Source organism: Thermobia domestica, chromosome 8, assembly GCF_964235325.1.
Source record: "Thermobia domestica chromosome 8, izTheDome1.hap1.1, whole genome shotgun sequence".
In the NCBI taxonomy this organism is placed as follows: Eukaryota; Metazoa; Arthropoda; class Insecta; order Zygentoma; family Lepismatidae; genus Thermobia; species Thermobia domestica.
In genome coordinates, this window is record NC_137461.1 from 27,685,989 (window position 1) to 27,807,056 (window position 121,068).

Consider the following 121,068-nt stretch of genomic DNA (forward strand, 5'->3'; position numbering starts at 1 on the left):
AGTGCCCAATCAATATGTAATGAGTCATCATCATCATCATCATTATGTTCTGATTGAACATTTTCTCGATTTCCCGTAAATGAAAAGAACGCGGATACACTTTTATCACTCACTCGCTCTAACTGCCCCTTCTCAGAAGCCATATAATTTAAATATGACATAAATGCCGCATCATACAATCGATCTTCACGGAAAAATCCGTGGTCAAAAAGCTCTATAATATCCGCTGCTGAGCGAACATTATTCAGAATGATATATTGATTATTTTTATAATATAGGTACAAAAGCGATAGTAGATCACTTACAATTTCAGACGATCCAACATACCCTGCTGCTTGCAGGTCCACTACTTGTTGCCAAGTCTGTAAAACACGTTCAGCACTATCCAAGCCTCTCAGTCTTCCCTGGAAAATGGTTTCATCAATCACGTTAAATTCCTCAAAGTAAAACTCCATTTTTTTCTGTAAAATACAAGACAAAAAAAGTGCAATCAATATATGTATATAATGACTAAAAAACCTGAAAACAAACAAAATTTTGAAAATAATAATAATAATAATAATAATAATAATAATAATAATAATAATAATAATAATACTTACCGAATAATAGTTTATCTCTGTTTAAGTGATAATCCAATTCAAATCCACGTCTTTCGTGCTCTCTGCTTTTTTCTCGATTCTATCACTTATTTGCTTCAGCACCTAAAACAGAAAAGAAAAAAAAATGCAATTAGTTACCGTATTACGACTTTTCAAATTACAAAAAAATATGATATTCAACGTAGCATTAACCTTCTCAACCATATTGGCTTTGCATGTAAGAGAGCCATTGTTCGATTCCCGGGGCGCATTCTGTTAACTACCTATCCAATATAAGATTGTAAAATATACCATTTATAACTGAAAAAAGTCTACAGTGCAAGCAAGCGTACGGTTCTCCACGTGGGATAGCCCTGGTTCGAGTTCCGGCAGTATCATGGCTCCCTACTCAATAAAACTTCCCATATACTTTCTAAATACCAGTTATATCTTACACAATTCATAGCTACATATAAGTAACAACATCTGCTAAGCATAATGTTTGTCATACGGCTTTTCACGTGAACAAGCCCTGGTTCAATTCCCGGGAGCGCATTCTGTTGACTTCGTGTTATGTCTTACACAATTCATAGCTATGTATAAGTAATAAGTTCACACTGCAAGCATACAATTTAGCGTACGGTTCTCCAAATGGGAGAATACTCATTCGATTCCCGGTGCAATCATTAATGTTGCTTCCCTACATATTACATTATACTATATCTTAGTCAAGTTATAATTCCATAAAAGTACACCGCGTCATATCATTTTTCAATGCCGGAAAATCCGCAATCAATTCCCGATAAAACCAAACAGTTCCGTCCCCTTATACTCCAAACAATTACAATATGTCCCTTTCCCATATAAAAATGAACAAGTATAATACAAGAAAACTACAACGTTATTACTTACCAATCTTCCAATCTCTCCTAGTAGTAAAATATCTTCTTCGCAAAGTTAACACTTGATGTTCTTGGTGCCCTCTTCTTTCTAAATGTACACATCATGCAAATGCATCAGTATTTATATGCCCTTAAATCTTTCCAGAAGGTTCGAGTGTGTTCTTTCCCCTATTCCAACAATAATAAGCTTAGAAAAAAGATCTGGAAGCTTCTAATGCTTTCTTTCACTCATACCAACGATCCAAATTTCTAGAAAATTCTCCAGCAGCAGCTGTCGCGTTACATGTGCTGAATATTAATGAATTACCTTGTTCTACGTGTGTGATCTCCATATTTTATTTCCGAAAAGGTCTTTTCTGTATTCTGCTTGTCCAATTAACATTTCTTTTGACCGGAAACCATTTATTATATGTCATGTTACCTCCGGCCGCACCTGCATACATTATGTGTCATTAGTATGCGGGAAAAAAAGGGTGTATCCATTTTTTAAAACGTGCATTAGGAAGTGCTACCATGTCAAAATTATCGACACTCATGAATATTCATGAATGTCGAAAAGTTGTCCCATATCTACTTACCTACACAGATTATAATTAAACCAGCTCTGAAATACAAAGTAACAAAATAGCGTATAAATTCCGTCTACATACCAATTGTTACTTAAGGAATGGAAGTACACTATTTCGAGAATTGAGCTAAGACGAGAAATGTTTGCCATACTTTTCGTCTCGTCTCGATTCTCATCTCCAAAGCGAGACGATAATTTGAGTTAGCCCGTCCCGTCTCGAATGTAAAATGTTAATTCTCGTCCCGATTTTGTTTGATTTAGAAACGTGATAAGAAATTCCTCTTCTGGTGGGCAACATTAAACAAAACCGAAATATTCTTGTCAAATAGCACGTTTCTGTTTGTAATGGTATGACCTGAGTGATAATAAGCTCCTAAATTTTAATCTTCAATGAGAGAATTATTATTATTATTATTACTATTATTATTAGTGAAGATTTGATAGTTCAAGTATTGAGACATCCGAGTATTTAAAATCTGAAAATAATGAAACGTGTTTCATCGCCGATCAATCACCACCAAAAATCCTAAAGTAAAAAAAATAATAAAAATAATACTTGGCCGTCGTGGATTCCATCCGAGTACCTCAATATTACTGGTCGAGCGCCTTGACCGCTGAACCATAATCACTACACAATAAGCGATTCGTGTTAATGTGTTTATGGTTGGTCTCTTTGCCTCCGCTTACAAAGTTTTACATTATATTTCTTCGTTTCAAAATTTCTTTCGTATTTCTTTGGTCATGATATACTGTACGTCAATGATCTTTGACATAGTTTATATTAATAACTTGAGTTGTTCTTAAACCGTTGGTTCACAAGTTTGTTTCTTCTCCACACCAAACTACAGATATGACAGATTTAATTCTCATACTCTGTATTTCTTTCAAAGCAGTCGCCATTTCCTGATCAAAGACTTCTTATATATATTTTCTCAAAACCTATGAATCGTTTATTACTTCCCAGTCCTTGGGAAAAGAATCATGAGTACGCACCAAACTCAGTTACTCCCGGTAACATTAAAATTGCAATTTGACCTGTAAGAGTAGTAATTATTACATATTTCGGTCAAGGTAATATCTGTTCGGGAATCTAGTATGTTAAAAAGAAAGAAAAAGAAATTCAAAGAATGGGCCCTGAGTGCTCTGAGAATTGGACATTTTTAATACTCGTAATCTTAGGAAACGTTTGTCGATGTGAATCTTAAATATGAAGAGGTTAAGATTCTTTTCTCTTCAAACTGGTAACTGTGGTACGCAACGGTATAGGAGCTGCATGAAATGTCAACAACCATTTAAAAGAAATTCGGACACGTTATCTGGATACTGAATATTTATTCTATATATCCAGAAAACTATATATGAAAATATAACATGAACACTTGGACGCATTAAGTGCGATATTAAGGTTATGATTTAAACATTTAATATTTTATCACTATTATTATGCCCTTTCGCGGCTATTCCCACACATGCAATCACTTAAATACACTCATGTTTACTTCACATGTCGGAGTATAATTCAAGGTGTCAAGGTAATTATCCAAGACTAGGATGAATTCCACTCCTTGCCATGATAATTCTAATTAGTCCTTCAAGCGGCTTGAAGATACGTAGCTGGACAATTTCAATTGTCTTAACAGCTTCGCAACGATCTCACAGACAAAGAACAACTCAGAAAAGGTTCAACTCCTCCGTCAACTGAAAACCATTAACTGCTGGTTTAGCGCTTTTTCATGATACTATTCCTATAAAATATAAACGTCGAACACTACTATGCTATCTTCAATAGACCTACCATACATGAAGACTCACCTAACGAGGTTGCTACATTGACGAAGTACAAAGATTCTCAGCGTTGGATTTAGGCATTATCAGTAAAACTAAAAAATCCTGGTGTTTGTGGTATCATATTTAAGGTGTTACTAGTTGACGTATGAATTATCCATACATGAATAATTATCCTTTGGGCGGGGCCTTTGTGCAGTGGCAAGTAACACTGAAAGCCACTACCCGCTGTTTCCTCCTTGAGTAAAAACCTAACAAAGATTTCTCACGGTTCATAGTCTCCTATAAAATTTAAATGTAAATGTAAATGTCCGATGTAAAACTTGCACCTATTTCCATTTGAAAAACCGAAAGTAAAATCTAATATGGCGGATATAAGATGGCGGCCGGGGTGGGTAACATGTGTCAGAAGCAGTACTTGATCCAATTTGTTTTGCATATGCCCATATTCATGTCCAGTGAGTAACATCTAAAGAAACTAAAAGCAATTTTGTGTCCAAGCGTTATGGTAGTGTATGATAGAGTTCCGGATATATGAAGGCCCATAAATATGCCAATTACCAACATGAGCAGCTAAATTTAGTACAATACAGGGTTGAAAAAAAAACGTTTTTTTTTTTAAAAAAAAGAACGTTTTTTATGTTTAAAACATGTTTTTTGTTTAAAACGTTTTAAACGTTTAAAACAAAGTACTTTGTTTTAAACAAAAAAAACATGTTTAAAATGTTTATTTTGTTTAAAACAATAATCTAAGTAGGCATATATATTACAATTTTACACTCTTAGGTATTGCTTGCCAATTATATACAACCGCTAGATCAAATATCGGGAACTTCCCTAATTTCGATCAGCCCAAATGTTCAATTCCGGAGAAAGAAATCGAGATTTTCCCGATCTCCGTTCACGGAATATGTAGTTTAGTTTCTTTATGTTACGTTCTACTGGTCGTCTGCATTCTTAATCTTTAAACGCCCACTAACGCAACTGTTGTGTCAGGGCTTTAAACCTCAATGGCTCAGTCTTAAACCTCAAATTAAGGCTGGAAGATGGTTTTGATACCAATTTATTCCTGAAAGATGCAGCGTGTATTTGTACTTCTTGGTTATATGGGGTAGCAGGGAGAAGGCAAAGTTAGCAAATTTTTGGAGTTTGTTTTGACGTAAATTACATTTCTTTTTACAACAAACATCAATAGCTAAGCCTCTAATTAAGCTAGAAAGGTGATTTGGTACCAAAGTATTTTTGAGGGATGAAGCTTTCCGTCAGTTGCATTTTATGTATATAGGGGGTACGTATGTACGGCCGAGAAAGGAAGGATGAAGTTCGTTTTTTAATTTTTCATCAGGTTTTGGCGGGTATTCCTCCCCCCTTTGTGGTACATCCATAAAAAATTGGTATGTGAAGCAATGAGGTAGTCCCCTAGATGATAGTAACCTGTATGTGTACTTGTTTATAGAGGAAGAGGGGGTCAAATTTGGTTAATTTACATTTATTTTCGGGACGGTCCCATATAACACAAGATATATTTCACTGAAGTGGTCTAGAAGCATAATTCTTGTTCGTATACATGTGTGCAGCAAAAATGATTTGCATATGGACGTGGCACTATAGTGGGGGATGGGAGAGAATGTCTAATTCAATGAATGTTTTCTGCGCATTTTTTTTTCTTTTTGAAAATATGTCCTACATAAAACGAATTCATTACGCAATGGCAGCAATGGCTACCATATCTTATATTATTGTCACAAGTATGTGGCCTACACATTCATCATTTTGTCAGCGTAGGTGACTGCAAGGGTTGCCAGGGCCCCGCAAAGTCAATATTTTCATATTTTTAATGATTTTTTATCTGTTCTTTTTCTACGAATACGGCAGGAATTTCACAAATGTTACCTCATTGGAATTTACGGTCTATAAGGTTTCCAATAGTGTATAACTCATGACTCTGTGATAATTAGGGGGATCACCAGAGCCCCGAACGTGAGAGTCCACCATTTTGTTAAAATCCCTGGCGGGTGTTTAGAGTTAATTGTGTTGTTATGCCGTAGACATTAATCATTATTAGCTACCCATGTTGCAGATAGAGATGTATCTTGAAAACTGTTTAGTTAAAATATGTAATTTGCTCCTTGTAGGCTAGTCACTGCTCTTTTCTATGAGTTGTATTTGTCAGAGTATTTCTTCTAGCTTATGATGTGAAAACTCTTCATTATTATGGAAATGAAACTGATCAAAAAATACCCAAGTTTTGAATTTGTGAATTTGGATCTTAGAATAGTGTATAGTGTGTTTAACCTCCGTTATTCTTGGAAATTAAGAAATGTTGAAATACTTCATTTGAATTTCTGTTGGTTTGGTTATACGCACATTGATGTGCAGAATTTCGTTCAGTAATTGCTGTTATAATAAGAATATAACTCTGCGTGTAATTTACTCTATGCACAAATCCTGCAGAGGATGGGTTGTTTGTTAGAAAATTAAATTAGCTTCTTCAATCTGATATTTTAGTTGTTTTAAACATGTCCAACCACCATCGAAAAAAAAACACGTTTAAAACAATTTGTTTAAAACGTTTAAAACAAACTGAATAAAACAGCAGCCCTCGTTTTAAACATGTTTTAAACGCTTGTTTTAAGCATTTTGTTTTAAACATATCAACCCTGGTACAATACACATTAGACAGCAGAGAACTTTGTATTTGAATCAATTTTACACGAATCTCGAGGGGACACTTCGCGAATGTACCTGGTAAGTACTAACATGTAGGCTACTATATGAACGGATGCCTGCGATATATTAATTTCAGAACCGCAAGAACCCTTTGTTTGTTTTCTGAATACAACACAAAAATTTGTTTGCATGATAATTCTTTTATTTACCTTTTAATATCAATTCTACAAGTAGAACAACCTTCGACTAAGACACTTTCTCGCAAGTTAACTTATAAGCATTTAAACAATACAATGAACATTAAAAATCAAAGGGAGAAAATGAGTCAAAATAAACTGTAGATTACCACATTGCCACGGGAAGTCAAAACATTCACATGAGAAGAAAATAGTCTTCTGAATGGGTAACACTTTTTGACAGTTTTCTTTCTCTGGCAGATTTTTTTTTTACAAAAATAAGATAAAATAGAAATATGTTTAAAACAAGTCTTAAAAGTGCGTGTTTAAAACAAAATGTTTAAAACGTGTATAAAATTTGATTTAAACAAAACCAATTGTTTAAAACAAGATTTAATCACTTGTTTTAACATTTTGTTCTAAACAAAACAACCTTGCACCAGATTCATACTTGTAGTTGCCATGGTGACCTGGCACTCCGGATTTTTCAACCCATACATACACACACACACACACATATATATATATATATATATATATATATATATATATATATATATATATATATATATATATATATATATATATATATATATGGCCGGATTTTTTAGGGTACAAAGGTGCACGTGCACACCCCTTCGTTGTAAATATACACTACTTAAGGTGAGAAGCTAGGAGTGAAAATAGCAACACTTTCCGAAATTTTCTTCTGTCATGTTTCGATTTGGGCTTAGATCAAAGGGAAGTTTTGCAAAATCGATAGCTTAAGTCAATTTTCTTAAAGTACGAAAAAAGGATTCACCGAGAACAGATACTTAGCATTTCCAGGGCATTTCCTCATTCACACCACAGGTGTCTAAAGTCATTTAAAAAATTCCAATTCAATTCAAATGTACTGGTAGTTATTGGTGCACCCCCTCAGAAAATCCTTTCTCCTACTATATATATAATGCTTGTGTGTTGGCCCCCCTTGATGAGTTTCTCGCTACGCCACTGAGTCTATGTATTTCATTTATAAACTAAATTGCTTGCAAGCAAATGAAATGTCCTTCCTGCTTCCCTGGGGGTCAGTGTATGTGTAACTTTGGTGTATGTAGCTCCGGGTTCGATCCTTGGTGGGAAGTGAGCTCGAGCTTCAACCACATTGGTCAGTGCAAGTCTGTTGTAAAATAAACATATATGGTGACTACTGGCAGTGAGCTCCTTCATATCTAAGCGCTTATCGTAAGTGTCTTTGACCTGGGAGACCCGGGTTCGATTCACGGCGTGAGCTCATGTGGTTCCGATTCCACGTTAATCAGTAGGTCCCGTCTCATAAAGCCTCGCTGCCGAAAAGGACGTTAAACTCCAAATCAACTCAACTATCGGCAGTGTCATCACAAGAAGTAAAAATCTTATCAATAAGCTTATATTAAAAACTTCACTCTTTGATCATTTCTCTTTTTCCTCTTTTTAAATACAGAACAATCAAAGTAATGCTATTCCCAAAGGACATGTGCCTGGGGGCCTAAGGTGTTTACTGAATCTTAAGTATGAGGAAAAAGAAAACAGACTGAAAAACGTGGAATTTATTTACTAGTGTAATGGAGATTCTTTTAAAGCCCACCTTAGACCCCCTGTCGCCAAGGGTGTTTAAACGATATTCAAGCGTACCTCCAAGACCATCAGAATTGAAGAAGATGAATTACAGGTACAAAAGGTAACCGATAAAGAAAAGAGAAACGTAGAAATGGTACTCATCATAACAAAAATATATCTACTTACACAAGAATGTTCTGCAGAATTCAATACGTTTTATATCGCTAAAATCAAGGAACAAAACACTTTGGGTTCGAGAGAGAACTGGTATTCATTGGAACTAGTTTTATCTTAACAATCTCAAGCAGGTACGACATAGGTGGGTATTTCGAGTAACGCTAATCCTTTGGCGACTGTAACTACAGTACCAAAATGTAGGATGTTCCAGTGAGTAACGTTATTCATTGTAACGTAATTCAGAGCGTACCATTTTAAAAGTTACACTGACTAATAACGTTATTAACTAGGTGCAGAAATGGGTTACAAAATAGTAACCGTAACAGATTACGAATTGTAAATATTACACATTTAGTTAAGTTATCCACCCTTGCTATAAATATGGCTAGAATGGAGAATGTAAGGAGTTGATAAATGTTTTAGGTTAACGATACACAGAAAACAATTTGAAAAATAATATAAAATTAGCAATTCTGAATGTGTTATCGTACATTTGGCTTTCTGCTCACTTACACTTTGAAATTTACAAAATGTTCCCATGGACTTTTGTGTATCTTGTGAACAGTTTGATGGTGACAAAATGTCTGAAAAAGCACCTGGCTTGTCTCTGGAATAGAAGGTCCATTGTTTTTTGCGAAAGGGGGAAAAAAGAAATGATGATTTCAAATGATTTCAGAAGGTTTCAGTTTCTGTGTTTCTCCCACAAAATGAGTAAAGTTAGATAGAAATAAATGGTGGTTAACAGTATATTGTACACTCGGGTTAAAAAATATGTAACAATAGATCTGTTACAAGCTTTTATACTGGCGAATATCAATTTGTTCTACTGAGAGAGATTAGTATGTGCCTGACGTTTAGACATTTTGTTTCGTTAATCTCTAATAATATTGTAGAAATTACCATGCAATTAACTTGTGTAAAAATTTACATACCCATAGCCAGGATAAGAATGCCTATAAACAGGTTGATAATGACCTTCATTGTTAAATAAACCTTTACTGTGCCAAGTACAAGATTGCACTGGGATTGAATACCATATATTGATTTCCCTGTGCTTTAATGGTTGAATATTATAATACCAGGAACGGAATTACCCATATAATCTTCTGTATGAAGTTTTTTCTGAAAAAGTTTTTTATGTAGTTTTGCATTCAAAAAATAGAACAGGAAGCTTCTTGCATTTTATTATCGTATTATTATTATAAATTGTTTTAAAAATTAGGTGTACCCTTTACAGCAACAAATCGCAATATTAAGTTATTAATATGAAATACGAGGCGACATATTGCTAAAAGATGATACAATAATGGATCTAAATATAAATTTAATAATTCTTTGATTTAATAAATTTAATAAACTTAATAATTCAAATTGGGCAACGAGACGTGTTCCAGGAACATTTACAAATCGCATTTGGTCATATTTATTGATCGACTTGTATATGGTTTCACACCAAGGAATTCAGAAACCATGCTCATTGATCTCCGAAATAAGAACTACAGGGGAATCATTTCAATCAGTGGCACAATCATGCGGTTGAACCTATGGCACCGAAGATTGTCTTTTTCCCTTAATGTTAAAAGTTCTACCAGAACGTTAATTCTTTATGAAATCTGAACCGCTGTTCATAATTAACCCCGCCATAGCCGGTCCCAAGCTTGTGCAGAGATATGGAAGGATACTACCTTAATGGTCACGAGTTCCATGCATTATGGTGTCTGGAGGGGGAGATTGAAATTCGGGAAGTTTATTGAAACATATTATTCTCGTTATATTCTATACCGATGTCTGGTATCGTTCTGTAGGTGTCAGTGTACTGTCAGAATAAAATAACCTCCCGGAAAAGAAGGCTACGGCCATATCTCCAATAGGCAACTAATCCGAGTCATTGGATCTGCAAGAATATGTGCGACCTCAAGTGGCCTCATCGAAGTAGTGCGACCTCATACGGCCGCATTAATGATCATTTATTGCTTGGTCTTGGGTCCGAAAAAGGATATTCACATCTAACGCACTCTCTTAGCCTCAGGAGTGAGTGAGGAAGTGAAGTAACAGCCACGACGCTATCAGGGGAACCGCCGCTCCTAAATAACCATTGTCTTTCAAGACCATCTGCATCAGCCATTGGGTCTGGTAATGTAAGGTGTAGCTATTTCGTAAATATATGAAGTTTTGTATTGCTTGGATGAACCTACCAAGGAAAAGTGTGGTGATCCCTCCCAAAGGTGGCCTATACGTACCATTGGACTCAGCAGGTAGCATAGTTACAACATGAACGTGATACCTCAGCAAGTAACAGATAGGCAGTCCTGTACTACTTGGACGATAATTCTATCTGGGAAGATGTCAGTCTACTGCTTGGAGAGGGATCGAACGTATAACGAAATACTTTGGATAGTTTAATAATTACCTGCACCTTAGGCAGAAAGTGCTCATACACAAGCACTATACCTAATAGAATGTTAATTTAATAATAACAAAAGAAGAATGTTTTTAATACATGTAAAAAAATGTATTATGGGATAGTGTTATATAGTTAGTTGCTACGTAGTTGTTTATGGATACCTAATCATCATGTCTGTGTGCATGACAGTTTGAATGAAAATACATAAAAGTGTATCAACTAATAAACCATTTGATACCGTTCATCGACTTTATAATTTTGATAGAAAAGGTGAGAATAATAATATATATATAATTATTAAAGATATTTTTACATGCAAACAATTGCTACCACTCGAAATTCATATATCAACGATCGAACCAGGTTGACGACTACCCTTGGTGAGTCGTTATAAAAATTTTGGTGCCTTCACACCGGGATTAGTTAAAAATTTTGGTTTACCTCACCCGGGAATTGCTGTAAATTCATATCCCGAAGCAAAGTAAGGGTGAATTTACTTTTGTAATAAAGTTAATGAATACAAATTTCACAAGATTGAGAAGTGGTAAAATAATTATAAGAAAAATGAACGGTGAGGCAATAGAAAATGAATCCAATGATGGTGATAACGGTGAACATAGTGTAGCACCAGGAATGACATTCGAAGAACGAATCTTGCTAGCCTTACAGCGGCAAGAACAATGTCGAAAGGACGATTTTGAAGCCATGAAACAAAATTTGGTCGAATTAAAGCAGACGATAGAACATAAGTCTGAAGAATCTAACAAGCAATACGAGGAGTTAAGGCAGACGATAGAGCATAAGTCCGAAGAATCTGACAAGCAATATGAGGAATTAAGTAGACGAATGGAACAGAAGTCAGATGAAACGAAACAGTCAATTGTCCAGGCGATGAATGACATCACCTCGCAGTTCGAGGAAAAGTTAAAAAGAATATCCGAGGATTGTCAGGATAAGCACAACCATCAAATCCAAGAAATCAGTGATGTAAAAAAGGATTTAGAAGTAATAGAATCTTCTGTTCAACAGCAAAAGATTCAGGTCATCAATAATTCTAACAACATACGTGCAAATACGCAATTGATAGCTACTCTACAGGAAGAAATTAGAACGCTACAGGTTAAGGATAACACATACCACAATAATATGGGTAGTGATCGCTTGGAGTTTCCCCACTCACCAGAGATGACTTCGCCTTCACCTGTGTCTGATGAGGATATTATTTTGGAAGAAATTCATCCGAAGAGGACAGATGGGCGGAAAAGGGATGGTGCAACGACACATCACGTCATGGATAGGAATTGTCACCCAATAAGTACATGGAATGATAAAAGGAAGGTAAAGTTAAGTGTTAAGATGAGTGAAATACGGGCTATGAGTAAATTCAGTGGTAAATGTAATGAGAACGCTACTTCTTTCCTGGAAAAATTTCAGGACGAATGCAATATAATGTGTATAGATAGATCACAATATATGAAATTAATCCCTCATGTATTACTCCCACCATGTTCTTTATGGTTTAAAGCCGTACGTGATCACATCAATACTTATGAGGAATTCAAAGCAGCGCTGATTGCGAATTATGAAAATGACTTTTTGCTTGCAAATAGAGATGCCACCATTAGAAATCAACATTTCAATCCTCGTTTGCACAAATCTGTTGTTGAATTTGTTGTAAATACATACAACGAATTAAAAGTCGTTAATCCATTGCAATCGGAATCTAGAATAATAGCATCGATTCGAAATTTGCTCCCATTTAAGTTACAACAGATCTTGTTTTCTACACAGTGTATGAGTTTCAATCATTTATTAATGCTTGTCCAATGCTATGAAACTCAATACCATGCTATGAATCAACAAGCAGGAGTAGGTAAAAATAAGAATAATTCAGATCATTTTGTACCTGTTCGGAATTTAAATATCCGAAGTGTGAACGATACGGAACACAACCTAAGCCGAGTAAATTCTAGCAATCAAAACGAGCGAAATAGGCAAAGTTATGTAGGGAATCCGCCTAACCTAATTAATCGTAGCAATCCTTATGTAAGACCATATAATCAAAATAGGTTTAAAAATAGACGGAATGTATGGCGAAATTCCAGGAATACAGCAAGCTACATGGATAGACGTAATTGGAGAACAAGAGATGGCACTTCGTATCAAAATCAGAATCACGACGCAATACATGTACAAAATAGTACGGAACCTAATCATGATTGTGCAGTACAATGTACTTTATCAGAATCATATGCAAGTACAAATTTAAACTGAATCTAGTTAATGAAGTAAGGGTTAGACCCATATCAGCTATAGATTTTCATGAATATTTATTTTATTTTTATTCAATTTAATTTTCTTTAATTCTCATTAACCAATGATAATTTTCAAATGATTTTAATTCTCTCTCGTTAATGTGAAGAATTATAATTCGATTCATAATTGATTAAAAACAAAGATTATTTATATTAGATTGAATTGTGTTGAAAACTTAACTGCCAAAGATTATGTTAAGTATAAAATTCATTCTATTAAGTTAATTATTCAACGACTGTCTTGAATGAGATTCTTCTATATTTTGATGCCTTATTGATCCAATGTTTATTTTAAAATATCACCTAATATAATTATTATATAATGCGCCCTGGATAATGGTAACTCATGTTTGTTTCTTACGGTTTTGACTTCGCACCCTTCAAGGATTAAATAAATGGGCGACGACATTTTAATAATAAAATATAATAATAATGTAATGAATGATAATGAAATAAATATAATTAATGTAATAAAAGATAAGTATTAATGAAGTGAAAGATTTGTTATAAATGTATCTATATCTATGATATGTAATGAAGATACATACGAGGGGCGATCAAAATGTGATGGACAGATGTAATGTAAGACCATTATTGTAAACGGACCAGTGGTTCTTGAAGATAAAAGCCAAGCTTGCTTATGACTTTTATATTCAGTCCAATTGTCGGGCGACATTTTATATAACGAAATACTTTGGATAGTTTAATAATTACCTGCACCTTAGGCAGAAAGTGCTCATACACAAGCACTATACCTAATAGAATGTTAATTTAATAATAACAAATGAAGAATGTTTTTAATACATGTAAAAAAATGTATTTTGGGATAGTGTTATGTAGTTAGTTGCTACGTAGTTGTTTATGGATACCTAATCATCATGTCTGTGTGCATGACAGTTTGAATGAAAATACATAAAAGTGTATCAACTAATAAACCATTTGATACCGTTCATCGACTTTATAATTTTGATAGAAAAGGTGAGAATAATAATATATATAATTATTAAAGATATTTTTACATGCAAACAATTGCTACCACTCGAAGGCGACTGGGGAAAGGTATCGATTCTATATCTGGGTAAATGTTTCCGTTCCTACTGAAGGGAAGGAATCCTCTACGATAAGTTGCTGGTAGTGACCTAACAGTAACAGTGATAAGTAGTGACCTAACTGGTGCCATTGAATCCTTGAAGAGATGTGGGAATATCTCGACGTGTACGTGGTATCTTTACACAGAAGGCGATAGCCATTAAACGATAGAGATAGGGAGGTTCGGTAAAAAATATACAAGCCCTCTCGGGCAGCCTGGAGCTGCCAGATCTGGTTGGACTCTGCCAGCCTGTGGTCAAACCAAGGGATGCGGTACCTGGTGATGCATTGGCGGAAAATGAGCTTCCTTATAAACTTCGGGCATCATATCTGCAGATTATGAAAGAACCTGACTTACTAGGAGAATCGGTAGGATAAACTTGTACGTGCTCAGGACTTCGGTCTAGTCACGCAGTGGGTGTGTCTGACTCCTCTTGTGTGAATACAGGAGTTACATTGCTTACAGGAGCGAACCAAGATAGAGAGACAAACCTTGTAGGTGTACCTCGTGCACGAGGACAGTCACAATCTAAGATTGTGAAAGCACAAGATGGATGATAAACGGCGTTAGCTTATCAAAGTAGGCAAACAGGCCGCACAACTTTACCTAGACGTGTGAAATACTTGGTGGTAGACGTCTCCATTTCTAACGATCTGCATCATTAATGATCTGTTCTGGTGTCAGCTCGTGCTCTGTGATAAAATACTTAATTTTATTTAAGAAATCTGTGGCTGTTGTTTGAATAGCTGAAGCATCAACGTCGACTCACGTGCTAATTTTATGTGTAATCTTATGCGAAACTATTTTGTTTTTTCGTTTGAAGCGTTTTAGCTATGGTTTGGATTATAAGATGTTGTGTAGATCAAGTTTTCTCTTAACTCTCTTAATATTCATCGCCCAGATGTGTATCGTGCGATAGTTAATAGTTACATTATGCTGTCTCTTACAATGAAATGTTCACATATAATGAAATGAAATCTTTCAGTTCCACGCTCCACGATTATGCCGGCTAGGCTAAAGTCGACCATCATGAGAAATGAATGCAATGGTGAAATGAATAAAGTGAGTGGTAAAGTAGAACCCAAAAAACCCATTCACACGGTGTGTGTCCACCACAAAGTTTACTTGGTGCGAGCAGGGATCGAACCAGGGACCTCATGCACCAGAGGTAACAGTTTTCCGTATATCACATGCATATACTTACGTTATCTTCGTCAGCTATATGTTATATACGTCCATTTATATGTGAGTTCCTGACCGCCTACATTGTTCCATACAGAAAGTACGTATAGATGGAACTCTTATACAGAAAGTATTATAAAACATGCGTTTTCAGTTATACGTCTGCTGTACGTTAAGTCCAAAAACTACAGGAATTACACATGTAACCTATCTTTTTAAGTACGTCACCTACAATTTTTTTCTCAGTGTAGTTGGTTCCCAGAAAATTCGCGCAACTTGTAGAAATGCGGATGGGTCAGCCAACCGCATCAGGATCCTGCTGCCTACAGTCGGACAATTTATCCATGCTGACCAGATGCCGCAGTCGGATTGATCTTCGATTTTCGACCGCGATTTGCAAAAACTGAGTCGTTCACCAAAAGAAAGCAAAGAGAGTTAGAAGGTAATTTGTTGCTTTAAAATACGAATTAGGGCTTATACTTCCCTCGTATAAAGCTTTCTCGAAACAGTCGGCAGACAGTAGGACAACGACTGCAAAAAGACACTGCTGGCATTTCTTGAAAAACGACGTTAGCACGACGTCGGCGAAAGTTTCAATATCGCGTACCAGCGGCAACGTGTCGAATTTTGGAAAATGAATAGAGCCTGTATCTTCTTTAATGATGAAGTAAATATTGAAACTGTTCGAAGGTTTTCCTTGTGGGTGGACACTAATTCCACTAAATATGTCTCGTGAAAACGAAGTCGGTAAAAAGTCGGCATACAGCGGACGGAACGACTGCGCCAAATGATAGTTGTAAAGACGTCGAAACGCTGACTACGTGCCGACCATAAAAAAGGTAAATGTCTGAAAAGAAATGTAGTAAAGTGACTGCACATAAAGGGTATATGAGAAGTAAATTTTTAAAATTAAATACAAGTACGAGAGGATCGTTGACAACCATTTTGGAAGAAGACGGCAAACAGCGGACGTGCCGACTCCGGCAAATGTTGTCGGAAAGACGCCGAAACGCTGGCGGCGTGCCGACAAGTAAAGGAGCCGAAAGAAGGTCGGCAAACAGCGGACGGACCGACTTCTGCAAAGATGCTCGGACAGGCGCCGAAATGCTGGCGGTTCGCCGGCTAGTAAGATAACTCTTGTACAATAGGACTACGGATACACGCGAGACGCTAGACGAGACTCGGTTAAGTCTCGCACGAGAAGTCTCGCGAGACTTCTCGCAGTCTCGCAACATTTATGAATTATATTTAATTGTATATTTAGTGATTTTACATTTATTCAGTTTTCTAAGTTGAGCGTTAATGCCTCCAGGAACAAAAAAGTGATTGGGGCAATAGACATTTTATGAGATTTATTATTATTCAAGGTTGATTTTCAGAATTAAAGCCTTCTTTAGTTTCTAAACATCATTAAAAAAGAAAAGCTTTGTAAATTGGTAATTTATTACAGCATCGATTTAGGACTTTATTTTGCGAACAACACACACACGCGGGCGAATACATGAACTTCTGTTTTTGGTCTGAAAAGCGAATAAGACTCCCTATTGCTGCGAAATGTAATATTTCTGTTGTTTCTGTCTTTTTCACATTACTACTAGCGATTAATGTTGGAGGATGGCGGGGAAATCCCCTCTCGTCAAAGTTTATCCCCGGCCCGTCTCGCAGAAATAACATGATATTTTTACATGGAATATGTATTTTCTTTCTATATATTTATCAAAAACATCCCCTCTAGTTCGGAAGTTTAATTCAAACACTGGTTTGGTAGGATGACCCTATAGGTTTGGTGGGAGATGGTAGGAATGACCCTATATCTGTCAGTAATTTTATTTTCTAGATTTGCCAACACTATATAAGTTGAAATCGAAAGTTGATAAAATGCGATAATGCAACGTTGCTACAAGCGTGAACGAATCGAAAGAATTGGGTCGTACTGTGTTGTGAGGAGTTCTTTTGTTGTCTACAAGCGTTTTTGGTGGTATAAAACATCTTTATAATGGAAAATCACCCTTCAAGGAAACGACCAAAACGTGTAAATATTGATAGTGGCGACGATATTTTAGGAGCCAAATATTGCTGGAGACCTTTAAGCTGGAAAACAATGTTGGACCCAGCAACAATTTATGCTGGTTTTGCTGTAAATTATGCTATTAATTTGACGAAAATTATTGGTGCAGCAACAATTCCAGCACAACTTTTCTTTCAATTTGGAGCGGAGAAGACACAAGTTCGGATACCATGTTGAACTCTAGGTTCCGTCTCCTTAGGATGTTATGAACATTCATCCCATGGAAAGCAATGGCAAGCCACTATGGATTCACCTTGCCAAGGGACTTTTAGGTAAAATATCTGCCTTCGGACAGAATATCATCATTCATTAACAGCCATAGAATAACACATTGCAAAATGTTGACCCAGAATATATGCGAGACTGCGAGGCCATGCGAGAAAGTCTCGCGCGAGACGCGAGATGAGACTCAAAATTTTATGCGAGACGCGAGACGAGACTTCACATTTGCAAGACGAGACGAGACGCAAGACGAGACGATACTTTTCCATCTTTCGTCTCGTCTCGTCTCGCGTGCATCCCTAAATAAGACCTGCAAGCGGAACAGTATAAGGAAAGTAAGTTTCACAACTAATACAGTAAGCTGATGGTCCTTTTAAAATGAGTCGGAAAAGGATCGGGAGACAGTGGACGAAACGACTGCGGCAAATAATGCTCGTATATGTCTCCCCCATTGACAATTTGCCGCCGTCGATGGCGGGTCGCTTCCTACTTCAGCTGCCAGGCCGTGAAACACAGGCGATGTCAAGGCAGGATGTGGGCATTTTCCGCTTATACCTTAAGGTCAGCCCGCCCAAGAAAGGTCATACGAAACTCCACACACACGTGACAATTGTCAAACCAACTCGCCATGTCTGAGTCCACTGTAGTGCATCACATTCACGAACTCTGGAAAACTATTAAGACCTGCCGCATTGTGACACATGAGATAACCCTAGTTCATTCCCAGAGGAGGTTGGATGTGTGAAGACAACTGCTGAAAAATCCGTGTTATGTGAGTTTCCTGAAACAGATTATCACATGAAATAAAAATTAGTGGTTTACGAAATCAGAATGTGCTAAAACAGTGGTTGAGCAAGACCCAGCTTCCAGAACCGGTCGTCAAACAGGACCGGTTCGAAAATAAAGTCATGCTCTGGGTGTGCTGGAATTGCGAGGGAATAATTCACGTCGAGTAATTTCGTAATGGTCGTTTCATCAATACCGACCATTATTCCGAACAACTAGAGCGAATATTTACTCCACTACGCAAATAATATCCTGCATTAGTGAATCTAAAGAGAGAACTACTGCAACAAGATAACATAAAACCATACTCGGCTCGAAAGACACTTGATAGAATTGAACTTGTGCTACATACGGTATAAAGTCCTGTCCTAGCTCTTTCGAATTACTAAGTGTTTCGTTCCATGGCGTCCTTCCTGAAATCATGATGTCTTATCAACTGCCAGACGTGGAAACAGCAGTTATTGATTTCCTTTGCCTCTAAGTATAAAAGCTATTATCGACATAGGATCGAGAAACTGTCAAGGTGGCTGCAGACAATCCAACTCAAGGGGCTATATTGTGAACGTTAATCTGCTTCCATTGTATTGTAATAAATATAGATATGTTCATTGCAAGATTTACATGAGTCAGACTTGTAATAAAGTTTAAGATGAATCAAGAATTCATCTCTCGCCACCGATATATGTATCATGTGAAGCAAGATGATTAATAATTAATAATATTATCAGTTAGCATTTAATACTCTGCTACATAATAATAAATGATAACTATCGCAAGGTGAATACAGACGTTATGATTCGATCCTGTCAATTTGTTCCATAAAACTCTTTTTAATTGATTTTGAATTTACCGTTCCTTTCAGCAGCGAGGCTATATGAGACGTGAACTTAAAGCTTAACGGGGAATCCAAGCTTCCCTTGTGAATCGAACTCGCTTCTCCTACGCAAAAAAACGCGTACGGTAACCGCTCACACAGGAGGGGGCTCTCAGTAAGACTTTTCCTCGCTTTCAAGTGGAATACTATATATGAAACGGCGCGGCGGGTTGGTTGCATAGCTTCACTATTCTTCACTGAACTTATGTCTTAAGAAATAGTTATTGGTGATGTATTTAGATATGATTAGAGATTTGAGTTGTGAAACAATGAAAAAAGAAACCATTTCTTTAAATATTTGTTGTTTTTTTAGTTTTATTGAAACAGTATTATTTCATTATCAACTAAATAACAGGTTTAACAACAATGTTTAAAGTATGTAAAATTCTCTGCTAAGTGGGTAGCTCTAGTTTATAAATGGTCTCGAAGCAATGTACCGCAAGTTTCAGTGCTTAAGATGGTCTGCAAAAGAAAAAGAGAAACTATTAATATGTTACCAGCACAAACTTTGATATTTTAATAATTACAAAAGATTCATTAATTGGTTGCATGCATAAATTAGTGAGTTTGATTTTCGTCTTACACAGTAAAATAATTTTCAAAGATGGGTTCTACTATTTATATAAGATCTGAAATCTGGGCCGCTCCAGAGCTAAAAAACGATTCAGTTGATGAGTGAATATAAAATCATGCAGGATTTTCTTACATGGTGTGCAGTACAGATCCTTCTTACCCACATTATCTTGCGTACGTAAAATTTTGAACACTAAAAATTTTATAATATTAGTATGGTTTAGTTCAATTTTCTTTTTAAAAGACTTTAAAAATAGATTTCTTAGGTTAGTGCGAATGAAATGTAATTATCAAGTACATCACTTCCCAAGGCTAAACAAATGAAAAGTGCAAAACCTGGTTAATCAAAATGGCCCTCGTCTCCAATCACGCACTCTCGCCGTTGCTAAGTCAGCGATGGGACTCCGTCAGAAAAGTAGGCCCAACCTTGAATCACAGATGTGCAGATGTCCTCAACCACAAACTGTACCATCGAATCATCAGGAAAGGTCTTCCCTCCCAAGAAGTGATCGAGAAGCAGGAGGTTGGTAGTCAGTAACTGGAGAATATGATGGGTGATGAATGGTGACTCATACAGACAGTCCTTTGCACGACAACATGGGAGTACATTCCACTGCAATGTGAGAGCATTATGTCTCTTGAACATTGGTGAACGAGTTTTTGATACATTTCGTGGAGTTCAGCACTGTGACGATTTGTTTTGATAGTTTCACCTCGCCTAAAAAGACATGGTGGATCATTCCCATCATAGATCAACGTAACAGCAAAGTTTCTGATGCATTTCGTGGAGTTCAGCTCTGTAATGATTTGTTTCGATAGTTTCACTTCGCCTAAAATGACATGGTGGATCACGCCCATCATAGATCAACGTAACAGCAAAGTTTCTGATGCATTTCGTGGAGTTCAGCTCTGTAATGATTTGTTTCGATAGTTTCACTTCGCCTAAAAAGACATGGTGGATCATTCCCATCATAGATCAACGTAACAGCAAAGTTTCTGATACATTTCGTGGAGTTCAGCTCTGTAATGATTTGTTTCGATAGTTTCACTTCGCCTAAAATGACATGGTGGATCACGCCCATCATAGATCAACGTAACAGCAAAGTTTCTGATATATTTCGTGGAGTTCAGCACTATATCGATTTTTTCGATGGTTTCACCTAGCCTCGGGAAGACATGACGGATCACTCGCACGATAGGTTATCATACCAGCAGTAACGGTACAACACTTGTTGTGAGTGGAGAGCTGCAGAATTGCTTAATATTTTTGCGGCGGGGGGGGAGGAAGAGCAAAACTCTATATGTCAGTAGATTTTCAGATTTTTCATTGATATTATCTTATGGATTAATATGTATACAAATGTCAAACTCAGTGGAGGCAATTATTCCTTGGTGGACCCCAAAATGACACCCCTGTTGAAGAGACGGTTTAGGAAACAGTATATTCAGCGACAAGTATTATCGCTGTACGACCAACAATCACCAAAGAAAGACAATTAGGATTACGGATTAGATTTCTGGGTTTTCGGCATCTATGGCTGTGTTAACTCGTCACGTATAAAAGATGAGTTCCCCCTCGGCGATTACATGCCCGAGGAATTGGGGAACAAAAAAGGAATGGGAAAGGAAGGATGCGACCTCGGACCACTATCTGAGGTACCATCCCAGTATTTAGCTCATGTCAATGAAGAAAACCCAGGAAAACTTCACTCAGGATTCCTGGCCTGAAAAAAGCTTTTACACTTTTTTGACAATGTACCGAGAATCAAACTTGAGACCTCTCGTACCAAATGCGTTAGCGAGGCCACAAGGTCATAAACAGAGGAGGAAGAAAGTTGCTTATCAGTTTTAGCGACTGTACAGCTTCCTCTTTACAAAAAGTAAAAAAGGAACTGGAAGGATATAATAGTGGGTTGATTATAGGAGACTACAAACGTGCAAAATTCCGTCATTAGTCCTACCTGGAGTGTCTAATAATTAAGAGTAATATAGTTACTAAATCAAATAAATTGTAACAAAATTACTAATAATAACTATTTCTAAACATTTCATTCAAATAACATGGAGATGTTTTTTCAGCTCCTCATAAAGCCCCACTAAGTTGGGAATTTTTATTTTTGATGAATTACACAGGTAACGATATTAAAAACCTACAAGTTTTTGTTCCAATTCCAATTACGTAATACATGAGATTTAATGTCCAAAAAACACCCACTTAAATATTATCTTCCCTTTTTGCATTCTGTAAATGTAAAAAAATATACTTTTAACAATTGTCCTGTTGATTCCTCTCCTAAAACTATAAGTATGCCGAATTTCAACTTTCCACGTCAACTGACTTTCTGGCAGAAAGTCAGTTCATGTAGCTTTAAATGTTAGAGACTATCGTTTGGCCGGCTGAGAACTTCGCCCCTAGACCTCCGCCTATGTTCTGCTTACAGTCTCGCATCTCGTCTTTCAGCCTGTATTTCTTAATACTCTGCTTGTTCTCTTGCGTTTTATATTTACAGAAGTCTTTGTTTTGTCATCCACAAAATATCAACTTATTGTACAGTGTTAAAATGTTGAGTAACGATTTTGCGAGCTCTCTGTTTATTTGCAATTTTTCGTTTTGAAAATAGAAATTTGGACCTCCCGTTAGGCCAGGTCCCTTATACACTTTCAAGAGAAAGTTCCATTCTTTATATAACTGTCGAATTTCTACACCATCCTTGAGCTATTCACCGAGCGTTTTTTTTTAAATACAACTTTCCTCTGTAGGAATAGTCCTCTGCATAGAGTTAAGATAAACTTTGACGTGAGTTTTGTTTCAGCAGGCCCCTTGCATACTCGCAAATCTAAGGTTCACGGGATTTTTGGGCAGGCCCCTAGCGTAGTGCCAAGTAAAAGTTAAACGGGATTTTTGGTTGAACTTTTCGGTTTCCGATACAACCCCACTAAAGTTGGAAATTTTCATTTTTCTTGACTTTTCTTAGATAACGCTATCAAAAACCAACAAGCATACCAATTTTCAAGTTTTTATTCCAATTTCAGTTACTTTAAACATGGGAATACATGTCCAAAAACCGACCATTTACTCTTTCCCTCTTTAGACCCTACAGAAAACTAAAAATTTCTATGAGTTAGTTCCAGGAGGTTTCATCATTGTAGTACTATCGGAAGTGGATAATAATTATGATGTGTTGAAGGCTTTTCTACATGGTGAGGATTTTTCAGTTCGCCACACCCCACTAAAGTTCAAAATTTTTATTTTTGTTGATTTACGTAGATGATGCTATCAAAAACTTACAAACATGCCAAGTTTCAAGTTATTATTCTAATTTCAGTTACCTAAAGCATGAGATTTAATGTCGAAAAAAAGAATGGAACGAAAAGAAAAGAAAATGCCCATTTAGGTGTAAATAACATGAGGAGTTTTTTCCCACTCCATCACCTTTCTTATCTCCTGAAAATGTAAAAAGATATACTTTTAACAAAATTCCTGTTGGATTCTTTCTTAAAGCTGTAAGCATACCACATTTTAACTTTCCACGTCACTGATTATATGCCAGTGAATTAGTTGGTATAGATTTATATATTAGAGGAAACAGATAAAGTTGACTATTCCTTACATTGTTGTGCTACTATCTATGGTACTACTCCCACCATTTTCTCTTGTACATTTTATTTATTCTCTTTGTCCTTGTGGTTCTTGTGGTCCTTTTGGTCCTTGTGGTCTTTTTGGTCCTTTTGGTCCTTTTGTTCCTTGTGGTCCTTTTGCTCCTTGTGGTCCTTGTGATCCTTTTGGTCCTTTTGGTCCTTGTGGTCCTTGTGATTATTTTCATTCAGAAGGCATGTACATGCGCCCGGTTTTTCTCTGCAAGGACATGGGGGATTACACTTGCACTTCACATCGTGTTTTACCTGCGAAGACAAATAGGTTTTATTTTTAACATGTTAAGGGGTTAATCCGTGCGAAATGATCGTAAAAAAAGAAAAATTTCCGCTCGACCATCTCCAAAAAATCTAATTTTTTCGTGAATGTTTATCCCATATCACAGTACTTCAAAACCGCAATTAATTATTTTTTACAACATCCCATGGCGACACAGGGGCTGGCGCCATTTTGCGTTTTTTCAATTTTAGGCGTTTACGTTGTTTTCAATATCTCAACATCTATTTGTCCTAACAAATTGAAAATTGCTGGACATCTCCAACTCGTGCAGAGCTAAAATTTTGATCTCTTAACATTTTTGCCTAAAACCACTTGGGGGTGAAACAGGGTCTGCAGTAGCAACATTTTTGGACATTGAAAATATGTTTTGGAAGAGGAAACAACTGACGTAGAGTTCTGAATTTGTGTGTGCATGTGGTCCGGCATCATAAGTTAATACACAAAAATTTACAGACCTGTAGCTGCTCCCAAAGGCCTGAAAAAAACCGTAAAGTTGGGGAATTATGCCAATTTAGCATATTTCACTGTCCAATATCTCCAATTGGCCTGCATGTAGTTAGTCCTGTAGTATACCATAACACATAACAAACTGTGTTTTGTGTTTTTGAGCAGAACGGGGTCAAAGTATTAAGTAATGACGTCATACTCTAGGAGGTGTTTTCTTCATAAAATCTATTTTGGACATTAAAAACGTGTTTGGGAAGAGGAAACAACTAACGTAGAGTTCTGAATTTGTGTGTGCATGTAGTCTGGGGACATAAGTTAATACACAAAAATATACAGGCCTGTAGCTACTCCCAAAGGCCTGAAAAATCGTAAATTTGTGAATTATGCCAATTAAGCATATTTCACTGTCCATTATCTCCAATGAGCCTGGATAGAAAAATCTGAAATTTTCGGAATTGTTAGTCCTTTGGTATACCACAACACACAACAAAGTGCGTTTTGTGTTTTTGAGCAGAAGAGGGTCAAACTACTAAGTAATGACGTCATAGTGTAGAAGGTGTTTTGTTCATAAAATCTTTTTTGGACATCGAAAACATGTTTGGGAAGAGGAAACAACTTACCCAGAGGTCTGAATTTGTGAGTGCATGTAGTCCGGGGTCATACGTTAATACACAAAAAATTGCAGGCATGTAGCTGCTCCCAAAGGCCTGAAAAATCGTAAAGTTGGGGAATTATGCTAACTTAGTATATTTCACTGTCCAATATCTCCAATAGGTCTGGATAAAAAATCTGATATTTTGGGTGTAGTTAGTCCTTTAGTATACCATAACACACAACAAAGCGCGTTTTGTGCTTTTGAGCAGAAGGGAACCAAAGTATTAAGTAATGACGACATAAATAGCAGGTGGTTTCTCCATAAAATCTACTGGAAATTTGTTGTTGTGAAGTAAAATAAAGTAGGATGAATGGTTAGTCCAGTCAAGGCTCTCAATCTCGTTTCTTTCCTCTAGTTGTAACACTGTCTTATCAGACCCACAGCAGCACTGGTGAAGAATGCCGCTATCAGCAGAAGGCGAGAAAATTCAAAATGCACATTTGACAAAAAAAAAATCCGTAAGTATTCCTTGCTATTGCTGCTTGCTATATCAATGATACTCAATCATATTTATTCTTGTTTTAACTGTCAACTCATGCAGGAGAATGTTGTCCTTTCTTTTGTTGTACATTCTCAAGTCAGTGAACATTTACTCGCTGTGAACACTGACAAATTTCCAGTAGATTTTATGAACAAAACACCTTCTAGAGCATGACGTCATTACTTAGTACTTTGACTCCCTTATGCTCAAAAACACAAAACGCGCTTTGTTGTGTGTTATGGTATACTAAAGGACTAACTATTCCCAAAATTTCAGATTTTTCTATCCAGGCCCATTGGAGATATTGGACAGTGAAATATGCTAAATTGCATAATTCCCCAACTTTACGGTTTTTTTTTTTTTCAGGCCTTTGGGAGCAGCTACAGGTCTGTAAATTTTTGTGTATTAACTTATGTCCCCGTACTACACGCACACACAAACTGAGACTATACGTCGGTTGTTTCCTCTTCCAAAACATGTTTTCAATGTCCAAAAATGTTGCTACTGCAGACCCTGATTTCATCCGCTTCAAGTGGCTTTAGGCAAAAATTTTAAGAGGTCAAAGTTCTAGCTCTGCACTAGTTGGAGACGTCTAGCAATTTTCAGTTTGTTAGGACAAATACATGCTGAGATATTGAAAACAACGTACACGCCTAAAATCGAAAAAACACAAAATGAAGCCAGTCCCTGTGTCGCCATGGGATGTTGTAAAAAAAATAATTAATTGTGGTTTTGAAAAAATGGAAAAAATAGATTTTTTGGAGATGGTCGAGCGGTACTTCTTGATCACAGAATGGATTGACTATGATAAGAATTTTTCGAAAAAAAATCATTTAACATAACATACATTAAGGGCATTTTTTAAAGGCAACGAATTGGGTCCCTTGTTTGTAAAAACAAAAGTAAAGAATTACCGTACATGAAAAAAAGCAACAAGTTCTGTCCTTCATTTCTGGAAAGCGAAATGAAAGAATTAATTAACCTTTGCCCTAACACTTTACTTTTCATACTTCAATTAGTTATTCTATGCATAAATACGAGAAATCCTATTGGGCGGTTATGTGCGTCCGCCTGTCAGTAGCTTTTAGAGCTTCAGTTGTAAAAGTTACCGAAAAATAGTATTTTGATGTGAATTCAGCGTCCAACAACAACAAAAATTGTTTCTATCTCCGTTATCTGTCCCTGAGATAGTACGTCTTTATCTCATTGTTGAAACCAGATAGTTCCGTTTTCAATGTTGATTGTCATAGGGTAAAAACACAATTATGAAGCTAGGAAGGAACTACCTTTTCAAAAATTGATTCAGTGTGCCAACAATAGATCCCATCTACACCGTTATCACTGTACTAAAACCGGAGGAGTTTCAAAATACTACAATATCTGGATTCAATTAATCCCCAAAAGAACAGAAACGGGTCATAGAGGCAGGAAACTGTCTGTGAATTCAATGCCCAATAATATGTTTAATCTCGGACGTAATCGTTCTATTGTAACAGGAAGTGTCTGATATCTTCCATTTCCGGTTCCAGTATTGATCGCCACCGAGAAAGAAGATAAAGAATTTCAAGATACGGTCTTTTCGATATGTGTTCAACATTCCAAAAGCAGAAGCACCCAAGACCCTCACCTTTTACTGAAACCGGAAGTAGTAGAAATTTACAACTTCCGTTTTAAGTATTCATTCTCAAAGAGCCAAAACGAGAATAGCCTGAAATGTTATTCTATGAAATTACTGTCCAAAGTGACATGTGAATTGTTTTCGAAGACCCAAATAAAAAGAATAGCATCCTCGTAGCTAAGCGGTTAGAACACGTGCCTTTTGCGTGGAAGACAAGGGTTCAATACCTGGCGGGACTTCATGTAGTTCGGATCCCACGTTAAGCTGTAAGCTTACGTCTCATATAGCCTCGCTGCTGAAAGGGACAATAAACTGAAAATTAAACCAAATCAAACCATATATAACGAAGGAAGTGTTTTTTAGGGCAACAGACCTTGTAAAAAGGGAATTTATTTAAGGGAAATATAAAGAATTTCAATAGGAACTGGAGAACCCTTAGAGTGTACTAAAAGGGAAACAAGTGCAAGCGGACAAAAGGACCACAGAAATGCTGATGGATACAGAACAGCTACTAAGGTAAGAAGTGGTAAGGTTAAAAACTATTTTGAATAGAATCCCAAAAAGAGGGAAAGAAATAAGAAAAAGAAAACATTATAAGCCCACTTTTGGTTATTATGACACATTTCACCTTTTTTTTAAGATTTCTATCTAAATCTTCTTTCACAGCTTAAGATCTTTATCTGAAGCCCCTTTCACAGCTTAAGATCTTTATCTGAAGTTTCTTTCACAGCTTAAGATCTCTATCTGAAACTCCTTTCACAGCTTAAGATCTCTATGTGAAACTCCTTTCACAGCGTAAGATATTTATCTGAAACTCCTTTCACAGCTTAAGATCTGAAGCTCCTTTCAGAGTGCAAAACATTAATGTTCAGATACTGAAAATGACTTATAGTGTGAAATAAAACAGATTTTTCCATAAATTAAGCCTACCATATAACCTTTATCTCTCTTTTTTGGTAATTGGACTTTATTCTCTTGTGCTCTGAAAGTCCCAATTGAATTTCCCAAACTAAGAAACCGTTTTCTGAGTGAATGTAGCATACTCAAATGACGATAGAATTGATAAAAAGGTGAAATGGTTATGAATTAATTGTGTGTGTTGCGTATTCTATACAATAGAAGTACCGGAGATTATCAATTCTCTTAAAATCTAGCAATGTCGAAATAGCCTATGTTCATGAGAATTATTGAGAAAATCCGTGGACAACCAATGCGAATATCCAACTGTTCGACTGTGTAAAAATCAAGAAGGAAGTACCACAGCATGATAACATGTTCCTTCAGGTTTTAAAACATATTTGAAGTCTATTTTCGTTTCTGATCTGGAGTGTAAAAGGATAAATATACAGACAAAGTCAACATTCTGTTCAATATGAATTGGTGACGTATGGTAGAACGAGGCATATGTAACGGTGCCGTGACTCGAACCGCTCCCCCCCCCCCCAGATGGTTATGTGAGTCGGTGACTTAGTATGTGTGTTACCATTTAGCTAAATAAAACTACTTTTAAAAAGTTCACCATTCATTGTTGTCATTTGAGTAAATAATGATTTTCCCTAAGAGCCCATCATAACTCCGAACTGCCTAATTCTGACCAAAATGAGAATCAAACTCGTTTTGTTCTCAGGTACGAATCATACGCCAACTTTCTAATGTTATAAGTTCTAGAGCTCGTCCATTTTCTTTGCCAGAACTGATTGATACACTACGTCAAGGATTGTGCAGTATTTTCTGGAAATTATTCATGATTTATACGCCTCTGTCCTAAAAGTGGCCTCACGCCATAACAATCAGGGAAGTTGCATTTTCTCCGCAGGACTTCCATTGTTTTGATAACTATAAGTATAATAGAAGTTTACTTACTCGTGAGAGTAGTTCATGTCGAGAATCTTCCGTTGGTGAAGCATTTGCTGTAAAGAAAATTAAAATAAAAATATTATTGGCTGAAAATCATAGAGCTATTTAACTATCTTATGTTTTATACTGATCGTAATGCAATTGTTTCTTTTTCAGTAGGAAATACTTGTACTAAAATAATAAAATTTCGCATATAAAGATAAGTTTTTGTATACGTTATTCCATCTTTATCTTTTCACCAGTTTTGAGAGCTAAAGCCTAGGTATTGCTCTGAGAAAATCTAGAATTATTCTGAGATAAAAACATTCTTGATGATTCCATTGAGATCGATCAAGTAAACTCTGAGCAATTTTTCAAAGAAGGACAAATGAACACACATATCAGACTCTTTAGAATCCTACATTACTTCATAGTTGCCAGATAATAAACAGCTATTGGGTCCTAACTTTCCTTGTCTTTAGAAATTTACCAGTAGATGGCAACAGTGACGTATTGAACCCATCAGTATAGTGGACGTTCTGTGTACGTGGTTATCAGGGAAAGCCTGCTACACTGAGTGAAAAGGTGACACCTACCAGATATTTACATAGTTTAATAAGGTAGAAGCAGTTCTCCGTGCAATACAGTCGTGCAAAGTGAATAGTCTGTAGGATGGTGCATTGAAGGAAACATCTAAGTAGTAGGAATCGTGGCACAGGTGATGCTAGGTTTGGCGTAAACCAAAGGGCAGCAGAGATTGCACTGGAATGGTCGCATCAAAGACCGTCATTTCCAGACTTTAAAAAGTCATTGTTACAAGAGAAATAGCTGTGTGTACGTGGTAGAGGTCGTGGAAGGTGTGTAACAGTTCGAAAGAATCGGTACATGGAGATGGAACGGGTGACGAACTTCAAGCCACTTCATACACGTGGAGAGTATGTAGGAAGTTCTTGTAATTGTAACAAACACAATTCTGTGCTTTCACTTTCCCTCGCTCTCCTCTCAAAGTATAAACAAGTAAGACTTACAGTAAATGTTTTTCTTATAAAGGATTGCCAAAAATAAATCAAACCAGCCAGTAAAACTCGTATAAAGACTGAACCGAGGACTTGTATAAATACTGCTGAGCCCAAACAGTGTTCTGTTAAACATTTTTGTTTTGCTTGTGTTCAAAACCATTGCATTACTTTTCAGTGTCGGAAAACGAATAAACAAGAAATTATATTTGAAATAATCAAGACATGTTTCTTGAATAAGAAATGTAAAAACCGGGTATTCGACTTTGAGTAGTGGATATCATGAACCAACTACAAAATTCTGTAGCAATTCTGCACAGTTGATATTTCTGGTGCTTCCGAAGCACTAATCTGTCTGGATCGCAAGTTCTGGGAAGCGAGTCCCAGACCCGGTCATCCGGACGAAAGTCGTAACACGTGAGCCACACCATAACTGGTACATGGACCAATTGGCAAAATGAATTGATCTCCCACTCCATTCCGGTTGCTACAGCTTCTGGAGACTTTGTGATCGCCATGGTGATTGGAACGAAGCGGTCGGTGTCAAATATAGAAATAGGAGTGGAGAAAATAGAACAGGTGAGTAGTTTTCGATACCTAGGTAGTATTATTAGTAATGATATGAAATGCAAGTGTGAAATAAAAGCAAGGGTAGGAATAGCGAAAAAAAAGCTTTTAGGAGGGGGAAAAAATACTATTTTGTGGGACCTTGAATAAAGAGTTGAGAAAAAGATTCATAAAAAATGCTTTGTGTGGGGTATTGCACTATATGGGTCAGAAACATGGACACCATTACGCAAGAACGATAAAAAAAAACAATTGGAAGCTTTCAAAATGTGGCTGTGGAGAAGAATGGAGAGATAATTTCTGGGTCGAGAGGAAAATGAATGAGAGGATCATAGAAATGATGGGGAAGAAAATAAAAATTTTAGATATTATTAAGAAGAGGAAAAGAAACTGGTTGGGACATTGGCTAAGAAGGAGCTGTATAGTGAGGGATATGGTAGAAGGTATGGTGGCAGGAAAGAGAGGAAAGGGTCGAAGAAGACTACAATTAATGGGCAATATCAAAGTGAAGACAAAGAGCTACGTGAAGAGAAAGAGGTTTGCGGAACACTGTGGAACATGGAAGGTTCTGGGTTGTGGCAAGTAACTTACGTAAAATGGTAGAATACTTATGGTGAAACGGCACTTAGTTTCTCAAAATGACAATGAAATGAAATTTATTTTTTTCAGTTTAACGTTCCATTATTTTGCCCTTTAGGCTAAGGGAGACGGATGATTTAAGCAACTGGATGATCATGGAAGACTTGGTGGAATGAGAATGTAAGAGAAAAGAGGAAAACCTTGAGAAAACCCACTGATACGATGTTATCAGCCACTTAACTGGGAATCGAACCAGGGACCCCATGCACTAGAACTAAGCGTTTTACAACTGAGCCATTTAAAAATGAATATACATTACTTACAAATTAATATTAGTTTAATTAAGTTTGATTATTAATATTTGTAACTACTAGCATCAATTAACCGCTTTACTGGGTTAAATTAAGAAAAAATAGTAATATGTTTGTTAGTCAGTCACTTCTTGCTGTTATTATATATATATATCTTCCCCTAACCCTCTCCCAAGCTGCGGGGCTGAATTTGGATTTAAACAGCATTGAAAATGTCACTCTTCATCTCAGCGACCACAAAAAGTACAGTTTCGGCACTAATATCGATTATTTTCTGTCATTTTTGAATGTGTCTTTCTCTCAACCGGCTTTTAGTTACACCGTCAAAGTGATATGATAAAAACACTCTCAGATTCGAACTTCATCTAGGTTGAAAATTTGATCGAGATCGGTCCGGTTATCCAAGAGTTATTAAGTTCTATTTATTTTTATATATCTCCCCCTCCTATCCCCCTCCCCTAAATTCTACCGTCAAAGTGAAATGATGAAAATCATCTCAGGTCCGAACCTCATCTATTTTAAAAATTTGATCGAGATCGGTTGGGTGGTTCAAGAGTTAAGTTTTATTTATTTTATATATAAATCTTCCCCTCCCCTCCCCTAGCTTCTACCGTCAAAATAAAAATATAAAATACTTCCCAGGTCCGAATTTCATCTATGTTGAAAATTTGATCGAGATCGGTTTTCTGGTTCAAGAGTTATTAAGATTTTTTTCTCTTCCCTCCTCTCCCAACCCTAAGTTCTACCGTCAAAGTGAACAGCTAAAAACACTCCCAGACCAGAACTGCGTCTAGTCAAAAATTTGATGGAGATCGGTCGGGAGGTTCAAGAGATTAAAAGTCACATAGTCACTTTCAATTTTATAATATAGATTAAAATTAGGTATGATAAAAATTTAATTTTCGCAAAGTAAAGGGGTATTTACACGAATTTGAAGTAGAAATCACAAAATTGACACAATTAAAACTTTCCAAAAAAAAATAGAAAACTAACTCCCCGTCAATGGGCTAAAAAAAGACAAGGTAATCAGATAACACCTTTATACCATGTTCTAGAATTATGTAAAATTAATGTTTCAGTAAGCGCTTTATATTTTGAAGTTAAAAACAAACTTTTACTTACCTACAACTAGCAGGACACAAGCGACCAACATTGTGAATGTGAGCAGCTTCATGTTTTTAATTCGAGGAAGTAGTTCTGAGAAGTTCAAAATTCCAAATGACAATTCTATGCTTTTGTTATCCTAATCCCAAGATCGGCGTGACTGCACCAGATGTAGAATACACATATATACCATTTTGATCGCATACAAAAAATTGTAGACTTCACTTTTAACCTTGATTTTTTGGCGATAGGAAGGAAATTTATAATTATGAAAAATCAATTTCCCTATAATAATTCAGTAAAGAATTTTTCATTGACTTTTTCAGTTACATTTTGTTCCGTATTGAAAAGTGTCGGCACATCATTCCTTTATGTTATCTCGACCTTCGAATGCCGTCGAAGTCAAAAACACAGATGTTTCTTAATCTAATAATAAAACATTGTCCCGATGGCAGGAAATACCACATAAAAAATTAGTTTTTTTGATGGGTTCCAGTAACAATTAGATACAAGTGATGAGTTGGAAAAGTCGTCCTGTGAATACAGCATCCTGCTTCTATAATGAACGAAAATTATCGCCGGCGGATGTTACTGTAGATGCATGTGTAAATTGAAGTTGCATTCTATATATCCTGTCATTTAATTTTCGAATATTTTTTTATTATCCTCTGAAAAAAATCTCTTAATGTATACCTAGGTCAGTAACAACGTTTACATTTTTCAGGCCTGTACGTAGGTGATGGCCAGGGGGAATCATTCTCATGAGACTACCTTCAGTCCCCTAAAATGTTCAGTTATCTATTAGTGTATATGTATGATGTACAGTGAACTCAAGGCCAGCCCCCAAAATTAATCTCGCCCAATTGCCCGATCTTAACCCTTATCCGGGCAAGCTATTTTTGTAACGTAGACTGCAACTGGGGCCTTACTAACTCTATTAGCCTTACCAACTCGATATGTTCATAACTTTAACCTCAACTAAAGATAGAAGAATTCAGAATTTTATGTCATCGAAATATTTAAGATTATGGTTATTAAGAAATTCGAAGAAAAATATGAAGCTACTGGGCCTGGGAGGCCCCGGTTGCCCGGATAAGGGTTAATGTTCTTGATGTTGGCCCGCGTAGCGTAGTCGCTAACGCTCTTGCCTTCGGTGCAAGCGGTCCCGGGTTCGATTCCCGGTGGAGGTACTCTGTGTAAAACGCTTTTTCAGGCGAGCCACCCTCAGTGAGGTTTTCCTCATTCACACCAGGCAAATGCCGGGGTGGTACCTAACTTATAGGTCACAGGCCGCTTCCTTCCTTCCCTTTCCCCGAATAGTGTGTTCGCCGAGGGACCTCATCCCTCATATGAAAGCCCGGACATCCTAATCCTAACCCTTACTGTTCTGGCTGCAGGCCTGTTACAGATTCAAATTCGTTAGGTTTGTATGTTGATGCCCTGTAAGAGTCAATGCAGCTAACCCTAGCAACATACAGGGTGACAAGTAAAGAACTATAAGAAATAAAACGGAAATTAGTGACAAACTACGTAGTACACAAACTGTATTGTAGATGTAAACGACACTACAGACATTCGGATTTAGGTTACGACATGTTCGATATGTCTGCCATCTCTGGCGATGATGTGGCCCAGACGAATAGCAAAATTCTGCATGACCTGCTGAAGTGTCGGAAAATCAATGCTGTCTATGACCTCCTGAATGGCAGTTTTCAGCTCGGCAATGGTTTTGGGGTTATTGCTGTACACTTTGTCCTTAACATAGCCCCACAAAAATGAGTAACATCGGTTCAGATCCGATGAATATGGTGGCACCTCCAGTGGCCTCTTGGTATCCCAGAGCCAGAATGCGGTCCCCAAAATACTCCTCCAGGACTCAAACACTATCATGCTCCGATGGGGTCAAACTCCGTCTTGCACGATCCATATCTTGTCGAAATCAGGGTCACTTTGGATAATGGGTATGAAATCATTTTCCAGAACCGTCACGTATCGTGCAGTAGTAACCGTGCCGTCAAGGAATATTCCATGGCTCGACATTGCATACCACACCGTCACCCGTTCAGGGTGCAGAGACTTCTGCATTGCGAAATGCGGATTCTCAGTCCCCCAAAGGGTCCAATTTTGCTTATTGACAAACCCATCCAGATGAAAGTGCTCTTCGCCGCATGCGCATACGAATTCCCATCACGACCTGTGGTCAGCCATGCAGTTTGGACGTTATCACGCGAACCGCTCAGAAATTATGACGGTTTTGTTTCATATAGTTCATTAATTGTCACTCTGTAGAAAATAGCCCGAACAGTGAGAAACAATAGGCAAGTTAGTCAAATACCAGCGTTAGTCCTGCCTTACAAATAAGCATTTTGCCGAGCTTTTGCCAATAAATTTAATTACAAGCGTTGTTGGTACAAAAGAAATAAAACTTCGATTGCTACTGCCAGGTAGAAACTGTTGGATTAATGACCACAAGTGATTGTATGGCCAACACATACAAACTTTAAACTACATTAGGTCAACATGGCAGGCATTAGCCTACGTAGCCTTATCGCACAGCCTAACAGTTTTTCTATTCCAGTGAACAGCATTACTTCCCCTAAATCTTATATCGTAAACATTGTTTTAGTGTTAAGTACGTGATTCATAGCATTAAAAACTATACATTCATAAATTATTTGTACGAACACAACGAAGAGTATTTATCAACGTTTAAAGAAACGTAACTCTACTCCACTAATAAATAGTTTGAATATTGTTATAGCACACCCTTTGTGGACCTCTCGCGACGCGAACGCATTCCGATAAATTCTAGATGAAATTTAGGGGAAGATCAGGGCATATTTTTGTACCTAAATAGCATGGAGTCTATTCTCCTACGGAAGGGAAAATATGTTAGACATGGAGTTCGAAAGGTCCGGGTCACTTGAACACAGCAGTAATGTCAGAAATCGGGCCCAGGCCCTGTTGCCCCAGAAATGAAGTCATAGATTTTTGGTTTCGGGATTCTTCTATTCTGTGGAGTTCATGGACACGTGTGGTGGCGTTGGAAAGGTCCAGGTCCCTGGAGCACAGTGGTGATGTCAGAAATGGGAGACGGGACCCTAAGCCCCAGAAATGAGATTCCAAAGTTTTGGGGTCGGGTCCTTTCTATTTGCCTATTAAATATAGAGTTGCTGCACAAGGGTGATGGTGGTTGGAGAGGTCCGGGTCGTCTGAGGACAGCATTAACATCAGAAGTTGGCCCCTGACATCGAAGCTCCAGAAATGGAGTTGCGAAGTTTTGGGCTCGGATCTCTTCTATTCCTCTTTTAAACATGTAATTGTTGAATGCAGCTGGGGGCATTGTAAAGAGCCAGATCGTCTGAGCACAACGGTAATGTCAGAAATCGGGAACTTGTTCCCTCTCCATTATGTTTTTCTAAAAACATTGGAAGGCATGGTTCTATTTTACATAGAGTTCTTTTCTTGTACTCCTGGGTTCGAATCTCGTGAGGAACAAATAATTTGTATAATACATTGGTTGTGGAGAAATATGTGCTGATCCATTGTGTCAAAAATTCTACGGTCTCTTTCTTGTGCCTTCAGGGAGAAAGTTATAACCAAAAGTGCATTTAGAAACTCTGGCCCCAATTTCATCTTTGTTTGTTGTAGTGTTATTCAACATAGAGCAAACTCGTGACAGTCAACTCATATTTTACGGCATTTTTCTTCTTTTCGGAAGTTATAACCTCAATGGATCGAAAAAAAAAAACTGCTGGAAACTCAGGAACAATTAGGAAAAAATTAAATGAAATCTGTAAGTTTTACGTCCCATTGTCATGCCGGCTAGGTTAAAGGAGATAGTGGTGATGAGAAATGAATGAAATGAAGAAAGTACGAGTAAAGTGGAGAAGAATTAGATTCTCTCAAACACGCTGGGATTCAAGTCATATTGCCGTGTTCGCACTAAGAAAGAGGTATACGGACGTTATGAAATGTCTTAATGCCATGTGCCTTACTGGAACAGAAAAGGAACGGACAGAAGTAGCTCGCTATAAACAAAAAATGGAAATGTTTGATTTTGTGATAGTGCTTGTGTTGTGGGAAAACGTTCTGAGAAGCATTAATGTTGTGTCAAAAAAAAAAAAAAAAAAGCTACAGAGCCCTAGTATGTGTTTGTCAGTGTCAACGAAAACTGAGAAAATGCTGTACAGTAGGTAAGATCTTAGAAAGAATGTTCCTCAAGTATTCGAGGAAATCAGTGCTTGTCCGCACAATTTTGATGTTTCAGATAAGTTTTAAAAAAGGAAAGCAGTGCCGAAAATATTTTTTGATGAATTGGCACAAGATACGTGATTTAACGACCCTGTTAAAGAATTCGAGATCAAAGTGCTATTGCCTATTCTAGACTCCGTAAACATGAGGGTACGCTTCGAAGAATGAGAGAACTTTCTGAAATATTGTCGTTCTTATGCCCGTCAATGTTACGAACCACTCCACAAGCAGACTTATGACTTAGCACTTCTGTATCCAGACGATTTATCCAGTGACTTTCCACAAGGAGTGTTGATTTTTAGAGACACTTTTTAAGACAGACTTTCAAACCTCTCAACCCACGAAGAGATTCTTAATTTTATTACCACATCTGACGTCAGCTCCGCTTTGTTTATATGTAACTAACTCTTCCTGTTACAGTTACAACTCCTGAGCGATCATTCCCTAAATTAAAATTAATCTAGAAATATCTCAGAAACAGTATGCCCAAGAACGCCTTTGGGCTGTGGCTGTGCTGAGAATTGAGCAAAATTGAGCTCACCTCTGATGTGATAAAAGTATTTGCAGAAGCGAAAATGAGGAAGAAACTTCTTTTGTACACAAGTCGTCGATTAAAAAAAAAAAAAAAAAAAAAAAAAAAAAAAAAAAGCTGAAAATAGAAAAAATGCTTATAAGTGCTCTCACAAGGTTTATTATTTGTTTTATAATTATGTAAAATCGTAACATACTATATATATATATATTAATTTGAAATCCTTTTGGTAATACTGGTTGATACATTACTCTTTATTTACATTACCATTCATGCGCGCCGACTACGTGGGTGCTCCGGGGTTCCGGCAGCCACACAAATAATCTTGTGGGTGTGCCGCACCCACAAGATTTTTAGTTTGGACCCAGGTTTGAACCTGTTTCTCTTGCGTTTGTCAGCCGTGTTACAGACTGTGCTAGGGTAGTCCAACTTATCCTAACAATATCTGTATATTTTACTTCATCATAGCACAATCCTTTATGGCAGTGTTCATTATTTAAACTAAAAGTAAATCAATCAAACATCGAGACTTCCCCGAAAACATATAACACGTCTCGCCATTGATATGCACCCACATAAATTTTGGAAAGTCGGCGCCGTTGTTGCCACTGCAAAGAAGTCCGAATTTTACACTGGCGCAAATCCCGAGGAGGATGAGGGCGACATGTCCCCCCTTCATTCTTGGAACTGGGGGGGACTGTCTCCTCCAATAATCCGATTTGAAATGTGTTCTTGGGAACAAATGTGATTATTTTTGTCCGACTGCCACAAAGGAACGTGAGATAAAACTGATGCCCCCCCTCCCCGCAGAATAAGCCTCAAATCTGCCCGCCTCTCAACGTTAAAACAACTATGCCCACCTCCCAACCTTGAAGACACCTCTGTTCTCCTGAACCTCCACAACTGTTCAACTTTATAAATATTTTGGACATCGCTTTAAAAAACTGATTATGGGAACGGTCTTACCCGTCTTCCCCAATGTTGAAGGCAGATTTGCGCCACTGACATGAGTATATTTTTAATGAACAAGGCACTCTGTCCAGTTTACTTTTAAAAGGCATACTACAACGATATAACAAGAAAAATGGTCAATGCCCTCCCACTGATAATTTTCGGTTTATGGTTGTTTCTACGCGTACATATAAGATATAAATGATCATGAATGGGGTGTGGCCTATCCGATTGGTGAGTGGGGCGCCACTAAGGATTTTGCCTAGGGGTGCCAAATACCATTGTTACGCCACTGATATTCGACTTCCTAAACAGGGGAACGTCTTAACGTCTTCGATTTTCTCTCCCTCTAGTCATACGTTTGCCCCTACCTGTCCTACTCTTGTGCACTTTATCACTTTGGTTTTCTTCTTATTTATCTTCATTTTGCATGTTTTTTCCAGTTGGTCATTCAGGTTTAAAAGTGTTTCCTGCAAATCGTTTTCTCGTTTTCGTTTTCCGTGTGCAGGTTATTATAAAATGTAAATTCCGTCATTGTCCTTACTGACATCACAAGGAGGTAGTCAAAGGTTCATCATGAGGAGGGGATATATATCTTTATAAGTCAGATTTGTTTGTCAATGTATTGTATATACCATCAGAAATATGCATATCTTCATTAAAAAAGAAAATGTTCGTCCTGTACCTAACGGAACCTAATATGTGTTACAGGAAGTATTAACAATAAATATTATCGAAATATTTTTTAGATGGAGTATTTCATTGGTTCCGACTGGACCTACTGCTCTAGTGGCTAGCGCCTGTATCTGTGGCATAGGTGGTCCTGGGTTCAATTCCTGATGCAAGAGCACAAAAATTTAATTTCACGTTTATTCACATTCATTATACGTCTTCTTTAGCCTAAAGTTTATAACCGTGGAATGTTAAAACAAACCATTTCTTCCATTTTTTATCCTTGAGGTATAAATCTATACTTGCTCTCAATTTTTATACATCTAGGCAATATGCAATATTCTTGGCACATATATATGTGATGCTAAGCAATAAGAAATTTATTTAAGAATTATGCATTTTAGATCTAGTGCACCTAGATTATTTTTAGGACTTCTGCAAATTTAGGATTTGTACATCTAGTTGATTTTTAGGACTTCCACACATTAAAACTAGTGTGTGTGAGGTTCAATACGGTTTAGAACTTGTATATTTTAGAATTACTGACGCGTTTCTGATTCGTGGATCCAAATATATATCTCATCAAAGGAGTATTCTGTGCAGTATTTCTTTCAGGCATGTATTGAGGGCCCTGCCCTCCCTCCGGACCTCTGAGAGTTCCCCAAAGAGGGGATAGATTAATACGTACTAGAATAGTACCAACAGTATGCCTAAGAGAGTTTCAGAACACAATAAATAAAAAAAAAAATATTAATATTGCTACTTTACAAGTGTCCTAAAGTTCGTGCTGAAGCTGTTTGTTTTTTCATATTTAGAGATTAGGTGGTGCCCTGTATCTGTAACTGACAATCTTGAACAGATAAATGAAAATTGAATGTATTGATGCTCGTACTTCAGCAAAATATAAGACAAGTAGCTATAGGCTTCGCTATTACGTAGTTTTAGAGTGCCCACTCCATAGTTTTAAAGACTATGGTCCTTATGCAGAGTCGTTCTGACGCGTGATTAGTGCAATACTAACGCGTTCTACTAAAATATGTTGCCTGCAGTAGTCAGTCCTTTAGTATGACGCTAATCACACGTCAAAACGACTCTGCATAAGGCCCGATATGTTTTCTGAAAGAAGCACTGGTTCGTTGCGGAAGGAATTAAAGGTCCAATTTTGGTCATTTTTCAAACATATCTCATATTTAAGATCTCTAACTGAAGCTCCCTCCAGTGCTTAAAAGATCCATGTCCAGTTATTTTAATTAACTCTTATAATGTTTTTTTTTTTTTTTTTTTTTTTAAGTATTCACTTTTCCACGTATTTAAACGGAGCGTTCAAAATGATGTCTCTTTTTCTCAGAACTTCGGTAACAGGACTTGAATCCCTTGTGCTCTAAACGTCCCAAATGCAGGTCTTTTACAACGAAAGACGAAATTCTAACATTTCGTGTAAGGAGAATGCAATCAATACTTGATAGGCGGCCTACTACTTAAAAAAAAAAAAAAAATCCTGTCCGACTGTGTAGATGAATATTAGATTATTCTATTATACATTTATCATTGAAATCTATACCATATCACGTGTATTTCATTTTAATAATACTATTATTATTATTACACACGTTGGCTGTTATATAACATGAAAGTCAGTATGAAGGTTACCACAAGAGCTTTTATAGAAGGATGTATGTACAGAAACAGGAAGACAACATTCACTCTGTTCACCATTGTGCGACCCTGTACTGATGAACAGGATATCAACTCATTGTTACAGAAAGGAATTTATACATATATAGTTACATTTCAGGAAATAATGTATGTAAGTGCTATATACAAGTTACGATATATGAAATAATTATTAGTAAACTTCCATATAGCGGAAAAAATTGTCCTTCACTTACGTTTTTTTTTTTTCAAACGATTATAGATACATACAGATAACAGGTATCTCAAATCGAAGCCCGAAATTTGGTGACCAATAACTTGGCAACTACAGGTCATCACTTGACCAAATTTGGACTGTTGGTAGACCTTACTAAGCTTACTATGTGTGTAAAATTCCGTTGAGTGCAGGCATTTGATTCTTGAGTTATAGTATATCAAACTTCGGGATTGAACCCAAGTCAGTCAAAACCCCCAACTTCGGTGGCAAATAATTTGACGGCCAAAGATCTATACAACATAATATTTCATATGCGTAGTAAGCTCATAAAGGTCTGCCTTCATGCCAAATTTGGTAAAGATTGTCGCAACTATATTATTTAAAATAAATATTTCATGTTGGACACAGACTTCATGATAATGGTAACTAATCTGACCTATTTGAATACTACATTCATAAATCATGTTTAGGTAGCAATAGTTTAAGGTCACATGGACCAGAGCTAAAGCAAGTGGTCAAACAAATCCCAGTATCAATTGCTTTATTGTTGTCAAATACAAGAACTCAATTCTCGAACAGTAACGAACACCTGTTCCATTTAGTTTGTTATCACAGTTTTGATATGAAAACCAGTCTTGTCTTTGTCACAGACAAGCTCTTCACTATTGAAGGTGGAAAGAAGTTTTTTTTTTTTTTTTTTTTTTTTTTAGTTTTTACTTTTTAACATAAAGGAAAATCAGGAAATAAAGATAAAAGAGCTAGTTGCACTGGAATTGCGAACTGATATATTGTGATTGAAGCTCGATATTGAATTCTATAAAAACAATTACCATGTTTTCTCTGCAGATGTATTTACTTGAGGGATGTACGCAGGAGGAGGGTCCTGGGGGTCCAGACCCCCCGGAAATTTCGACTTTTGTATGAATTTAGCCTAATTTTAGGGGCAATTTTAGAAATTTTAATATAAAATATCCCTCGTATTGAATTTGGACCCCCCGAAATAAATTCATGCGTACGCTACTGGTTTGCTTCATCTTTCACTAGCATAATAGATTATTATTTACAGAAGAAAAATACAAAAAACGAGATTGTATTTGTAGTGTTTGGACCTTTCTGAGAGAGACAATGCACTTCCCTTCTCTTCGTTGTTCATGATGGAGTAGCATGCTTAAAGTCGTGGCTTTTAAGATTTGTTCTTTCTGAAGAAAGGGGGCGGGAAATGATGCCATTGCACGGGGTCCCAAATTGCCTAGGGCCCCTGGTAAAGAATGTATGAGTTATATAAATAGCTTTTAGTGAAATTTATTGATACCACTGAGTCAAACCCAACTTCCATGATCAATAAATCGGAAATTAAAGAAATGTACACCATATTTCATATTATGCTTGAATGTCTACAAAGCTGATCAACCTTTACCAAAATACCCAGTTTGAGCAAGATTATAATGAGTTTTATCGAACGTGATCTAGTGAGAATTTCTTGTCTTCCCGAAGTCGAAATCCAAATTTGATGGTCAATAACCCCAGAACGAATGGTCCATAAACCATAACATTTCATGAACATACTAAACTACACAAGGTCTCACAAGGTGTAATATACTTTAAAAAAAAATGACCAAGATCGTATTAGTATCGTTGATAGCATATCCCACCTAATGACGGTTCAGAAAATTGAACGCCACCTTTACTAGCCAATAACTCGGAAATCAAGCGGCTCTACAACGAAATATTTCATATGTATACTAAGCTCGTGAATTTATATCGTCATATCAATTTTGGTTAAGATCGGATGAGCTTACCTCTGATATGTGGGGTTCCTGACTTGATTCTAGCTCCGCCAAGTATAGGGTTTGTGGTAGACAAATACACATTGTTTCGTTCATGAACAACATCAACCATCTCTCCTAGATAACGAAACTTCTGATGATGAGATGAATGATAATGGTTGGATGAAGAAAGTGTAAGGAAACGGGAGAATCCTGAAAAACCAGGCTTAAGATGTTTGTCCACCAGAAAACCCACTTGCCGGGAGCTGGAATCGAGCAACGGACCCAAGTCACCAGAAACGAAGGTTCTACCAATGAACCATTTGGAGATAGTTGCACAATTCGCCTTTAATATTCAGGGTGTTCGGAAATAAAGCAAAACAACTGTGAGAAGTGAATCCTCATACGAAAGCATGAGAAAGAAATGTATACCAACATGAGTACCCAAATGCGTCCTTTCGGAGTTATAAACCGCAGAATGATATCAAGAAGGTCATAACTCGAGAATGAAATGTCGATTGCTGAAGTCCATGAAATGTCTTCATGTTGCTCGACGATGCACGTATTATTTGTCCTTCAAAATATGTTGCAGCCTCTCCGTGAGTTGCGGTATGAAACCCTTCCTCACCCACCGTATTCTCCTGATGTCTCTCTCAACAACTAACGTATCTTCCGGCATCTTCAATACTTTTTCAGAGGAGAGACCTTCTCTGGTGATCAAAGCGGTGCAGTGTGTGGTAGAGAACCTTTTCGCATCGCAGACTCGAAACTCCTAACGGAATGCAATCCAATCATTACTTGAACAATCGTAAAAGTGTGTAGTTGCAGACATCTACTATTTCAAACCTACGACGTAAAAAAAAAAAAAAAAAAAAAGTTTTTCAACTCGCCCAGTTATATATATATATATATATATATATATATATATATATATATATATATATTAAAAGAATACCCTTCTCCACACAGGGAGAATACGTTTCATTTTGGACATAAAGGGCACTAAAACTGCCACCAATCAACTTAGAAACCCCAAAAGCTATGAATTCGACACTAATGGTCATTTTCGATCATTTTTATATATCTCGCCCTTCCCCTAAGTTGTACCGTGAAAGCGAAATGATAAAAGCCATCCCAGGCCCGAACCTTATCCATGTTGAAAATTTGATCCAAGTGGGTCTGGTGGTTCAAGTTATGAAGTCTCACTTCCATTTTTATTTACATTGATAGATTTGAGTGGTCCTAATATTTCAACTTCTGAGTTTCGTTGAGGCTCATGGCCTAAAATGGTTCCACATCAGACGACTCTAATCCATAAGAAAAATTACCTCATTTGAATAATATTAAATGGTGTCCCAAGCGATTTTAAGTTATCAGTGCATTTACAAAGGTACCTTACAACTTTTAAATGGCTAGAGAGAGTGGCACCATATCTTAGATAGGGGTAATGGAGATAGAACCGTATCTATTAGTGTATACTACCATAATGACAGCCATCCTGAAATATGCCATCTCGGATTCAGGTCCTAAATAATAGAAAGGGATCAGGTAACTACAATCACATGTTTGACATTATTTCCAACTTACCTCTAATGATGTAATAGTTATTACCTTCATAATATATGTTTATTAAACTACAATTGCCTTTTAAACTTACAAGATACCTGATATTGTGTAATATAAATGTATTGAAAACTTGAGGTCGCTTGGGGCACCATTTAATATTATACAATTGAGGTATTTTTTCTCATGGTGTATTTTGGCCTAACATAGAACTATTCTCAAGAGTGAGATTTAAAAAAAAATCGAAATTCGAAAAATAAATACCACTCTAATACATACATACATACATATATGTCATTGTCAAAGTCTGAACACACTATTGACTTTCAAGAATTTTCCAAATAAAATACACTGTGTCCATACAAAACCTTAGTTATTGCACTCGTTTTCGAAAATAAACAATGTTGTTCATATGAGGATACGAAAATCCATGGTCTTGTTGACATTAAGACAATTTTATTGAGGATAACTGCTTGGTAATAAACAAATAACTAACGTCACGCTTTGCCTGATGATGCGTAGTTTCAACGACCCCTACTGGTGTGGATGGACTTTGTCTGTCATTGTCTCTTTACTTCAACAAACAGTTGTGTATGCGCTATTCAATCGTGTGGTAATAATGAGCAAAATTTGATGCAGATCTCTGACATGCAAACTTACTGTTTTTATTCCCACGAACCAGTTGAACAGTGTGAACAACGTGTAAATACTATAAAATGCGCAAGAGAAACTGTTAACTAAACAGTCGAAGCACGTGTTCAAGTGGTTATTTTGGGAAAAGACAAATCAATTTCTGTGAAGAACCGTTCAGTGATCTAGTGGAGCAGTGCTTCGAACAGTGGCGGATCCAGGCCAGGGCCAGGGGGCCTGGGCCCCCAGCTTTTACAGTGACAAAATAATTTAATGTACTATTTATATATTTTTGAAAGTTTATATCTACCTATCATAGTCTGCCTCCCCCAGTTTTTACCTTCTAGATCCGCCACTGGCTTCGAACTCTTGAAAGATGGTGTAAATGTTACACGAAAACCTACTGACCACTTTCCTTCAGAACAAGTTCAATGGAAACACAAGCAAATGAAGTAGATGTTAACCGCTCCGAAGAACCAATAGAACAATATAAGATCCATTTCCAATCGGTATCAAATAGGATGTTGTCCAGCGCCTTCAGATCTATGGTCCTCGGGGTAAGATTGTGGTAAAGAAATCATTCTTTCAACAGGAAACATTACAAAACCAGATGAGAATGCTCCAAGAGCATTGTCAGAACGAACTTAGAAAAGAATGAAGAGATGGAGCGGGAAGGATAACTGTGATTGTTGTATGTATATCTTTCTGTCCATATCTTGTTCTGTTTCTCTCGAAAATTCGCAAAATATCACCTCTCTATGACTTACTGTTCCCGAGATATGGTTCCTTAAATCTACCGAAATTCGAACTTTTTGGCTCATATCTGGGGAACGGTGGCCAGTTGGCCAATAGCGAGTTGATTAGTGGCCACTGGTTACTATTTGATACCAAAATGTTCACCATTCTCTTAGGTATTGATCAACACCAATATGATCTCTCTGTGACTTACGGTTCCCAAGATATGGCTCCGGAAAGCTCCTGAAATCGGAACCATTTTTGGCCAATATCACGGAAACGCTAAGTCATAGAGAGATAATATTGGTGTTAATATCTAAGACGATGCTAAACATTTTGGTACCGATAATAATTGGTGACCACTGACCAAACCAGTGACCAGTTGAACAGTGACCACCGATTACTATTTGGTACCAAAATATTTACTATTCTCTTCAAAATGGGCGGGTCTAGCTTCACATCAAGCTAGAACCTTCCATTCGCTCAGGATAGTTCGATGGACAAAATTCAAACGCCAGAACTATGGGCTTTTTATTGGCTAATTAGTTGCTCTAATTCCAATTTTGGCGCTCCTAAAATTTAGAGGGAAATCGGAGTAAAAATGGGCGAGGCTAGCTTGACACCAAACTAGAACACCCATAAGGTTAGAAAGCTCTATTCAAAAAAATTCAAACGCAGAATTATGGACTATTTATGGGCTAATTGGTTCTCTAATTCCGATTTTTGGTACCGTTTAACAGGAATTCTTTATCAAGTTGTGGGCTTTGGCTTAACTTCTAGCTATAAACTTCTAGCTGGGTCTATAATACTCCGATCAAAATAATTCATATGTCGAAATTATTGATTATTTGTGTACTAATTAGTTGCTCTAATGTCGATTTTTAGGCTCCTAACGTTTAGCGGGAAATCGGAATCAAATTGGGCGAGTCTAGCTTGACATCAAGCTAGAATCCCCCATGGTCCGATCGAAAAATTCAAACGTCAGAATTATGGGCTATTTATGGGCTAATTAGTTGCTCTTATCCCAATTTTTGGGCTCCTACTGTTTAGCGGGAAATCGGAATCAAAATGGGCGAGACTAGGTTGATATCAATCTAAAATCCCCCGTACGTTAACACTGGGCCGATCGAAAAAATTGAAACGCAGAATTATGGACTATTTATGGGCTAATTAGTGCTCTAATTTCGATTTTTGGGCTGGTACCGTTTAGCAGGAATTCTTTATCAAGTTGTGGGATTTGGCTTAACTTCTAGCTGAGTCCATAATACTCCGATCAAAATAATTCAAATGTCGAAATTATGGGTTATTTGTGTTATACAGAATTTATATAGTGAATTATCATATTATTTATTTTTATTTTTTATTTATTTATTTATTTTATTTTTTATTTTATTTTATTATTATTATTATTATTATTTTGTTTAAAGGGAATGCCTGTTCGCGTTGCTGGGGCTGCAGTGGCACAGTGGTAGAGCATTTACCTCTTCTGCGTGTTATGCCTGGTTCGATCCCAGCTCGCGCCAGTGGTCTTTGTGGTTGACAAACACCGTGTGCTTGGGTTTTATCGGGGTTCTCCCGTTTCCTCCCACTTTATTGATTCCATCATTTCATTCATTTCTTATTATCACCGTCTCTTTTAGCCTCGGTGAATAATCCTGGGACGTTAAACTAGATATTTCATTTCTTCCCTGTACCTGCAATGTTTTTAAATTTGTGGAGACTTTACTTTTCCATGAAATATACAGGTAATCTCACCTATGACAATGATATTGCATAAACCATAACTTTACTTTAGAGTAGTTCTCGAAGGGTAGGGTAAAGATTTTGCCCCACAAGCGTGTTGGGAAAATTTTGTGGAAAAGTAAAGTAAGTATTGCCTTTTCTGTAGCCATGATGTAGAAAGAAAACAAGACCATTTCAGAGATATTATGCCTGATTATTATTTGTTATGCATAGTTTCAGTTATATTAGGAAGGTCATTCCGAAAGTAATGCCTCCTATTTTTTGTGTTCACTGTGTATGTGTGTGCCAGATGCCGTTGGTGTAGTACTAATGCTTGAACCTTTCTCTTCTATTTGCAGGTGGTTCCGTTGTTCTGCATTAGTTGGCGCCAGCATATGAGTGTTCCAAGCAGAGTCTGTGTAGACGCGCCTTTAAAACAAGGATGTGTGATTAAATTCCTCACTGCTGAAGGAATTGCGACGATTGAAATCCATCGACACTTTGTAAAGGTTTATGGAGACGATACAACAGACGTGAGCAATGTGAGGCGATGGGTACGGCATTTTCAAGATGGGGGAAGTGTGTTCATAACTGTAAAGGTGTCAGATTTTTACACTGTAAAGGCGTCAGATTTTTACACTGTAAAGGCGTCAGATTTTTTCTTTTCAACCAAAATTAGCTAATCTTTGTATTGTACAAACTTCCAATTAAATATTGAGATTTTGTTTTACTGATTACAATATGTATTCTGTGGGGCAGAAACAGGGGCATTACGCAAAACCGATTTAAAAAATGGACGCTTTCGAAACGTGGGCATGGAGAAAAAAGCAAAGAATTAGATGGTTGAGTTGAATGGAAAACGAATAACAGTAGGGGAGAAAAGAAGAATTTTAGATGTATTTAAGAGAAGTAAGAGGAACTGGCTGAAGAGGAACCGTATTGTGAGGGACGTCCTAGAGAGTATGGTGAAAGGAAAGAAAGGGAGGGTCGAAGGAGACTGTAATTGAAATAAGGTATTAAAACAAAATTGCTACGTCAAGACGAAGAGACTAGCTGAGGACCATCGTATACACGAAGCTTCTCAGTTGCAGCAAAGTGACCTGCCAATAATGGCAGAATAACTATGATGATGATGATAATATATTTAGCAATATTGACCAAAAAAGTGAGAGAGAAATTAAAATAATAAAGATTATAATCAAACCTCTTAATATTTTTAGAATAATTTCAGTGAAAACTGAAAACGATTCAACTGTCTATGCCTTTGTGTAAACTCAATTTATATAAATACTTTTGACCTAAATTAGAAATATAAAATAACGGCATCTAACTCGAAACAAAATCACTCTCACGTGTGAATATGGATTACTTATTGTTGTATAATGTTATATTGCTGAATTCTCGATGCCTAAGGCCTGCCTTTATACCTAAGGAGGCTAAAAGTTACATTCATAAACAATTCAACGTACGATAAACAATTATTCAACGTACAAGCATCCACTCATGACATCCAACTTGCGGACACATGCAGTAAGTTTTTGTCAATGTCATGAAAATGTTATTTAGATATTAATTTTATAAACACACATTAAAAATTTTCAACGGATGCTTGAGGCTCGGAGCCAAGTCCATATGCCTTCCCATGTAGTAAGGAATTACCGATGTTCCCTAGGGTGTACGGAATTACCGATGTTCATTACTACACTTCTGTTTAGTTTCGGAAGAAGAACACCACTAATATGTTTTGAAATGAATGAAATATCAAGTTTAGTGTTCCATGATTATGAACTGAGGCTAAGGGAGTCGGTAATGATGAGAAATAGAATGAAATGGTGGCCACGTTTCTCCATGCCCACGTTTCGAAAGCGTCCATTTTTTAAATCGGTTTTGCGTAATACCCCTGTTTCTGCCCCACAGAATACATATTGTAATCAGTAAAACAAAATCTCAATATTTAATTGGAAGTTTGTACAATACAAAGATTAGCTAATTTTGGTTGAAAAGAAAAAATCTGACGCCTTTACAGTGTAAAAATCTGACGCCTTTACAGTGTAAAAATCTGACACCTTTACAGTTATGAACACACTTCCCCCATCTTGAAAATGCCGTACCCATCGCCTCACATTGCTCACGTCTGTTGTATCGTCTCCATAAACCTTTACAAAGTGTCGATGGATTTCAATCGTCGCAATTCCTTCAGCAGTGAGGAATTTAATCACACATCCTTGTTTTAAAGGCGCGTCTACACAGACTCTGCTTGGAACACTCATATGCTGGCGCCAACTAATGCAGAACAACGGAACCACCTGCAAATAGAAGAGAAAGGATCAAGCATTAGTACTACACCAACGGCATCTGGCACACACATACACAGTGAACACAAAAAATAGGAGGCATTACTTTCGGAATGACCTTCCTAATATAACTCAAACTACGCATAACAATGAACAAATAATAATCAGACATAATATCTGAAATGGTCTTGTTTTCTTTCTACACAATGGCTACAGAAAAGGCAACACTTACTTTACTTTCCCACAAAATTTTCCCAACACGCTTGTGGGGCAAAATCTTTACCCTACCCTTCGAGAACTACTCTAAAGTAAAGTTATGGTTTATGCAATATCTTTATCATAGCTGAGATTACCTGTATATTTATTGGAAAAGTAAAGCCTCCACAAATTTAAAAACATTGCAGGTACAGGGAAGAAATGAAATCCAGTTTAACGTCCCACGTTTATTCACCAAGGCTAAGGGAGACGGTGATAATAAGAAATGAATGAAATGGTGGAATCAATAAAGAGGGAGGAAACGGGAGAACCCCGATAAAACCCAAGCACATGGTGTTTGTCAACCACAAAGACCACTGGCGCGAGCTGGGATCGAACCAGGCATCATACGCAGAAGAGGTAAATGCTCTACCACTGTGCCACTGCAGCCTCAGCAACGCGAACAGGCATTCCCTTTAAACAAACAAAAAAATATTTTATAAAATAATATGATATTTCACTATATAAATTCTGTATATACACTACTTACTTCCAAACATAATGAACATAAACACGTAAAAAGAGAATTCATGGATTTGCTAATAGAGATATATACTGTATTTACATTTGCGGAGAATGCAAATAAATCAATTTTCAGTTAAAACACATCGTTGTTTTCTCACTGCAAGTTTGAAATTATCATCTCACGTTATCTAAAAATCAATACCAATCTTGCATGAGATTTCTTGCTAACGATAGAAAAACAAAAATTGACATTAGAGCAACTAATTAGCACACAAATAACCCATAATTTCGCCATTTGAATTATTTTGATCGGAGTATTATAGACCCAGTTAGAAGTTAAGCCAAATCCCACGACTTGATAAAGAATTCCTGCTAAATGGTACCAGCCCAAAAATCGGAATTAGAGCACCAATTAGCCCATAAATAGTCCATAATTCTGCGTTTGAATTTTTTCCATTAGAGCTTTCTAACCTTATGGGGGTTCTAGCTTGATGTGAAGCTAGCCTCGCCCATTTTGATTTCGATTTCCCGCTAAACAGTAGGAGCCCAAAATTGGGATTAGAGCAACTAATTAGCCCATAAATAGCCCATAATTCTGACGTTTGAATTTTTCGATCGGACCATGGAGGATTCTAGCTTGATGTCAAGCTAGACTCGCCCAATTTGATTCCGATTTCCCGCTAAACGTTAGGAGCCCAAAAATTGGGATTAGAGCAACTAATTAGCCCATAATTCTGGCGTTCGAATCTTTCCGATCGAACCATGGGAGATTCTAGCTTGATGTCCAGCTAGACTCGCCCAATTTGATTCTGATTTCCTGCTAAACGTTAGGAGCCCAAAATTGGGATTAGAGCAACTAATTAGCCCATAATTCTGGCGTTCGAATTTTTTCGATCGAACCATGGGAGATTCTAGCTTGATGTCAAGCTAGACTCGCCCAATTTGATTCCGATTTCCCGCTAAACTTCAGGAGCCCAAAAATTGGCATTAGAGCACAAATTAGCCCATAAATAGGCCATAATTCTGCATTTGATTTTTTTCGATTAGAGCTTTCTAACTTCATGGGGGTTTTTAGCTTGATGTCAAGCTAGTCTCGCTCATTTTTATTTCGATTTCCCTCTAAATGGTAGGAGTGCAAAAATTGGGATTACAGCAACTAATTACCCAATAAAAAGCCCATTGTTCTGGCGTTTGAATTTTGTCCGTCGAACTATTCTGAGCGAATGGACAGTTCTATTTTGATTGCAAGCTTGATTCGCCCATTTTGATTCCGATTTCCCGCTAACGTTTGGAGCCCAAAAATTGGGATTAGAGCAACTAATTAGCCATAATTCTGACGTTTGAGTTTTTTTCGATCGGCCCAGTGTAACCGTACGGGTGATTCTAGCTTGATATCAACCTAGCCTCGCCAATTTTGATTCCGGTTTCCCGCTAAACAGTAGGAGCTTAAAAATTGGGATTAGAGCAACTAATTAGCCCATAATTCTGACGTTTGAATTTTTCGATCGGACCATGGGGCTTGATTGATGGGGAAATTGATATCAAGCTAGACTCGCCCAATTTGATTCCGATTTCCCGCTAAACGTTAGGAGCCCAAAAATTGGGATTAAAGCAACTAATTAGTCCATAATTCTGGCGTTCGAATTTTTTTGATCGAACCATTATAACCGTAGGGGGGTTCTAGCTTGATATTAAGCTAGTCTCGCCCATTTTGATTCTGATTTCCCGCTAAACGTTAAGAGCCCAAAAATTGGGATTAGAGCAATTACTTAGCCCATAGATAGCCCATTATTTTGAGATATGTTTCGGTCGTTTTAGTATTGGTGGTTGGTCTAACTTGACACGGGTAAAAAAAAATCTTCCCAGGTATATATGTAAGGTAAATGTGACAGTAGTCGGCACTTGAAGGGTGAATTCCATTTCGAAAAGTTATTACATGTAGATTTTCTCATCATATCACCTTCCAATCGCGTAAGTGCAACGAATAAAGCTTAAAACATGAATATATAACACAATTATGCGCAAAAGTAAACTATTAACTCGATTTTTAATAATTTTTCAAAACCACCTGTAAAAATCCAGCAGTCGACACCAGTTACCCAAAGATCAGCCAGTATTCACCCCAGTAGTCAGCCGCATTTAATATCACGGATTTAAACGTAAATAAACGGCATAGCCTACATAGGCTTAAAACTCAGCTGTTAGACATGACACCTTGTGTATATCTAAATAAAAGTACAAAATATTACACTTTAAATAATAGTGTTTAAAGTATACCTATTAAGTAACTTTCCATAAATAATAGCATTTAAAGTATACCTATTCAGTAACTTTCCATAAATAATAGCGTTTAAAGTATATCTATTAAGTAACTTTCCATAAATAATAGCGTTTAAAATATACCTATTAAGTAACTTTCCATAAATAATAGCATTTAAAGTATACCTATTAAGTAACTTTCCATAAATAATAGCGTTTAAAGTATACCTATTAAGTAACTTTCCAAAATACGCAATGCAAACTTATTCAAATGAGCATAGGCTTATGTTATTCAACAAACCAGAGTGCTCAAACAAAGTATTAGTAATTGCACAGTCTCAAAAGTTCAAAAAGTTGTCGAAACTAATAGGTTGTTTCATCATATCATAATTCTCTAAATAACACGAACTTTTGGTTACATAACAACAGTATACTTTTTAACCATACACAGGATACACAAAATATTTCTTGAAAACTTCAACGTATGATAAATTGTTCATAGTTGTACATTTTAGATGATACCAACTGTGAACAGCACATGAACTGTGTTTACATAATATTTGCATATTAAATTTTTGCTTCATTTTATGAATATTTAATCATTTAATTAGGGAATTTACATATATAATGTATTGGATTTGCATACGTAGCAACGGGAGCAGATAACTTTTATTAGTATTTTATGTATATATATTGTTTATTTAGAGTATGTAATCAAACATAAATTAACAACAGGACGGGACGTCATATTGGTGCAGCGATATTTTTATATTATTTAAATATTACATTGGAGAAGATAGAACATTCTGAAGCTCACATATGCTATTTTGCTTGCAGTAGAGGCAGAGAAGTCCTCAAGAAAAAAAACTTTAAGAAAGCTTGCTTTTCTAAAGGAGCCTTGTTCTTCCACTGCGTGGGAAAGAAACAGTGGGCCAATGTAGCTATCTGTATTTGGGTAGAATAACTATGAGCTCCACTCTTCGCATATCTGCAAAGCTAGTCTCACTTTCTAGTGTAGTTATAGTTAGGGATATACACTGACACTATGGAGACACCAAGTCCGCCTGCACAATAGTTTCGTAGCAAGCAAAATTTTAGCGTATCTGTGACGAATTTGCTGGTACAATGGAGTGTGATATTTTCAAGACACTCCCCTTTTTCGCGTCCTAGTTACTGAAAGCTTCGCTTGGTCAACGTACTTCTATCAGAGAGGAGAAGTTTGACAAATTTGAAATTTTGGACGAGTTCATTTTAGTCCTGGTTGTAGCCGTTCAGAATCCTGATGGTAATAGTGCAGAAACATCCGTCAGATGTCTCTGTTAAGAAATCATTTTCGTCTGCTCTCGCATGTATGATTTGCTACAAGTGATGATTTATAATATGTAAATAAACCTTCTGGATGTATCTGTAGTAGTTAGATATATTTAGATCGATATTTAGTTTGAATTATGATAATGGCTTGTGCTAATACTAATTATAAGCCTGGTTGATGGTCTTGAGAGGTAATCGAAAGACAAACACAAACCTTAGTTTTTTTTGTTTTTTTTTAACATCGACCAGATGCAATACTGAATGATGGAGAGGATAACTCTCAAACAATATTATAATAATTGTTTTAATGTGTCAGACCATGACAGCCCTGTTTGGGACTCTTTTAACTTAATATCATTTGTGTAGTGTATTTAAATTGTGTATTTACGATGAGAAATCATATTACAATCAAATTCCCGCAATGTATCAATTCCAGGTTTATGCGATTTGCACTGTCACTTGGACAAAAAGTTATGTTCGTCGCCACTAGATGGCTCCACTTGTCAAGAGAAGTACGCGAATATGTCGAGTGACTAGTTTTACTATAATTTTGTGTGTTTATTTAATAATTGCCAATTAACACGGACTAATAATCGTGTGTGTTATATACTATATTGAAGCTTGTTAAATAAGCTAATAAACACATATAGTGACAGTTAACAATTTAATTGGCGTAAGATAGAAATTGCATAAAAAGAAGAAAACCTGTGGAATGAAGAATTAAGTAGGTCACCGGAAGACTACCGGTGAAGGAGGTACCTACCCCCCTATTTTGGAAGAAGCGGGTAATAGTGGTTTGACCCAACACGAAGTTCAAGTAAACAATGAATTTCGGTGGGAATAAAACAGTAGTGTACCAAACAAGAGGGGCAGTTTTTTCGTGAATCTTGGAATTGGAGACATCGGACACAAATCTCTTAGTTTTTTTTTTTTTAAACGGACAGTTTTGACTTGAATCTTCGAATCGGAAACGTCGTTCACGTTAAACTCAGTGTTGAAAAGACAGTGTTTTAGTTTGAAATATATACACATTGTGAGTGTGTCGAACTTGCTTTATACGAAATGACCGCTAAAAGTTTAGTTATTGTATTATAAACCGTATTTACTACGAACTCAGTTTTCTAGTGTAGGAAGCACGCTTAATATTTGAGAAGGTGCAGTTCTCTGAAATGTCAGTGAGTTAGTATTACATTACGTAAAAACATGTACGGCCAATGCGGGTGTGAAGAGACAATTCTTCATAATATTTTGTGAAGTGCTTCGCCCATATTAAACTTTTCAATCGTACGTCGAGCGCCGTGAAACATGTTTATCTTTATTTGCAGTGTTTGCTGAGTTTTAGTTGATATTATTGGTCAAGACAAACTCATTGCCTGTCTTTTAAGGCTGTGACCAATGGTGCTATACCTTTGCGGCTTGTCTAAATGATTTTCGGTACAAGAGACTTAGCATTTAGCCTTGTACAGATTAGGCGTGTCTTAGCGGAATAAAATTTAAGTGCTTCAGATAATGGCAAAATAGTGCAATCATCCATTACACGTACCAATAGTAGCTAGTACAATGACACAGAGGACATCCCGCCTACCCGCCACTGACAGAGCATAACCCAGATGTTAGATGGACAACCACCTGTAGAAAGAGCCTAGCAGCAACCCAGAAGCAGAAGGAGGATGGTAGATGCAGAAAACCTTGGTCGCCAACTCAGGAAGAAACACCGCAGTGTAGTGTAAGGAGTGTTGACATGCAGGGACACTGCAAGAAAGAAGAAATCAGAGCAATTACAGAAAAGTGCACGAACAATTAAAGCGAGATCTCTGCTTTTAAAAAGGGTGATTCAAAATTTTAAAGAAAGTAAATTTTTTTCTCGTGTCTCAAGTGTGAGACTGCGCGCGAGTGGTTTTTGTATGATATTATATTCGTTCTCACTTGGAATGCTGGATCTACGCATTAAAAGGATTACAACCATAATTTGGGATTCTCTTTCCTTTCGTCAGTGTGGCTGCCAGGTATGTGTTACCATTTCCTGTCTATTTGTTTACTTTTCAGGCCAGATGCTGGGATTATGAATGAGTCGTGAATACGGAGAGCGTGTTTCATGTTTATCTTGGGTAATTTTCACACTCAGGATGGATGTTAAAACTACGAGGAACCTGTAAATTAGAGTTTCATGTTATAGAGGACATAGTTTAACTTTTCAAAATTTAAATTTGTTTCATTAAATCAGACTCTACCGACTGACTAAATTCATTTTAACTTTGTGAGTGGAGGTTCCGCCTAATTAGAGTAATTTTCAGCGTGCATGTGAAGTTTCCTCCCACATTTGCATTCTAAAATAGTAATTATTTTATTTAAATTATTCATCACATGCAATAATCCTTCCTCCCGTTCACAAAGAACTTGGCTGCCGTTCGCGTGGGGCACGGCACACACCATCCTGAGTGCAATCTGTATCAATGTCCCTTGCAGAATTTTATTTTAAATATTTAACGTTGTGGTAAGAGAGTTAAGTTTAAAGTTTTGTTTTCATTTGTTTTTTTTTTTTTTTTGAAATATGGTGCCACAACAAGAAAAGAAAATTACTCAACGTATTCACGACAATTAGCACAAGCCAGACGCGTGTCAGTAAATGTTTTTCTTTCAGGTTGTCGCGCCATCCAGAAAGTTTATCATTTATTTGTGTTTTATTTTTGTGTTATATGTGCATATCCTTTGAAGTGTGTGAAATTTTTAAAACCTTTTGGAGGGGAATACTTTGTTAGAGAATTCAGTTAGGCACATTAGAGTACAAAATTTGTTTGTTAGTATTCAAGTAAAACACGTTGATGGTAATAACTCGTAGTCAGGCGAAAGCAATGGAGGGCTCAGCAGACAACAGTTTAGTTAATGAACAATTCGCGCAGGTGATTGAGTTCCCTTCGGAGTCTCAGGACACCGGTAGTGATGCTATAGGCGACGTAAACACCTCTCTCCAGGAAGTAGTTCCGCCTGGAGAAGGTACCGTTAGCACTGAAAGGGCAAATGAATCGGAGCAGGTTAGGGAACCGGTTCCTTCCACCTCAGCGCAAGTCACTACAGTTACTGACCCGTGTCTCGCGTCATTGTTTCATATGATTAAAGAGATGGCTGAAAGACAAGAAAAATCATTAACAGAAATTTCAGGAAAGTTAGAAAAGCAAGAAAAGAAGCAGGATAAATCACTTTTGGAGATTTCGAATAAACTAGAAAACCAAGAAAAAACACACGAAAGATCACTGTTAGAGATAGCAGATAGGCTAGATAAACAGGAGAAAAATCTAGAGAAACAAGAAAGAGTGCAGGAGAGAACGTTAGAGGAGTTAGCGAACAGGCAGGAGAACTCTAGTAGAGCTATGCTAGAGAAGTTAGAGGCTGTTGAGAAGCAGATTACTGCCAGTTTCAGGCAGGAAATGCTTTAGAATGTATCAGAGCTAGAGGCAAGGATTGATTCCTCAGCGGAAGCTCTTGAGTCTAAGATCACAGCATCCTGCCAGGAATTGAAAACATCTGTAGAGGCAACTGAAGACCGAATTAGCCAGTTAGAAGTAAATACTGAGAATAGGATAGGCGAGATTTCAGAGGTCCTTGGTTCGGATCTGGCACAGGTCTCTCGCGATGTCAACCATTTACGTGGTGACATGGAGAGAGTGGGTGAAAATGTAGCCGCTGTATCCAGTGAAGTAGATAGAGTGAAGGCCACCGTAGACAGTTCTGTAGGACACCTACAATCAAAATTACGTCGTGCAGAAATGAGATGGGAGGAACAGTTGGAACTGTTAAAGGAGTCGGTGCGAGAAAACAGCTCCAGCTGTCAAAACACAGCCTCTGTCTCGCATGAAGGAGTGGACACGCCGGTCGCTGGACCGAGCCATGCGAGACAGTTCCCTGAGCTCCCCAGACGTGAGAGTTCAGATGATCAGGCTGCCCCTCCTCCTAACAACATCAACAGTACCAGCAGTAGTAGTGGTAGTGTGATTACCTGCCAAGTAGCATCGGCGCTAGGGCTACTACATAGGGATCTGTCTCTTCCTATATTTACGGGTTGTGAAACAGAGGTCCAAGCCCACAACTTTCTAGTTGAGTTGGAAAACTATTTTGATTTGACGGGTGTGCCGGAAGAAAGACGGCTTGCATTTTCATCCCACTGTTTTCGTGGCATCTCATGGCAATGGGTGCAGGTCACGTTAAAGAAGTGCCACAGCTATCAGGATCTCGTTAAGCACTTCAAAGAAGCCTATCTAAGCGAGGAGAAGCTCGCTAACCTCCGCGCCTCTATTCTTACGTCACGATTCGAGACACGGGGCAACAAGAAACCAACAGAATATTTGTTGGAGTTGTTACACACCAACAGTATTCTCGACCCCCCCTTGCCTCCCCAAGTGTTATTGAGAGTTTTGCCGCGACAATTGCCGTTCTCGATCTATAGGTGTATAGTTTCGTCGAAACCACGCACTATAGACGAGTTGTTAAGTATTGTAGGTGAGCTACAGTCCACTTACCAGCCACCGAACACAAATAGTAGGAGGGGAATTAATGCTCTCACTGTTGAAGAAGAAGAAGAAGAAACAGGGCGATCTCCCCCCCCCCACGAAACAGTAGGCCGAGTAACCCCACTAGAAGCAGGAGGTTCCATAGGGACAATGGGCCTTATCAGAATAGGGGTACTAGAAGAGGCAATGGTAATAGTAATACCAACTCTAACGGCAATTGGCGTTCGAGAAACTCGAATGGTCAGTCTCGTGACGAAGGAGAGTCTCGAACGGGAAATCAGAATACGGTAATAGGGGGCAAAGACGTGGCAGAAATAGGGGTCGTGGTAACATGCAGCAACGCAACAACAATCACAATAACGACTATGCTGCAGAGGTGAACCAACTCCGAATTCATGATGAAAGGACTACGCAGTCCACGAGACAAGTCTCGTCTCGAGGCAATTCTCGTGCGAACAGCCCAGGGAACAATCAGCGCAACTGAGAACTGTCCGCATGTTCTCAGAACGGTACCTTGGATACTTGCGTGCTGAATATTCATGGACAACCGGCGAATTTTCTTACTGAGAATGTGCGTAACAGTGTTATAGAACATAGCAATGATTTAGAGGAAAAAGAAGAAAATAGTTGTGAGACACAAGTAAAAAGTATTGAGACACTAGAGAATGGGGACTGCGATACTTGTAAACGCATTATAAGCACCACACATTTCAATCGTGGAGGAAACAACGACATTCGTCATTCTGAAATAATGTTTTGAAGAGAAATGGGGACAAAATTAAAATAAACAGAAATTTGTTTGATGAGACGAATGCGATTTTCAGGGATCTTTTAGAAACTTCAACCGAAAAACTACCCACTAATAATTTGGTGACACTTCCCGAGGTAGAAGTAGGTTTGTTCGAAAATAAAATTCTGGCTTTATTAGATAGCGGAGCTAGTATATCGGCGATCTCGCTCCAATGTTGGGAAGTTATACGTCAGCGAGACCCCCCACCAGCGTTTATCAAGTCATCTAACATACGTGTCAGTTCAGCGTTCGGTCGTTCCGTTGCGTCGATCATCGGTCAAGTATTATTAGAACTAATTATTGCGGGTAAGGAGTTCTATACTTCGGCAATAATTGTGAAAGGGCTCAACCGTGAACTCATTTTGGGTTCACAGTTCTTTGTAGAGAGTAGAGCAATTTCGGATTACGAGAAAAACGTCCTTTTGTTGAATCACCCCCACCACATAGAAGTTTCTTTTCGAGACATAGAGGTAGAGGAAGAAGATCTATTTATAAGAAAATTATCCTGGGAACTCGAAGATGATGTGGTTGATTTAGATAATCCCACGGTTAGTAGTATGTGCGCGTCAAGGATAGGACCGCCGACTACGCCGCAGTTCGCGCGAGCGTCAGCAGGTGGATGCCACCAGCAAGAGTTGGCTACCCTGCGCAGCCAGTTGGATGATGGGAAATTCCCAACTGCAGCCGAACTTGCGAATGTTGTATACTCGCCACAGGAGTGGGCGAAAGTTCGAACCCAGGCTACACCCCACGATATTAGAGACCATGTCGAAAAGTATACAGATTTGAGTGGGGATGAAAAACAAAAGTTGTACGACGTGCTCTATAGACATCGATCGATATTTGATGAGAAGCCCGGTACAGTAAGGGACTACCACCACACCATAGAAGTGACCGATGACCGACCCATAAAGACCCGGATGTATCCATACCCGCTACGGCACAGAACTGCTGTAACGAATACTATTAATCGTTGGTTGGCGTGGGGATTCATAGAGAAGAATACCACTTCGTATCAGAGCCCGCTTGTAGAGCGCCAAAGTAGATTGGATCACTGCGCAATTGTAATAGAAGAAACTAGCCAGAAATAATTAAGTTTTTGCACGGTAGTATAATATAGTTAAATGAAGAAATCGCTTGTGAGCATGAAGCAGTGGTGTGCTTCGCTAGTGTGTGTGCATCTCAATCATCAGGGTTGATGGATAAAGAAAGTCTCAATAAGGTATTTTGTGAAATTAAGTCACAGTAGTCTCTCATACATGTGAATAACAATAACGCATTTCCGTCGGTTCTGAGTAATGTCCAGTACGCAGTATTCAAGATAGCGCTCCCATAAAATAATTAGTGATCCTGAGACGAGAGAAGTCATTATGAAACGAACCGTGTTTCATTTGAAGAAATACATACAGCATGAAGCCGCGCTTCCGCAGGAACCAGCTGACCTGATGACGTCGTAGGAGAAGAATGTAAACACAACGCGTCATGCAGAAAGGAAGGCTGATGATGCATTCACTCACAGACGCACCTCGTTACTTCTGGCACAAAAGAGAGTTGTTGCGCTGAGTGTTAGATTTCAGAGAGAATTTTATTGCAAAGAGATAATTTGTGTATTGATTATGCCATATTAATGATTAGTTTTCTGTTTTATTATTGTAAGAATATATATTCATGTACATTAGGGAGATTTTGTTTAAATTATAGTATATACGGATTAGGTTTGATACTTACGTAAAGTGTATTGTCACCACTTCTGAGAAAATGCAACGATTAAGCAATTAACGGTTGCATTACCTTAGGAGGGGAATAATGTGAACAGCACATGAACTGTGTTTACATAATATTTGCATATTAAATTTTTGTTTCATTTTATGAATATTTAATCATTTAATTAGGGAATTTACATATATAATGTATTGGATTTGCATACGTAGCAACGGGAGCAGATAACTTTTATTAGTATTTTATGTATATATATTGTTTATTTAGAGTATGTAATCAAACATAAATTAACAACAGGACGGGACGTCATATTGGTGCAGCGATATTTTTATATTATTTAAATATTACATTGGAGAAGATAGAACATTCTGAAGCTCACATATGCTATTTTGCTTGCAGTAGAGGCAGAGAAGTCCTCAAGAAAAAAAACTTTAAGAAAGCTTGCTTTTCTAAAGGAGCCTTGTTCTTCCACTGCGTGGGAAAGAAACAGTGGGCCAATGTAGCTATCTGTATTTGGGTAGAATAACTATGAGCTCCACTCTTCGCATATCTGCAAAGCTAGTCTCACTTTCTAGTGTAGTTATAGTTAGGGATATACACTGACACTATGGAGACACCAAGTCCGCCTGCACAATAGTTTCGTAGCAAGCAAAATTTTAGCGTATCTGTGACGAATTTGCTGGTACAATGGAGTGTGATATTTTCAAGACACTCCCCTTTTTCGCGTCCTAGTTACTGAAAGCTTCGCTTGGTCAACGTACTTCTATCAGAGAGGAGAAGTTTGACAAATTTGAAATTTTGGACGAGTTCATTTTAGTCCTGGTTGTAGCCGTTCAGAATCCTGATGGTAATAGTGCAGAAACATCCGTCAGATGTCTCTGTTAAGAAATCATTTTCGTCTGCTCTCGCATGTATGATTTGCTACAAGTGATGATTTATAATATGTAAATAAACCTTCTGGATGTATCTGTAGTAGTTAGATATATTTAGATCGATATTTAGTTTGAATTATGATAATGGCTTGTGCTAATACTAATTATAAGCCTGGTTGATGGTCTTGAGAGGTAATCGAAAGACAAACACAAACCTTAGTTTTTTTTGTTTTTTTTAACATCGACCAGATGCAATACTGAATGATGGAGAGGATAACTCTCAAACAATATTATAATAATTGTTTTAATGTGTCAGACCATGACAGCCCTGTTTGGGACTCTTTTAACTTAATATCATTTGTGTAGTGTATTTAAATTGTGTATTTACGATGAGAAATCATATTACAATCAAATTCCCGCAATGTATCAATTCCAGGTTTATGCGATTTGCACTGTCACTTGGACAAAAAGTTATGTTCGTCGCCACTAGATGGCTCCACTTGTCAAGAGAAGTACGCGAATATGTCGAGTGACTAGTTTTACTATAATTTTGTGTGTTTATTTAATAATTGCCAATTAACACGGACTAATAATCGTGTGTGTTATATACTATATTGAAGCTTGTTAAATAAGCTAATAAACACATATAGTGACAGTTAACAATTTAATTGGCGTAAGATAGAAATTGCATAAAAAGAAGAAAACCTGTGGAATGAAGAATTAAGTAGGTCACCGGAAGACTACCGGTGAAGGAGGTACCTACCCCCCTATTTTGGAAGAAGCGGGTAATAGTGGTTTGACCCAACACGAAGTTCAAGTAAACAATGAATTTCGGTGGGAATAAAACAGTAGTGTACCAAACAAGAGGGGCAGTTTTTTCGTGAATCTTGGAATTGGAGACATCGGACACAAATCTCTTAGTTTTTTTTCTTTTTAAACGGACAGTTTTGACTTGAATCTTCGAATCGGAAACGTCGTTCACGTTAAACTCAGTGTTGAAAAGACAGTGTTTTAGTTTGAAATATATACACATTGTGAGTGTGTCGAACTTGCTTTATACGAAATGACCGCTAAAAGTTTAGTTATTGTATTATAAACCGTATTTACTACGAACTCAGTTTTCTAGTGTAGGAAGCACGCTTAATATTTGAGAAGGTGCAGTTCTCTGAAATGTCAGTGAGTTAGTATTACATTACGTAAAAACATGTACGGCCAATGCGGGTGTGAAGAGACAATTCTTCATAATATTTTGTGAAGTGCTTCGCCCATATTAAACTTTTCAATCGTACGTCGAGCGCCGTGAAACATGTTTATCTTTATTTGCAGTGTTTGCTGAGTTTTAGTTGATATTATAGGTCAAGACAAACTCATTGCCTGTCTTTTAAGGCTGTGACCAATGGTGCTATACCTTTGCGGCTTGTCTAAATGATTTTCGGTACAAGAGACTTAGCATTTAGCCTTGTACAGATTAGGCGTGTCTTAGCGGAATAAAATTTAAGTGCTTCAGATAATGGCAAAATAGTGCAATCATCCATTACACGTACCAATAGTAGCTAGTACAATGACACAGAGGACATCCCGCCTACCCGCCACTGACAGAGCATAACCCAGATGTTAGATGGACAACCACCTGTAGAAAGAGCCTAGCAGCAACCCAGAAGCAGAAGGAGGATGGTAGATGCAGAAAACCTTGGTCGCCAACTCAGGAAGAAACACCGCAGTGTAGTGTAAGGAGTGTTGACATGCAGGGACACTGCAAGAAAGAAGAAATCAGAGCAATTACAGAAAAGTGCACGAACAATTAAAGCGAGATCTCTGCTTTTAAAAAGGGTGATTCAAAATTTTAAAGAAAGTAAATTTTTTTCTCGTGTCTCAAGTGTGAGACTGCGCGCGAGTGGTTTTTGTATGATATTATATTCGTTCTCACTTGGAATGCTGGATCTACGCATTAAAAGGATTACAACCATAATTTGGGATTCTCTTTCCTTTCGTCAGTGTGGCTGCCAGGTATGTGTTACCATTTCCTGTCTATTTGTTTACTTTTCAGGCCAGATGCTGGGATTATGAATGAGTCGTGAATACGGAGAGCGTGTTTCATGTTTATCTTGGGTAATTTTCACACTCAGGATGGATGTTAAAACTACGAGGAACCTGTAAATTAGAGTTTCATGTTATAGAGGACATAGTTTAACTTTTCAAAATTTAAATTTGTTTCATTAAATCAGACTCTACCGACTGACTAAATTCATTTTAACTTTGTGAGTGGAGGTTCCGCCTAATTAGAGTAATTTTCAGCGTGCATGTGAAGTTTCCTCCCACATTTGCATTCTAAAATAGTAATTATTTTATTTAAATTATTCATCACATGCAATAATCCGTCCTCCCGTTCACACAACGTTCACAGGAGTCGCAACCTATGTTTTTGAGTTCATCACCTTCAACGTCACTAATAAGTCTTCGATGCAAGCTGTGCACTTAACATGGTTTTTAGATCATTTTCATGATTCCTCTTCTAAATTATTCATGCTCCTTTGGTTTTTCTGTTTTCGTCCTTTAGAAGACGGCTGGGATGTATTCTTCATTCCCAGTCTCCTTTGGTTTCTCTTCATCTTACGACATGTTTTCTCTTCATCGGCTTTTTTCTTCTTTAGTCTTCTTAAATCCTCGTAGTTTCTCCATGGTCTTGAAGAAATCGCACTTAGCAGTTGTTTGCTAATTAACGCCGCGGGGTCTTTTTTTTATTGGTCCAGACTCACTAGTTACTCACAAACCAGAAGCGAGTATTTCGTATGTCCCTGCAACCATGTATTCTAACACACTAAATGACACTTCAGTATTAACTATGGTAGCTAAATTTTGATTATCTTGTAGATTTGTGTTGATTTCGTCCAATGGTGTGTAAGCACTTGGAATTTGAAGATTTCTAGTTTCTGTGCCATCCGTAATAGAATCAGCAACAACAAATGTTTTCGCATTTGTGATTTCTTCAAGAATTAGATCAGCATTCATTCCTTTCTCCTCAAGATTAGTTTTCAAATTATTCAACGACTGCCTGCCCTTTATATTTTAGAGAGATATTTCGGACCACCCATAATTAATCTTTTTTCCTCAGTTCCAGGAAAATACAAGAATTGAAATGGCTGGTATTATAATTGGATTATTCTTGCATGATGCAAATAGTGACCTCATAACAGCTAATATTTCATTAAATTGTTAGAAAAGTCTTATACGTAGGCCTATTAGTTAAAATGCCTCAGTTGTAGAAATGTGCATTTAAATTGAATGAATGAGAGGTGGCTAACTTCTGGAGTATATGTATCCAGTAGTCGTCCATTGGAAGTGATGGGGGGCTGACCACTGCAAAATGAAGTCAAGGGTCTTTTATCACTACTTCATTGTCTCGAGCATGCTTTCATCTGCAAAACTGGAAGATCTAATGCGATAACGCAAATCATGCATATTTCCAGTAGTCAGTTCCTAATGGCTGAGTACGAGAAAACGTTATTAAAAATGCAACCTGTAGTCAGCTCCGCGCCCGTTGTGTCTACGCAGAATCTCGTTTTGTATCAACAACGACGAAATTTTTAACAAACCACATACATTCATGCATCGAAGAAAGCAATAACTCATTCTATTTTACAATAATATAGTTTTAACTCAACTTTAAGTAAAGCTTCTTCCTTATTTTCGGATCAAAAGATCCAATATATTTCAGATAGAAATGTTCTTTTAAGCCTTATATCTGAAGAACTACATATACTGTAGCCAAACCAAAACTACCACTTAACTCAGTATGATGTGCTTATTCCGTAAAAAATATGAAATCTCGATTTCGGGGCTATTCAAAAATTTTGTGACCCCTAATTAAAAAAATCCAATATGTTTCATTCAATCAAAGATTTTCTTGTACGCTTCATATATCGAGAACTACATATAATGTAGCCAAACACACACTATCACTTAACTCAGTATGATGTGCTTATTCCGTAAAATATACGGAAACTCGATTTAGAGGTCGTTTAAAAATTTTGTGGCTCCTGACCCAACATCTAATTATTGGCCAAGATCGCAATCTTTTGATCCTTTTTTTTTATCATTCCTAAAATTCTTTTTCTTTATCATTACTAACAAAATGCGCACTTTGCTCACTTACATCAGCATACCTCAAATGCTAATTTTTCTTTTCTGCCACGAGACGTCACACCAGGCCAGAACACATAAGGTTGACTACCAGAGCTCTGATTTAGTTTTAGTTGACTATGTGTTTGATAACTGGCTACCGCATCCTTACTTAATTGCTTGTTAATGAAAAATGGGGCTGACTATTAGAGACGGCTGACTTTAGGCACACTCTCTTTATAATATATATAGAGAAAATTTAGTATATATTCCTCTCCTCCCCCTTCCCTACGTTCCTATGTCAAATTGAAATGATAAGAAACATCCCAGGCCCGAACCTTATCTATGTTGAAGGTTTGATCGAGATCGGTCGGGTGGTTCAAGAGTTATTAAGTTTTATTTTTTAAAGATTCTCCCTCCTCCTCCTCCCCTAAGTTCTACCGTCAAAGTGAATAGCTATAAACATTCCCAGGTCAGAACCGCATCTACGTCAGAAATTTGATGGAGATCAGTCGGATAGTTCAACATTAAGGGTCACAAACATAGTCACTTTCAATTTTTAAATATATATTACGAATATACTCGTATCGTTTGGTGATGTAAGAAGGGGTGGTTTGCTGCACTGCTGCTTGAAATATGTCCTTTTTGAACAATCGAAAAAAAAAATACAATATAAAAACAATACTAAACTATACTGGGTGTTTCAAAACAACACCGACTAATTTTTGGAAGGTGATTCCTGACACCAAGATAAGACAAAAAGTATAGACCAATCTGGGTGCACAATTGCTTCCTTTCGGAGTTATAGGCTGCCGAAAACATGAAAAAAAAATCAAATTTAAAGATCCATAGCTCCAAAACTATGGGACATACCGTAATCGGGTCAAGACTTCACTTAGGAACTAATGTGTTCCCTATCCAAATATCCATGTTTCAGAAACCTGTGGTACTTCCGCTTCACATTTTATAGAGGTAGTTGGTGAGTACTTCAGATTACATGCCGGTAGCCGAACTACCTCTATAAAAATTGTTGCTTGAGTACCTTAGGATTCTGAAACGTGTATTTTTGGACAGCATGCATATTAGTTCCTAAGTGAACTATTGACCCGACTACGGTATGTCCCATAGTTTTGGAGCTATGGATCTTTAAATTTGATTTTTTTTTTTCATGTTTTCGGCAGCCTATAACTCCGAAAGGAAGCAATTGTGCACCCAGATTGGTCTATACTTTTCGTCTTATATTGGTGTCAGCAATTACCTCCGAAACATTGTCGGTGTTGTTTTGAAACATCCGATATATTACTCTTTTAATAATGTATTTTCAAATACATGCATTTTTTTTATTAATAAGTGATTTACACGGCAATAGCGTGTGAGATGAATACATTGTTTTTACAAATATATATTTTCTCAGCAGGAGTAAAAATGTTTACAACGTTCTTTACTTTTTTTCAGGTAGTTAGCTTTAGTATTGTAGAGTTTGAAACACTCTGGAACACAAACAGCAACTCCACAGTCCCTGCACCACCAAGCACGGCTGGAAGAAATACATGAAAAAGAAAAAAAGAACAAAACGTGTTTAAAACATGAAAAAGGTGTTCAAAATGTTTTAAACACGTTTTAAAACACACACGAAAAAAAAAAACGTTTTAAACATTTTGAACAGTTTAAAACATGATTTTAAACTTATTTCAAAATCGTGTAATAACGTATTTATTAAGATATTTTTGCTCTTATAACCGATTTTTTTCATTTATTTTATTCTTGCTAAGACTACACTGTGTTGAGTGCAGAATATTTCAGAATAGATAAGTAATTCTCAACTTATTTCATATCAAGACCCCCTTTTATTACACCCTCTTGTCAGTGACTCTAATAAATACTTTCTTGCTTGTAATAAGCTTTTCAGCTAGATTTTAAAATCTACGTACTATAGAGATTTCACACAATCTATCAGTATACATGGCAAAACAAAAGTCCTCACCATCCATGTGTATTCAGAACGGGTTGAGGGAGAATGATGAAACTTGGAAGTGGTCTGAGGCATCAGATGGTGCTATCAAGCATCATGGCGGACATCTGTGATTGGTATTCGAAATTTCAAATGCAAATGAAATCATTTTACATGTTTTAAGACTAGAATTTTGCCAGAAATATGGTTATGCGGTTATTTTAGCTCTAAAGCAAGTCATTTCGGACTTACCACTACTGAAAGTTTGCTAGGTATGCCTTTAGGGGCTAAGTTCGCGTTTCGTGAAGGAGGGTGAGATTTTTGTTGCAAAATTTGATTACTATTTCAAAACACTGATGCCAATAAAATTATTTTAAAATAATGAATTTTCGAAAAGTAATGTTTGAAGCACACTTCATGTTGTGCTAACTTTAGAATATTTTCTGCAGGCCTATGTAATTCGTTGTTTTTTGAGTCAATAATTTATTGAAGAAAGGTAATATTTGGAGCGTTCAGAGCACAATGGATCCAAATCCATTTTCAATAAAGTTAAGTTTTGTTCAGCAAATGAATTCTATTTCAAAACGTAATATCTTCGCAGTCAAGAGTGCAAAAGAAATGTAATTGAAACCATACGAAAGGGCGTGGAATACTTTCATATGACAGCCACTAGATAGGGGCGTCAGTGGGACAGAAGGCCAACTGCCCCATCCCCACTCTGGATTTCAGATTTTGTGGCAGTTTTAGAAATCTTTTGATAAGCAGAGTCCAACAAAACAAGCTTGAGATCCTTACACCGAATGAATACGGAGAACGTACAGATGTTTAAAACTGGAAAGTTGCTTAGGCCCAATTTCCAGAATTTTAAGCAGGCCCGAAAGTAAAGCCACCTTTGAAATTCTTGGGCCAAAAAATATACAAGAGTGCAATATAGGCCTATAGCTCCTTACGGCCATGGAAATGGATTATAACTTATCAAAATCCGTATTTATTCGCTGTAAGGACTTGTTGGACTTTGCTTAAGAAAAGGTTTCTAAATCTGCATTACTGGCCCCAAAATCTGAAGTTCACTGCAAGGGAGATGACCTCTAAACTAACGGCCCTCTCTAGCGGCAATTATGTAAAATTCTAGATTGCATCTGTCATGTAATTTTTCTTTCTTTCATCTCGGATTCGTGGTTGTGAGAACATGATGTTTTACGTCGGTGTACTCTTTTGGACACACCCTGCATTTATTTAACGTAATTATGCATTATCGACAACAGCGGCGGCCGCTGAAGGGGAGCCAATGTGCCGTGGCACTACCACAAATAATACAAAAATAATATAAATAATATTTGCATCTTACTAAATAACAAACTTTTTAATTTTATGCACAATACTTTACTTGCAACATCATCATTGCTCACGAAAAGCTGGTTTGAGTCGCGCTCAGTGATTGAATGCGCTCAGAATTACTCGCACGCTAGCAGTACATAAGCCTATCTCTACTCTGTTGTGCCAAGTTCTCCCGTGCTCTCCCGACTGTTCTAAAAATGGTTTGTGCGCATGCTCGTTAGTTGGCGAGCAGGAGGAAAGCACGGAGAAATAACTAGTGTTTTGTGCCACGATCAAAGGTGGCTCGAAGCGGGAGATTCGTTTTGTCTTATGTTTTGATGTTCTAGGAAAGGGGGCTTTGGTTTGGAGTTAAGTCGCCTGGAATTCTAACACGTGACTCCTGATTCACTTGTTCCTATTGCAATGTTTCCAAACTAGTTACTTATTACATACCAATATGTACCATCTAGATTTGACCCTCCCAAAAATCGATTTGGAATTTATTTCGTTATTGTGTTGTCAACCCAGATATGACCCCCCCCCCCTGATTGAAACATAAACACATTGTGCTCCTGAATGTTTGTGGTGTTGAATGTAGTGTGTGTAGACCTATTATATATTTTTGAGAAGTTTTGATGCTGAGTATTTAAGTGTAGTGCTGTTTTCTTCTTTCTCTATATTTGTAACTAATTTCCGTGAAGTGAAATATCCGTTTTCTTCCCTATCATATGACGACAAACTAACTGGAAGCAGGAAATTTAGGAAAGCAAATGCCTAATTTAAAATTGTGTGTTAAGCAAGTGATCTGTAATAAGGAAAGATTGCATCAATTTAACATGAACATATATTTGAAAAACAGTTCGAATTTGTGGTGTGATGTATCCAATCCTTTATTTTGTTTTCCGTGTGTTGTTGGGGGGGGGGGTTCGCAAGCTGGACAAAATCTGTTTTATGTTTATAATAAGTTTACTGTAGGCACAAACAACTTCATTCTAAATAACCCTCTCTCTCTCTCTCTCTCTCTCTCTCTCTCTCTCTCTATATATATATATATATATATATATATATATATATATATATATATATATATATATATATATATATATATATATATATATATATATATATATATATATATATATAATGTGTGTGTGACTGTAATAAAATAATGTTACTCGTGCCTTTACATGTACTCTTTTTTACGGATATGAGCTTATTTATTGTGTACGTTTTGGCACTACCATATCATATACTCACGAGCCGCCACTGATCGACAATGGAATTCGGAGCTTGACTTGTTAATCATTCTCACACTGCAGCGTACACAATATAATGTTAATATCTTAAATTTATGAGCAAGGAAGTTGAAATTAGCCCTCCTCCCCCATACCATCAACGCCCTTGGCAAACGGTTGTCCTATGAAACCCTAGTTCATCACTTCAAACCCTTTCACGTGGTTTTTGTTTCATTTATTCCGCACGCTTGACTACGAAGATACTGTACGTTTGCTGAGCCTGAGCAAAAGTGAACTTTATGAAAATGGATTGTAACACTCCAGTATGAAAATAGCTCTTCTGTTTCTCTCTCTTTCCCTCCATTCCCCCCCCCCCCATTTCGACTTACGATTTCGCATCGTGCTTATTCCTGCGAAATGTAAGTCCGAATGCTTTTCGTAAATTCAGCCGAATTTCATTATACTTTCCGATTACACTTGTATTCCCAACTTTTCCCACTAGATGGAAGCACTACCTTGCCACTCAGAGACCGAAGTAGTGACTATTACTGCCAATAGATGGCATGAACAGGTTTACTTAAACGGGAATCAAGCAAACAGCAACCCAATAGCCATTTTAGAGCGATATTCCGCATTTTTTTTTTTTTTTTAAATCTAAGGTTTTTCTGTCTCCAATGTAAATATTTACCATCATGCTTTAGGTACCGGTAATTAAATTTGAGTGAATAAATCAAGAAGTTCACACACGGAGAGGAGTTCCTTCCGTACAGCTTCAAGTGATATATAATAAGGACAAGGGCGCCCATCAGGGGGGCAAGGTGGGGTGCTCGCCCCCTAGAGGAAATTGTACTTCAGAATATCGAAAATCCAATAGAATTTTTACATTAGTTACAGCAAAATTTGAAACTATTTTTGAAATGTCGCTTATACTTGCCCCCCTTTGGAAACCACAACATGGGCGCCCTTGAATAAGGATGTCGTGTTACCAACTAAAAATATGGTATTTAGACCTATTACAAAGCCAATACACTAGCGCAATAGTAAAAATTGCATGCAAATAGAAGCCCTATGACTACGTAAATTGTCCTGGATAATTAAAGCGTTTTCTGGACTAATTGTTAGTTAAAAAAGAAAAAAAGAAAAGAAAGAAAAACATGTAATGAGATTTCGTAATGTTTTTTTTCAAACATCAAAAATACACAAACACTCTGCATGGAAAACATTGCTAACAGATCTTAATGGTTTGTTTCTCAAGGTTTGTAGAATGATTTGAAACCATCTCCCATCTTTAGAACTGACAGCCGATTTGTAGGACTGTTTTACATTTCAACATATCGACTAATCGATTAATATTTTCTGATATCGATTTTGAAATGTTTTTTACTGAACGATACTTCAATTATTTTTTCGATATTTTAGTCGATATATTGATATTTTTTATTTTCTTATGCAAATTTAGTTATGTTTGATGATGTCCTGTACCAAAAAAAAAAAAAAAAAAGATTCAATTTGTCCGTGTTTTAATAGTTAAACTTCACTTTTGCCAACTTGCTGAATCTTTTCTTTACTTTCGAGCATCAATAAGAGAGAAGAAAGTATAGTAATTGTTGAAGGAAAAAATGTAATTCCAGATTTAAAAGAATCCATCCGTTTCATGGCAACTACATGGCGTAAAAGTGATGTTTTGGTTGTCTGTTCGTCCGATACTAATACACTAAGGGTTTTTCGGAATTCCAAATACCTATTGATTGATAAATATTTTCAAATATCAATATAAAAAAAAATACTAACCGATATTACATATTTTTATATTTCAATACATTAATCAAGTTTCGATATTTTGTCTGATTTTCTTAATTTTAACGTGATAAAGTGAAATGAAATGAATATTTCAGTTTTACGTCTCGCGGTTATACCGTATAGGCTAAACGAGACGGTGATGATGAGAATGAATAATATGGTGGAATGAATAAACTGGGAGGAAACGGGAGAGCTCCTAGAAAGCCCATCCACACAATGTTTGTCCACTACAAAGCTTATTTGGCACGATGGGATCGACCCAAGGACCCCACGTACCAGAGGTGAACGCTCTACCACTGAGTCACCGTGACCCTCTTGTAGCTTTATGACTATGAACCAGGGGTGGATCCAGGACCGACTTCTGGGAGGGCGGTGGGTTGTCATACTGCTACTTTTAAGGGCTCCAAACTTTGGGATGAGTTTTATTTATATATATAAAATAAGAAAATTTCCTCTTCTGGGGGGGGAGCAACGCCCCGATCGCCCCCCTTCCCCTGGAGCCGCCTCTGCTATGAACTTGTAAATACCTGTGTTTCGCAAGTTTTACTTCAGTGACACTAGGCCTCATGCCTTCTATGAAGTACTTTAGAGGACATTAGACTTCAATACCTTGTCATTCTTATAAATTGTGACTTCTTTGTACCTGGTCCTGTTGACAGATAAATATTTAAGCTACTTCATACGAAGCATTTCCCTTTTGTTAGAAGATAAATTGTCAAAACTAACTTAATTTTATTATTGCATATATAGTAAGTACATAGAAGTACTTACAAATACATTGGATGCACTTCACAGCGTCTGGTAGAAGAATTACTTAGTAAAAGATACTTTAAATTTGGTTGGCTATTATGCTTATATTTCTTTCTTTATCAACGTATTTTTAATTATTTGCGTATCCTTTTCGGATAAGTTTAATTAAGCAGATCACTAGAACCGTAATAAGGGCTTCCACCATAGCAACAGTAACGCCAAACGTTCCTAATATTTTCGCTTCTCCTTCAGCCCTGCGATAGAATTTCTCCAGGCAGCCATCTTGAAACACTATGGATGTATTTTCAGAATATGTACACTGGTAATCCCGTGATGTTCCATTGGTGCAACAAGCTGCGGGAATAATACTATTATCACCTGGTAGTACTGTTCTCCAATCTGCAGGTCCGAATATACCACAACATGAAAATCCTTGCTGAAGCACGTGCCAAGCGTTTCGGAAATGGCTTAAGTTGTTATACGCTCTCATTGAGAAGTTCATTCGATGTTCTATGTGGTATTTCAAATTGGCTTTCAGTGAATATCCACCAAGACCGCCAACAAATTCAAATAAAAAGATAAGAGTCAACAAAAATAGCAAACCATTTATCGTGGCTGGATGGCGTTTCAAAGGCCCGCAACAGAAGAGCAAAGTCACAGCAAACACCATAATGCCTACGCTAATAAACAGAACAGATACTGATAAATATTGTCTAGGCAGAAAGTCAGGGTAGGTTGCGTGATAACATTTGACCATGCTCCCAACTCGTAACACTGCTACCCCGGTTATCGTAAACATCACATTCGTTGCACAAAATAAGGGTTTCACCACAGGCCCATAATTATATTGATTCATGTCTGTCGTTATTCAAACTAAAGAATCACAAAATTTATTTATTTTTTAGAATTTTCATTCTCTCTTTTACACTTTCAATTTTAATTTCTGTAAGGGAATTTAGGTATTTCTGGAATGAAAGTGTGCACTCATCCACCATACTACTCTGAAGACAGCGAACACACAGACTATTGGCCAATAAACAGTATCGTTGGTTACAAATCATAATTTAATAACTTGATTATTGTCACTTTGTTTCGTACTGGTATTGTCAGTTTGTTATTGATAATGTACACTTAGTTATCTCTAATAGTGGCGAAGGAAAAAAGTATTTCACGGTAATTCTTATATTTTACTTTTTATGCGGAAAATTATTTCTTGCCAATGGTTTGAGTTGAAGTGATCTCAGAAGATAACAGGTACAGCTGGTTCGAAGATTTGCTATATCCTCTTTCAGGGAAAGGACATGCAATTAAAAAAAAAAAATGAGCAAAGTAAGATCTGAACGGATGGTTTAAGAGCTGCTATTTTATTTTAAACCTCTCTAGGTCTCAGAGGCGGCTCGTGAGGGAAGTCACATCGCTAGAAAGTAAATAAAAGGTTTTTTCGCTTGAAACTCAAAGAAGGAAACTTTCTAACTCTTGTATACAACTATTAAAACACTACATAACCTTCATTCCTTAACTTTCAAGCGATAAAACATTTTAGCTGACTTCCCTCATGAGCCGCCTGTGCTAGGCCTGATACTTATGGAGGAAATTGTGCAATACATGATGGAAATGTGTATTCTACCCTGTAAGAGGCGCTATTCCCAAGTGGGAAATTATAGTCAAATCAACGGCCATACTTGTCATTTAGACAACTTCGGACGCCGTATTTTTTGAAGGACGTTACATGGCCGCATATATCCCGGAATGTGTTTTAAAAAAATCATCGCGTACGTCACTGATAGTGCAAGACTTGTTACTGTAAAATAGTGACTCTACTTAGTACTGGGCATTTTTGCTGCCGATGGAAGCGCTGACTGACACAGTATGTCTCAAAATTGTTCAAAATAATCGATTCATTAAATTCTAAAAAATCGCGACACACCACGATCGCGATACATCGATTAGGGACCTTTGTTGTAGGATGTATTTCAGACCTATATACAGCTTTTCTTACAGATGATATTACTTCTGATAGTTATCGAATCCAGATTATGAATTTGACTTATAATAACAATAGTCCAGTTAAGGGGAAAATTAGTTTTTTCATAGGTGATTCGAGTTGAGTTGATTAAGAGTTTAATGTTCCTTTCAGCAGCGAGGCTGAGAATATTAAGTGTGTAAAAGCTGGGTTTTGGCCAGTTGCTAGTTCACTTTTAGATAGAAATTTCGTAAAAGTTTCATTTCTTCTCCCAAATGTTTGAACCCATACAGGGTGTCTCAAAAGTACCCTGACATAGAGTACTTCTGTTATTATCAGAGTTACAACAAAATGTAAGAGGGAAAACCGTCTCCAAATATAATGTTTTCAAACTAAAATGAAGTTTTTTTTTTTTTTTTTTTAATGGACGAGCCGTTTGGGCTGTATACTCTTTATACACCCAATGTTAAATGAAAATACAACGTTGTCATTTAGCTGGACCGACAACAAAAGTGAATGAAGTTACTGTCTTTTACGCTAACGCAGGGATGCAAATAAGCAACGAAATTTTACTCGCCCAAGGAATAAGCTACTAGCCCACAATAGAAATCATTTATTTACCTTCGGTATGATATTAAATACTCGCCCGCACCGATGAACCACTCGCCCGGGCGAGTGGCCGAGTGGTTATTTGCATCCCTGCGCTAACCTGTCAATGGCCAGGCCCATTTCAAACATGCCCCCATTCACTATACTCTTACAAAATTTATCTGCCTCCCGGTAAATGGCAACGTTGCATTTTCATTTAAAATTGAGCGCATGAAGAGTGTACAGCACATACGGTTCGTCCAATTTAAAATATTCCTTCACTTTAGATTGAAAACATCATATTTGGATAAGGATTTCCCTGTTACATTTTGTTGTAACTCTGATAATAACAGAGTTACCCTATGTCAGGGGAGTTTTGAGGCACCCTGTGTATACAAGTTTGCTCTGTATTGCGTGACCTTATAAAACATCCTGTTTATTTGTCTCTATCCATCTAATTTCTCTATTTACGTAATTTGTGGGAATGGGTTTGCCATACTTTTAATGAATCTGTCGAAAACAATAACTTTTTAATTTGAACGCTGACCTTTATTTCTGTAACTAATTGTATAATAGACATGATTTTTGTTTAATTATTTGTTTATTTATTTTAGCTTTAATATATATATATATATATATATATATATATATATATATATATATATATATATATATATATATATATATAGATAGATAGATATATAGATATAGATATAGATATATATATATATATATAGATAGATAGATAGATAGATATAGATATAGATAGATATATATATATTCGCTAGACCCAATGTCCTAATGTTAATAAATCTACTAAAAACTGGTTCTTAAGTGTGGCAGCTGGCAGTGGCATTTTATCTGTAAATAAAAGTGTTAGATTTTTTTCGTTTCAAGTTTTCCTTATTCGATTATTTTTTGGAAAAGAACTCATTCATTTTCCCGCTACATCCAGTGGTTTTGTTATTGTAATAAAAACAGCTGCCACTTGCAGCCAAGTCCATGACGCGGCAGGCTGCACAGTGCTTTTAGATGAGATTTACGTTTGACAAAGTAATTGACGTAACTTGCACCAATATATATATATATATATATATATATATATATATATATATATATATATATATATATATATATATTAAAAAAGTAATTTACTACTGTAGGGTGTCTTTCATACTTTCCCAGCTATTTTTATCTTTTGTATCCCTTTTGCCAAATAGTTTCCACAGATTGTAATTACTCATATTCTATTGTTAATAAGAGGGCGATTCTCTGGCAAGTGGTCCATAGTCAGTAAATTTTCAAAATTAATTTTAAACTATGATGTTTATGTTTTTCTATTAACAAATAATGTAACTATATACTGAGACATTTAAAATCTTTTTGTAAAATATATTTACTAGGTTTTGACCACATAAACTTTAACTGTTCTACACCTTGCTCAATGCTGTTCACATATCCCAATTTTCAAATAATTGTTAAACTAAATTCTAAATCTGTAATTATATTAACAATAGCAAAAAATGTGAAGTGGAACTTTGGTAAAATTTTGACAATTTTGTTTTAATTATTTTTTTATTCTGGTAGGCAAAAATCGTAGTTTTCTCATGCCATGTTTTGCTGTCCCGTGCGTAACGGAAAACTTTTGCTCCAAAGTAGAATTATTATTAGCCTATTAGTGGTACTTATTAAATTTGTTTATTATCCTCCTTATTTATTTTATAAGGTATAGAAATGTTGTCCCGTGCGTAACGTTACGCACGGGACATTTACAGTTTTATGCAAGGAAGTGAATAAAATTAAGTTATTAAGATTTCAACACATGTTTATTGTTATTGAGATTAAACAATGAAGAATAAACTTTTATATTAACTCAAAGAAACATGAATTTGCTGAGAGAAACTAAACCAAACATAACTACCAGAAACGTCTACGTTAAGTTACATAGAAATATTTACCAGGAGACTTAAAAACAAATTATCATGATAAATCATACCTTTTTCTTTTCATTAGAAAGGTAGGTATCTAAGTTGGTTTGACAGTCTTGTAGGGGGCAAATGGATTCGCTTCAAAACTCTTTAGTTCTTTACAAAAACGGCTATTGGTTCTGGAACTTTATAGTATATTCTTTCACCCTTTATCAGCAAATTAGGTGCTTGAAGTATATTTAAAACTTGATCGAATGAGACATAAGATCTGTTCTTTTCATCAAAACAAAACTTTGTACAACTGTTGTCCATATATTTCAGATTTGTTGCTCTAATATTCCCATCTCCTTCTACGTCACTTACAGATACACATACATACCGATATTTAATCCTATTTCTGGAAGAACCACAATCAAATTTCACTAGGAGAAATACCTGCTCTAATATTGCCCATTCTGAGCTCAACAGTTGGAGGGTTGGAATATCATTATGAACATCGTCTTCAAAGTTGTATTCTGAATTAATGTTACCCTCATCACTTGATGAATATATCATTCTGTGCACTGGCACTCTTTTCGTTTTCTTTGAACCATTCTAACTTGAATTACCTTGTTCTTCACATTTTAGTGTGTTTCTCTCTTCTAAATGGCCAACAACGAAACAATGCGGAATGAGTTTCGCAAAAGGAACATGAGGGGAAAAGAGTTAATATTTTAACTTGCCTATAACGCTGCATTCTCAAATTATTTTTCAGTCTAACCTCGTCTTTATGTTTAAGTCTAAATTTTCTAACTCTTCCAGCGCCATTCATTGCTTCTGTTGATCGATTCAGTTCATCACTGACAATATTACTTGGAACAGAGTTACTTGCCTGTGAATCCATTATTAAATACTTATTTAAAAACTCACACTAAAAATCTTCACTGTGAAGTAACAAACAATCGAATACCAAATAACCAAAAATCAACTGTTTCCCTTCAATTCACTTTCCCGCACTTCATCTGGCAATGGCACCATTCAAATGACTCAATATTTGGTAGGTAGCACAGAGGATCGAGCAGCTCAACAGTTTGGGGTTTGGGTTAAACACAACATTATGGGGTTTGAACGCAACCTATCAGTGTTCACACAAATACCCCAAAGACATGGTAATAACACTAAGCGAGTTGCCTAGCAAAGTTCGGCTTCGATACTTTGGAATGTAATTAAATTTTGGATGCAAATTTTTTATGCTTGTTAATGGCCAAATGTTAATCTTAAAATATTAATATCTTTAGTAAGGATATTACATAATAAGAGTCTTGGAACAACCAAACAATTGCATGGTTACTTTTCTGTCCCGTGCGTAACGTCCCGTGCGTAACGGTGAGTCAAAAAAGAAAATATAATGTGAAGCTAATTAAATTCCATTTTCCAATTTAAAAATATAAAGCACAGTAAGGAGAATGAATGTAGAACATAAGTGATGACATATAAAATGAAAATGCTGCCATAAATCGCAGAGAATACCCAATGAAATTGAGGTTTTCAAATGAGCTTTTTGTCTGAGTCCCGTGCGTAACGCTCAATTTTGGCTTATAACTCAAATTTGCAATTGTTTTGAGTGTTTCATTTTATTTAACTATGCATTAATAATGTCCCCCCTAATTTTGACATATTTTAAATTTTATTTGGAAATACATTTTTGTTTTAAAATAAGTTTTTGTGTACAAATGTCCCGTGCGTAACGCTGAGAATCGCCCTTGGGCGATTCTCTGGCAAGTGGTCCATTGTCACTAAATTTTCAAAATTAATTTAAAACTATGATGTTTATGTTTTTCTATTAAGAAATAGTGTAACTATATACCGAGACATTTAAAATCTTTTTGTAAAATATATTTACCAGGTTTTGACCACATAAACTTTATCTGTTCTACACCATGCTCAATACTGGTCACATATCCCAATTTTCAAATAATTTTCAAACTAAATTCTAAATCTGTAATTATATGAACAATAGCAAAAAATATAAAGTGGACCTTTGGCAAACATTTGACAGTTTTGTTTTAATTAGTGTTTTATTCTGGCAGGCAAAAATCGTATTTTTTTCATGTCATGTTTCGCTGTCCCGTGCGTAACGGAAAACATGTATTTTTCGTCTTTCCTTTGTAATTGCAGAGGATAAAGTATTGAAACTTTTGCTCCAAAGTAGAATTATTATTAGCCTGTTAGTGGTACTTATTAAATTTGTTTATTATCCTCCTTATGTATATTATGAGGTATAGAAATGTTGTCCCGTGCGTAACGTTACGCACGGGACATTTACAGATTTATCCAAGAAAGTGAATAAAATTAAGTTATTAAGATTTCAACACATGTTTATTGTTATTGAGATTAAACAATGAAGAATAAACTTTTATATTAACTCAGAGAAACATGAATTTGCTGAGAGAAACTAAATCAAATATAACTAAACATAACTACCAAAAACGTTTACGTTAAGTTACATAGAAACATTTACCACGAGGCTTAAAAACAAATTATTATGATAAATCGCATTTTTTTCTTTTCATTAGAAAGGTAGGTATCTAGGTTGGTTTGACAGTCTTGTAAGGGGCAAATGGATTCGCAACTTTTTACCATATTCTTTCACCCTTTATCAGAAAATTAGGTGCTTGAAGTATATTTAAAACTTGATCGAATGAGACATAAAATCTGTTCTTTTCATCGAAACAAAACTTGGTACAACTATTGTTCATGCATTTCAGATTTGTTACTCGAATGTCTCCATCTTCTTCTACACTTTCAGACATACATACATACCGATATTTAATGCTATTTCTGGAAGAACCACAATCAAATTTCACTAGGAGAAATACACGTGCTCTAATATTGCCCATTCTGAGCCCGACAGTTGAAGAGTTGGAATATCATTATGAATATCGTCTTCAAAGTTGTATTCTCAATTAATGTCGCTCTTATCACTTGGTGAATATATCATTTTGTACACTGGCACTCTTTTCGTTTTCCTTGAACCAATCTAACTTGAATTACCTTGTTCTTCTTCACATTTTAGAGTGTTTTCCTTTTCTAAATGGCCAACAACGAAACAATGCAGAATGAGTTTCGCAAAAGGGACGCGAGAGGAAAAGAGTTAATCTTTTAACTTGCCTATAACGCTGCATCCTCACTTCATTTTTCAGTCTCACCTTGTTGCTATGTTTAAGCCTATATTTTCTAGCCCTTTCAGCTCCACTCATTGCTTTTTGTTGATCGATTCAGTTCATCACTGACAATATTACTTGGAACAGATTTACTTGCCTGTGCACCCATATTATTTACTTACTAAAGCAAATCTTCACTGTAGTGAAGTAACAAACAATCATACCAAATAATCAAAAACCAACTCTTTCCCTTCAATTCACTTTCTCGCATTTCACCTGACAATGACAGCGTTCAAACGACTCAACGTTTGGTAGGTAGCACAGAGGATCAAGCAGCTCAACAGTTGTACAACATTATGTGATTTGAACGCCACCAATTAGCACTCAGAGAAATACCCTAAAGACATGGTAATAACACTAAGCGAGTTGTCTAGCAAAATTCGACTTCGATACTTTGGAATGTAATTTAATGCATTTAAATTAAATTATGGATGCAAATTTTTTGTGCTTGTTACTGTCCAGATGTTAATCTTAAAATATCAATCTCTTTAGTAAGGATATTGCATAATAACAGTCTTAGAACAGCCAAACAATTGCATGGTTACTTTTCTGTCCCGTGCGTAACGTCCCGTGCGTAACGGTGAGTCGAGAAAGAAAACATAATGTGAAGCTAATTAAATTCTATTTTCCAATTTTCAAATATAATGCACAGTAAGGAGAATGAATGTAAAACATAAGTGATGGCATATACAATGAAAATGCTGCCATAAATCGCAGAGAATATCCAATGAAATTGAGATTGTCAAATAAGCTTTTTGTCTGAGTCCCATGCGTAACGCTTAATTTTGGCTTATAACTCAAATCTGCAATTGTTTTGTGTGTTTCATTTTATTTAACTATAGGCCTACACTAATAATTTTCCCCCTAATTTTGACATGCTTTTTACTTTATTTGAAAATACATTTTTGTTTAAAAAAGCAGTTTTTGTGTACGAATGTCCCGTGCGTCACGCTGAGAATCGTCCTATTGTTCATCTATAGGTCCTCTATTACGATCTACATTGGGAGCAATAACGCATTGGTAGGTAGGTCTCAAAATTAGGCGCGAATCCAGACATTTTTGACGGGAGGGGTCCAATACAACAAGCCAGTACGTCTATGTATTATTGAACGGGTATTATTCTGAACCCGAAAAGACAATATGTAATTATAAAATACTTCTGCCCGTATTTTCAGGGGGAAAAATGATAGAACTATGGATTGTTTTTATAAGAGAAAGAGTATAGATGAAGTGTAAGATCAAATGATCATGCTACCTCAATAATTTCCCTGTTTAACAAATATAGTTTTATTGAGGAAATGTACAAATGTATGTTGAGTTAGGAAGTTTTTTTTGGGGGGGAGATGTCCGGACCCAGTGGAGTCCCCGTGGATGTACCCCTGCAATAATCTTAACCAAGCTAAGTACTGTATGTTACATTATCCATAAAGAATTTTCGAGCACAAATAATAATAATACTAATAATGAAAAATTTAATGATCTTTCAGTCAAGAGTCACCGTTATTACGCTGTGGAAAACAATTGGCAGAGGAATTGTTTTCGCTGGAAAGAAGTAACACGCTAGCCAGTTCAAACTGGCTGAAACAATAGTGCCTTGTAGTGCTAACAGCATATCATGCTGAGTCATTATTTACACGAATAAATTCCTCCCCTTGCTTTCATTCTTCATGCCAATCTGAAAAACGTAAAGAACGTACAAAGGGTGCGCAAGATACTCAGAGAAATAAAGTACATTCGTCAGCAGAGATATTACGAATGTTATAACAAAGAGACATAAAATTAAGTACAACAAAAACACAAGATAGCTATTAACGACTGTGATTCCATTAAGGAGAAAGCTTGTAAGAAAATAATACTGCACTATAACCAGTGCACTAGCAGACGTTTTGCTGAAAATAAATATAAATTGGTTAGATTATTATTATTATTATTATTATTATTATTATTATTATTATTATTATTATTATTATTATTATTATTATTATTATTATTATTAGGTCTGAGAATTAAATTTTCCATCTGAAATCTCAAAAGGAACCAGACCAACGAGCAGCATGAAAGGGGACGGTATGCAGTGTTTACGAAGGGCAGCGCCAGTAAATGGGTTCATGGTTGGAAACCACTACTATAACTTATTGCGGTGCACTACAAAGAAGAATCGCAAGTCTTGTACTATTTCCACAACCTAAACAGTAGGCGCGAGTACACGCTGTGATATAGCCTACCGTAAGTACAAAGTCATAAACTGGCTAAGAAGTAATGTGGTAACGGATTATTTAATACCGAGCCCGCCACTTCGACAATATCTTCATTCAGTTTATTATTATTATTATTATTATTATTATTATTATTATTATTATTATTATTATTATTATTATTATTATTATTATTATTATTAAATGGCAGTGATGAGTGCTCAACAACATGAACTCAGTGTTTCTTCCAGACATGTTTTCTTGGGGGCACTGTCCCCCGCCCGGAGCTCTGAGAGTGTTCTCCCCCCCGGACGAGACCAAAATAATACGTCTATAACATAGTAATAATAAATAAAATAGTACCAGCAGTGCCCTCCCCCGGATTACTACATGTGCTCCCCCGGAACACTTTTTCTGAAAGAACGACTGCATGAACTGATATTGTATGAGTCGAACTCAAACATAACGCTGCGGCTGCAACTCAAAACATTTGTCATGAGAAAAGGGAATGTACAGTGAATCACACCGCAACAATTCATTGGTTCAAGAAATTTCGTGCACATTATAAAAACGTGGAATATCAACGAAGGTCTGGCCGTCCCAGGGTAACATATATTGTCAAACGACAAGCCATTGAGGAAAATCTATCCACCAGTTTTTGGATTACGAACAACGAAAAAAGAGGAGAGAGAAAGAACAGAGAGATTGAATAGAGTTAGGGGCAGAAGCGTCTGCCAATGAGTCCATAAGAAATATTAATGCTGTCACCTATTTCAAACATGTTGAAAGCACGTAGTTTCTAACGTATTGTAAGTCCATTTCTTATCGGTAGTATGAAACGTTGTAAATAGCTGTAAATTTTCATAACTGTTCTCCAAGTGGATTTGTATACAACTAAAGGTATACAAAACAAGCCTCTTGAAAACAGTTCTTATTGGTAAAAAGAATACATAATGATCGCTTTTGGATGTTACAATGCTTTGTCCAAGCAGCTCGTAAAAATTCAGCATAGCATAACAACAAAAGTTGCTTCTCTTATATTCGAAAAAAAGAAGAAAAGAAAAATAAAATTTTGGTATGGTGAGTGTAGAGGGCGCCGAATTCAACTTCGCCCCGGGCGTCGAAATCTCTCGCTACGGTTCTGAGCACACCATAATATTTCTTATAATGCCTTATTTGTGTCATTCTCGCTTTCTCCACGCTCTCACGGCAAATAATCAGAATTCGGGAACAGAGATGTTCACCCTCGCGAGGGTGGCCCTCTCGAGGGCATCCTCACCCTCAAGTTCCCTCGCCCACAGTGACGCGAGGGCGAGGACAAGTTTTGGCCGCGAGGGCGAGGGTGCGCGAGGGCGAGGACAAGTTTCGACAGCGAGGGTGAGGGCGCGCGAGGACGATGGACAATTCCATTCGCGAGAGCGAGGGTGAACGAGGGCAAGGGCCAACTGCTACTGCGAGGGCGAGGGTGAGTGAGGTCGAAGTAAAATGAACATCTATGTTCTGGAAACTCCAGTTGTCAATAGATCATTTCGATGCAAATTAATTAGCAAATGAGAGTCTTGATTGTATTTTCTGCTGACTATCCTTTAGTATTGCGTGCTAGATCAATAGCGCCACTGATCTACAGTCAACATTACTAAAAAGACTGGAAGCGAAGAAAAAATCAAGGGATATTTAAAACCTCTCGTCAAAGCGTTCTGTAAATATTTTAGTTAGATTGGAGCTTAACACTTCTTTCAGGAGGAAGGCTATATAATACGTGAACTCAACGCTTAAACATGGGATTCATACCACAAAACTCTTGCCGAGAATCGAAACCAGGTTTCCCACTCCACAGACCCGTACGCTAACCACAAGATTTGAACTAATTGTAAAAGTGATCGATTTAAGAATATCAGAAAAAGTATTACATTATATTTTAAGTAAAAGGTAAAACTATGGAGTAGGCCTATTTAACTTGCTTTAATGTTAAATTCTGTCATTTACAAGTTTAGCCACAATTTACAGGAGTCTAGCCCAGTGATGCCAAAATGAATCATTATGAAATCCTATCTCGAGATGCATAAAGTACCATCTTGCCTCTGAATTTCCCACGTGATATTAATTACAAACATGTTACGATATGAAAAATAAAACTTCTGTTTTACTTACTTTTTACAAGAGCTGAATAAATTTTTCGTAAATTTCGATCTTCTTTGATTATATATATGTTATCAGAAATGGAAAGTCTACATCACCACTCTGTGCTATCAACTTCTACTCAGCGTAACGACACGTCGTTCTCTACATATTTTGTGAGGAACGTCTTTTAAAAGAATGGTTTATTCCCGTTTGGTATTCTACTGTCCGGCTCAAACCTCTTGACGTTTGGTTAAAGCCAATGGCGCTTAAGAGTGACGTTGTGAGATTTCATTTCCTTTCGTGTACAAGAATAATGTGAAATGTATCTTTTGTGAAACACAGATGGAAGGACGAAGTAAACCTTCAAACCGAGAAGGTGAAAGAATAAACACTGGTTTAGATTGACTTCTGTACAAAGAAACAATCTTACAATAAAATAACGAATTACTGTGCGTAGAATCATGCTTTTCTCCTCTAATTATTTGTAAATGATTTTCTCTTTTCCTAAACATACACTAACATTATATGAACAAAGATGTTTTTTTGAGTGCAAATAATGTTTATCTCAAGCATCGACTATTATGCAACATCGTGTAACTTTCATTGGATAATTGTTAAAAAGAGGCCACGCCTTAAACGTCAAGAGATTTGAGTCAGACAGTACTTTTTTTTAGTTCCATTCATTAGTTCATTTCTTTTATTTTCTTTTTCTTTCTTAAATATCCGATTACAAGTTGTTTTTCGGCACTTGGGTTTTGAGCATTGCAAATGATTAACTCACTTCACAAAAGGCTTTCATATTAACACGAACTTCCCCAATAACAAAGAAATACTTCGTGCAGTCTTCAAATGTGACGATCAATCTTCATTTCGCGATTATTAATGACTTATTATATTTACTTCCCACCTGCAGAGAACTTTTTGACTTGCATTTGATATGGGCGACTAGGGCAAGAGTGAACACTTTTAGTATATCAAAGAATTGTGGCGCAATGGCGACAGCAAAAAACACAATATGTCTTTGTTGTGAAAGCCCGTTATGTCTGATAACATATACAGTTTAATTGCGACAAAGGAAGCAGAGGATACAGAAGAATAACATAGTTTTGACGAAGGAAAAATTTTCTACTCTTATACCACATGTGATGGGTAATAGTAAACAACGGTTGGAGCAACAGTGTACAGTCGAATGAAAACATAGAAGCGTAGACATAAACGCCAAGAAACACGTTTAATCATACGTGTATATGTACTGCTTACATGGAAGTAAAGGAAGTTATGAAATACCAAACAGATTAGTTTCAAATGAAACTGCCAACAAAAGTTACAGGATTTAACATATTATAATTACAAAATATGAAAATAGGGGAAATCAGTTCGTCAACATCCGTCACGAAGCACAAAAATGTTACGTGAGATGCTACATACGCACACAGACTTCTTTGATCAAAATTAGAACATTGTTCGTGAGACCACTCGTTGCATATGATACAGAAAATCTACATTTCACCGTTTGAGGCATCCGAAAAACAATTTCCCACAGAATTGGCATGGCGTATCCATGTCGTCCGGTACAGGCATATTTCACTGATGAGTGATGCTTTGTGGTTGGGTGGATGACTTCGATGCGAATTGCTTATTTGCTGTTTCTAGTAGTGCTGTTGAATTTTTGTGACATTTGCGGTTTTCGGTTTTTGAGAAAACCGGTTTTCTGAAAACCAAAAACCGCAAATGCGGTTTTCAAAACCGAAACCGCAAAAGCGGTTTTCAAAACCGAAACCGCAAAAGCGGTTTTCAAAACCGAAACCGCAAATGCGGTTTTCAAAACCGAAACCGCAAAAGGGGTTTTCAAAACCGAAACCGCAAATGCGGTTTTCAAAACCGAAACCGCAAAAGCAGTTTTCAAAACCGAAACCGCAAATGCGGTTTTCAAAACCGAAACTGCAAATGCGGTTTTCAAAACCGAAACCGCAAATGCGTTTTTCAAAACCGAAACCAATGTTTTTAATTACACCTTTTAACAATTGTGAAAGCATCTATCGATCGAGACAATTGTATTGATTTATGTCTGTGTTTCAACTTTTTTTTATTTGCTCCCGTTTCCTCCCACTTTCTTACGGTTTAGAACTCCGTAAGTACTGATGTGAACTTGTGTGTTAGAAATACTGACCTGGGATCATTTGCACTTTTTTTTTAGTTACTTCTTTGATGACACTTCCAAGGTACTTTTCGCTTGCAGGGAAGCAAACTGGACCCCACCTGATTTTTATATATTTTGTAAAGTAGAGCACGAGGAACATGAATCTTAAGGAATTTTGACATTCCGACTTTCCGAACTCGAGATACTAGAACTTATACAGTAGTTTTACATAGTATGTATAAAATTAACGAAGAAAGTTCTGTCGCTTTTTGACCTATCACCTTAGAACATCGATATGTCACCTAAGACCAGGGGTGTAGCCAGCAGGTTTCTGTAGGAGGGATCCGTCGTTTTTGAAGGGGGGCAGCTACAATCTTTAAAAAAATGTGTTACAGCTAGTGTTTTTGAAGCCTGAAAAAACTGGAAAATTTTGGTTTCCTTCTGGAAAACTAAAAACACTGTTTTAGCTTATTATTATTATTATTATTATTATTATTATTATTATTATTATTATTATTATTATTATTAATAATAATAATAATAATAATAATAATAATAATAATAATAATAATAATCATAATAATAATAATAATAATAGTAATTTCATAAATTATATTACAGATAGTTTGTATTATGTTTAACCAAGAACTACTGCCCCCGACCAAACATTATACCTTTGTGCATAACTATTTCAATACACAGAACCGATCTATATAGGTAAACAAGAAAGTTCTATCGCTTTCTCACTCACCACCTCCGGACATTCATATGTCACCTAACACGTATCTGGAAGATCAAGAATAGATCGACAACCTTCTGCAAACGTTCTGGAAGGCCATTTATTCCATCGCGGTAGAGGTTGGTGTTCCGTGAAGTGAAGAAGTTATCAAGTGCATTTTGCACCTCTACTTGGGATTTGAGCTGGCATCCTTTAAAGTGATTGTCCAAGGAAGGGAACAGATGATAATAGGACGGTGCAATGTCCAGGGAGTATGGCGGATGCAATAGTGTTTCCTATCCAAGGCGTAAAATGGTGTCCCGGGTCATCCTAGCCACGAGGGGCTTAGCGTTGTCCTGTAACATAAGGACCCCTTTGGGAGTTTTGAGTTTCTTTTGAACACGGCTCAACTGCTGACAGTACACAGTTGGATTGATGCGATGACCAGCTCTCTCGATGCACGATGCCACGAGCAGTTCATCAACACACAGGAGGACTTTCTTCTGGTGTAGTACTGGTTTCGGCTGTCTTGGAACCGTTCATGGGATGCTAACCAATTATGACGGCGCCGTGGAACTTCGTACAGGACCCATTTCTCATCACATGACAACACCTTGTCCAGAAATGGCTCCTTCCTCAGACGAGACAGCAAAGAAACACAGATGTCTGCTTGCGTTGCCTTTTGACCCGGAATCAAGTTATGTGGGACCCATCGACCCAACTTTTAGTGTTTCCTCAGTTGAAGGTGCTGCTGAATGGTTTCGCCACTCACACTGAATTGTCCCCATGCCGTAAGCGTCGGTGGACCACAAATGGGCAATTAGCGACATCACGCCAAACATTGGCGGCGCCGCAGCGACGATCCCCGATGGCCCCCCGCCAATGAACCACAAAATTACTCCCCCAAAATGTTAAATCGGCTATATGTGTGATTTAGTTATATTAAGGTGAGTCTAAAAAACACTTTTAAAAAGTACCAAAAAATTACCCCGAAGGGGACTCAAACCACCAACCTTATGATTACTAGGCAAGTGTTCTTCCTACTTCGCTACGATGGCGATGAAGGAAACGTTGCTTGTAAAGGGATAAATCGTTAAGATCTTTTTAATTTTGTCAATCACAGTGCTCCTTTAACCGTGTATATTCGACGATAACTGTTTGGAATTAGATAAAATGTGTTCGCCATGTAATTTGGTAACAAAATGACGCGTGTCTATTTACTTTATTTCATAGTTCTCGCATACTCACTTTCTAATGATCGACGACAGTTGTCATCCAAATTCATACAATTATCGCACTTATCTCAAGATTTTTCACGTCATGATGTTGAGGCAGAGGTTATTCTTGACCCTCGGAGCTCACTTTAGGAACAATTCGTCAGCAAAAAATAATATATAATAATAACCGCATGCACATGACTGGCGACAGTTCGTGTTGGTCCCTTCACGATTCTCCGCGAAGAATCTGAGAAGTGCGGACCAAGACGAAGTTCTCGCTGGTCGCTGCTACGCGGTGGTACTTCAACACCCCGACGCGAGATATATGTTTCGACTCGACGAAACCCGGCCGCCAGTTAGGGCCAACTATCGCAGACCTACGCAAAAAGCGACAGAACTTTCTTGGTTACTTTTATACATAAGACTGATTTTCTTTGAAATTGCACTTAATTTATTTTAAGATTTTCTGAAAAAATGTTCATTTATTATTCGTGACTAAAAAGACATAATTATTTTATTAACAGCTATATCTCACTTCCTGTTTTACCCGAAATAGCATTTTAAAAAGCGAATGAAATCCAAACTGAAAAACTGAATAAAAACGTTGCTTTTCACAAAATTTTCCAAATTCTGATAAAAAGTTTTCTTGAAACACTAATTACAGCATATAAATAATATAATGTACTTACGATTTAGTATAGTACCATTGTTTTATGATAGAATTTATAGTGGGGGGCGCGGTGGCTCAGTGGTAGAGCGTTCACCTCCAGTGCTTGGGGTCCCTGGTTCGATCCCAGCTCGCGCCGTGTGGACTTTGTGGTGGACAAACAACCGTGCTCATGGGTTTTCTCGGGGTTCCGTTTCCTTCCACTTTCTTCATTCCACCATTTCATTCATTTCTCATAATCACCGTCTCCTTTGGCCTAACCGGCATAGGCGTGGGACGTTAAACTCAAAGATTTCACTTCATTTCATAGAATTTATAGTACCTTGTCAAAACTTTTGTCTTCAAACTGTCAAATACAAATCGCCGTTAATTGTGTAATCTACTGTCACAAAAAGTATACCATACTATTTTCGGATCGCTATGAGGAAGAAATGCCATACTATTTTGTGATCGGTATGGTAAAATACTATTTTTCCATACTATTTTACCGTAAATTATTAATTATATGTAAACTTTGTTATTTTTAAATGACTGAAGCGAAGTAATCTCACAATGATGTTTTAACATCTGGTCATTAGGGGGGCCAGGAAATCATTTGGGGAGCCTGGCCCCGTGGCTACACCCCTGCCTAAGACGTACCTGGAAGATCAAAAATAGTACCCATCAGTATCAACGGACCTTATGAAAACGTTCGGGATGGGCATTTATTCCTTCGCGGTAGAACTTGGTTTGCCGTGAAGGAAAGAAGGTATCAAGTGCATTTTGCACCTTTACTACGGAGTTGGACTTTAGTTCTCTAATGTGAGTGTCCAAGAAATGGTTCAGGGATAATTGGACGGTGCATTGTCCAGGGAGTATGGCGGTTGCAATAGTGTTTCCCATTTAAGGCATAGGATGGTGTCCCGGGTCACTCTAATCATATGGGGCTTAGCGTTGTCCCGTAACGGTAGAACCGTTTAGCGATTGAGAAGTGCTGGCTCCAGGGTTTTGAGTTTTTCTTGAACACGGCTCAACTGCTGACAGTAGACAGTTGCATTAATGTTCTGCTCTGACCAGTCGGTAGCAGTTCCCGATTTTTCTCCAATCCCAAAAAGCGGGTGGTTTTTCGTGATTAAGATAGCGAGGGACGAATATAGAACCTGACAATCGGGTGGTACCTGCAAAAATCGGGTAATTTGACAACACTAAGCTAAATAGAAAATAAGGTATATCCCTATTTAAGATCACTACACCTGCAATCCATGAAATCCAATTTGAAATTTCATCCACTTAGACTGAGATCTTTTATATTATTTAATATCATTACTCTTTCACTTTGTTTCTAAATAGTACTTCCACTCTTTCTTTTGTTAACAAAAAAACACCACCTCCATTTCTTTAAAAAAAGAAAAGAAAAAAATTAGATCGCAATACACAATTTTATTGTTGATTTGTTGCCACTCCGATAAATGTGAATGTTGTGGTTTTGCATGTGTTGACTGGTTTCTTATCGCAAGTCCCAGACACCTGCAATAGTTTATACGTGAAGGGAACACCGATCAAATTTTATTCTATATCTTTTTACTTCCAATTAACGATAGCCGTGCCTCTTTGTGAGAAACTGCAACTTATTTTTTTTTATTCTGCCAATTGTAAAAGAATACTAAACAAGAATTTCCCTACACGTTAAGACATTTTATGAAAAAATATCTTCTTTCACCTCTGCAAATTTTTGAGCATTTTTTCCCTACGCCGGGGGAAATTTCCCTCCATCTGGCAACTGTAAGCCGAAGATGGGAAAGATTCTTTGCTGTATCCTCGTCGTTACTTGATAATAGTGCTCTCGAATTTTTGTGACTTCTGCAGTTTTCGGTTTTTGAGAAAATCGGTTTTCAAAACCGAAACCGCAAAAGCGGTTTTCAAAACCGAAACCGCAAAAGCGGTTTTCAAAACCGAAACCGCAAAAGCGGTTTTCGAAACCGAAACCGCAAATGCGGTTTTCAAAACCGAAACCGCAAAAGCGGTTTTCAAAACCGAAACCGCAAATGCGGTTTTCAAAACCGACATTTCGGTTTTATGAAATTTCACTTTTTTCAAAAACCGGTTTTCGGTTTTTTCAAAAACCGATTTCGACAGCACTAGTTTCTAGCTTCTTTTGTGTTCCCCTGCAACATTGCTTGTCGACATTTCCGTGCGACATGGAAGTTATACTTTTCTATATTTTCTGATAACATTTCAACTTACCAGAAAATATAGACAGGACTCAAATTACCAAAATCGTCATTAGCTTAAATGACGTTTTTGATAGTTTATTTTTGTACCGTACTTTACTAAACTTGCTCCTCTCTATAAATATTACTCAGTAAACTCTATTCATGTCAACATGTCATTTTCTGAATACAAATATCACAAACTGACACCAAAATATGAAAATAATCATCTTGTGATATACGGTATGGCTAGTTACCGGAAGAAGTAAATCCTTAAAAACTTTTTTTTTTTTTTGTACAGTGGAAACAGAAAAATGAGGTTCATATTACTTCGTTTAAAATAAATGTACTCTAAAATACAAATGTGAAGAAAAACTAAAAATTGTGTTATCATTTCACTGTGTTTATTTATAACATGTGTGCATTAAAAAAAAAATTAAAGTACACTTCCGATATACATCACACTTTTCCTGCATGTTTGAAAATGTTCTCTTTAATTGCATTTTATTGCATTGCATATTAAATGTGTATTTTAACACATTTATTTATTTATCTGTAAAAGGCATACAGGATTACAATCCTACAATAGGGTATGTCCACGGAAATAGGGACAAAAATTCATGAAAGAAATATAGTTATCATTTTTAGTCAAGTTGTTCTTTTGATAAAAAATATAGTTGTATGTAGCTAGCTATATGTATGTAGCTATTTAATGATATCATCATTAATTTTTTTTCAGAGAATTACTATTTTCTTATTTTTTCCATAGGTTACCTTTCATTTACTAAGTTTTAATGTTGATTATATTATACAAGCCTTATTTATTATTACATAGGTCTTACTTTTTTCTGTCGGTATCGCAAGTAAAATTTCATATAAGTGATGAAACCTTTTCTTAAAGTAAAGTTCAATGTTCAACTTAATTAAACTGTGCTTATTTCAAATTATTATAAATGTATATTGCTTATACTTAATAACAAAAAACCGTGGTTGACAAATGTAACGTGAGTTACCCGACTCTGCATATTCCTCTAAAATAAGTAGTCATAAAATGTAAATAAAAATCTAATATTTTTGCCATAATTAAATTACGTGTGTCCCTATCTTACATAGTATTTTTCATGTACATAGCTATGCTAGTACAAAAGAAAATATACTGAAAAATCACAGGTTCTGAATGTAGGGGAAAAATTTGTAACGTGAGTTACTATAGTATTTTCTTTTCTCCTAGGTTTGTTGTATCTAATAAAATGACGATATTTGGTAATTATCTGTATAAATATGACAGCTTTCCTTTTTAAAAAAACGGAGCTTTTAAGTTTATTGTGGTTAGTATCCTTCAAAATATACGTTATTACGTAACGTGAGTTACCATGGACATACCTAATAGCCTTATTAACACAATATTTTAATACGATACCATTATTCTAAAATAAAATAGACAAGAAAGTAAAATAAAATAAGCAAGCTACAGACAAAACGAGACAAGATAAAAAAAATACAAAATACAAATAAAGTAAAGATACAACAAACAAAAAATAAATGTAAGTATAATCACTCTGCAACTTGTACATATATTAGAAATGTACTACAAATATTAATTCGAATTCATTATTTCAATTTCAATTCACAAATATTAAATTCAATTCAATACTATTCCATATAAAAGGATATACCGATAGTGTTTTAGTTAATGTTATTATCTTTCGAGTGTACACATTACGAGCAAAATCCATTTCAAAACATTAAGCCATGTACGTAACAGCATAGTTGCATGCATATTTCATGAATTTTAAGTGCATAAAAATCCTATGTCAATTCATGATTCATCGCTAAGAAGTGTACCATTCCGCTTGTGTCACCTGACGAAAACAATAACATAATTTTCATAAACACTAAAGAATTTGTTTTATTTGTTTCGTCATTCTTACCCTCCTCCCACTGTTTCCCTTAGTTTCTTATCTCCCCTTTCGTTCTTCATACAACAGGGTGTTTCTTGTATTATTACAAAGTGAAGAACTGGAACTTAACATAGTTTATCTTTCTAATGAATGTTCCAGACGATTTTATTTTCTACAAGATATTGTACACAGTATGTCGGAAAAATAACGGAACTTTTTTTTTAAAATAAAATAAACGAGTTAGATATTTTATCAACTGTAGTTTTTTTTTTAATTCAAAATACATCCCTTCTGCATCAGTACACCGCTAGACACGTTCAACCAATGCCAGCATAGAGTTTTTAATGTCCTTTTTCAGAATCACCTCAATTACCCTCATCACGACAGACTGGACATGCGCAAAATTGTCATAAAATGTTCCTTTCATGATCATTTTTTTTATTTTGGGAATAGGAAATAGTCACACCGCGATAAATTAGGCGAATATAGAGGATGTGGAAGCACACATATTTGTTTTTTTTTACCAAAAAATCACGAACTGTGACGGTTCTGTGACATGGTGCATTGTCATGCAATAAAGACCAACTCGGGCTTAAAGATACCCGGACTTTACACCAACGATTCGCTTCCACAAACGCTCCCATAACACCTAGATAATATCCACCATTAACATTTTGACCCTGTAGAACAAATTCCCGAAGTGTAATACCTTTGGAATCGTAAAAACAAATCAACATTGTCTTCTTACATGACTTTTGAAAACGCAATTTTTCGCTTTTGGAGAACCTCGGGGCTTCCACGTAGCATTTTGGCGTTTTGTTTGCGGGTCGTACTTGAAGCACCAAGTCTCGTCGCCAGTTACAATCGATTCCAGGAATGTTCTGTTCCATCTGGCTGGTTTAGTCAGGTTCTTACAAGTTTTTGGTCCTAAATTAGGAGGCCTCATCACTGCGAAATTAAAATACCGCTAATTTTACAGTAATTGTGTGATATCTTCAAATAGATAAAAGATAATCGAAAAGTGGAACAAGACCTCCCTAGACAATATTATTTTGCGTGAGATACCATTATCACGACTCATTTATCTGCTTTCGATTTTTAGCCATTTAGAAAACCAGCATTTATTTTCGCGTTTCTAAATAACAGCAAACGAAAAGCTACTAGGTGACTCGTGATAACGGTACCTCATGCAAAATAACATCGGCTAGGGAGGTCTTGATCCACTTTTCGATTATCTTTTATCTATTTGAAAATATCACATAATTACTGTAAAATTAGCGGTATTTTAATTTCGCAGTGATAGAGACTCTTAAGGTGTGCGGAGCAAATCAAGCACAAACTTTCTGTTTCTTTAAATGCTTTGTCAAAGTGTCATGAATCTTGTCTTTCGTCGCATTTAATTCCTTCGCCATCCATCTCACAGTCGAATTTGCATCGTGAGCGATCATTTCAACGCACTTTTTTGCACCAACTCATCGTGATTTTTGTTTCTCGGTCTGCCTGGCTTTGGGTCGTCTTCCAAGGACTCACGATTGTTCCGGAATCGCGTATTCCACTCGAACACAGGTGTACGAGATAAGCACTCATCATCATACACCTGTTTCATCATTTCCAGTGTTTGTGTAAATGTTTCACCTAGCTTGAAACAATGACGAGGAAACAATAGATACACTCACTTTTCTTACTATAACTTGACACTCCGTTTATCGGTTCTCATGATTGTGGTCTTGTTTTGTTCCAGCTCAGGCTCCACGTTGCCGCGCGCTGGGCCGCTGACTCTCTCTCAGGCTCCACGAGCACAATTGCGGAATTCAGCCTCCGTCGTCCAGTTTTAAAGGCTGGACGCCGGAGAGCTGATTCCTGATTGGCTGTGGGCGTGAAAGGAATCGAGCGCCAGCTCGCGACAACCCGTCTGCTTTATTTTCCTCAGAGTACACATGTTTTATATGGTATACAAAATTCTTATACAAGACATGAGCTATTGGGTACAGAAACGGAACTCTACAAACTTTTCTAGAGAGACAATACATCACAGCTATGTTATCGGTATACACTAGAGGCGAATCTTCTGCATGCAGAACAATGGCGACTGAAGCCGCTAGGAACTCCATCACAAAAATAGGGTATGCCCTAGGAAAGTCCATGACGAAGACGGGTTGTCCTTGTTGATCGGTGACTGCGATGGAAGTCGGCGTAGCATCTGCGAAGAGCTCAATACGGGGAGAGTGATCTTCCCATATACGGCGAGGTCGTGAGGCAGCTGCCGAGACCACTCGTCGAACGAAGTCGGTTGGTCCACTCTGAAGTATGGCGTGTGCGACAGGGAAAGATAAGGTGGTGACGGGGGTGACCCACGTCACGTAGCCGGCCAGAACCTGACGAGCATGCCGAGAAAAATACACCAAAGACCACGGCACTGATTGCACTATTTTGAGGTAACGAGGATCCACACTTAACGAATTGTTGGATATGTCCACTTGAATACCCAGGAATTGAATTTGTTTCACTGGTTGTAGCACTGACTTCTTGAGGTTGATGCACCAGGGTAGCGCAAGCAAAATGTCCACTGCCTGCTGAAGGTCAGCGGGCTGACCGATAAGAAGCACATCGTCATAGTATAGAAGAAACTTCACGGTGGGTGGTAAGTGTATAGACAATTCTTTGTGTGTAAACACTTGCATAAACAATGGGCTGAGAGACCAGCCCATTGGAAGACGTAGAAAGCGGTAAAACTGGCCCTGAACTCGTACTCCAAAATACTGGCGAGTTGTAGGGTGGAGAGTAACATGGTAGAAGCCTTGACTTAAGTCCACTTTCATGAGGAAGTCATCTGGAGAAGCAATCGCCGCAATGTCCGTAACCGTGGGTAGAGTAACATGGCTGGAACGGCGATACAGCTTAGTCCATGGAGAACAATCGTAAATTACTCTTATGTCATCTGGTCCTTTGGGGACGCAAAAGACAGGAAACGCATTTTTCACTAATGAGCGGGGAACCGGCTCGAGAATGTTAGCGGTCACTAGAGCGTCGATCACCGGTGCATAAGCAACGTTGGTGCGACGAAGTTCACACACTGCACTATTCGGGGGAGTATGCGTCACTTGAGGAGTACAACAGTAGGAACCCGGGGAAGGAAACACTGGCGCACTAGGAATCACACGTCTGGTGGCGTAAGACGCCATGTTGGTTTCAGGCTGGTGATCTTCTTGGGAAGAGGTGTCCGATTGGTCGTCCTGAGGTTGGTCCTGTTGATCCTCGTCGGGAAGTTCACTTAAATTGTGTAGAATCTGGCGCCAGAAGTCCCAATCGGGGGGCAGCTGAGCGACAGGTTCATGAATGCCCAGCTGTTGACGAATGTCAATGCCTCGTTGATCCACTAAGTACAGGAAAAGCAAACGTGGGTCAGCTGGGGGCCACTGGACGTCGTCCGGATGTAGATCCAAGTCCATGATGAGGTCAGCTAAAGGATCGTAAGGCTGCATAGGCTGAATGTCCGGCGGCTGGAGCTCATCCTGGATAGGATCTTCTGGTGCCCCAGGGATGGGGAGAGGCGCCCAAAAATCCACTACCGGAGGAACTTCATCATTTGGCGGAGGTTGAAGAAGCATTCTTGCCCTTCTTGTTCTGGGTCTTCTTGCCCGTCTGCGATGCGGTTGAGGAGGCCTGCCCGCGAAAAAGAGGCGGAGGATGATGGACCACAATTCCCGGGACGGGAATGTAGTTAGCGTTAGCGGCCGCCGTCCGCCAGTCGTATTGAATGGCAATGACGAGAAGGCGAACGCGTTCCTTGTAGAAACTCTGGTCGGCTTCTTCCAATTGGTCGAAGAACGGGTGGAGCATAATAAGCTCCCGGGCCTCGGCGTAGTCCCTACGGCCGAGGGTATTTGCATCCAGGCGTGAGCGAAGAAAAGCGATGGCTGCGGTGAGGTCGAAGTCGGCTGGAACGCCGGGTGCTGGAGCTTGAGGCGGGTGTTGGAGGCGAGCAACAGTTTCCGCGAGAATGCGTACGCTGTTGACCAGGTCCACTGCTGGGTCCGGAGGCGTAGATCCATCGGCATCGGACATGGATGCAGCAGGGCGGTTGAAGATAGACAGGAGCGAGCGACGTGACACCGGCGGAGTGGACTGCACTGGCCGATGAAGTGCGGACAGGGCAGTTGCAGCGTCGACGGTGTTCGGCGAAGCAGTATTGAGAACGGCGAGGGGGCACGTCTCAAGATGATCCTCTGTAACACACCGACAAATAGGGTCGTGCCGAGCCGGCGTGCCGGGGCGACTTTTGGAATCCACGATTAAGGCGAATCGAAGAACAAGTTGCCGCGCGCTGGGCCGCTGACTCTCTCTCAGGCTCCACGAGCACAATTGGAGCCTGAGGTATCCAGCTTTCCAATATGTTACTTCAACAGATGGAGCTAGTGGTTATTTGTAAAGAAAAAAGTTCCCTTACTTTTCCGACATACTGTGTGTTCTATTCATACTACTGAGTTGAGACAAACCTCAGTCAATTAATTTGAGTGCTAAGGTCACCTCAAGTTTTTTCTTTTTTTTTTTAACTTTAGCGAAGATAATGGACATCAAAAATGTAGATAATGAGGCAAGTAGTATCTACAAAACGGTATTAAATAAACTGATTACTGTTTTCAAATGTGTTTTCTTTATAAACCAAAAATTTTGCTCGATAGTGCCGCAAATTCCATCTTTAGTGCCCCACAGATAACGTTAACTTTTTAAATAATTACTTTGGGGCTACTAACTTCACGCCAACAAGCCCACATTCCAGTACTGCCCGAAAAATGAGGTTAACAGAACAGTGTTCGTGCTCGTTAGTGCCATCGATATGAACGTTAGTGATTCCATATGTAAGAACATAGGTTTGCCAACTCCATTCAACAGATCCACCATATTCAAATCAGCTAAATAAACATGCTAATGACAAACTTTTGATAGTGCTCGTTAATGCCGTACGAATTCATCTTAGTACTCAAGCGTACTTAAGCTAAAACACGGTTTAAAACAGATTAAAAATAAACAGTTGTTTATTGGGGCCTGCTAACATCATGCCAGCCAGCAGGCCCACATCTCTAGGATTGCCATAATTTTTTGATCTAAAATGCGGACAAGCCTTGAAATAATAACCCATCAAAGATATGGTGCCCAAATTCAGAACAAATATTTTGAAATTTCTTACCTAAAAATCACTTTTTTTTTTAGGTTATCACACAATTGTTTACTGTAATTCTTAAAACATTATTGGAAACTAACATATTTTATCATTTTTTTTTCATTAACACAAATATAATAAATCATGTCATTAAATTACGTTTATTAAATCTAACCAAAAGAACCCTAGAATAGAAAATGAGACACTTTTTAAAAACATAACCTACTTTATTAATGGTAACTAAAATATAAGTTACATTATGAAAACTTTTTTTTTTTTTCGCCCGAGATTTTAGCGATTTCCGACTCAGAAATTTTCGGGAAGCTCCAAAATCTGTCAAATACGGATATTTTCCTATTTCATGCCTTGTACGATATGGACACAGGCACGGACCCAAAAATACAAACAGTCCGTATAAAATACGAACGCATGGCAACCCTACACATCTCAGAATTGCCCCAAAATTGAGCTAGCACGAAACTTCTCACGTCATAGGCATAAGAATTGTCACGTATCTAGTAGTAGGTGCACAAACGTAAGTATTAAAAAAAAAAAAAAAAACTTTGTCTTACTAATCAGACAGGAAGTTTTAACTAATCACGGGGTGACTTTGATTCCCAATTCTGCAACAAGTTGTAGCATTCAATGCGGAAATTGTTGCTGATCACTACAGTAACGAATAACAAAATAATCGAAAGCATCTCTGACTGAATAAGACATGCCTCCTTTCCCGCCAAATTTGCGTTACAAGATATATGGTCCAAATCAAGGCTGAAATATTGCATAGTATCTGTAGTTATGAAACACCATCAATAAGCCAAACAAATACGAAACATTCTGAAAAAGACGGGTCAAAATTACCTAAATGGGCGTAGCTCCAAATTTTATCAAAAGTTACTTCCGTTTGGGACAAGAACTATTGGTGATAATTAGACGATAATTGATTTTTAGTTTACTGTCCCTTTCAGCAGCGATGCTATATAAAATGCGGACCTATAGCTTAACGTGGGATGTGGACCTCATGACGTCCGCCGGGAGTCGAATCCTGATCTTCCACGCCAAAGGCGCGTAAGCTAACCACTTGGCCACGAGAGAGCTCTGTTAATCATTAGAGTAACGAGTAAGACAAAGTAATCAGAAGCATTTCTGAATAAGTAAAGACCCATCTACCCCTAAATTTGACCAAAATTTACGTCACAAGATACATGGACTAAACCAACACTGAAATGTTGCATTATGTTTGTAATGATGAAATAGTATCAATAAGACAAAGAAATGGGAAACATTGTGAAGTACGACAAGAGTTAATTTACCTAAATAGGCATGGCTCTAAATTTGATCAAAATTTACATTACAGTATATGTGACTGTCGTTGGTGATATTGGGGACAGAATTTGCTGCTGATCAAATAATAATAATAATAATACCCTAGTAACAGAGACAATCTTGCAAACCGCTTGCTGTAAGCTTGCATCCCCATCAGGATCCTGCCGCCTATAGTCGGACAATTTGTCCATGCCGGCTAGATGCCGCGGTCGGATTGCCGGTGCCGGACATCGGCGTCTTTCTGCGCGATTTTCGACCGCGACGAATAGTTGCCTTGCCGAGCAGTCGGCAAACAGCCGTAAAGGCGCAGTAAATGCACCGGCGCCGCCGTGGAAAAGAAGCCGGCAGAGAGTTGGAAAGAGGTCTTTCCGACTGTTTTGCCAACTCTGACAGTCGGCAAAGGGCATTTTATTTTACAATTTTCGACCGCTTGCCGCCTCGGCAAAAGGTCGGCAACTTTGAACAAGTAGATCGTCGTGCCGCCACGGACGGATGCCGGCTGCCTCCGGCGGCCCTCTTTCCGACCGCGACTTCCTGATGGGGATTGCAAGTCGGCCAAGGTTGCATCCAGCTTGATTGAAAAGCGTGCAAGCGTCCCACAAGATAGATTCCAGTAACAGAGTTACATGTATCCATCCTTGCATACAATCTTCCATTCAAGCTTGACGCAAGTGAATTTGCGCTGGCGGCAAGTCAATATCCAATGAACGGCCACTGATGCTACGACTCTGCGAAGGGTCTAAAGCATCACTTGCGAGTACAACAAAAGGCAGATGAAAGCACGCATTGAAAGCGCAAGTGTATAAAGCCAAGCACGCGCCAACTGGCCGGAAGCTTTCTTGCTACTTGGGTAATCGGAAGCATCTCTGAATGAGACACGTTCTTTCTCTCTTCAAATTTGGTAAAAATTTTATATCATAAGATATATGGACTAAACCTACGCTGACATTTTGCATGTTTTTGCAGTGATTAAGTATCATATATAAGTCAAATAAATAGGGAAGTTCAAAAACAAGAAAGAAGGACTTTGAGCACTGTGGAGCACTAACGATGGGATTTGTGGCACTGGAATGGGTGTCTGCTGTAGGTAGCCTTCTACTTCACGGACTACTGGTCTACTTCACGGACGTCACGTTTTCTGCAGGAAGGACCCTTTCGCAACAATAAATTGAAGATATGCTACGCAGAATGGAGTCTTCCCGACGTCGTGTCGTCTTCAAAACAGGAAAACTATCTTCTGAGTAATTATACTATTAATTGCATACTCTGTACAAAGTTCTGGTCTAAAATCTCAATTCTTGAAGCTTACGGTATCTTGCTCCTTTCTTGCGTTGCGAAGATCAATCTTCTTTTAGAAACATCGTAACTAGGCCTACTTAAGATTTTCTGCAATTTCTGAATACCCTTCAATATAGCTGTTTAACGTAATAAAAGGTTTTAGGTTAGAATTTAGGAATTCATTAATGTTAATAGTTTTAAGGTCGTAACAAATTCTGACGCATTTTTATTTTTATTATTTTATTTTATTTTTTATTTTTTACAAGAAATAAAACTGGCATTTTTACCTACGAAACATGTCAATATCGCTGGTTGCAACTTTCTGTTATCACAATTCCCTTTTTTATCTACATTTCCAAGAAGGGAAAAGAAGAAACGCAGAATAGTTCCAGGTGTTTAGCAGGCTATATTGGTTACTAGTTTTACCCACTCACGTCCTCTAACCCCCGCCATCTTCTCTGTTTATGACTCCATTGTTCATATACTGTAGGTGCAAACGTCAACGTGTTCCCATCTGCACGCCAACAAGTAAGAACGTCAGCTAAAGGAAAGAGGTAATAAAATATGAAGCACCTGTACATAACTGGACTCAGTGACTTTAAAAAAATCTCTATCATTTCTTTTTTTTCTTTTTTTGTTCTTTTATCTTTTTTTTTTTTTGTGTGTTGTTGTCGTTGTTGTTGTTGTTGAAAACTTAAACTCCCTGAACATACTGGTGATTTAAGACTTCCTAGGTAGGAGAAATGGGTTATGAGACGTAACGAGATGGAAAAAAAGAAGGATATGCTCTGAAATTGTTCGATAAGTACGGTATTTAAAAAGTTGACAATGTTCTTGACAAAAATATGCATGTCAGAGTATGCACAGTTCGGTACTTGTGACAAAATCTGAGCCAAAAATATTTTTTCTGAGTTTGAAAGTTAAAACCATTGCTGTTGACTTTTGACGTATTTCATATTAGTCAACTGAATTAATTTTATAAACGCATAAAGGTATGGATTTATTTTTTTTAAAATAAATACATGATACGAAGTTTATTTAAATTATAGTTCAAGTTTTAAAAATTGTATCCGTTAATAATAGGCAATTTGTGATTTTTTTAATTATTATTTTAAGGCCTTTTAACATGTTAACAATAGGGATAACAAAATTTCTTGTAATTGGAGGAATTCAAACTTTCAATTTGTCCATATCAGGTGGTGTAGCACATCGTTTACAGACTACTGTACTAGGTAGTTTTGGCCCCTCCCGAAATGAAATCCTGGTTGCGCCAATGAACGTGAGTCCCACTGACAAGGGAACATCTTATATTGATAGTCGCATTGCCCAATCAAACAATGCGCAATCGATAGAGGAGTGAAGAAAAATGAGAAATCCAAAGTTTTACGGACCGACACCAAGTAACACAGGAGATACAGAGGAAAGAAGAATCTAGAATGATGTGAAGATAGCAATGCAAAAGATACACTGACACAGAAAAACTTCAAAATGATTAAGGTAATCAAAATGACACTTAGACAACAGCATAGTAAGCAAACATTGTACCCACAGACATACTCAATAACATCATATGTAATGCAGTGTTGCCAATGAGCAAAAAATTAAGTTTTGTTACATGGCACGGAACACAAATTATAAAGTAGAAAATCTAATTATGAGTAGAATCATACCTGTGAAGTCATGATGTACAATGTTGCCAACATTTGAAGATAGGCCTATATGAATTCCTACATGAATCTCGGATGTAGAAGAGTACACACAGTACCAACATACTGCGGAACGCTTTATCAACAGCAACAGTGAAAAATTGACTACCAATAATGTGTGAGGTGATACAATATCAGAAAAGTGAGCCTGCTAATCATCCAAGAGCATGCATCATTTCAGTTTTGTGTGCTGTGTTTGATACTATTCTAATTGTCCACTCAATATTTTGTGACACTGCTGACATTTTGCTATGTTATACTATCTGTGTTATGCATTTGAACTAAATTCGTAGTATGAGACCCAGATTCCTTTATTACCATCTGTTGCCACATATCATACTTCTCCATTGTACATTTTCAGCACACGTAGCTCCAATTGTGTGCAACACTGTACCACTACACTTCACTGTTTTGTTTAGTGATAACAGTGCATTTCAAATCTGTGCACACTTGTATATAGTGCTGTTTCAAACAGAATACTTTTATGCTGAGTTGGCAACACTGCTTCACGTATGGCAACACTGTTTGTGGTTTTCCATAGGGCATTGTGTTTTTATTATATTGTGCAACTTTTGTTTTGATTGCTTTAACTTTAACGGTTTTCAAGATATTTACTGTAAACGTACATAATTCCATGATATATATATATATATATATATATATATATATATATATATATATATATATATATATATATATATATATATATCTTTTTTTTTGATATTCAAATTTTGAAACCGTGGGGCCGCGGTGGCTCAGTGGTAGAGCGTTCACCTCTGGTGCATGGGGTCCTGGGTTCAAACCCTGCTCCCGCTAAGTGAACTTTGTGGTGGGCAAACAACATGTGCGTGGGTTTTCTCGGGGTTCTCCCGTTTCCTCCCACTTTCTTCAATCCATCGTTTCATTCATTACTCATCATCACAGTCTCCTTTAGCCTAATCGGCATAACCGTGGGACGTAAAACTCAAAAATTTCATTTCATTTTTTTTTCAAATTTTGAAACCCCATAGCACCTTAAATTTTGTTCATTTTCATTTCTCATGTTGCTCTATCAAATGTGCTATGTGGCAATCAGATTTTAGCGACAACTTGTGGGACCCTCCCGTGTAAGTGTTCCCCCCCCTCGGAACATTATTTCTGAAAGAAACACTACTGGTCGGCTTTGGTTTGAGTTACGTATTAAATCAACTGTACTGTTCAATGTGCATGGTTGTTTTGGTTTTGTGACGGAAAAACTGACTTCCAAGTCATTCAACAGTTGTGTGGCACTGTTCAACGGCGCTGACTTTCCAAAATTTATGTGGGTGCATATCAATGATTGGACGTGTTATATGTTTTCAGGGGAATGTCAATATTTTTTGATTGATTTCCTTTCAGTTAAAATCTGCTGTGAACACTGTCATAAAGGGCTGTACTCGATTGTATTCACAATATAGTTTCATTTTATTATTATTATTATTATTATTATTATTATTATTATTATTATTATTATTATTATTATTATTATTATTGTGGGGACTGCCTTTGACTAGGCCAGAGACAGGCAAAGAAGAGGGCAAGATGTTGCTTGGGTGCCCAGAAACAAAAAATTGCATTTTAAAGGTTAGAAATTTTAACTTGCATCCCAATGTTTTAATTGCTTATTATTTTTTGATAATGGCAAGTGACAAATCTTTATTTTATACTAGCAGCGTTCACCCCGCTTCGCTGCGGTCACCCCGGAACGCAATAAACTTTGTTACTTAGATAATTTTTACTTTTTCGCTTTCAAATTGCAGTAAATGTTAAAATTATAGCGCCTGTCATTTATGTTAACCCGCCGAGTCACATGGTCATGCGGGTTGCATATAAATACGTTTATTTTTACCTATGATGAACTAATAACAAAGGATTTGTACGTATGGACACTTGAATGGTCAATTATCTCAAGACACTGGTAATTAAAAATTAAAGTGATATGATAAAAACCATCTAGGGTCCAAATCCTAATAACCCCCCAAAAATGAAAGAAATTGGTTCAGCCGTATTAGCGTGATGAGTTCACAAAGGATTTGTGCGTTCTCTTTTATATATATAGATTGTTCCTATCAAACTAAAAAAAATGTGGGTGCTGGAACCCCAGAGCACCCATATAGTCAGCGCCTATGGCACTGTTAGTGGAAAACCCATCCACCACAGCAAAGTCGTACCACATTGGATGGGGAAAATCGGTTTTTAATTACCGTTAGGCCAAGAACAGCATAAAAAAAGCACATAATGATTCGGTGCCACAACTGTTGAATGATTTGGAAGTCAGTTTTTCCGTCAGAGAAAACGAAAAAAAAAAAAAAAATTGCCAAAGCCGTCGTATTTCGAATCGAAATGTCACTCGTAGCCGAATCCACTTTCGTTATGCCGCTTACAGCGCTATCTATTGATACACTTTGGAACTTTTGTTACCTTATATCATACCGTTTCTCTCAAGGATGTTATAAAATAGAGGATCTGCCGATATGTATCTTTATCCTATTAGATTAATGAAGCCAAAAAAACAACCGAGCATCGGCAAGTCTGATTGGCTACTCTCGTTTTCGCCATCGTCTGATTGGTTACTTTTGTTTCCGCCATGATTGTTGGCTCAAAATATTGCAATCTTATTGGGCGGAGTAGGCAGAGTAGGGGTGGTGAAACTGTCACGTATGGCTTCAAGATTTTCTTATAAAGGCAGATCCTCTATTTTATAAGATCCTTGGTTTCTCCCTTCGTCAAATATATTTATTCAGTTCAAATTTGAAGTCATTCTGACTAATGGTTCTTTTCTTAACAGCATTTTGAAAGTGGGACTTCAATAATAATTATCCTATCAATTGATAGATGGCATTGACCTCAAACCCCGAATGCCTTAGGCTACTCTATTACACATCTGAGCAGTCGGTCTTGCTCTCCTGTTTCACAGAAAATAGTTAAAGGAAATTTATAGCCAGAAAGAGTTTTTTTTTTTTTTTTTTCAAGTCTCCATTTGCTTGTAGTTTCTAGGAGTTATACTGAACATAGAACGAAGCACTCCATTCGGGTGTTAAATACGGATTTTTATTTTCCACAAAATTTCCAAATTAAAGACACTATCTTCTAATTGAATGTTAATCCCCATCAACTCTTCCGAATATCATTACATTTTTAACGTTTTTATTTTCCTTACTAGCACACTTAAAACAATTTGTCTACTGGGAAAGATACAGTTGACAAACAAAGATGAAAGGATAATAAATTTACAAGATCTCTGTATTGATCAAGTCCAGAGATGAGGAAACGGCCATAATGGCCTTATTATTCGCTATAATTCGGGCGTTCATACCCTTGATAAGATAAATGGATGGTGTAGTGAAAAAAATTTGACTCCGGTCAGGATTTGAGCTCTCAATGTCAAGAATAATCAATCCATTACAGTACACTATATGCTATCAATCTGGTCATTCACCAAAGATAACATATTAATTCAAATAACACACAAAATAATTTAAAAAATGGTCTCTATATGATTGTGAACAGTCACGTGACGCAAATAAGATCAGTTGCAAGTTCTGAAAAGAAGCATTGACGGCTACAGTAGTGTGAAGACTGTTACGAGCTTATTATATGTATCTAGCGATCTGTTAATTAATATTCAAAATCAAAGTATAAAAAATATCATAAGGGGTTGTCCACATTTTACGTAACGCGGCAAAGGGGAAGGCGGTTCGGCCTTGAGTTACAAAGTCTGACAAAGGAGAAGAAAGGGGTTTACGTCTTCGTTACGTAACACATGATTTTTTTGTTGTAGTCTTTGTCACGAGGGAGACCAGGGGTTCGATTCCCCACCGAGGAGCTGTGTTTCGTAACTTTAAAATAGAGAGATTTTTTGTTAATTTGAATAAATGATTATAGAATACTGCTTATTATTCGTTATAATTAGATGTGCATAGTTCTATTGAATGGTTCTAGTGGTCTCGGTAAAAATGAACAAATACTAATTCAGATGCACCTTGATTATTATTGAAACAAGTTACATAGAATTGAAGGAAAGTTACACAATAATAATTATAGGAATTATAATTGATAACAAATTAAGCCTGTCATAAAGGAAGACTTCCATGCACTGAACTTCTTATGTGTCGCCTCTTTAGCATAATTAATGAAGGTACTTACAGAATGAATTGATTGCATAGGCTGAGGTCCATCCTGACCAGGTTCCAATTCTAGTGGTCGACTAACTATACTGTTCTCACTGACGGAAAATGACTGACCAAATAACTGACCCTTTGTTTACTATTTGTTTAGTTTAAATATCCCTGGTTTTGGCGTTTCACCTGTATAAATTCCTTATTTTGTTTTTGTATTTTGTCATTTTCACTTTCATTTTTAGATTTCACTTCCTTGAAAGTAAATTTGTTTATGGAACCTCAGCCTTTTCCTTTTTATTTTTAATTCCAAAAGTTTTTAATATACATCGATGTATTAAAAGTTACATTACAATACAATCTTTTAAACAAATAATTTAACCAGTTCTTTTCTTTTTTATAAATAAAGAAATCTTTCTATTGTTTTGGGAAATTGCGAACATATAGCCTATATAAATTGAATCATGCAGACGAGATTCGATGATCCTACTAGACACCAGCGTCACTGGTGACAAACCCTGCGTGTATTACAATACAATAAAAGTCCGTTTTGTGGCTATCGCAACATTGCATTTACGACACACACTTTTCTGGACTTAGTTTTTAGTGATCATAACCACCGCTTGAAAATGCCCTTGCGTTCCCACTCATATCGATATTTCTGAGAATATTATTAAAAACTTTTGATTTGAATCATTACCCCACTCTTTTCTTCTAACAAAGGTTTTCGCATGTGAAATAGAAGAAACTCTTTATCGTGAAATAATAATATCGACGGAATGATCCACGATTTGCAGAGCAAAATAAGATATTAAAAACTTAATTCGTCGGATATTCATCTTGCACTGAATCTTATTTTTGGATTTGAATATTTCTGAAGAAATCGACTTTATTCGCATTCTCGCACTGGTTTAGAACAAGGATAATTTGAAAAGGGGTAAACTGAAGTCCAAGATCTAGAGAAGATGCTCGAAAACTTGTTCACAAACGAGATGTCCCTGGTCCTTCACGTATGCAGCTAATTCGAATCTGCGGTCGACGAGGAAGAGAACTTCTTTGCATCGTCGACATTGGCAAACTTCAAATACGCAAAGCATTCTGAATCCCGATAAAAAAAAGGTCGATGTCGGTTCTTTAGATCATATTTCACTTTCTTCTTCCGGCAATATTTCCTCCTTCCAATTATCGCTGACCTAAAAGGATGGGATCTCCGTGAGAAAACGATGTATGCAATTTGGAAGAGTAAAGACTGGTCATTTAAACAACCTTATGGTGTTAAAATATTATTATGGTACTACCATCTCCCAATACTTTGATTTGTTGGCGAAAAAAAAACACTACAAATATATTCAGAATACAAGCATTTAGTAATAGAAGGTTCTACTATTAATTTTTTTTTAATTGTAATAACTCCCAAAATAAGCAAAATCGGCGAAGAAACAAAAAGCAAAAAGTGTTACGTAACGAATAGGGGATGGGTTCGGTCTTGCTTTACGAAGTGTGACAAGGGGAAAGAAAGGCATAAAAATTGGTCAAAAATAGCGTTACGTAATATGTGGACCACCCCTAAGACTGTGTTATTCAAAGCGTTATTCAACTATACGTAACTAAAAATAATTTTGAATTCAAATTCAAGGCATAAGGTAAGAGAAAGATTCAATTAATCTGAACACTTTACGTAAGTATGTACTGTAGTAGGTTGTTCCATATGAAATTACTTTTTAGCACTGAACTGGAAGCATTGGGTTTTATTTATCATAAACACATAGTTTCTGAAAATATTTAATCCAAATATGCAACGTCTGTGTCAGTACACTTCTTCTATCAACTTTAAAGTATTTTTATACGTTTCAAAGAACACGTTAATCTTAGGGTCAATAAATTCCTTAAACGCTGTTCTCACAACTTTCTGATTGGCAAAGCATTTGTTGACTTAAAAAAAAAAAAAAAAGTTTATAGAAGTGGTGGCCAGTATGAGACAAGGTTGGTGTGCAATGTGGATGAAGAAGAACCTAAAACTTCAATTATTCCGTTTTCTGTAGAGTCACATGCGAAACATATGGTCGTGCATTTTCATGGAGAAAAACTGCGCCTTTTCTGTTTCCCAAAGCTGACTCTGAGAATAACAATTTTTGATATGCCCAATATCAATTTAATTAATGTTTTTAACTGTGTATTAATGTTTTTATCCACTCCTAGAAGGATCTAATGGTTAACTCCCTTTTGGTTGCACCAATCTGTTTCCATTAGGAGTAAGGAATAAGTTTGGTTTTGAGTCTATTCCTTGGTTTTTGACCTGAATTCAGTCACTGTGTTGAATGTCTACGATTATCATAGATTATCCAGAAAGAGACTATTTTTATAAGAGCCAGAAAGGGATTATTTTTTTCTTTTTGTATAGTACTCATCGTCAGTGATGGGAAGGTCTATAAATGTTGCAGTTTGTATCTTTTTGTTAATTCATGAAGAATCCACCGCCAAGTTTTTTCACCGTTCGCAAGACCTCCCAAGTGTCTGGAAACTGCAGCTATACCTACTCCCAGTTCAGCAGCAAGTTCTCGAACGGCTATGGAAATGTTAGCTTCAACTAGTGCCTTTAATCATCATTACAGAGGATACTTTCATCTCCCATATGAGGTTCATTATGTAATGTATTGTAGTTTCCGAGTCTATACTTAATTTAGAATTTTTTCAACATGTTTGGCCTAATCTGAAAAGTAAATATACGATTAAATAGAGATAATAGCAAACAATAAAATAAATGTATAATAACTTATAAACTATACAAGATATATTCTAAGGATAATTAGCCAACGTAAAAACGGATATATATTTCACATGGAACAATCTAGTATTTGAAAGTAATATCGTCGTTTTTATATTTTGCTAGATCTCCTCGACACAAATAAGGCACCTAGCAAGCTTCGTGTTTTACGAGTAAAATAAAACTGATAAGCACGTTTCTTGTTGCACAAATTACTTTATTATCCTTCTGATTAAAGACAAAATGAAATGTTACCATATGAATAGTTAAAAAAAAAAAAAAAAAAACGAAATGAACACAGTGAATATATTGCGTTTATAGAATAAATTTCGGTTCAGTTAATTTATTCTAATATGTAAGATGTTCAGCAAACTATATTCTTATTAATTTTGATAGAAGGTTTCATCAGTAATATATAGACAGCTTGAGCTTGGAGCCATCAGGTTAACTGTTAACTTTCCAAAATGCTGTTAAGTACATTTTGATCAAAATAAAAAATGTATGGTATATGAATTTGCCATAAGATTGCCAAATTTATTAGAATTGTTTAATGAAGTTTCTGTCCTAGACGATTCTGCGTGAGAAAAAAAAAAGAAAGAAAGAAAAGAAAAAGAAAAATGTTCTACTTAGATCATTCAGCACACTTTGGTTGGTTTGTTTGCTTGTTTAGCAGAGTTATGAATTGAGCACTATATTACTATTTATATTTGGGGTTCTGGTATGTGTTAATTTGAAACTTAGGACATTATAATTTGAAATTATCTTAGTTGTAAACCTATCTTTCTTAATTCAGATACCAGCATACAGCTAATGACACTTGGCGATAAATTTGCCTAATTTCATTCGTGCAGTTGTGCTTTAGGGTTTAAGCTGTAGTTGTAATTGGATAAAGTTCTAATACAAAATTTTCATTCTATTTCATTAAATTTTCCAAGACTTAAGATACCAGAAACACGATCCGCTCAGGGCCAGCTTTACTATATGTGCAATACGTACACTTATACGGAGCGGCAAAATCTGTCATAACTATATTATTTAAAATAAATATTTCCTGTTGGAAACATACTTCATTATGATGGTAGTTTAACTTACTAAGCTGACCTTCTATTTGAATATTACATTCATAAATCATTTTTAGTTCGCATTAGTTTAAGGTCACATGGATAGTACTAAAGAAAATGGTCAAACATATTCCAGCATGAATTGCTTGATTGTTGTCAAACATAAGAATCCAATTCTCAAACAGTAGAGAACACATTTTCCATTTAGATAGTTATCACACTTTTGATATGAAAACTAGTCTTGTCTTTTCTCACGAACAAATTCCTTACCATTGAAGATGGAAACAAGTTCTTTTTTTTAATTAACAAATGTAGAACAAAAATCAAGAAATAGAGATAAAAGAGTTAGTTGCACTGGAATTGCCAACTGACATATTGAGATTAAAGCTCAATATTGGATTCTATAAAAAAAGTTTACCATCTTTCCTCTGGAGGTGTGTTTGCTTTATCTTTCACTATCATAATTTATTATTATTTAAGGGAAAAACAGACACAACGAGATTGTATTTGTGGTGTTTAGGCCTTTCTGAGTGCGAGTCAACTTTCCCTCCCCTTCGTTGTTCATGATGAAGTAGCATCCTTAAAATCGTGACTTTTAAGATTTGTTCTTTCTGGAGAAAGGGGACGGTAAATGATGCTATTGCACGGAGTGGCAAATTGCTCAGGGCTGGCCCTGGGCCCACTACTGAAATGTGGAGGACAAAGTTTCAAATGGGGGCACTTGGTCGTTACAGGTCTTCCTATAGCTCTACTGAAATTCAGGTACGTTTCTCTTAACTATTGAAATAATAATTAAAAAAAAAAAAAAAAAAAAAACTTGAAGAAATTTTTAGGGAAATATGGAAACTCTCATGGACATCATGTTATTACAGCATTAATGTTACTTAAGAAACTTATTAAAGGGAAGATGTATCTGAGGGACAATATGAATAGCAAATCACATGGCCTCTGATGTCATCAATTCTCATAATTAAATCCTATTACCTGAACTTATTGATAAATCCCATAATTACATACAAATTTATAAATAATTATTACAAAGTGGATTAATACCATGTAAAATACATCGTATATCAACTTCGTTTGTTTATCAAATGTATATTTTTATTCTCAGAAATTCTCGGAGGATGAGAAAGTCAGAAAAATAAAAATCACAGTCAAAAACATGATGAGCCTTATGCAGAGTCATTTTGACCCGTGATTAGTGTCATACTAAAGGGTTCGACTTAGTCAGACCTTAAGTATGATGCTAATCATACGCCAAAACGACTCTGCATAAGGCGAGATAAGTTGATGTTCGAAAGTTAATAAGAGATGACACTCAATCAAAAGGTAGCACCTTTAATTCAGATATTTCTTAGAAAGGTAAAAATACACACCCCGGACAAAAAATTAGTCACCCCCTTGGTACTTAGGTTAATAACGTGTAGCGCCGTCCCTGGCATGGATAACCGCCTGGATGCGGTCGGGAAGGGAGTCCACAAGGGTCTGCAAGGCCGTCACATCCAGTTGAACCCACTCACGGAGGGTAAGATCATGCAATTCCACCAAACGTCGGGGATGCTGATGTCGACGTTTCATCCGCTGTTCCAACTGGTCTCACAGATGCTCAATTGGGTTGAGGTCCGGCGAGGTCTTCAAACCAGTCACATATGGGTCTAGCTCTGTGAACCCTGCTGTTGTCGTCTTGAAAAATGGGGTGTCTATAGCAAAGTCATCGCGAAGAAAGTGACTCTAGGGTAACACCTGCTCGTCCAGGATGTTCAAATAAACGTGCTGTTTCATGTTCGTGGACACCTCAATGAGTGGGTCCACCCCATAGTACGAAAAATACCCCCAGAACGTGACAGACCCATCCCCGGCCTGCACCTGACCTTCCACACACTGTGGGTGAAATGCTTCATGTGGCCGTTGGTGGATACGACGCCGGGCGTCATTCGAATACAGGTAAAATCGTGTTTCGTCAGACCATATGACACTTCACCAGTCTGCTACTGTCCATGCTTGATGATTATTGGCCCACTGCAGAGGAGCAACTTTATGTGCATGTGTGAGCAGTGGCCTCTTGTGAGATACCCGACTCCATATGTTCATTGCATGCATATCCCGTCGCAATGTTCTCTAGCTGACAGGTTGGACTGGGCCTGCATTCACGGACTGCAGTAATTTCTGGCGGGTTTGGAAGCGATTTCGATTCACAAGCCTGGTAACCCGTCTGAGGGCCCGATCTCTGAGGATCTTTTTCCGACCACAGTTCTGGCGTCGTGTTTCATGGCCACGTGTGTTACACCACTGCTTGTAGACACGTTGAACAGTCCGCCATGAAACACCAACAAATCGGGCAACTGCCATCACTGCGTGGCCAAGGGCACGGCCAAACACGATTGCCACCTTTTTGCCACTCCGTCACGTCCACGCTCTTCCCCATCTTGCCGCACACACACCGCTTCGATCGGTTCTGTGTCACTTCACAGTAATGCCATCTGATCGCCTCGAGGCAGTGTAGGCACGTTTGGCCATGTGATTCGACCAATACGCCATCTGTACCTGTTTGCCGACGCAGCCTTGCTCTCGCACGGGGGTGACTAATTTTTTCTCCGGGGTGCTTATCTCGTACAAGACCGGAATGTTTTGCTCGGCGACAGTGATACCTCTGGTGCATTGGGTTCCTGATTCGATCCTAAGCCAAGTAACCTTATATCCATGTTTTTTTTCGGGGTACTCTCGTTTTCCTCCCACTTTCTCATTCCATCATCATTAACTTGCCCTAGCCTAAAAGAGCATAATCATGGGATGATAAAACTGAAATTCTCATTCAAGATCTTTTCGACCACGGTGGGCATAGCTTTCCAGGAGAACAGGCAACACTGCAAGAATTAACAACCGGAAAACGGAAACAGTTGGGTAAATAAAATCCCTTTCTGAACGTAAATTTCTTTTCTAAGTACTTGCAACTAAAAGAGCATGGTTTACCTGCAGGTATCCTGTTTCGCCAAACATAGTCGACTGTCCAGGTGTATAACACAACTTCATAGCTTAAGACATTCGATACATCTATAGTCATAATAGGGGGCGCGGTGGCTCGGTGGCGCGGTGCTTGGGGTCCCTGGTTCGATCCCAGCTCGCGCCGTGTGGACTTTGTGGTGGACAAACACCGTGCTCGTGGGTTTTCTCGGGGTTCTCCCGTTTCCTCCCACTTTCTTCATTCCACCATTTCATTTATTTCTCATCATCACCGTCTCCTTTAGCCTAACCGACATAACTGTGGGACGTAAAACTCAAAGATTTCATTTCATTTTCTATAGTCATAATTCATTACAGAAGTAAGCTGCTTTTGCGACGAAATCAATATATGTCACAACTGTCCTTTTTCGTGACATAACTTTTTTTTTCAATTTCACATATACCGGTAGTTGAAGCAGAGCAAATAGAATAGTTGAAGTTCAGTGATAAATGTTTCTTCCATAAACCTGTTTACCTTCAGGTGCCGTTTCTTCTTCTTCTTCTTCTTCTTCTTCTTCTTCTCAGGTCAGTAAGTTTTCTATTGGTTTCACGCGCTTTCCATCCTTCCCTATCTTGAACCAAACTTTTAATTTCCATTTGTTCTTCCCTACATTTTGTGTTATCTAGTCCTTAAATTTCAATCGCAACCATCCTCTAGGTCAGTAGTAACCAAACTTATGAAGCTTCTGCGTTACCTACCTACTATGAGCTACCAATCCTACTATGAGCTACCAATCAAAAGAACTACCAACTTTTATTTAAACCTTACATTTGTTTACTGCCTATAAACTTCCATTCTTAGTAAATATGGAATCAAACTATCTAAGTTAGCAAATGTCTAATATACACACGAAAAATATAACGTTTAGCAAATGTCTAATATACACACAAAAACATAACGTTTAGCAAATGTCTAATATACACACGAAAAACATAACGTTTAGCAAATGTCTAATATACACACAAAAGACATAACGTTTAGCAAATGTCTAATAGACACACGAAAAACATAACGTTTAGCAAATGTCTGATATACACACGAAAAACATAACGTTTAGCAAATGTCTAATATACACACGAAAAACATAACGTTTAGCAAATGTCTAATATACACACGAAAAACATAACGTGCACAACTTCAGGCGAATACAATCAACTTTGAGATGAGGCTGACAATGGCAGTTGCACAGGAGAAACAAGCAGTTGTTGCCGTTAGCGCCCCCTGTCATTAGCGTCAGCTCAGTGGAGGAATCAGGTTAGCCAACCGAAGCGTTAGGGTTAGGCTATTTGAGAAAGCGTTTTTGATGCGTTAACGCCTGTAGCGAACGCGGCCAATGTGGCTATTCAGTAATTTTACTTTCACCAGAGTTGTTGTGAGCCAGTCAGGGTTTCCGGGTCTTTTTGCCAGGTCCAGGTCTGTAATAGCAGTTCCATTACTCTGCACAAACCATCTTCCAAGCAGCTGTTTCTTGCTACAATCCCCTTGCCTGGCAACACGTCTTTCCTCCCCCCCCCCCTTCCTTTTGAAATCTTTTAAACAGCAGGCGGTCTATTGTTCCGAAACGCACCAAATACACTCGAGCTGACGTTTTCTCCGCGTTTTTATTGCTTTCGCGTTTCTGATTAGCTATATACATTTAAATACACGGTCAGCGTATTCCAAGGGTACGTATGAGCAATAAATACGCTTTGCGATCGCCTCAAATAGCCGGGTACTTAACGTGATCTACCGAAAATATCCCCTAATAGCGAGCCACTAATAGCTCAAGATTGACGGTTTGGCGATCACTGCTCTAGGTATTTCTCTCCTTTTGTCATTCTCTCCATAGCTAATAGAGTGATTCCTCCGTATCTGAATGTGTCATATCATTCTGTCTCTTTTTTTCGAATCTTCGGTATACACTTCTTTTTCTCTTAACTTTTCTAACACTGTTATCCATATATCTACAACTTTCAATCTTCTTCTATAGCACCACATTCCTAAGGTTTCCGTTCTTCGTTTTTCCTCTTCTGATAAAGTCCATGACTCACACCCATAGAACGTCACACTTCATACTGTACATACAAAATGCTTTCATCAACCTTATTTCGATTTTCACGATCAGAAGCGTTTCATTTCCTCGGATGTGTTCTTCGCGTGAGCTACGTATTCTGAAATTATAGTGGTTTTCAAAGCTAAACCAAGTTTCCTTATCAGCAGTAAAACTGTCATATGGTTGTTAGCGGCCACGTGCGGTTTGTCAACCAGTTGGATGTTGCCGGTATTACAAAAGCTTAGCCGCTCTCCCTGTCGCCAGGGTAAACAATTAAGTCTCGAACTATTATTTGAGCTCCTTCGTGGCTAAGCGGTTAGCGTACGCGCCTTTGGCGTGGGAGGTCCGGGTTCGACTCCCGGCGGGAGCTCATGTGGTTCGGATTCCACGTTAATCAGTAGGTCCACGTCTCATATAGCCTCGCTGCTGAACGGGACGTTAAACTCAAAATCAACTCAACTCGAACTATTATTTATGAGTGTTGCAAACCAATAAGCAAATACATAAAACCAGAATAACCATTTAAAATAGGGATAAAATACGTACAGGCCATTCAACAAGTAATTTTCTCTCCTATTAATATAGCTAATAATAATAATAATAATAATAATAATAATAATAATAATAATAATAATAATAATAATAATAATAATAATAATAATAATAATAATAATAATATGCTAGTTTTTATGTCCGAGCCGTTTCGGGCTACTGTGCATTTTCGGTAATGCTCAGAAAATAGAATAGATCCTGGACCGCACGTTGGATTGATATTGTATTTTTACCCGTATGAATCGGGTTTGCCCGATTGAACCGTATGAATAGGGATGACCTGATAATCCCGTTTTTATGAAAACAAGCTTAGTCTGTCATTATTGTAAATGACGTATTGTTTCACTTTATTATCATAACACAAATTGTTCTAATTATCATGTACGAACTCATAACGAGTCTATCGGGTTAAACGGCCCAAACAGGCTAAACACGGGTCAAACGGGTTTATCAGGTCTAAGGATCGAGTAAACCAAACGCGATGGGTATCGGGCGGGTACAGTTTACCCGAAAAGTTCAAGCACTAATTATAGGTTAAAGTCAATACTTAAGAGCTCTAATTGTTTGCATTCACTTTTTTCTTTTTTTTTTTTTTCCTTTTTTTAGTTAGTCGAGCAACGAACTTGCGGATACATAAATATAAATGCTCAAATCTAAATTATTGCATTATATTATTGCAATGAGCATCAACGTGATTTACTATTAGGAGTTAGCGTGATGCACTAATGTTAGTCTTTTATAAATGTTATTATTAATATTATTATTATTATTATTATTATTATTATTATTATTATTATTATTATTTGTTTATGCCCTTCATGCAACTTAGAATCAATCTCACATAAAGGACTATATCAGACCTGATTGAACATTATTTTGAAAATTCTCACATAAATAGATAAAATAAACAATTGGAACTTAACACTTCAAGAGTTCAAAACATGTCCTCGTTTTCGTTTTCCTTAGTTTCTGAGGACGATTGATCTATCTCGATGACAACATGATCTTTGTCTCCATCAAAAATATTTTGTAAGACACGATAACTTTGTTCAATGTCATGGAAAACATTATTATTATTATTATTATTATTATTATTATTATTATTATTATTATTATTATTTGACAGGTCATCTGTCTATAATGACAATTTATTTATTTTTTTTTTTAAAGAAATGATTTAAAAGCATTCTATTAAGTACCTAAATCCTCATGTATTAATATCTGAGTAATAAAGCTATCATTATTAATTTCCTGTGTATAGTATCCTAATTTGTAGTTTGTCCAGTTTTTATACACGTGAAGAATCAGATTAGAAAGAAACTGATCAATTATATATTGACCTGTATAACTATATCTTAAAGTTAGAAATAATATACTTACAAGCAGAGCAGATAAACAGGCAGAATCTTTATTAAGGCCTATTACTACATATTATTACAGGCCTATTACTAATATTACATATTATTATTAGCAATAATAATAATAATGATAACTAAATTGCTGGCGCAACAGCCTTTAGAAGGCCTAGACTTATGGAACTCATTTCTGTGGGGTAATGTGTTTAGAGGTATGCACGGGCTCGGGCTACTATGATGACCGTAATGGGGTTAGCCATACTGAAAGCTTTATACAGTTCTACCTGAGTTGGAGTAGAATCTAGTTACGCCGGAATCTAGTTACGAAGGATTTATGGTAGGGACAAGTAAACCCTTAGATCTTGACCTTCGAGGGAAAAAACGGTTATGTTTTGTCGCGTACTATACATGTTGTTTTCACCTATTTTATGAATTAGTCCCAGAAGCGACAGTCCTATTAGCGACAGGAACTGTTATTTGTCCTATGTGCGACCGATTCATTTACATTGACATGATGGAAGATGATATGATTCCTTCTCCTAAAATATGTTTGCCTCTGGCGTTATTAGCGCGGAACAACCTTGGTATGAAATATGTACGTGCCAGTGATACTGTTCGTCAAATATATTTTTCCTCTACTGTGAGTGCAAATAAAACTTATTTTAATTTTGAGTTAGATTTGACATAAAACATATCAAATAACTTAACGAGACACCACGGATTTTCCATGAAAAGCATATTCCTGTGTAATTATTGAAAATCCAGTTGTAATGTCCCCTTTCTTCAAAACCTCTGTTTTCTGTACTTAATTTGATTCAAATCTAATTACTCACTAAGCACAGTAATATATTTTATTTCGAAAAACTTAAACGTGTAACAGTTTCTCCAACTATCTACTTTTTAGACTTCCTAAGACTCTATGAATAAAATAAAATAAAAATGTCAATGATAGAAGACAGCTTTTGAGATCCCTTACATCTAATTGGCTATTCTCAACCAATCCCACCAATTACAATGCAGTTCACTCTAAACAATCCAAAAGGTAAACAAACTCTTTAAACTACCTTCCCCCCCTATTGTAAGCTACTGAAACGTACACTAATTGTTTAATTTGCCTTCCTCCCTTGTTTTGATTTATACATAAAAGCTTGTCGTGTAGCAATCTGAAATATTCCCTTATAACCAGACGAACTGTTAAGTCCTGCGAGAGATTTGCAACTTGTGTAATAATTTCTTCGAATACACCGTGTTTTTAGATTTCTTTGATATAATCAAATGGTGAACACCTTTTTTCCATGGGCGCCCGATGGGAAGGCAGGGATCGCTCTCCTGGTTCACAAAAATGTATACGTAATATAGCAAACCACGTATATTAAATACCAGACATACCACACGTGATACAGCAACCATGGAGATGCACCTCCCTAGAAAATTTTCTTGGGGCGCCCCTACCTCTTTCTGATTTCTTTTTTATGCCATAAACATATTCAATCTAAACTTATGCTCCGTATCATTTTAACATGAAAATTTTAATTACGTATATTAGAATCATAGAGATTACTCTAAATATTTAGTTAGTTTTCCTCTTGATAGTCAATGTATTCATAGAGCACCCTCGTGGCTAAGCGGTTAGCGTACGCGCCTTTGGCGTGGGAAACCCGGGTTCGATTCCCGGCGGGAGCTCATGTGGTTCGGATTCCACGTAAATCAGTAGGTCCACGTCTCATATAGCCTCGCTGCTGAAAGGGACGCTAAACTAAAATCAAGTCAAGTCACGTCAATGTATTCATAGAAATTAATTCAAAAATAGAATATTAGGAAAAACGTATAAAAGATTTTTTATGTAATGAGAGCATTCTCATGTAGTAAATTCAGGTAAAGCGAAATTTTTCATAGTGCATTTTGTTAGGTTCTAAATCACATTAGCACAAAACAAGTTAAAGAAGAGAGGACCTTATCTTCTTCCATTATCTTAGTATGAACGAATCGGTGACTCATAGGGCAGTTAACATCGAATCGGTCGCTCATAGGACAGTTAACAGTTCCTGTCGCTAATAGGAGTGTCGCAAGTGGGAAGACACCTATTTTATTTCCTAAATAAGAGGATTCCTTCCTGTCTCTATTTTCTTTCTCACTGCCATCGCGTTGTTGCTAGACATATGCCTCTCAAGTTCTCACACGACAAATTAATCCACTACGGACTGGATATCCCATTACTGGAAATTGGTCGTAGAATCGAAATGTACACTTCCATACTTTAAAGCATTCGGAAAGAAAACTGTTCAATGAGTTTTCGAAATGCAATTCTAAAACTTAGTTTTCAGAAACTAGGTCAATAGTAACAAACCAGAAGTTGGGCATCGTCTAGAGCTACATCGTGGCTAAGTGGTTAGCGTACGCGCCCTTGTCGAGAGAGATCCGGTTTCAATTCCCGGTGGGAACTCATGTGGTTCGAATCTCAAGTTAGGTTGTAGACCCACGTCACATATGACCTCGCTGCTGAAAAGAACGGTAAACTAAAACCAGATCTTTCCTCGTCTATCTATTCATAGTTATTTTCAAACCATGGACATTATGAAAGAGTTTCGTTAATCCATGTACTCAGTGAATCTCATGCTTGATGAATGGGACACATCATATATTCGCAATTAGAAGCCCACGATCGTCAGTAATAGAAACGTCGTACAGAGCCCTCCTTCGGGGCTTATAGAGTATGTATAAACTAGGGATGGACAAAACCGGTTCTAGAAAAACAGAAATCCGAAAAACCGACATTTCGGTTTCTCCAAAACCGGTTCGGTTTTTCACCGAAACCGGTTTCGGTTTTCTCCAAAAACCGGTTCGTTTTTCACCGAAACTGGTTTCGGTGAAAACTTTTGGAAAAACACATGAAACTATTTCTGTGGAAACAGAATCGGTTTCCAGAGAGCAACGAAATACTATTCCGTCAGAAATAGAACAAATTTTGAAAAAAACGGAACCGGTTTTGAAGAAAACCGAAACCGGATCCGGTGAAAAACCGAACTG

At 37.1% G+C, this 121,068-nt stretch overlaps 1 protein-coding gene across 3 annotated transcripts; it reads right to left on the reverse strand.

The window, feature by feature from the left end:
* Positions 1-19,702: 19,702 nt before the first annotated feature.
* On the reverse strand, positions 19,703-107,388 carry LOC145692805 (uncharacterized). 3 transcript variants are annotated; one of them, XM_081768291.1, is made up of 4 exons: positions 32,518-32,654; positions 28,950-28,996; positions 23,563-23,854; positions 19,703-19,840 (listed from the first exon to the last, which is right to left on the reverse strand). In XM_081768291.1, the coding sequence occupies exons 1-3, from the start codon at positions 32,567-32,569 to the stop codon at positions 23,615-23,617; spliced, it is 339 nt and encodes a 112-aa protein (XP_081624417.1). In that variant the 5' UTR covers positions 32,570-32,654; the 3' UTR covers positions 19,703-19,840; positions 23,563-23,614. The 3 variants fall into 3 exon arrangements, 1 of the variants encoding a protein (XP_081624417.1); XR_014132642.1 differs by lacking the exons at positions 23,563-23,854; positions 32,518-32,654 and adding an exon at positions 107,302-107,388 and having other exon boundaries at positions 19,735-19,840; XR_014132641.1 differs by lacking the exons at positions 19,703-19,840; positions 32,518-32,654 and adding an exon at positions 107,302-107,388 and having other exon boundaries at positions 23,764-23,854.
* Positions 107,389-121,068: the final 13,680 nt, after the last annotated feature.

Bases quoted from the DNA above. Each gene is read 5' to 3' on its own strand.
- LOC145692805 (XM_081768291.1), bottom strand. From the start codon at position 32,569: ATGAAGCTGCTCACATTCACAATGTTGGTCGCTTGTGTCCTGCTAGTT. The intron at 28,997-32,517 runs GTAAGTAAAAGT...TTTTCTTTACAG, and splicing joins TTGTGTCCTGCTAGTTGTAG to CAAATGCTTCACCAACGGAA. The intron at 23,855-28,949 runs GTAAGTAAACTT...TTGTCTTCGCAG, and splicing joins GACATGAACTACTCTCACGA to GTAAAACACGATGTGAAGTG.